Raw genomic sequence first — 144,179 nt, 5'->3', positions numbered from 1 at the left:
GCTCCTATTTGGGAGAGGAGATGGTGGTGGTAGCTCATCCTTCCCAATAGACAGATACAGTTTTGAAGTAAAGAATACAAATATAAACATCCTTCTCCTAAGAAGGGTAGTTTTGCTTTAATTGGCTCAGGATATTCTTCTTAACTTGGTTCAGGCTTTTCTGTATATTTGCCTTCTGCAAATCTTTCCAGAAGTTAATTTTTAATTAATATGGCCTTTCAAGCCATATTCTGCTCTTGCTTATTATTCCTGATTTCCATAAGCAAACTGAATTTTTAAAAGCTGACACCAAAGACTAAGCTGTGAGGACTCTTGCACTTGAACAGAGACAGTTCTAACTCAGGCCTCATCTACACTGCTATATAAGTTTACAAATGCATTATATGGCAGTGTAGATGGGGCCTTAGTAGTTTGAGACCTAAATAGATCTATTGACTCATTGTTATAAGGTAAAACAATACTTACATAAGTCATATTTGTTCAGGTAAGAGTTTGGGGTACTTATTTTGCAAGGGATTGGAGCTTTGGTTCCTTGAGTTTTCAAAATAGCAGGTTGTTGGCGCTTATATATATCCTAAGTAGAACTCCTTGACAATTGTATACAAGAATAGAAAGCTTGCTATCCCTAGGGAAAACAATGTCCTTTAAGTGAAAAGAAAGTACTAAGCAATCATTTACAGTTATCTGTTCTGCTATTGAATCACAAAAGAACATTTAAAGGTTGGAAAGGTTACAGTGCTGACATGCTCAGAACTATGTATATGCACTTTAGAGGGAAGAAGTCTTCTCAGTCATTTTAATCTTTAAAAGGTTTGCTTTCCACAGAAGCTGTTTGCAAAATAGAAAGGTTTGCAATAGCTGGTAGAGAATTAGTTGTCAGATTGGAGGATTCATGTATCAACCACATATTTTATATGGATGTTGAGAAAAAGGATGTTTTACCGACAACTGAAGGCAAACAATTTAGATGGAATTCAGAATAGGTTTTACCAAATCTCAGGGACTTTAAGATATATCTGTCGGGCATATTTTCTAGACTGTGAAAATGCCAGTTTAAATACATCACAAATATTTTCCTTAACTACTTTGTATAAATGTTTGTCTTTTTCAAAACTTATTTGATTTTAATGATCCCCTGACTAGTTCTCTTTTGACATCACTTTTCCCTTCACATACTTTTTTCCTTTTTTCCTTTTGTATTCAGTCAGCAATCCTAACTAATCAGAGGTCACCTAAGACTAGTTACTATTATTTGTACAGGATTCTGTCTCTGCCTTTAAAGTTCAGAGTTGTTGTTTTTATTTATTTATTTATTTATTTAAAAACCTCATTTTTAAACTACAGCATCTAAAATCCCTCAGTCAGCATGGCCACTTTTAAGTTCAAAAAAATATATGTAACGAAGACCTGAGTGTATGCTATACAAGTTGTCCCATGTTATAAACAAAATAGGTCCTGTAGGTTTGTTCTTAATTTGAATTTGTATGTAAGTCAGATCAGGTACATTTTTAAGTGTAACGTAACTCTCTCTCTCTCTCTCTCTCTCTCTCTCTCTCTATATATATATATATATATATGCCCCTTGGTGGTGCAGAGTGTTAAACTGCTGAGCTGCTGAAATTGCTGACCCAAAGGTTGGTGGTTTGAATCTGGGGAGCGGGGTGAGCTCCCACTGTTAATCTCAGCTTCTGCCAACCTAGCAGTCTAAAAACATGCAAATGTGAGTAGATCAATAGGTACTGCTTCTGCGGGAAGGTAACAGGGCTCTATGCAGTCATGCTGGCCATATGACCTTGGAGGTGCCTGTGGACAAAACCGCTCTTCAGCTTAGGAATGGAGATGAACACCACCCCCAGAGTCAGACTGAACGAGACTTAATGTCAAGGGGGAAAGCTTTATCTTTATATACACACACACACATATACTCCTTGATGGACTGTCACCTTGTCATTGTAAGGGGGCTTGCATGAACCTGCAGATGTAGCCGTTGGAGTCATGTGCTCCTAGGAGGCCTCCCTGGTCAGCAGAGCCACAGGGAAGGAACCAGACCAAGCACAATCTGAAGCTCTCTATGACAGAGTAGGTGGAATAATAACATGGTACATCATGATACATGTTACAATGGCCATGGAGGCAGAAGAAGGCTGCAACAGATGAGAAGCCACCATCATCATGTTAACCAAGCCATTGGATGGGACTCTCATTCTGTGGAGACTGTGTGTCGATCGGTACTTGCTTATTTACTTAGGCGATCCCTCATTGGCCGAGTAGGATAGTCTTCCAGGATCAGTGTTCTGGTTGGTATGTAGGTGACTGTGGAGCCCTATTCTTGATCTGCATCTTCTCCCACAGTGAGGGCATTGGTTTCCAGGTGGAAGGCGGTCTCAGTTAGGGTTGGCTTGATGCGCCTTTCTCTTGGCACGTTTCTCTCTTTCGACCTCCATTCATGCCTCTTCAAATTCTGCAGCCCTGCTGGTCAAAGCTGACCTCCAGCTGGAGCGCTCAAGGGCCAAGGCTTCCCAGTTCTCAGTGCCAGAGTTTTTAAGGTTGGCTTTGAGCCCATCTTTAAATCTCTTTTCCTGTCCACCAACATTCCGTTTTCTGTTCTTGAGTTCGGAGTAGAGCAACTGCTTTGGGAAACGGTGGTTGGGCATCCGGACAATGTGGCTGGTCCACAGGAGCTGATGGTGGAGGGCCATCGCTTCAATGCTGGCAGTCTTTCCTTCGTTTGTCCTCCTGTCGATCGGTAGTGCACTGATCCTCATGCATAAATCAAATTTACCCACAGACATTGTACAGACATCTTCCAAGAAAAATAAAACAAAACCAATAAAAGTCCCATGGTGATCTGTGTGTGATGACGAGGGCAGGACTGTGAAATCTGGAAGCCCTTAGTCACAGACTGGCACATGGGCAGTGGATATGGATTCAGTCATTCTACCTCAAGGTCCAAGGCAGTTGAGTAGACCAGCACCTATATCCACAACTGAGCAGCCCTATTTAGGATCCACTCTGCTCAACCCATATGGAAGAAGCCCCTGGTGGTGCAATGGGTTAAATCCTTGTGCTGGCAGGACTGAAGACTGACAGGATAGAGGCTTGAATCCAGAGAGAGCACAGATGAGCTCCCTCTGTCAGCTCCAGCTCTCTATGCAGGGAGAGAAGCCTCCCACAAGGATGGTAAAACATCAAAACATCTGGACAATGTCCTTGCAGACGGCAAATTTTCTCACACCAGAAGCGACTTGCCATTTCTCAAGTCCCTCCTGTCACACACACACACACAAAACCATATGGGAAGGGGGCTAGAAAAGGGCGCTAGAAGTGAAAAAGTTCTGTAGTACGCTTGAAGTGTGTTGAGTGACCAAATGTAGAGACTGAGGGAGGGCAGGGTTGAGGGGGTGGAAGGATGAAAAACTACCTTTCCTGCAGTATGGGTTTCTAGCTCCTGAAATTGTCATTAGATGATTTACCCCATCTATGAATGGCTGAATCGAGTGCCTAGACACGGTATTTAATTAGTGTTTCAATTATCTTTTAATATTTGCACATCAAGTTCAATAAAGAGCAGACAGCTGAGCTTTGAGACAAGTGGCTGTGGCATCAGCAATTTCCCAAGGGATGGCTTATTTGAAGGTTAACAATTCAAGCAAAAGCCGTTAATCAGCGTAAATACTTTTGGCTGGAGATACCCACTCGGAGAACAAATGCCTGGTTCCTTTGATCTTAATGAACTACGATGCATTTCACACATCGCAGCAGCTGGCAAGTCCTACACATACAGCAGTTGCCAAGCACTGAGAGGTCCTGAGCCTGTCAGCAACGTGCAGTTTTCGCATGATGGCCATTGTGTGGCTACAAGACTCCAAGAGATATTTTGGTCAACAAGAAATTAGGTCAGTATCACCTCTGTAATAGAAAGCAGGCCTTGCTTGATGTGGCACCTGTCCAGGAACCATCTCATTTTCCTGTGTGAAACTTTTGTGTGAAGCAGCGATGATGTCCAATCGGGGAAGTGACATCACTGCAAATGTTCCCCTCACAGCCAGGATAAATAAATCAGGGCTTGGACCATTATTTTTTAAAAGTAACTCCTTCTATGAGCTTGTCAGGGCTTTAATCACTGTTAGGCTTGAAGCAAAATAACTAGTTACTCATTGTGGTAGCCATTGAGTTATAATTACCGTATATTCTGGTATATAAGACGACTGGGTGTATAAGACGACTCCCAACTTTTCCAGTTAAAATATAGTTTGGGATATACTCGCCGTATAAGACCTCTTCCAAAACACACCGTATAAGACCTCTTCCAAAATTTAAAAAGCATCAGATTTGATTTCAATATTGTAATTTTCCTATTATTGGACCTCCTTCTCTGCCTCTCAGATCTCGCACATACGCATCTGCACCACTTCACTGCAGTGTTCAGGAGCAAGATCTGAGAGGCAGAGGAGGAGGTACAGTAATAGGATACAAGGGCGGGCCAGACAGGTAAAAGAGTTGTGTTTTTCTGGGTCCAGGGCCACTCTATCTCTTTTTTCCATATCTCGGGCGCCCCGGACGACTGCAGGTTGCTCTGCCCTTCACTTACACCTTCCTGGTGAGGCGCCCCTTCACCTCACCATCGGGACCGCATTAAGTCCACGAATCCTGATGAATGGATTTTCTTCTACCGTATTGGACAGCATCACCCTTAATGCTTTCATATAGTCGCTGCATATGGCAGGGACGCGGCCACTGCCATTTTTGAGCTCCCCCGACCATGTGCAGCAACCACAGATTCTCCAATCCGGATTGGAAGTTTCAGCACCCACTCTATAAGACAACTCCCGTACCTTGAGATGCCAGATTCAGCCATGGTAGTTCATGCCTTAGTTGCATCCCATTTGGTCTCCTGCAACACTTTTCACATGAGGCTGCCTTTGAAAATAGTCCAGAAGCTTCAAATGGTCCAGAGATCGGCAGCCAGGTTACTAACTGGAGCACTGTTCAAGAAGAGAATCACTCCATGCTGTGGCAGCTCCACTAGCTGCCAGTCTGTTTCCGGGCTAAATACAAAGTGCTGGTTTTTACTCTAAATGGCTTGGATCCAGATGATTTGACAAACACATCTCCCATTATAGACCAACTCAGACACTGTGGTCATCGAGGGAGGCCCCCTTCTCAGTCCCACCCCCATCCCAAGTGTGACTGGCGGAAATGAGAGAAAAGGTGCATTGTTGTTGTGTTTGGGCATTGAATGTTTGCCTTTTATGTTTGGAATCCGCCCTGAGTCCCTCCAGGGAGATAGGGTGGAATATAAATAAAGTATTATTATTATTATTATTATTATTATTATTATTAATGTTCTTAGTCATTTTGAATCACATTTGGAGGGAAGAATGGTGGATACAAACGTAGAAGATAAATAATAAGTAATATAATTTCCCAAACCTCTCCGTGCTACAGAGAGATGAAAAGTTTCACTCTGCCAGTTTCTGATGAGAATCCTGATGCCAGGAGAGAAGAAAAGCATTGCTATGAATCTTATTTTTAACTTCAACTAAAGTAGACATGTTGTATCAATTAGATTTATCTCTTGTTTTGATTTACCATTCAAGAGTTGATTCAATTATGTAACTAAAGATTCAAGCCTTTATACACTTGGTCTAAATCATCTGGTAATAGTCATATTTTTATGGACTTCTGAGAGTTTAGTGGAAGTTAATGTTGTACAAATAAAAGTGCAAAAGAACCAAATTGTTTCAGAGAAAAGCATCCAAATATCAGATAATGTCACAAAACATTTAATGGGGTTGGCCACATTTGTTTGAGCTATTTTCCTACCTAATGCAAAGTGTGATTGCTGCAATTATTATTGTAGATGGAGATGCCAAACCTGAACAATTCATACCGAACACCAAAAGCTAGGGAGTCCTTTAGTGCAAAGAATGCTATGTTAAATGACCCCCTTTTAAAACATCTCAATTTGAAATATGCACTTTGAATTTACTAACATGCCAAAACAACTCTCCCCTGAAAATAATCCTGATTTTTCATTCTTAATAGGACCTTCACATACTGCAATTTGTTTTCCTCCAAGATGGGACACCTCATTTGATTTAGGGCCTTATCACATTAACTTATGGATTTGCCACACATCATGGCAAATCTGTGGGGGCCCAGTAGGAGGCGTGGGGAACCCATTGCCCCTCATACCTTTGGCCTCATCCCACAGAGGGAAGTGTCTGCTGTCTGACTCCCCCCCCCCCCCCCCCGCATTATTGCAAAGGCAACACGGTGTGTGTGTTTTGGCATCTAACTGTTGCTTATATATGTAAGCCGCCTTGATTCCCCTACAAGATTGAGAAGGGTGGGGCATAAATACAGTAAATAAATATATATATATGACTGATATAAACTTTTCTAATAAACATTTTCAATAGATGATAATTCCAAAAAGAGGTTATCTCTTTTAATTGAAAGTAACTTGTAGATATTTTCAATGCAGCAAGAATACATAATGAAGCTGACCAAGCACTTCAGAAATAAGGCTGAAAGAGGTTAGGATTACTTCTTATTTAGATTTAGCAACACAGCAGGAATGAGTATGATTTGGGTCTACAAATTAATGCCTGAAGGAAGTAATATATCTAACAAAGATGCAAAAAACATACATATTACATGATACAGGAGATATTAAGGATACATATACAAGCTATCCATTATCTGGAATTATGAAATATTCCAAAACCCAGAATTGTCCACACGGTTAAGATAGTGACGTACTTGCTTTCTGATGGTTCAGTGTACATGATCTTTGTTTCATTCACGAAATAAGTAAAAATATGGTATGAAATTACTTTTAGGCTATTTGTATAAAATGTATATGAAGCATACATGAATTTCAAGTTTAGACTTTCGTTCCAAACACAAGCACTAAAAAAAACCCACCCCCAAATCCAAAACATTTTTACTCCCAGGCATTTCAGATAAGGGTTACTCATCCTAAATTATACAAGGCATAAATATACAGATGGAGAAGATTGCAATACAAAGCAACTAATTAATGTATCTTTTATTTGGTTGGCTAATCTATAGGTGGGAAACTGTTTAAAGATTGCTTCGATTGCTAGATGTTCAGAAGAAGATTCTCCATGCAACTAAGATTTCAACAATGTTCTTAGTCCTAAAAATAATCAGTGGTGATGGCATATGAAGAGCACGGGGAGCACTATATCTTCAAATGGTGACCCTGCCACTATGTGTTCAAGTCTCCTTATATAAATTGAATATAGGACCATACAATCTTACATTACTAGGTCATTTAATGATAGCCATGTTGAAATATTTGCAAGGATATCATATTGCAAGAGGACCAAGTTTGTTTCCTGCTACTTAAGAGAGTAGGACATGGACCAATGGATTCAAACTATAGGAAAAGAGATTCCACCTATGCATTAATGGAATATGCTACCAAGAATTGTGGTGGAGTCTCCTTTTTTTGAGGTTTTTAAACAGAGGCTGGATGGCCCTCTGATGGGAGTGTTTTAACTATGTATTCCTGCATGGCAGAAATAGGTTTGGGCTGGATAGTGTGTTGGGGTCTCCTCCAATTCTATGATTCATTCATTTGGGAAAGTTGATTCACTCATCACATCTAAGATCTTGTTGTCAAAGGATATTTGTGAAGTACTTTGGCCACATAATGAGAAGACAGGAAAGCTTGGAGAAGATAATGATGCTGGGGAAAATGGAAGGAAAAAGGAAGAGGGGCCAACTAAGACCAAGATGAATGGATGGAAGTGATTAACTTGACTTTGAAGGAGCTGGAATTGGCCACGGCCAACAGGGGTCTCTGGCGTGGGCTGGTCCATAAGGTCATGAAGAGTCGGAAGCAACTGAACAAATAAAGAACAAACCTCATCCATTGCCAACAATTTGCTAGGTGGCCTTTCATCTACTCAATCTTTAACCTGACACACAAATCCCGAAATACCTTTAGACCAGTACTAGTCACAGTCTGCATTTTGAAAAAGTGAAATTATATCTGGAAGATTGTCAACAAAAATAGTGTTTTTTAAAAAAGAAATCTCTACATGAATGTATCCGCATAGACTGGCAAATTATCGCAGCAAGAGGATTGTCCTTGGGAGTGATAATTGGTAGCTGACAAAAGACAATGATGACTTTTACAGTCAAGGGAAACATTTTAAATTGTAGAAGGGGTTACAAAGCTAGATGGTGTAATATTAAACAGGGAATCTAACAGAGTATACACAGGAAAAGATTATAAGCAGCATCACCTTTGTTTTAAAATCTAGATTTGACAACATAAATAGTTGCACACATGGAAGTACATTTATATTTTAAAAAGTCTATCTCAGCAGTGAACAAAGGTAAAATCAGACAAAGAAACCAGCAAGAAGATGGCTTAATTCTTTGCATTACATTTTTTATTTCCAAAAAGCTTGTTTTGTTCTGGGTGCTATGGTACACTAAGGACACTGGAGAATTAGAATATATCCAGAATGATTTCATCAGTAGTTTAGAAATTATTTCTTCTGAGATCTGTTTTGTCAGAAATGAGTGCTACTCAATGAAAATTAAATTGTGAGAAAGCACTGGTTTAACTCTTTAGTAAATCTCACCAAACCTGCAGAACTTTGCTTGTGTCAACCAGAACTAAGGAAGGCAATGCTCAGAGAAGCACTTTGCTGTGGTTTTACATGGATTGTGAATTTCCTTGCTTTACATTTGGAAGCCAAGCCCTATGAAAACTGGGTATGTTTAACTTGGAGAAGAAAAGGTTAAGAGGAACCTGATATCCATGATTAAATATGTGAAATGGTGTCATATTGAAGATGGAGCAGACTTGTTTTCTTCTGCTCCAGGGATTAGGACACAGAGCAATGGATTTACATTGTTAAAAGATATATTCTAAACTTTGGGAATAACTCCTGATGCTAAGAGCTGTTTGACAGTGGGATATGCCTCATAGGAAAGTGGGGCCTCCTTTTTTTTGGATGGCCATTAGGCCTGGGTAACAACGCAAAAAAAAGTTTCTAAAATCGATTTGTATTTGGGGGGGGGGTTTGTTTCGATATTTAAAATAATTACAAAATTTTCCTTTTAAAAAGTTCGATATTTACGAAATTTCGTAAATGGTAAAAAATTAACGAATCGATTTCCGAAACAATAACGAATCAATTCGTTAATGGCGGACGCGACCGCGAAATACGCTAAAAAACCTCCAAAAACTTCTGAAGCTTCCCTCTCCCTCTGTTCTTGACAGTTGGTGTGATATTATAATTTTTTTTCACTAATTAAACCATAAAACTGGCCCAGACATGCGGAAATAATAACGAAACGACCTCAGAACAATAACGAAACGAATACAATAACAAAATACGAAGCATTTACAAAACGTGTTTAAAAATTTGGTTTTTTTTAATGATTGCTCCAGAATGGTTCGTTATCGTTTTGTAATTGGAAAAATTAATGAATTATTAACGAATTACGAATTAACGAAACGAAACCGCCCAGGCCTAATGGCCATCTATAAGGAGGGTTTCGATTATGTGTTCCTGCATGGAAGAATGGAGTTAGACTGGATGGCCCTTATGGTCTCCTCCAACTCTATGATTCTAGGAGATTCGTGTGGTATTTTCAGTTTGGTTTTCTGTAGTCTTTTCACAATTATATGTCTTTTTATTGGCAAATATATTTTATCTGCAACTCAGTCTGTTTATTAGCTTGTTTCTATACACTGAAACTATTTTAAGGATTCTATATTTGTAGCTGCCTTGCTCTGTATGAACAGAAGAACATGATGTAAACAACTTCAATAAATCATAATTTAAAATGGCAAAGGCCTAAATTGGTATCAAATGAGTGGGGTCTTGTAACAGAATGCTTCCTCTCACAACTGCAGTCATTTTTTTCCATTCCCTCTCTTCACTTTTCCTGCCTCCCCATCAATAGCCAATCAAGGCTTCAAGATTGTGAAAAGCATTCAGTTCTTATTTGGGTTGGTCTGTTTTTTTATGTTCCATTTTGGATTTTGTTTGTGGGTGCATGGTATGGCTGGTCACAGTTGTGCCCAGTCTCCCAGTTACACTGAAATGCCCAGGCTGGATTCCTCATCATGATTTAGACTGATGTTGCAGTCTAGATTTATGGCTTCATAAATATTTACATTGGTATCATTGTTATGCTCACTAATTTCCTCAAAATCCCACTTTAAAAACCAGGCAGTCGCATCATCTAAAGGAGTACTGCAACACTGGCCATAGGGTGCTGAAGGGTGATACATTCAGCCCTGTCTCACCAGAGAGATATGATGGGGATAACCATTATGACAGAACATTTGGAAGCCCGACGCTTATGGCTCACTGGCAAGAAAGGATTGAATGTATTGGATTGGGTTGTTGTGGCTGCCTGCTCTTTATGTGGGTTTTAGGGGTCAGGTCAGGAGACAGGCAAACAAATGTCAGCATGCTGGAAGAAAAAGACCACCAGCACTGAACAATGCTCCTACGGCATCAACTCTGCTGGACTGGCCACATTGTCCGAATACCTAATCACTCTCTCCCAAAGGAGTTACTCTACTCCAAACTCAAGAACGGAAAACAGAATGTTGGTGGACAGGAAAATAGATTTAAAGATGGGCTTAAAGCCAACCTTTAAAACTGTGGCATCGACACCGAGAACTGGCAAGCCCTGGCCCTTGAGCACTCTAGCTGGAGGTCAGCAGTGCTGTGGAATTTGAAGAGGCATGAATGGAGGGCAAAAGGGAGCAATGCACCAAGAGAAAGGTGCATCAAGCCAACCCTGACTGGGACCGACTTCTATCTGGAATCCATTGTCCTCACTGTGGAAGAAGATGCAGGTCAAGAATAGGGCTCTACAGTCACATATCCACCACCAAGACACTACACTTGGAAGGCCATCATATTCAGACAACAAGGGATCACCTAACTGAACTGACCATCATCATAACAATCTTCTCCTTCTCTTGATCTTAGCTTCTCCTTGCTAGGTTTTTCACGGGATCCTTACAACTTTATGTGCCTTCAGCCATGTGTTTTTTGAGAAATCTCAGGATTAATAAACTTCCTATTGTGCATAGTATTTTAATTTCAGGCCTACAATCATGGGAAATCTTGAATAAGTGGTGCAGAGAATAACTATAACAAGTTTCAGTTCTTCAAGATCTTGTAGATTGTGGCTAAGGCAAAATGGAATTATGAGTCTTCTCACTCCTTTTGGAATGTCTTTGAAAAGTGCCTGATCCTCAATATTTCTGTGTTCTTTGTTGCCCAAGCCTTTCTAAATGACATTTAGAATTCAGGAGTATTTATTAACTCATTTCCAGCAACACACAAAAGTGGGGGCTTTTTTATTTGATTTTAATGCATCAAATTAATGTACCGGCACATTTGAATTTCTAACCCCAAATTAACATAACCTACTGCATGGAGTCATACAGAAAATGAGCAAAGAACAGATTCTTGATAAATTCAGTATTGGAAAGGTTTTTGGTCCACTGAAACTCTTATGCCAATCATAGACCTGACTAGCTATTTTTCCTAAGGAGTAGAACGAAACATGTGATGGAGTGAGATAGAAATAACCGTGTTGCTACTTTCTACTTCATATGTCAGGAGAAAACAATTTGCTAAAATCACATCTAGATAAAGTCCTACAAAATACAGAAATGCAAAATACAGACATTGCACCATTCTTCTAGGTAGCCTCATCCAGCCTTGCAGATGTATTTTTATTTTTTTTTATGCTATCTTTCTCCGGGGTGAATTATAAGCACCATAAATTAAAAACATTTACAGTAAAAATTAAAAATAATTAAAATCAGTTCATAAAACATTTTCTGGTAGGTTTGTATTAGAAGAGATGGACTTTCAAATAATCCATTGCTACACCTCATCTACAACTCGGTCAGTATGTACATTTTTCAAGCAATAGCATTGAAACAGTTACAATTCAAGGGGTTGTGTCAACAATATTTATTTATTTAAAACTTTTATATCCCGATCTTCTCTACCTCTGCAGAGGGACTCAGACCGGCTAACAGTAAAGATTCAACGCTAACACTGAAAATCTAAAACATAATACACAACATTAAGTTACCAATTACATTACATAAATTATATAAATTACATAAATTACAATACTCAGCGGCGGAATAGTAGATGCAACTGGAAAGCACATCCATTTGTTGTTGGATATCTCTTCCAACTCTATGATTCTTTCCCCTGGTATGGGACAATTTCAAAATCATGCAAAAAATAAGACCACACCTTAGTCTACAGTGATATTTTCTTTTCAGTGGCAGATGGAACAGTTGTCCATATCATGCAATTCTGATATTATTAATAAGGTCATCACTTGCCAAGTATTTGAAGTGAAACTTTCATTCTTTATTTTTTGCTGGCAATCTACAGATACAGAAAAGGCTGTCAAGTTTTTAAAAGAAAACTTCAGCTTTTAGAATGATGTCCTTTTCTTTTCTAAATATGAAGTAAAGGGGGAGAGGATGAAACAGCTGCTTGATAAAGTTTATTCAATTCTATTTGAATAGAATTAAGGAGAATTTATTTAATTAACAGAGGCTTTAAAGTAAGTAAATCAAGAAGAAGTAATCCTCAAAATTTATGTGGAACTTGATGCACCTGAAAACATGAATATTTAATTTTATCCATTTCACGGTTTGCTCACCCTCCTGCTAAGCACCTCCAGGATTCAGAGCATAGCCTTGGTTTCCGGAGCTGTCCATTGAACGGTTTCATTACTAAGAGCTAATTAAATGCCACCTTCAACCCAAGAAATATTCTGGCCAGTTGTAGTGCTGAAAATTGAATGTAGGGGTCTGGAATAGACAGAGGGACCATGGGTCTAATTTTTGTCCAGGAGCTTTTTTACACTATGCAATAGTGTGAATAGTGCTGTAGTTTTACATTGACTGCCCACAAAACCATGGCATTTGGAATTTGATGATGCACTAGAGCTCTATGGATCAAAATCCTAAAGTGCTGATCTTAAACTGTGGATCCAAGGATTGCATAAAATAGAATTGTGGCCATGAAAGTGGAATGATAGCACTATAATTGTGAAACAGAATTTGGAGTCTACCAGAAAATTGTGACTTGATAGGTGGGGCTGGGAAAAATGAAGCCTATAGGTTGCATGTGGCATCCAGGACCAATTTGTGGCCTCCAGAGCATTTTATTTTCAAAACTTGTTTTGCTTCTAAATACTCTTCAATATCCCTTACGGAATCTAGGGACGATTTCTTTATTTTTGCCCCTGGTTATTTAGACCCAAATAACGACCCCCCCCCCCCCAAAAAAAAAAAGGAATCTAGAAGCTAATTTTTAAATGCCAAAGAAAAGGTCAAGCATAGAAAAAGCTCTACCCTTTCCTTCCAGTAGCAAAAAAAATGCAAAATGTTTCCAGGGAATGTGGTATTGCTGAAAACATCCCACTATGGTCCCTATAGAGGCAATGGATTCCCAACCCCTAACAGGGCCAGCATGCTTCAACTTTATACGGGGCTGGCCAAGGTTCTGTCAACATGATAGGATCATCAGAGCTGATGGTTGGAATTAGTTCATCCTTAATTTTAGCTTGAGATCTAGAAAAGTCACTGCCACTGAGCTACAAAAAAGCAATGCATTTTTATGAGTGTTCAAAATTAGGAGAACTGAGAGAAGGTATCTCCTTTCAGTCTATAACAAGGGCAGTGCAGCTTTCACAAACACTGTAAAATTCGACACAGTCTGGCTTTAGGCCGGGACATGGAACTGAAACAGTCTTGGTCGCCTTAGTAGATGATCTTCGTCGGGAACTAGACAGGGGGAGTGTGTCCCTGTTGGTGCTGCTGGACCTCTCAGCGGCCTTTGATACCATCGACCATGGTATCCTTCTGGGACGCCTTGCGGAAATGGGCCTTGGAGGCACTGTTTTGCAGTGGCTCCGGTCCTTTCTAGAGGGTCGCTCTCAGAAGGTGTTATTGGGAGACACCTGTTCTTCCCCACAACCGTTGTCTTGTGGGGTCCCTCAGGGTTCAATACTGTCTCCCATGTTGTTCAACATCTACATGAAGCCGCTGGGAGAGATCATCCGGAGTTTCGGGGTACGATGTCATCTTACGCGGATGATGTCCAACTCTGTCACTCCTTTCCACCTTCTTCTAAGGAGGCTGTTCAGGTCCTGAACCGGTGCTTGGCCGCTATGACGGTCTGGATGAGGGCGAACAAATTGAAATTGAATCCAGGCAAGACAGAGGTACTCCTGGTCAGTCACAAGGACGAACAGGGTATAGGGTTACAGCCTGTGTTGGATGGGATCGCACTCCCCCTGAAGACGCAGGTTCGCAGTCTGGGTGTGATCTTGGACTCACAGCTGAGCCTGGAACCCCAGGTTTCAGCGGTGACCAGGGGAGCATTCGCACAATTAAAACTAGTGCGCCAGCTGCGCCCGTACCTTGGGAAGTCTGACTTGGCCACGGTAGTCCACGCACTGGTTACATCCCGTATAGATTACTGCAACGCTCTCTACGTGAGGTTGCCTATGAAGACTGCTCGGAAGCTACAAATGGTCCAACGCTCGGCAGCCAGGTTGCTAACAGGAGCGGCACTCAGGGAGCACACCACTCCTCTGTTGCGCCAGCTCCGCTGGCTGCCAATCTGCTACCGGGCACAATTCAAAGTGCTGGCTTTAGCCTTTAAAGCCCTAAACGGTTCTGGCCCGACGTATCTGTCCGAACGCATCACCCCCTATGAACCAGTTAGGACATTAAGATCGTCCGGGGAGGCCCTGCTCTCGATCCTGCCAGCCTCACAAGCACGGCTGGTGGGGATGAGAGACAGGGCCTTCTCAGTGGTGGCCCCCCGGCTGTGGAACGCCCTTCCAGCAGACGTTAGATCGGCCCCCTCTTTGCTGGCATTCAGGAGAAGAGTGAAGACCTGGCTCTTTGAACAGGCATTTAATTAAGCAGTGCAATTAATTGATTGACCATGGAACATGGAATAATGGACTAAGAGATTGGATTACGATTTTGCTGATGAGACGTGATGGATTAGTTTTATGGATGTATTGATGTTATATTGCTGTATTGATGTACTGTTATATTGTAGTTGCCCTGATTACTGTTTTAATTGCTAATGCTGTCCACTTTGTATACTGACTTGGCTGTAAACCGCTCTGAGTCGCCTACGGGCTGAGATAGAGCGGTATACAAATAAAGTAAATAAATAAATAAATAAAATCTTCAAATTAACTTTAATCTATTATGCATTTTGTTGTGATCTTAATGATAGCATTGAATGTTTGCCTTATACACATATATGTATGTAAACCACCCTGAGTCCCTATGGGGAGAGAGGGCAGTCCAGAAATAAAGTATTATTATTATTATTATTATTATTATTATTATTATTTTTGTCATAGTCACAGATTCAACATTTGCTCGGAGAAGATAAACTTGTTTTTCTTTGTGTTTTAAACATCATGTAGTTAACATATATCAGCTACTTCTCTGGACTAAATGGATGGTGTAAACTTCAAAGGATTTGTTATGTATTTTCTACAGTGAGAATATCAAAGTTTGCACTGTGATACCAAAGTTTCATTTTGTCTGACATTTGGATTAGAAACTTTTGCTTATATATCTGTCTATCAGTCTATCTACTTAAGTATCTACTTACTTATCTACTTATTTATCTTCACTCTTGATTAGAATTTCTAACTCTAAATAGTGAGTTAGAAATTTGATAAATGCCCCCCCCCCCCCAATGTCCAAGTACAACACCAGAGGGATTGGTTTCAGCCAATGTGAGCACAATTGTAGCAGGTAGTATATTATATAACATTCTTTATATTCTTTTGGTCTGATCGTAACTGTTTGGCTACATTCAGATGCTGTTCAGCCACGTATGTCTTACTTTTTATGTGTGAAGTTTTGGAGGACATGTGAATGGAATTGTTTGCATCATTTTTCCCATCATGACTTTGGTTAAGCTCAAAACAATGATGTGTATTATTACGATACCTTCCAGCCAGGCATGTAGCCAGGGGGGGGGGGGCTTGGGGGGCATTCATCTTTGGTAAGGAAACTCTAGTCTTCTGTTGTCCCAGTTTCTCTCTGTAGCTCCCCCATTTCCCCAGTTCCATGTTAAGCAAAGGTAGGAGCTTCAGAAAAGACAGAGATGTTGCTTGGGTACTCAAAAAGCTTTGCTGTCTACAAAGAGGTTCAACACATGCACATTAGAAGTCCCTGTTCTTAGCTTCAAGTGAACCATATAGCTGATCTTCTGATGCTATGAGTCTACACTAGTCTGGAAAGGATCTTTTTTAAAAGGAAAAAAATCATATATTTACTGTTGAGCACTTGGTGAACTATAAATCTTGGGGAGGGGGTGTGTGTGCTCGACAGCAGTGGCTGTTTTATATATCTGTTGTGCAGTGTTTACAGTGGACTCTGCAGAAGATGCCTCAGCTGTACTTCATAGAAGAGAAAACCAGCCTGTTTAGCAAACAATGCAAATGCTGATTTGTTGTCAGAAAATTTAGATTTTTATACATATTTTACATATCTATGTAAAAAATTTCTCAGGTCAAAAGGGGCCATGAGTGGAAAAGTCTAAGAAGTCATGATCTAGATCACTCTTTCATGTTGCTTGGCTTTACCTGCTTGGTTTTTCATTTGAGAAATGTTGGAAGATATACATTACAAATGACCCAATGTTGCCCAGAGAGGTGAGATTGGGCTGTCTTCCATATTATTATTTCTTTGTATATTCTTCCAGAGATCATTGCCTGGGAAAGGGGATGTGTGACGCTGACATGTTGAAGACCATCCTGGCAAGATTACACAAGCTCCTTGGTAGGAGCAAGCTCAATAAACTCTCTGTGGCCTTGCACTAGTAGATTTCCTTCACAACAAAGAGGCCAGACACAGTTTGAACTTGCATTAGACATGCACCATGCCTTGCATAGTTATTGCTAAACAAAGGGACAGAAGCACATTTAACATGTTAACAACTCAGTAGCAAAAGGAGGTAATTACTGAACATTAAAGAGCCAGTACATCTTTGCAGAAGAACTCTCCTAGTCCCTGTCTGTGCAGATTTAGCATTCTGCTTTTGCTTTTAAGCTACAATGACTTTTGTTTAGATCTTGAAGGTCGAAGCTTCAAAGCACAGAGCTACAATCACAGCAAGAAACACAGGCTTAAGCAGCCCAAACATTAAAAGGGCAAATATAAGGCAAGGGATGGAGGAGGGAGACTTTGGGTTCTCCTGTGTCTCTCCTTCTTTTTAGCAGTGCATTTGAACACCAAACTAAAGGTGTCAGTGTAATTTCAGCTGCCTAGGCATGCACTTAGGTAAATCTGAGGAAACCTAAGTCTATAAATATCTACATTTATTAAGTTGCTCATACAGGGAAACCACCACTACCTTCAACAAAACCTTAATCAGGGCCCTTCCACACAGCCATATAACCCAGGGTGCTTCTAGATAGCACTTTATCCCAAGACCATCTATTGTTTAAAAAATGCAGATGGTTCTGGGCCCTGTCCACACCCTCCCCAGAAAGTGTGTGTTTTCTGGGATGGGTGTCCATCCCAGAACAATGTTGTTCTGGGACTGGCCGGGCAGGAAATTGCTCCCCGCCCCCCCCCCCCCCCCGGTTCTCCTGGTGCATCATTTCTACACACCAGGAGAGTTTCAGCAAGACTGTAATGGAGACTAGGTAAGTTTATTTTACTTTTAAAAGGAGTTTGGGGGCTGTGAGGGAGGGGTGGAATTCCCACAGTTTCCCTAACTAATTTAGTCTGCAAAACTGTGGGAATGTGGGTTTATCCCACGCCTTCCAAGAAGGCGTGGAATAAATCCACTATCTAATTAATTCATCACAAACCAGGGTTTTCCTGGTTTGTGGTGAATTAATTGCGGATTGGCCAGAACATCATCTGGACAGCCCCCTTCTTATTGCGGAAGTTTAAGCAATAAAGGGACTGTCTGGATGAGCCCCCAGAATACCAAGGCAGAAAATCCTTTATCTGCTTTGAACTGGGTTATCTGACTCCACACTGCCAGGCCTGTAGCAAGGGGGGGGGGGGGGTTAGGATCTTACCCCCCCTCGAAATGTTTCAGATTTTTTTAAAAACCTGGTTTACTCATGAATTTTAACTGGTTAACCAAATCCCCATGCTAAGTCTATGAGATGCAAAACATAAGAGTCCCTCAACTGCAAGCACTATCTCAGGCAAATATTGACAATTTATTCCCACTGTTTGGAACCCGCCTACCTGCGTGACCGCATCTCTGTGTATGAACCCACACGATCTCTTCGTTCATCTGGAGAGGCCCTACTCACAATCCCACCTGCATCGCAAGCGCGATTGGTGGGGACGAGGGATAGGGCTTTCTCGGTGGTGGCCCCTCGACTCTGGAACTCTCTCCCTAAGGACATCAGGCAAGCCCCAGCCAGGATAACTGCATACCCATCCCCCTCCAAACACCTATCCTTTTCACCTGGTCATGCCCAGCACTTTTTAATTTTAATTATTACATTTGGCCCTACCACAGATTTTAATTGCATCATGGTGTGTTGTTAATATTATTGCCTTGTTTTTGAGTTATTTTGCTGTATTGTTGTTGTTTTTTTACTGTTGAATTTGGGCTTGGCCGCTTGTAAGCCGCACCGAATCCTCCGGGAGATGGTAGTGGGGTACAAATAAAGGATTATTATTATTATTATTATTATTATTATTATTATTATTGTCATTGTGGGGTGTGTGTGTTGAATGTTCTCATTAAGGAGGCCAGACTTGGTGGAGGTGGTTGACAGGGGCAGAGCTGCAGGCTATGGAAGGCTGCTCTGCCCCCTGCAGATGTGCTCTTTGCTTCAGCGTGAGGTAGGAGGCAAGTTTCAACCCTGCCACCTCGCCCCCGCGAAATTTTCACCCCCCCCCCCAAATTTTCAATCCCTCCCGAAATTTTTTTCTGGCTACGGCCCTGCACACTGCCATGTATTCCAGTTCAAAGCAGATAATGTGGGATTTTATTCAGGTGTGTGGAAGGGACCTCTGTCTCACTTTCACATTTATTCAATTAACATTTCATATACCTTAAAGGAAACAGATGTTATCTAATCTTGTAAGATAAATAGTGGCAGCCCTTATTAGTATTTGGACAGGAGACTGCCAATTGATATTATATTTGAGATGGAGGTAATGACAAACTACCTAGGAGCACTCCTTGACTTCAATAAACCCTATGAAATTCATGGTGTCATCATAAGTAAACATGCACATTCTTAAAGCAAGGGTGGGCAATAGTGGCATTCCAAGACATCTTGGAAAAACATGCCCTTCATTGCACCCCATAAAAATAATTATCCCCTAAAATGTGTTCTGTATTAGGAATTCAGGCATTTTGCCAAGTTTTGAGATGCCTACTGCAAGCCCAGGAGACCGCCTTGTCCTAGACTTGAAATGGCTCAGGTGAACCAACATGATCTCCCAGTTCCCCAGGGGCAAAAAATGACTCAAGAATAACAAAAAAGATGACTTGAGGGTAAAAAATGATTCAAGAATAACAAAAAAGAGCCCTAAGGTCACATGTGAGCTGTTGCCTGTATTTTGTTCACCTTTGTTTTAAAGGTTTCCCACATTCAGTCAGGTTTCAAGGCACAATTGTCAAGGGGCCACATCCCTGCCGTATTATTTAAGCATTATCAATATGGTATAATACAACTGCTCTCAATGCCCAGCTCCTTCAGATGTTTAAGACTTCAGCATCCGAAAATCTACATTATTGTCTAATCTGTCTGAAGCATTTGGGAGCTGAATGGATAACAAGTACTGGAATGCTTTATCCTTTACTCAGGCCAGTTCTGCCTTCCACAAGTACCTTGGTACCAGACGGCTGCCACAGAGTTGAGAAATAAAATTGCTAGGTTTGTCTATTTGCATTGAATTTTAAAAAATGGAATCTTTGAAACTGACTCTATCATTCCATTTTACAAATATCTTAACATCAACAAAGTTCTATCTGTGCAAATATAACGTAACTGGAACGGACTTTCAATTTCATTTAATTTATTGTACACATCCACAAAACAATCCCAAACTTTTGTGATATTTCTAGTCCAGGCATTGTATTTGCATTACACAATACTGAAAAAACAAGAATTACACCCTCTGTGAAATGGCATGCAATATAACGTTTCTAATCACGACACTGAAAATAAGTCTTAGATGTGCAATGCACTCTTAACAGGCTAATCAATTCAAATCTGATAGCAAAATATTAAGCAATTTTAGTATTCCTGGAAATTTATTTTGATTATAGCCATCAGTGTGAAAAGGTACTTTCTACTTCCATTTAATTATGAGATTTTAAACTCCTTTGGACAAGCATGTAAGGAAAAATCGAGTCAGCATGTTCAATTTTTTCAGCTACATTATGTATGCAGATGTATGGCTAATTGCTTGGCACCAAGCTGTCAGAAGTAAGAAAGGTAAGCAAAACTGCTTCTTGCTTTGGAATCAATATTCTTGCTTCCGTGTAAGAGAAGAAATCAGCAATTAGTTACCCCTACTGTGAATGTCGACCAGCAAAGAATATCACCTGTCATTTTCCCATTGGACACACAAAGAGATTTATGAAGATGATGGGCCAGATATGACTATGGAACTTATCAGATGTCTACCTTTGGCAAGCCAATAATGGCGAGACCCTGAATATTAACTATCACATTCCTAGGTGATTGTACAGTGGGGTTGAAAAGAATGGGCTTTCTGACAGCCAAGAAACCCTATTTAGAAGACTAGACCAATGAACATTTTGTGCAGTTTTCTACCTGTATTCAAACATCTCAAACTGATGTGAAGTAATTTTTTTCCTGAAAAAAAAAGTATTGATCTTTTCTGGGCACAAAAAACGGTTATGTTTTGGTTCATGTGACAATTCCTCCACAACAATGTAGGTGTCCAAATAGGAGTTAAATCAACCTAGAAGGAATAATAATAATAATAATAATAATAATAATAATAATAATTTTATTTGTATACAGATCTGTTTCTGACATGTAAGGCAAACACTCAATTGCCAGAAAGAATGCTAGTCTGCCCACTCTATCCTTGCTCTCAACACATGAAACATCTACATGTTGATGTTTTACATGTGGAATATTACCATGGAAAGTCTTAGTTCTACCTATGTGAAGAACATGAGTATGTGAGACTTTCTTACACAAAATAGTTAGGAAGAGAATGACCCCAAAAAGTGTCTGACATGTGTCTCTCTCTTTTGCCCATTTTACTGTCTAAACACTTGAACAGAGCTACCATGGGTGTTGTATTAACCAATACTATTCATTTCTTTAAAAAAAAATCAAAGATACTTGCATCTTTTGTTGGTGACCACATTTTATATTATTGTATTGTTGAACCCATTTTTCCTACTTCCAATAGACCTCACTACCTCTGAGGATGCTTGCCATAGATGCAGGCAAAATGTCAGGAGAAAAATTGCCTCTAGAACATGGCCATATAGCCCGGAAAAACCTACAACAACCCAGTTTTATATTATATTATTTATATTATTGTTAAGCCTTATGGAAGCATGAGAGACAAAATATGGGGATGTGATCTTAACTTGATGATATGATCTTAACTTGATGTATTCTGCCCATGGCCTCTATGTTACTGGTTTTGCTACAAATAAGCAGCAATGTTGAAAGGAGCTCCTGCTCAAGTTTGCCTGAACATGAACAGAACCCGCTGAGCAATTGAAAATCCAGGTGTTGCATTCAATACAGTGTTCTACTCATGTGCAAGTTTATATGAATGGGATTATCCTATACACCTTCTTACCCAATATGGAAAGATTAGATAAAGAAAGGAGGAGGAGATAAATATTGGTGGTGAGTGTCTCGTGCATTCCTCCTTATTACCACCCTTGCCACAACTGCAACATTAGTAGACTAGAAAGCTCAACTTTTTGTTTTAAAATGTTAGTATTTTGACTAGTCTGCATACTGAATGGAAAATCCTACTTGTTTCATTTTAATTTTTCTTGAAGTTTCTCAAACTCTGTTTTTAGGCCAAGTTGTAAACTCTCCTGATTTTTTTCATTCTTTCAACAGGTCACTCACTAGTATTTCAAACTTTGCTAAGATCAAGTAACACAGAAATACCAAGAAAGTCACTCATTTACAATATAATCAAATTGCTGAAGTGAAAAAGTGGGCAACAAATCTCTTAGATCATTCATCCACCCACTAATTAGTACCATTCTGAGATCTAAAGAAAAGGCCTTCAAGGCAATAATGCCTTTGCTAAATTCTGAAGATGACTTTTCCCCCTATAGCTAGGGAGTTTGAGCAGAAATGCAGAACCAAAGCTTCAGGCTTCAAAGCTTAGCTATGCATTAATTACCATGAATGAAAAAAAAAACATCTTCAGAAAATGATGCCAATTTACTGACCATATTTTTTAAAAAGAGAGTGGAGAAAATAGAGACAGCTAGACTTTTCATTTTGGGTCAGTTTTGAAGCAATTCCCATAGTAGCAAAACTCTGCATTGTAATTTTGCTGTGTTATAGCTTAAGACTTTCTAACAAAAGGAAAGTCTTCAAAGTTTCAGAAACAGAGAAGTATTTCCATGACAGAGTATAAGATCAGACACAGATCGGATGGACTGGGGAAAGCTAAATTCTTGAATTGCTAGATAATTGTCTTGTTGCTCCTCATGTCCCTGCCATTGGAGGAGGACGAGGCACATACTAATAACTCTAGGACCCTTTCTGACTGAGAAAGAAAGACTTTTCTAATACCACCATTCTATGGCAGAAAATATACAGTCATTGACATGTGTATCTGTATTTTTTTTCAGGTTATGGAACTCCTTTCTATAAGCGGTTCTGTAGGCCTCTTCTCTGCTGGCTTTTGGACAACACAGAGAACTTTTTATTTAGATAGGCCTTTGGTTCTTAATACATGTGGCTTGGGATACATCTACTCTACACTATGGAATTAGTACTTTTCCAAAACCACTTTAACTTCTAGAGCTTAATGCAATGGAATCGTGGAGCTTCTAGTTTGGTGAGGCACCTGTACTCTTGGCAGAGAAGGCTAAACATGTTATAAAACTTTAAAAAAAAAAAGAAATGTTGCTACTTTGATTATTTTTCAACTTTTGTTTTTATAGTTTTGTTAGCTGTACTGTGTGATACTATGTTTCGAGCTGCCTTAGGTCATGTGTTGGGAAAAAAACTGGGATATAAATAAATAAATAAATTAAAAAAAGTAATAGTGGAAGAGTGAGAAGAGGAAGCTGCTTTGGGAAGCGAGAGGTAAATTATCTATAAAAATGTTCTTCAAGTCACCTCCTTATGTCTACTCATAAGTAACAGTGAGAAAATCCAGTATGTGTGTGTCTACTTAGAAGCAAAAGCATGGTTAATAAGTCTGTGATCATCACAAACCCATCTCTTTGAGTGTAATGACAACAGTAATGATAACAGCCAGGCCCCATGAGCCACATCCAAAGGCAACTCATTTTTCAGCAAAACAAAAACTTAATCACACAACTTCAAACACCCAATAGGATGGGTGAATTGTACAGTGGCAGCAAAGCACTCCTTGCAGCCACATTCTCCTGTCTAATGATCCACTTTGTAAAGACAAAGAAGATTTAGGGAGTGAGTTATTGGTTAGAAGGGGGAAATTAAGGAAAAAGTACATTTGCCCAAGTAGGCAAATTGCAATACTGTAGGACAACAGACTCTGCCTTAGTCTAATCACATATTGTCACCCGTTTCCTTCTGCTATTCCACTGGGAAAGAGCTTATAAAATAATTCTTTACAAACACAACCCATTAATGATCCCTTTTCTAAAAGACATTCTTTTCAGTAGTTTCCCACTAGTGGCAGGAAAGTAGTGACATCATATGACAAGTCCATGGCAAAGATGCTGTTATCCTGCTCTACTTTCATAGAATCATAGAATAATACAGTTGGAAGAGATCTCATGGGCCATCTAGTCCAACCCCTTGCTATGTAAAAGCACAATCAAAGTATCCCTGACAGATGGCTGTCCAGCCTCTGTTTAAAAGTTTCCAAGGAAGGAACTTCAACCACATTCCAAGGCAGAGAGTTTCATTGTTGAACAGCTTCTTCCTAATGTTTCAGTGGAATCTCCTTTCCTGCAATTTGAACCCATTGCTCCTAGGCCTAGTTTCAAGGGCAGCAGAAAACAAGACTGCTCCCTCTTCCTTATGAGACCCTTTCACATATTTATATATGGCTATCATGTCTCCCCTCAACCTTTTCTTCTGTAGGCTAAACAGACCCAGTACTTAAAGATGTTCCTTGTAAGGCATGGTCTCCAGATCTTTGATCATTTAGTCACCCTCCTCTGGACACCTTCCAGTCATCATGACTTCCCTCGATCTAGACACTATACTCTTTTTAATGCAGCCTAAAATTCCATTGGCTTTTTAAGTTGCTGCATCACACTGTTGGCTCATATTCAACTTGTTGTCCATGAAGACTCCAAGATCTTTCTCACATGGACTGTTGTCAAGCCAGACACCACCCATCCTGTATCTTTGCACTTCATCCCCCCCCCCCCTCTCATTTTTATGCCTTATACACTACAATCCTAAAAATTGATGTATTATGTTCGCTGGGAATGTGCACTTTGGCTTACAAAATGACTCAGTGGTTCTAAAGGAGAGAAAGAAGTACCAGTTGTCTGTTCCACTGAATTTGCCATTTTTTTTAAAAAAAACCATGAACAATTATTAGCTTTGGGTGGGGTTTTTTTTAAAGCATCTTTAGCTGTGGGCATCAATGTCTTTCTTGATTTCATCCTCTACTCAACTACACTCTGACAGCTGCGAGTGTGATTTAAAGCATGTTTTAGGTTTATTCTCATCCAACCTTTCATCTTGTTTTGAATTTTAATTGTATACTTGTTTCGATATAGCTGTCAACTATCATGAAAGAAAGAGGGAAAAATAAATGAGGTAAATCAGCAAATGACAGCATATGGCATCCAGGCAGGTGAGCCGTGGTAAATACTCTTCCTTTACTGAATTCTTCTTGTTGCTTCATTTCTCTAAGCTGTGTCTATAATAGTGCTAACCTCCTCTGGAAGATTACTGACTGCAGAAAAATGATCTCCCCTTGAACAAGCTTTCTTGTACACAAACCAGCTGGTGTGCGATCAGAAACCTCTGATAAGGCACTCTAGTTGGTGCAACATAGCAAATCAGAGAAGACAAAGAGAAGGCATTATAGTGTCCCTTTTTAAATAATGGAGGTATCATAGGTGAGCCGCATACCTGGAATGCTCTTGTGTCCTTACACTGGCATTTCCAGTAACTCCATACAGAATGCCTAAGGATGACATCAAGGAAACACAGATATCTATAACAATGACAAACGATGACATCAGGTATGGCTCTGCCCCACCAACCTAAATTAGAAATATTATTTTGTGCTGCTAGCCCCATTATTCTTGTTAAGTGGCTTCTCTTTCCCCTCCTAAACCTCAGTGTATGTATGTTGTTGTGTGTCTTCACGTCATTTCCAACTTTTAGTAACCTTAAAATAAACCTATCATGGGATTTTCAAGAAAAAATTGTTCAGAGAAGGTTTGTCTTTGCATCCCTTTCAGACTGTGTGACTTGCCCAGGGCCACCTAATGTGTATTCTTACTGAGTGGGGAGTCACACTCTGGTCTCCAGAGTTGTAGTCCAGTGCTGTGAACATTACACCACCCTGTTTGCAGAAATCTATGCAGTACCAGTTCTGGACAAAACAATTCAAGAAGGATATTGACAGACTGAAATGTGTCCAGAGAAGGACAACTAAAATGGTCCTCTGAGGAGAAACTTAGGGAGCGGTGTACATTTACATCATCCTCGGGCTATGAGGGATTGCCTAAGGTTTAAATATCTAAAAGGATGCCACATAGAGAAGGGAGAAAGCTTGTTTTCTCTTGCTCTGGAGACTATGACACAGAGCAATGTATTCAGACTGCAGGAAAGGGGAATTTACTTTAACATTAGGAAGCAGTTCCTGATGGTAAGAGCTGTTCAGCAGTGGATATGCAGTTTGCATGGACTGTGGTGGCAAGAATGTCACCTTTTCAATAAAGTAGCATTTAAGCAGGCAGTGCTAAACAACAAAATGGTAGAGGAGGTGAAAAGCATTATCCATAGAGAAACACTCTAATGAATTTCATTGCATTTGCTTGGTTGCTTGCACCTAAACATGAAACTTCAGTCACCTTGGCAAAAAGACAACAAACAATCCAACCCCCGATTCATTCTGATAGCTATTTATTTTGTCAGTGTGCTGGGTTTTGCAGGCACAGAAAATTATGGAAATATTAAACCTCTTCCCAATGACAGCACATGTAGAGAGAGATTTCAAAATGTGGGAAGCGTGGAATGTTAGAAATTGGTGCTGTCAAGCACAAATTCATACCTGGGAAGTTACTTAGAATTATCATGCCATCACAAAGAAGTATTCTATTTAAGTTGATCTAAAAGATGTCCTCTTGTTCGGTTTTGGAGGTCATCGAAAGTGCTGTCTAGGCACTTTTTCTTCACAACCTTTTAAATTAAGTAGAGATGCTATGGGAGGCAGGAAGGGCAGGAGAGAAGCTGCATGACAGATAATAGCAACACCATGGAGATAATATGTATAGTTGTATAACATAATGCAGAGACACTGACACAAGGATTTAATTGCCTGATCCTTTGTACCCTCAAAAACAATCATTAAATCAAGTCAGCTGGCAAGAAGTCTTGAAAAAGCAGATATCCATCCCAATAACTTATTTGCCATGCTCTTTTGCTTAACAAAGGGGGAAAGGGGGCAAATGCAGGGCATTCAGTTAAGTGGATTTTATTGTAAGAGTCTAAAATTAAAAGCAAACAGAGTAGCAATTGACTCTGGGATTTTGAGTGTCAGTTTATAAGCTATGCGATAAAGTGAATTTCACAAGGCTGGGTGACCACGGAATAAAAAAGAAAGCAGATACTTTATTTGGCTGAATAGTTAGGCTTTGCAACTTTTTGTTTCCTGGAAGAAAGAGGAGAATGTTTATGTTACATACTAAAATTACGATACTAAATTAATTTGTATTAACACTTGCTTGTTTGTCAGTCAAGACTCTTTTAGCTTTTCACAGAACTAATTGAAGAACTTAACTGTGTCATGGAGGTCAAGTAATTTGATTGTTTTAATCATGTGGTTTATTTAGTTCTTTCTTCAGGAATCTCCTCTACAAATTACCACCAAGAATTAAAGTAACCAATTGTATTCACACGAACAGTTGAAAATATAAGAGATATGGATTTTGGCTTACAATCTATGTTGTGTCACTTATTGTTCATGTAATGATAAATTATGGATAACTATGATTTATTACTCATGCCACAAGGAGAATACACAAAGCATGGCTTTATTTTACCCATTTCTTATTTCTTTCTGTCCTGCACCCTTTTCATTTACCCATTTCAGAGGGCAAGAAGCCAGGAATAAGCTACAAGTTGAGATATCATAGCAAACCATGATTTATAAAAGCCCGAGTTCATATAAGGCAGCAAAAACTGATTCATAGTGTGATTCGTGACTAGTTTAAAAGTTTGCCTTGTTAACAGAGGTGGGCTTGTTAGATTATTATTATTATTATTATTATTATTATTATTATTATTATTATTATTATTATTATGGTAAAACTATGAAATCTGAAAAACGATAGCACACACTCTAAATTTGCACAGATCTTGGAAATATTATTTCTGAATGACAGCTTCCATGTAAGCAATAGCCATGATGGCTGTAAGGTTCTGAGATACATTGTGCCAAAAATAGTGACTTCCTAAGCACTGAATTTTGATATCCCTTAACATACAAATACAATTATTGTTTCATGATAACTTCTATTTGTAATCAAAGAAAACCCCTAAGCATTAGCACCTAAAAACACAGATGAGTGTAGGATGCGTAACTGCATAAGGGCCAGGACCAATCATCCCCCACCCCACGTCTTGCTATTCTCCTAAATGCAAGATAGTTCTTCTGCACGTCCTTCAAATTGGCTGTTGAAAGTGAAGTCATGTCACTACCTGTCCACAATTTTGAGAAAGACTTGGACTAATATATATATATTTAGGAGGCATTCTGGAGGCTTAGATAAAGATATTTTACATGTTTTTGTGCATTCCCTTCACAGTTATTGGGCTGTCTGTATGGTTGTTAAGTTACCTTGCCAAAAATCACACTTTGGGGAGAGTTGATTTAGAGCAATGTATTTGAATAAATGATTATCCCAGTGAATGAGAATCAAATTGACTTGTTAGTGGGTTTGTATTGGCACTGACTACTTGAGTGTCAGTCTCCTACACATACAGCCTCCACAATATGCCACTTTTAGAATGTGTCACTTAATTATCTTTTTTGTATTTGCATCAGATATTTTAGACAGTCAGAAAAAGATGAATTCAATAAATTATGACACATTTCATCAGCATGCTCCATCAGAACAAAAGTGCACAGGAGTTTCAAAGAGTTTAAAAATGAAATGAAATGAAAAGAAAGCCAAATTTATAGATTTTTTTTGGAAATGAGGGAGAATTTGTGCCAGGATGGCCAGCTAGTGAGGGAGAATATACAATATGACCCCATTTTTGTAGGACGGGTACCTACACATCTGACAAAAATATGTCCTCTGTATGCATTTTTTAGGTTCTCTGGGCAATTTTATGGTATGCTTCTGTCAAAAGTTACCATAAACATGCCTTGAAGGACCTAGCAAACTCCTAGAGATGATGGATGGAGGGCAACTCTTTGGCAGCAGTTTTTCATTTCAATAGGCAGAAAGTATCAATTTCAACTAGCAGAAACTAAAGTTGAGACTGCAAGTTGGTCTTCAAGAGTTTTGCAGTAGAATCACCAAAGATTTCAAGCTCCCTAAGCTTTAATAGTAGTGACAACTAAAAAGCCAATTCTCCTTTCTAAAACTTATGCTACTAAAGTCTAAACAAAATGTTGTTTTGTTTTGTTTATTTATACTTCACATTCTCTCTACAGAATCAGGGAGGCTTGTGGGAGAGAAATAAAAATAAGACTGGATCTGAAACTCAAAAACAAATTCCTGAACTAAGAAATTTGCTCTCAGAGACAGCTTTTTTCTGTCCTCTTATATCTATGTTATTGAATTACTAGTTTGCATCTTAAACAACAAAATGGCCCATGGGAGGAAGCAAACTCTTGGGCACATTTGTCCTTTAAAAAATCTTTTCTCGTTTCCTACCATCTTTCTTTTCCATTCCATACCTAGGACCACCTGGAGAATCTGGAAGCTAGCATGGTTTTGTGATATTTTGTTTGGTCATTATCTAATTGTGGTTTCATATTTGCTCCTTGCTCTCATTTATGGATCTTGAGGTTCTACTGAACGATAAATTAGATATGAGCAAAAAAAAAAAACACCTCTCCATCCCCAAAAGAAAATATACAAATAGTCTGGAGTGGGGCAGCACATTCCACTATTCAGCATTTTGCTGTATAGACCAGAGCTCAATATTACTATAGAATCAATATTTATAATAATCAAGAACTTTTGGGTTTGGCAATGGCTTGCTTGACTTTGAGACCAGCTAATCTGCAATATTATTATTTATAATAATATTATACTCTGCCCCAGAGTGTGGTGGAGACCCCTTATTTTGAGGCTTTTAAACAGAGGCAGAATGGCCATCTGTTGGAAGTGCTTTGAATGTGATTTTCCTGCTTCTTGGCAGGGGGTTGGAGTGGATGACCCATGAGGTCTCTTCCAACTCTGTCCATGCTTCTATAATAATCAATTACTTTTAGGTTTGGCAATGGCTTGCTTGACTTTGAGACCAGCTAATATGCGATATTATTATTTATAATAATCAAGAACTTTGTGTCTTGGCATGCTGCTAGAATACTGAGTTTGAGATTCAAAAAATTAAAGTCAAATTAAAAATAATTTTAAAGTGCTGGTTACCCATTTTTGCTAGAGCCAACCACCAGCTGTAACTCAAACCCCTGCCAGCCAGCATGTGTTGCGCTGCCCCTGAGCCCAGTGCACAGATAAATTAATCAATCAGCAACTCTATATCTTCGTCCTTCTTCCAAACTTAGTGATTGCATTCTTTCTTTATCCCTTCCTTCAATATTTTTTCTCTTTGCCTACCTGCCTGAGCTCATTGCTACCCTCCATCTTCGATCCATTCCCTTCAAAGTGCAACTGTGAATGGCGCTTGCTGCCACACTCTGCAATTTAAAGGTTGCTCTGCCTCTCTCCTCCATCAGTCCTGATCGGCTGAGAGGCATGCCAACAGGTTTGGCTTCACTTCTCAACAGGACTTGGATGCCTTGTGAATTTTAACTGCATTACATGGACTTCCAAAGGAATCAAAACTTAAGAACTGAAAGCATTTTAAGCTTCAATTTCTTAATGTTTGGCACACACCACACAGGCGCATCAGACTATGTGTCATAAGTCAGAAACATCTGAAAATGATCCGAGTTACGATGATTTCCAAGTTTTCCATGCATGCCTAGTGACTACATCAAGGTCCCTTTCACACTGTACGATACAATTTCACTAACTGCCATGATTCTATGCTAGAATTTGTTGTTTCTTGCAGTATTTAGGAGTCTCAACCAGAGAGCTCTAGTGCCTCATTTAACTACAAATCTCAAGATTCTGTAGGACACAGCTATGGCAAGTGAAATGGAATCAAAGTGCTTTGTGTTGTATGAAATGCCCCCAAGAGATAGCATAGAGAATGCTGTAAATTAAGGTAAACACTATTAATTCACAAAAGAAATCTCTAACAATAAGAAGCTATGTAGCTCTTAAGGTTAGCTAATAATAAGACTTGTCCTGCCTTGATCCCACAGATAATGAAACATTCTTTAGGTTTGTGAACGATTCAGGCCACAAAAAAATTCCTTTGTTTCTTCTTAGTCCTGAGATGATAGATGAGAGGTCCTGGGACTTTTTTCCCCCTTTAAACAACTTTAACCCAGTCTGCATCACCTTACCTGAAATATCTACCATGGCTGTGAACAATATTAATGTATTCAAATTGCCAGCCACTACTCACAACACAATTCCTAGTAGGTCAAAAAACTTCGCAATAAAAACATTCTGCCAATTTCATTTTCTTGTTGGGGTATGGGGAATTCCCACTCAGTGACCAGTATGAACGTGGAGAATTAAGGCTTGTTTGTATATAAGCTAAGCCCAATATATACAGGCCAGTGTGTGCTATATACTGACTAGGTAGCAAAAAGATGTTGTGAGGTTGTAATCAGTGTTATATTTTAATATCTTCTTGTGTTTTATATCTATGTAAGTACAGAGATCGAGTAGAGAGGAGTTTGATCTAATCCAGCATGTCTTAAATGTTTCAATTTATTGTGGATTTCCAGGCATGTTGCACACATCCACACCTGCCTGACATGGACAGAAATGAACAGCTGTGAGCACTGGGACACAAATGAGTCACTGCTGTTAGAAAACAAGCAACAACAGTTGATCCCTTCTGGTCAGGAGAAACTGAATTTCATCTATCTTTTCTTCACAGCAATCTGATAGAACTCTAAATGTTGCTGAAACAGTTTCCAGAAGCCTTTGCCAACACAGTCTCTAATATGGGGTGGTCAGCAAGATCTGTAGGACTACATCATTCCTATTCCTGCTTTACATGCTGTAGCTAGAGGAAGAAGCTGATCAACAGATATTGTCTTTTGAGTCTGATTCCAGAGCAGCCAGATGGCCTCCACTGCAAAGCAAGAGAGAGGGGGTGGCAGGAAGAGAGAGGATATCCTGCTAAAATACTCTCATCTCTTTCTGTCTCCAGACTCTTGTCTGTAAGAAGGAATGCTGTGGGAGAGAAAAAAAAATCCACCAAGCGGAAGGAGACAAGATGCCTCTCCTCTTGGTGACTGGACTACTAGTGAATGCATTTTACTTTGACACTAGTGGTGAAATAGCTTCCATCCTTTGTTGCACCAAAGAGCAGTGTATAGGTGACATAGGGCAAGACCTGAAGCAATGATAGCTTTCTTTGTAAGTACCTCATAGCTACTGCTATTCCCCAGCTCCCAATATTTGCAACCATAATGGACCATCTCATTCTGGTCAGCAGCAATCGTCACATACTTGCCACATTCATAACATTGTGTTGGATTGTGGCCAGCATCCTAACATTTCAGAAGCAGAACCTGTTAGTTTCTGCCTCCAGAACTTGTTGTTGTTCATTCGTTCAGTCGTCTCCGACTCTTCGTGACCTCATGGACCAGCCCACGCCAGAGCTCCCTGTCGGCCGTTACCACCCCCAGCTCCTTCAAGGTCAGTTCAGTCACTTCAAGGATGCCATCCATCCATCTTGCCCTTGGTCGGCCCCTCTTCCTTTTGCCTTCCATTTTCCCCAGCATAATTGTCTTCTCTAGGCTTTCCTGTCTCCTCATGATGTGGCCAAAGTACTTCAACTTTGTCTCTAGTATCTTTCCCTCCAGTGAGCAGTCGGGCTTTATTTCCTGGAGGATGGACTGGTTGGATCTTCTCACAGTCCAAGGGACTCTCAGAACTTTCCTCCAGCACCACAGCTCAAAAGCATCGATCTTCCTTCGCTCAGCCTTCCCTAAGGTCCAGCTCTCACATCCGTAGGTTACTACAGGGAATACCATGGCTTTGACTAGGCGGATCTTTGTTGCCAGTCTGATGTCTCTACTCTTTACTATTTTATCGAGATTGGACATTGCTCTCCTCCCAAGAAGTAAGCGTCTTCTGATTTCCTGGCTACAGTCTGCATCTGCAGTAATCTTTGCACCTAGAAATACAAAGTCTGTCACGGCCTCCACGGTTTGTCCCTCTATTTTCCAGTTGTCAATCATTCTTGTTGCCATAATCTTGGTTTTTTTGACATTTAGCTGCAACCCAGCTTTTGCGCTTTCTTCTTTCACCTTGATTAGAAGGCTCCTGAGCTCCTCCTCGTTTTCGGCCATCAGAGTGGTGTCATCTGCACATCTGAGGTTGTTAATGTTTCTTCCAGCAATTTTCACCCCAGCTTTGCATTCATCCAGCCCCGCACATCGCATGATGTGTTCTGCATACAAGTTAAAAAGGTTGGGTGAGAGGATGCAGCCTTGCCGTACGCCTTTCCCAATCTTGAACCAGTCTGTTGTTCCGTGGTCAGTTCTGACTGTTGCTACTTGGTCCTTGTACAGATTCCTCAGGAGAGAGACAAGGTGGCTTGGGATGCCCATCCCACTAAGAACTTGCCACAGTTTATTATGATCCACACAGTCAAAGGCTTTAGAATAGTCAATGAAGCAGAAGTAGATGTTTTTCTGAAACTCCCTGCCTTTCTCCATTATCCAGCGGATATTGGCAATCTGGTCTCTCGTTCCTCTGCCTTTTCTAAACCCAGCTTGAACATCTGGCAACTCTCGCTCCATGTATTGCTGGAGTCTTCCTTGCAGAATCTTGAGCATTACCTTACTGGCATGAGAAATAAGGGCCACTGTACGGAAGTTTGAGCAGTCTTTCGCATTTCCCTTTTTTGGTATGGGGATATAAGTTGATTTTTTCCAGTCTGATGGCCATTCTTGTGTTTTCCATATTTGCTGGCAAATGGCATGCATCACCTTGACAGCATCATCTTTTAAGATTTTAAACAGTTCAGCTGGGATCCCGTCGTCTCCTGCTGCCTTGTTGTTAGCAATGCTTCTTAAGGCCCATTCAACCTCACTCCTCAGGATGTCTGGTTCTAATTCATTCACCACACCGTCAAAACTATCTTCAATATTATTATCCTTCCTATACAGATCTTCTGTATAGTCTCGCCACCTTCTCTTGATCTCTTCAGCTTCTGTTAGGTCCCTGCCATATTTGTTTCTTATCATACCAATTTTTGCCTGAAATTTACCTCCAATGTTTCTAATTTTCTGGAAGAGGTCTCTTGTCCTTCCTATTCTGTTGTCTTCTTCCACTTCCATGCATTGCTTATTTAAAAATAGTTCCTTATCTCTTCTGGCTAACCTCTGGAATTGCGCATTTAACTGGGCATATCTCCCCTTATCCCTGTTTCCTTTTGCTTTCCTCCTTTCTTGGGCTACTTCCAGTGTCTCAGCAGACAACCATTTTGCCTTCTTGGTTTTCTTTTTCTTTGGGACGTACTTTGTTGCCGCCTCCTGAACAATGTCTCGGACTTCTGTCCATAGTTCTTCTGGGACTCTGTTTGCTAAATCTAGTCCTTCAAATCTGTTCTTCACTTCCACTGTATATTCGCTAGGAATGTTAGTGAGATCATATCTAACTGGTCTGTGTATTTTCCCTGATCTCTTCAGTTTTATTCTAAATTGGGCAATAAGAAGTTCATGATCTGAGCTACAGTCAGCCCCGGGTCTTGTTTTCACCGAATGGATGGATGTCCGCCACCTTCGGCTGCAAAGGATGTAGTCAATCTGGTTTCGATGTTGACCATCTGGTGAGGTCCATGTATAAAGCCGTCTTTTAGGTTGTTGGAAGAGAGTATTCGTTATACACAGCGAGTTTTCCTGGCAAAATTCTATCAGCCTGCGTCCCGCTTCATTTTGTTCTCCCAGACCATGCTTGCCTGTGATCCCTGTTATCATTTGACTTCCCACCTTGGCATTCCAGTCTCCTGTAATGAAAATAATGTCTCTTTTTGGTGTATTATCCAGTAGGTCCTGCAGATCGTCATAGAACTGATGTACTTCTGCTTCTTCAGCAGCTGTGGTTGGGGCGTATATTTGGATCACTGTAATGTTGAAAGGCTTTCCTTGCACTCGGATTGAGATCATTCTGTCATTTTTTGGGTTGTATCCAAGCACCGCTTTAGCGAATTTCTTATTAATTATGAAGGCTACTCCATTTCTTCGATGTTCCTCTTGTCCGCAGTAGTAGATCTGGTGGTCATCTGATGTGAAGTGGCCCATTCCAGTCCATTTCAGTTCGCTGACCCCCAGAATGTCTATCTTTAGTCTTGACATCTCACCAATAACAACATCCAATTTGCCCTGGCTCATAGATCTTACATTCCAGGTTCCTATGGTGTGTTGATCTTTAGAGCATCGGATTCGTCGTTCACCTCCAGTACTGTCGGCCGCTAGCCTTCCTTTCGGATTTGAGCTAGCTGCGTCATCACATCTGGGGCTAGTTGAACTTATCCTCTGCTCCTCCCCAGTAGCATTTTGGCCATCTTCCGACCTGGGAGTCCCATCTTCCAATGGCATACCGACATATCTCTGGTTGTACTGGTCCATTTAGTTTTCTTGGCAAGGATACTGGAGTGGTTTGCCATTGCCTTCCCCAGGGATCACGCTTGGTCTGACCTCTCTGCCACAACCGTCCCGTCTTGGGTGTCCCTTCACGGTTTCGCTCATGACATCATTGAGGTGCTCAAGCTCCAGCGCCCCGACAAGGCGGTGATCCTTTGCTGGAGATCCTTTGCCTCCAGAACTACCAGTTGCTAAATGCAAATGAGCAAATATGTTTTTTAGACTATCTTGATATTCCTCATATATTGGATTTAGGATGTTGGCTCGTGGTTGACAGAAAGATTACCTTGACTCAAGGTAACCAATTTCTCTTTATCAAAATTAAAATGTATTAAGGGCCTGGAAAAAGTAGGTCAGCATTAATTTATTGATCAGTATTTTTTAAAGATTCCAGCCCACAGTAATTTGTTGCCAATTCATTTAGGAATTGATTCCTCTTCCAGTTTTGTATCTCAACTTTTTTCTTTTGATACTTTAGGGACAGAGAGGGGAAAAAAAACCTGGGCAACTCCCTGAGTAGAAGAAAAATAATGATCAAACTTACACTATCTCACTGCTATTCATTAGAGCAGGAACTCCAAAATGAGACTCCTGCTCAAAATAAATAATGTCCCCTGTAGCTTTCCCCAAAGCTCAGGAATCCCAGGACTCTGAATCAAAAATCCTCAGCAGAAAACTTCTGATGAAGATATCCTGAAATAGGTTAGCTTTCCCCATTCCCACTTGCTTAGTTAACTGCCTTCCCCTTCTCACCTAAGAGGTGAGCAAGTGAAAAATGGAGAAGGAAGAGTTGATGTTAAATTGATGTTACCCATCTTTTCATTGATAATCTAGCAAGAAAGCATGTGGGGGTACTATTGTGGTGAAGAAATGGGGTTCCATTGAGAATATCTTACTGAAATCCTTCCTCTTCACAAAAATCCTGGAGCTGACATTGTAAGAAGCTGAACTTACAAAAAAAAAATCTTGATTGCATTACAGAGTTCAGAATTCTCCAAGTGTCCCACTTCCCCTGGTTTCACTGAGAAAAGAGATGGGCAGCAGGATGAATTCATTACCTCGCATGCAGCTCCCTCTCAACGAGACTTTCTCCATTATGTGGGGAAAGCGTTGCCCTCCCAGCGACCACATTGGACTCCATTGGAGCCAGCACAACACAGGAAGCTTCCCGTGTTCTGGGAGAAGTATCCAATGATGCTTCCACCATGGTTGGAGGTGAGGCCTCCACTGGAAGTCACGTGACATCGTGTGATGTCCAGTATGGGGCTCTGTCCCCAAGATAGGGTGGAAGCGTTCTAGGACACTGAATTCCTTCCATCTGATGAGGTCATAAATTCAATAAACACACATATACATAATGTGCACAATTCTTGATCACTATTCCATATCAGAATTTGTGTATTTATCTTTATGTTCTTTCTTCTGTGCAGAAAAAATGGTGCAAAATATCTAGTTTCCTTCCCTTCCTACAAAAATAAGTATATGTTCTCTGCACAGAGAACCACACATATTTCTGCACAGGAAAATATTTACAAGACCCATCTTTTGACATCCCTATGGATGCCTGGTGGGGTTTCCAGTTCATGGGGACACCCCCTTTTCAATTGTGAAACGAACGATAATGAATTTTCTTTTCATTCCTAGCCAAAGCCTATAAGACCAATCAATCAGTCCAAACACAGACGGTCACCATGCAGCTTCTTCTGGCCTGATTATGTGCAAATGCATTACCCACATCCTCATTATGTTCCAGAATGATAGCTCTGGCAAAACTTGCTGACACTGTTCTCCTTTTAAGTTTATAGTGAAAATTACAGGGAGCTCCTTGTAGCCATTAACACGCCTTTTCAAGCAGTGCTATCTGGGATGTTTTCTGTCAGATATATGAGTTTGGACACAGTTACATGCTGGTTATTCTGACATCTTGTTTGCAAACTGATAAACAGCTCCATGAATCATCACCATACACCAGAAATCAAACAGAAATGACTAATCAGCATCTTCTCCGTTTTGCAGATGTAAGCTCTGGTGAAGACTCTTTAACAGGTGCAGGTTCTGGTCCAGATTTCCGGTTTCTTAATGTTGAATTCCTTTGATTTAACACAACTGACATTTCAACAACTGATCTCCAGTCAGTTTGCAAATAGTAACAACACCCATTCATGTTTTGGCATTAGTACAGACAACACCATCGGAAATGAGTCATTCATTCCTAAATGCAAGCCTGGAGTTTGAAAGCATTTGTTGATCATTCCATTAACATTATTTACATAAACGGACACCATCTGATTCAGATTTTAAGATGAGCTTTCTTCCCTATATCACTTTTCAGAATAGGATTTGGAAACTTCAGCCCAATGTACCTAAAGAGAAACAACTGAACAGCTTTCAACCCTTCAAACCATCAATCCACCCACTGATCCCATCAACAGATATCACAATAAAATGTAGACATTCAATTTCTCAAATTGGAAGAAATCCAGACCTGAGAATTGTGATGTTTCAAGGGGTGAATCATACATGGGATGGGGCTTTGCACTTTATTAGTCAGAATTCACACAAAGAAGAGATGCCTAGTCTCAACTGATCCAGGCTTCATTTATTTCATAGCCAATACTATTTTCATGTTGGAAAATAATCTAGGAAATGTAAATTGCCCTAGGTTGGCATATTTCATTTCTGCAGTGTGTTTTCAAAACCCAAAGCACTTTCATCATGGAGTTGTCATTTCTAGTATTGTTTTGAAGTTGGTAAAAATGGTTTTATGTCTTCCTTCTCATCTCTTTCTCTCTTTTTCAAACTTCTCCAATGCTTATCAGGTCGATATCCAGCCATCCAACATGGCATCAGAACATCTAATTCAGTGGTTCTCAACTTGTGGGTCCTCAGGTGTTTTGGCCTACAACTCCCAGAAATGCCAGCCAGTTTACCAGTTGTTAGGATTTCTGGGAGTTGAAGGCCAAAACATCTGGGGACCCACAGGTTGAGAACCACTGATCTAATTGGTGTTAAACAACTCAGTTTTAGGTTCCATAGTATAGAATTTCACAGCACTGAGCTATGATTAAATGCACTACATGCAATCACTCCAAAGGGGAGATTTAAGTTTTTATGTTTCCATTTGAGGGGAAAGATGTTGCTAGGGAATCATGGCAGTTTAAGCTAAAAATGAAGCATGTCAAAGTTCTTTCAAGATCCCCAAACCAATACTAATTGAATTGATTTGGACAAGAGTTCAATAGCCATTCTCAACTGCAAAATGCTACGGAATGATGACATATATAATACAAAAGATCTTGAGCTGGCAAAATTACTTTTTAAACTACAGCCACTAACAGCATTACATTGCCATGTTTGGCAGCTGGTTAAAAGAACAAACCCCAAAGCCTTTTCATGTTGCTCAGTGAGGATAGCAACTGTAGTTTAAAAGATCTGGCTTGACAAAGTGGTTTCTTGGATTACAACTCCCGAGACTCTTCTGGCCAAAGAAGATATTTGTTTTGTTTTGAAGATGGAGCTTTCCAGATAGAGCTCCTCATCTATTTTGCAGGCTATGAGGCAATCAGCAAAAGTGTGTGCCAATCATCAAGTTCTCCATTGTGAGAAGAAACTGCAAACACAACATTCTTTTTCTCTGTCTTTTAAAATTAGTCAAAGAATATCCTCAATTCAAAAGGAGTACCTTAGAAAAAGGATGCAGATATGATTTAATGAAAGAAATGGGTACATTAAGAAAACATGTTTTTACAAGGACCTATAGTTGAAAAAATGTATATAAAATATGTACAGATTTCTAGGTTGGGTGGGGACACAAAGAGAAAATAAACAATCCATTTATATCATAATATCTCTTTTAGTATAACGTGGAACGTACGTGCACATCAGCATTGATACACTAAATAATAATGACATTTTTTCTTTTTGAATAGGGAATAACAGCAGACTCCAACTGCAGAAATAAAGATGAGGGAAAATTAAATTATTCAGCAGAAAAGACTTCAAGGATAAGTAGTTTGGCCAAGATTTACAAAGCAGTCAGAGTGGAGAGCTTTAAGGGCAGTTCTACCACTGAGCTGTGCTCCACAGTGAAGGCAATTGGTGTTTAATATGCACCATTTTCAAGGGTGTTCGTGGAGACCAAAATGCACACTCCAGTTAATTGACATGCTGAGATACTTGTTAGCATTTATGAGCAATTGTGCTGTCATTATGAACAAGGTCCACAGGGTCCTTGCTATTTTACATGTTTTATATTACACATGTAAGCTGGTAGAATGTCTTGAAGAAAATAGCTTGTTTGGAGTAGAAATGATTGGCAATGATGGACTCCATCCCTCAAAGAATAGTTCCATATAGAAAGAGTATTTCTTCTAGTTGTTTTGCCTTCATAAGATTAATTCCTAGGATGTTTTCCAGTGCCTTCCTCTTAGACTGAGAGGCTTTGACTTGCCCAGCATTGCCTAGAAATTTTGCATGGCTGTGTGGAGATTCAAATCTTGGTTCCAAGTGTTCTGGTCCAATATTCAAACCGGTACACTATGCTTGCTCTCAATGTGTTATTTCTACACAGTAGTTTTCGATAAAAGGCGCACTTCTCCTTGGAAAGCATGAGAACACAAAGGGGCTGAGTTTGGCTTGGATTTGATCCATATCTGATTCAAATTTCCAGAAAAAAATGGGTTATGTCATGGTCAGCTCCAGATATTTTTCTTAGAACCAGAACAGATCATAAACAATTCTACTCCTTCTTCCCCAGACTTTCTAGATTTCAGCTGCCTATTTGACAACAGGAGGAAAAATCTATTAATGGTTGATGTTCTTAAAATATTAACAGCCAGAATCTAGCTGATGTATTGCAAATTACCATGATTCTAGCCTGCCTTGAACCCACACTGATGTTTTGAAAACATGTATCTGTTGGTTAATTTATTACTCTGGAATAATTAGAAATAGAAGAAAATCAAATCAACATAAAGCTTAGGAAAGATCTATTGAATAAAATTATCAATAAATAATTGGTTTTAATAGTAGAAAAAATATATTAAAAATAGTACAAATGACAATAATAGATTCATAGACGTGGAAGGAACTCATGTCGTGCAGGAACACACAACAAAATCACTCCTGAAAGATGGCTGTCAATCTCTTTTTAAGGACTTCTCAAGGAGAACCCACACTCCAGTGGTTCTCAACCTGTGGGTCCCCAAGTATTTTGACCTACAACTCCCAGAAATCCAAGCTAGTCTAAGAGCTGTTAGGATTTCTGGGAGTTGAAGGCCAAAACATCTGGGGACCCACAGGTTGAGAATCACTGCACCACTCTGTCAGTCAGTTTATTCCACAGTTTGACAACTTTTAGAATCAAGAATTTCTTCCTAATATTTAGGTGGAATGTCTTTTCTGGTAATCTGAATCCATTGCCACATGTTCTAATTTCTGCAGCAACAGAAAACAAGCTTGCTCCATCACTGTATGAATGAATTTCAATACCATATCTCAGTCTACTTTTTTCTCCATACTAAATATAGCCAGCTTGCTAAGCGATTCCTTTTTACCATCTTGGGCCACCTTTCTCCAAAAACATTCCAGATTGTCAAGTCTTCTTAAAGTATGGTGCCTAAAACTGGATACAGTATTCCAAGTTTGACCAAAACAGAAAAGGGTGGTAGTATTATCTCCCTAGTCCAGACAATACAGTCCTGTTCATTCAAACTAGAATGGCATTGATGCCTTACATTATGGACTTATGTTTAGCTTGTGATTTAAGTTCCAATCCTTTTAACATATATTATTATCAAACCTGGTTTCACCTAGCTTATATGTGTGCCTTTCATTTTTGCTGTTTAAATGTATAGTGTCTTACACTTATCCCTGCTGAAATTTATTTTGCTAGTTTTGACCCAGCTATCCAATATTTGAATCCTGATCTTGTCCTATGCCACCAAATTTAGTATCAGCTACAAATTTGCTACGCATGCCCACCATTCATCATCATCCAAGTTGTTAAAAAGCTGCTTTGTGTCTTCTTGTGGAACATGATGTTGTGACAACACCAAGTCCAAGGACAGAATGTATAGAATGTAAATACATTTCCTGGAATTCGTGTGAAGCTTGTTAGGGGTAGATGTTCAGGTCCTCTCCTGCTTTTTGTTTTTGATGATATGAAAACATCCACCTTATTCTAGTCATCTGTGACCTCTCCTGGTCTCCAAGAGTTCTCAAAAATTATTGACAGTGGCTCTGGGATTACATCTGAAAATCCTTTAATACCTTTATATACAGTTCATCTGTCACCAAAGGCTTTAATTAATTCAGAATAGCTACAAGTAACACAAAAATAATGACAAATTGTATAATTATCAAAAGGAAATCACTTTTTAAATACACGTCTATTACTTCCATTTTAACTTACATTTATTATAGACTGACTTAATTTTGTGAAATGACAACACTATTTGCTTGACAGCTTTCTGTTGTGAAGCAGCTCACCTCTTAAAAGTAATGCAGAAGATGCAGTATTTGTGTTAGATATGCAACTGACAACGGCATGACTGAGAACAGCATCATTTCAATGTTTTAAAAATGGCTGCATTTGACCATTTGTCAAAGGTGATCTCTACCATTTTAATGGAGATTTTTCTGGTGCCATAATTCCAGCTGAGAACTAACCTATGCCCAGTAATTCTTTTCAAGGTTTGCGCTTTGGGAAGAATTGCTGCAGTATTTCAGTCTGGGTAATTTAAGAATAGTTCCTATTACCTTAGTCTGTTGCTCCTGATTTTCAGCAGAATACACTTTTGACTCCTCTCAAAACGGTTTTTAATTCACTTAGGACCATTTTACTTCAGTTACATTATGTGACATTAGCATTCTGGGGTACACAATACAGAAGGGTTTCGTACTACATATACAAGATAATGCCTTGTGTTACTCTCTGGCTGCCATAACTTACCCTTTATAGTCAAGAGGACTCCGATATAGAAATATTTGATGACTAGTAACATTCATAACTGCAGTTTTGAGATGACTTTTCAGGTCAGTGTCTCCTGATCTGGCAGAAGATTTCAACAAGGCCCCGAAATTATCATCACTGTGGCAAATGTTTTCACAATGATGCTTCCTGGCAGGGGGATGGAGTGGATGGCCCATGAGGTCTCTTCCAACTCTGTCCATGCTTCTATAATAATCAATTACTTTTAGGTTTGGCAATGGCTTGCTTGACTTTGAGACCAACTAATATGCGATATTATTATTTATAATAATCAAGAACTTTGTGTCTTGGCATGCTGCTAGAATACTGAGTTTGAGATTCAAAAAATTAAAATCAAATTAAAAATAATTTTAAAGTGCTGGTTACCCATTTTTGCTAGAGCCAACCACCAGCTGTAACTCAAACCCCTGCCAGCCAGCATGTGTTGCGCTGCCCCTGAGCCCAGTGCACAGACTTTTCAGGTCAGTGTCTCCTGATCTGGCAGAAGATTTCAACAAGGCCCCGAAATTATCATCACTGTGGCAAATGTTTTCACAATGATGCTTCCTGGCAGGGGGATGGAGTGGATGGCCCATGAGGTCTCTTCCAACTCTATTATTCTAGGTAACAACTCCTGAATCATGGCTCCCTCTTAAAGCCTTAAAGTCCTTGTCAGGCACAAAGGGCAATGGTTTCCATCAAGACATTTCCCACTGTGAACTAGTAAGAAGTTTTCAGCCAAGCACAAGTTGTTCTTATGATAGTTTATTTGTGTCCACTGAAGTCTTGTATTGCACATTTAAAGCAAACACAATTTTTAAAGCAAACACAAATTATCATAGTTGTTAAATATCTGGAAACATCATAAATTGTATTTAAACTGAAGTTTTTCTTACAGAGTTTAACCTGGGGAATCTGATTCTAGTGTTAGTTTCAGTGGATTATGTTGTCTTTACATTGAAAATGTTGATTAAACACCCACAATGTCAAACCTGGTCACTTCCACTATGTCAGCTATGGCTGCTATTGCAGTATAAATTGGTGGAAAGGTAGGTAATGACAATGTGAATAAATTATCAAATTTGGTTGAGATAGGGTTTGCTGTTCTGAAGGAACTCTAGTTTTTGCTTCTCATAGACTTAGCATGGGGATTTGTTTAACCAGTTAAAATTAATGAGTAAACCAGGTTTTTTAAGCCCCCCTTGCTTATGTGCTTGGCTATAATCAAGAGTAACACAAAAACTTCATCTAGGGCAAAGCGTGAAGAAAATGTGAATGTTTAGAGAAGTGGGAGTTTCTTGAAGAACATGTGGGGACCTTTCTTTTTAATGCCATTATTTTTTTGACTATAAATCCCAGAATCTGAAGGATGCTGTGGTGGTTTCCCATCCCAATGTTTTTTAGTCTCTGAATTAATAACATTTATGAAGGATCTTGTTGTAGTGAGGCTTCATTCAGAATACAAGACAGTGGAACAACATAGAGAAGCTATAAAACTGGATACTTCCCTTGTATGGGGAGCAAAACCTTTGAAGGAGTAGGTAAACTGGCACTCTGAATGCCCTAAATGCAGCCATTAGCTATTTTTAGCCCTTTTGAGGGGACTTTGGAGTCCATACAATTTATGAACCCTGACATATATGGAAATAGAGATGAATCTTAAGTCTTCAAACAGCTAATATTAATTGACTTCAGTTTAATCTTTAATCCACTCCTTAGAAATAGACTGGAGGCTTCAGTGTAATTAGATTCAGAAGTACATACATTTTTTAAAAATTAAGGCAAGCTTCCATGTGAAGAAGACCATATGCTGTTGTATCTCTCAGGAGATTTTAGACCACCTAAAGGCAAAAGGTGGATTAATTATGCAAAGAGGCCAAGAAGCTGTTCTGGGAAACATTTCAATACATATCTCAAACCATCTATAGTGGACAACTACGTAACTTTGTTTTAACCAACTAAAAGTAACACCTGAAGAAAGGTGTTTTCATGTTGAAGTCACCATTTTGCTAACAAAAGCTTTCCTTTAAAGATCTCTCTTCCTGTGCCTTTGCTCAGTGTGTGCATGCATGTGCACATATATGTGAAAGACTCTGATCTTATCTGGCAGTGGGAAACAAAGTCTCTGAAGAGTCAGACCTGGGGATGAATTAGTACAGGCAGTCCCTGAGTTACAAACATCTAATAAATGACTCATAGTTAAGAACGGATGAGACAAGAAGTGAGAGTAATCAACCCCTAGGATGGGAAATTCTCTCCTGGAAGAGTTATTATGGGGAAAAGCTTTATTTGAAACTTTATCACCAATCCTTGTTTCCACAACAAGCCAAATTTTTCAAAATCCAATTATCACAGGGATAGAAAGTGGGGTGAAATCTTCTGAACAGTGGCATAGACAGCAAAACAAACATTCTACAATTGTGCAATTGTGAAGCGATACTGAAGACATGTCTACCTATCTCAGAAGACATACTCCCAGAATGGCTTCTGCCTCTCCAGAGGAACCGTGGATATGATCTTCACTGCATGACATCTCCAAGAAAAATGCAGGGAACAAAATCAACCTCTGTACATGGCATTCATTGACCTTGAAAGGCATTAGATACAGTGAATCGCGGTGTTCTCTGGGACGTCCTCCAAAAACTCGGATGCCCTGAAAAATTCATGAACTTCCTGTGGCTTCTCAATAATGATAACAGTTTTGGAAAGCAATTGCTCCCAAAGTGACCCATTTAAGGCTGAATAAGGTGTCAAACGGGGATGTTATTGCCCTAACCTTATTCTCCATCTTCATCCCTTGTTGATGGAAAGCTTCCTATGGGCAAGAAAGTCATCTATCAGACAGATGGGAAGCTATTAACCACAGCAGACTGAAAGCCAAAACCAAGGTCATACACAATTCCAATATGCCAATGATAATGTAGTTGGATCATCTACAGAGGCCACACTCAGCTTCTGGAATGATTTCATCAGTGTTGCCTCTGAAAAATCCTGTAAGTCTCTTGGACAGACAGGCAGATAAATGTCAGAGTTCTGGAAGATGCAAGGACCACCAGTACCTTCGCCATCAACTTTGCTGGACTGGCCTCATTGTCCAAATGCCAGATTACTGGCTTCCAAAGCAGTTACTATACTCCCAACTCAAGAACAGAAAATGGAATATTGTTGGACAGGAAAAGAGATTTAAAGATGGGCTGAAAGCTAACCTCAAAAACTGTTGCATTGACGCCCAAGAATTGGGAAGCCCTGGCCCTTGAGCATTCTAACTGCAGGTCAGCTGTGACCACAGTACTGTGGAATTCAGAGAGGGAGGCACTTTAAGCCAACCCTGACTGGAACCACCTTCCATCTGGAAACTGACGCCCTCACTGTGAAAGAACAGGTATATCAAGAATACGTCTCTACAGTCACCTACACATTCACCACCAAGACCGTACATGTGGAAGGCAATCATACTTGGACACGAGGGATCACTGATGAAACTGAAGGTGCTCAAAACAAAATGTATCAAATATATATATTGACATAATTATCTGCAGCCAATATACCAATTAGAAAAGTGGTGGTAATGATGATTATGATGATTATGGCAATGATGGCACTACTTATGGAACAACAACAACAACACTTATGGATTTCATTAGAGAATTTTATGTCTACAATTTGGGTCACTTCCAAACCAGTGTGAAGGACATAAGAAACCAATTAATGCAAACAATAATTAGAGAAGGCCTGTATTTCAGCACACATAGAAGACAGAAGCAATATAATTACATTCACCACAAAAGTAAGGCCAAGCACAATTACCTCAGAGACTAAAATATAGTAAGACTGAAAAAGCTTTTTTTATGGTTATCACAGTTGGCTCACTTACACAATGCCAAGGTAGCAGACTGTGGGACACCTACTCGCTTGAGTTGTCAAGACTGGAAGTGTAAAAAGGGCTCTTCCCTGTAGGATACCTCTGACCATTCTGGTGGAATTAATTTAATCTTATTGCCTTAGTATTTTAATTATACAGTCTCCTTGTGCAAACAGATACTGCATGTAATTAGAGCCAGGTTAATTACAGGACCAGTCAGTGGAAAGACAGGCAAGTCCACCCCATGTTGTGAAGGAAACACAACACACAGTTGGATGTCGGAGCATGGAACTGGCCAGTAGAGACTTATTGGCACTCAGGAGAAAAGTAATAGTTAGGAGTTGATAAATCTGACAGCACTGTTTTCTACTGACCTCAAAGTTTTTAAGGAACTTCGCAAATTATGTTAGCTTCTTTAAATAGGAATAGGAATGGAACTCTTCCCATTTTGCACCAGCCAATTTCAATAGTCACAGCTATTCCTAGTAGAGAAAGGACTATATTGCACCTACTCATCATACCTGTTAAAAATGAAGCTGTCGGATAAAAACAGATGTGAAAATTAATTCAGCATTAACTGAAGGATGCAAATCCAGACTTTTCAGAGTTAATCACACCAAGTTCAGAACCTAGGTTGATGAACTCTATTGGTTTCAGGTTCTTCCCCATTTTTAAAACTATCAAGGTCTTTCCATTTTGAATATGAATGACTTTGCAACATTTTATTAATTTCTTATGAACAGCATAAACTAGAGTACAGGAATCCCCACTTATTTGATGGGTTAGGGACTGGAGTGCTGTCAGAATGTAGAATTGTTTGAAAAATGGAGTACAGGTCATTTCAGCTTGCAAATGCATTTTAGCCATTAAAAAAACTCTCAACGATTCCATACCATTGACCCATGACAAGTAAAGAGGGGTCAAACTCCATTAATTTTTCAGATGCACAGCAAGTCTGCTTCCTCAGATTCTCAGGAAAAAGAGTGCTTGGGCATTGGGAGTATGAGAATACATATTTTACCTTCTTTTACAATTTTTGTTCTTGTCTGAGGAAAAAAGAAATAAATTTCTTGTAGAGGCATTTTAAAATCTTGAAAATCAAATGGGAAAATCCAGGCCAAGGGCAACCAAAAATGCTTGTGACACTGTGTTATACTCTGTGTCTGGCATTGCTCTGCTTCCTGCACAGAGAGTAGCAACAAATCCAATCCGGAATCACATTGAGTGACCATCTGGCTCCCTGGCTTGAATTGGTTTCATGTTGCAAGGCGTGTGGTGATTCTGATGTCAGCTCATTGTACAATGGTTAATGTCAAAAGTCAAGGCAGTAGAAATGTTGAGAAACTCTTTTGTTCTGTATTTGGACATACTCTCCATGAATAGGATGAGGAAAGGAATCGTTTTCTATTTTGGTTTGAAGAGAGGAAGTAAAATGTAAAAGTGCTCTAAGTGAATTGTTTTGACTTTCATATTTTTTGCCTAGTCTGTTACTCTTTAGCAAAATTAAATCTGTAAAGATGACACAGAGAGAATGCGAATTAGTTCAGTTCTTCTTTGCTGCATTACTATACATCCATTGGCAGTTGAACATATGAAATCACTCCACTGAAAAGCAAAGTGTCTTCTATTATGAACTATGATAGTCATTCACATGTGCACATCTGTTACACCATTCAAGTGATGAAGGTTAAGTGTGCAAAACCATTTTTGTAGCATCTGCAAAGTTATGAAAATTACATTTGGGAAGTGTCTTCCTGTTGAACATTCACAGAAAAGTTGTTTTACACTTTGTGCTGGAGCATTGTATGATAAAATGAAACTAAAGCCAAATACATCATTTTGTTTATGAAAGATAATGGGCAACTTCTTACTAAAGAACCAACATGGTAATTTCTTTAGTCATATCATTATCTCCCATCTGCTCATGGTTTTCTAGATCCAGCAGCAAGATCTGGATTTATCACACAATTGCAAAATGTTTCTTCCATTTGCAGTCAAAGTAACACCTTGGTTAGTATTTTGCTGCAATATTTCCAGTTTTAGTAAAATGAGATAGCACCAAAGCATAAACTCAGCTGTCAAGATACTTGAAATGCAAGGTATGACATGTTTCTAAAGCACACACATTGAAAATATTTTTTCAAACCTTTCAGATCAAAGTGAAGAAATGTTTACAGCTTGACTGTTTATAATTTCTCAACTACATAGTAACTTTCTTTTACCCCAAAATACAGACAAATGCATTTCCATTCATGTCAGTTGACTATATTAGTAGCATTAATTCTTCATTTAGCCAAGAAATATCTAATAAGGTATACACTAAGATTTTAATAAGACAGAAACATTCCGAACAATATGTTCCCATGTTAGGGTTAATACTTATAAAGCAGATTTTTAAAATCAAATTGATTGTTTGAGGAAGTCCTACTACTGCGATAAATGATTAAGATTTATGAATGAAGCCTATAGTTTTCCTGTTACAATTTATCATGATCTTTTACTTTATATATACTACAATTTCCAGGTAGAAGTGGTTTATCATTCACTTTCTCTTCCAGCCCTTTTATCTGCAGGAGGAAATACACAACCTTATAAATTTCAGGAGGAGACATCTTTTAGCACTAGAACCCCAATGGTTCTTCCAGTCACCCGCCCCATCCTTGACACAGACTGTTTACAGATCTCATTGGAGTGCAAATGTATTATTTCCTGGTAGAAGATGGAGAACCAAGGGAGAAAGAAAAAAGGAAGCATACATGGGCATATACTCTGTAGTCACTTTGTTGTCAATAATGTCACACTTCCTCTTGGAGTTTTGCTCAACTCTCCCTTTAAACACTCCCAAGATGGAGGGCTAGTGTTGGTGTTGTTCATGTATTTACTTGTCAATTAGCTTGTCTTGGCTATTCAGCTATTTATGTGCCATATACACTCTGTGCATGAGCAGCTTGATTTTGGGGTTTTTGTAGATTTTCGGGCTGTATGGCCATGTTCTAGAAGCATTCTCTCCTGACATTTCACCGGCATCTACGCAGGTATCCTCAGATGCTCTGAGGTCAGAGGTTGTGAACTTGATTTTTGGTGGTGTTATCCTCCCATCAGTAAGTTAACAACATTTGTCACAAGATGGTTTTGATCCTCCCTTAACTCACCAGACCTGAAAATAATTCACTGTGTGGAATGAATGGGATTGCTGCATAAAGAGAGAGAAAAACCATGGGACATAGTTGTTTTTCCATGCTGCTCTATAGTACTTTACTTGTACTATATAGTAGATTGCATCACATTCCACTATATGGTGTAGTGACTACAGAGACCTCAGAAAGATGTTCAAGCAAACAGAATGTGTGAGATTACAGGTAGGATGAACAATTACAATTGTTTCCAGACACAAATTCGTATTTTTTAAATTAAGCATTCAATGAAATATTATGCTCTAATAAACTTAGATTACTACATTTTTATACAAAATTACCATTATTTGCTCATTTTATTTTCCAATCAATTTATTTCCATATTCAGCCCAAGCAATCTGCAGATAATTATTTTACAAGTTTTAATGGTAGTGACAGCAGCGAGTGGATCAAATCAGCCAAATTGTTTTGGGCTGTTGAGTATTCAAAGAAAGAAACTGGATGACTATAATTCTACAGTTTACAACTATGCTGTGTGAAGTTATTTTCAGAGAAAATCATTAGGATTTACAAAAATGTATTTTTTTTTGTTCCCCTGCCACTTGAATATTTTGCCTTCTCTTTAAGCCTAAATGTTTTAAAGATAACTACATAGCCATTGGTAAACTTAATCACTGTTAAGTTGAAAATTCTGAAGCATACAGTAGAGATGACATGACATTGTGACATTCTTACTATCGGTACACATAATTATTTTCCCACAAAGAAATTTTCTCCATGAGATTGGTAGTTTCAGTCCTGTTTTTGGGATTTCTTGGGCTAGTCATATCATTTTAACTGATTTTATGTATGTTTACAATTGTTAGTTGCTTATGATGTTTCATTCAGGGAAAAACAAGATATACATTTTAAATTGTGCTGCTTTGGGTCTCACTTTGGGAGAAAGATGAATATACATCAAATAAGTATTTTTTTTTCATTTAAGGCACGTAGTCTTGTCCCCTACTCAAGCCTGTAGCCAGAGGAGGGAGGGAGTTTAAGGGTTCAACTCCCCCCCCCCCCCACACACACCCCTAGATGTTTCAGGTTTTAAAAAATCTGGTTTACTCATGAATTTTAACTAGTTAACCAATTCATGATTCAACCAGGTTTTTTTAACCTGAAACATTTGGGGGGGGGGGAGTGAATCCTTAACCCCCCCCTTCCCTGGGTACAGGCCTGCCCTTACTAAAACAATGTATATATCAAAGAACAGTATTTGCCATTCACATGAACATAGTATATTTCTAAAGCTACTGTAGCAGAATTCTGCAATAAATAACACTCCTTAACAAAACTGAAAGGGTGTGCTGTGAAAGCAATACTAAGATTGTTGCTTACTTCCAAGCCTAAATTGAAATGCTGGTGGTGGTTGTTATTAATTACATTACTATAGGCCTAATTTTGATGAAGACCTGTTTGTATGTTATGAGTCAATGTTCGGAATGTAGAAAATTACAGATGGAATAAAATGATTCTATATAACAGCCTCATCTATAATTTGGTTTCTTCTGTCTTCATCATAAATTCAAGGGTTCCACAACAGCATTGACCAAAAGCGATTTTTTCTCCTTTTTTTACAACTATGTATGCATGCATTCATCTATCTTATAACTATACAGCCCCTCCATTATTCTCTCTCACCCCAGTGCTCCCCTTCTCCAGAACCATCTCTTCTTCTAAAATCCCACCAAAAGTTCAGTTCTCCATGTGGAAATAAATTCCTATCTTCTTTTTCCATTTTTTTTCTAAACATTTTCTCCAGATACTTTCGAAGTCATTTTTTCCATAGTCCCTTCTTTACTTTAAAATTTGGTGTAAATTATTCAATGCCATTCTCCAGACTTCTTTATACCATTCATCAATTTGTATTGCCATTTCCATTTCCCAATATTTTGCTATTAGTAATCTAGCTGCAGTTAATAGCATGTCTGTTAATTCTTTCCCTCTTATCTTTCCCTTAATCTCTTTTAATTGATAGCAATATGTCTGCTGGATTCCTTATTTCAATATTCGTAATATTTTCTATTTTCCTTATAATTATTCCCCAAAAATCTTGTACATATTTACAATCCCACCTCATAAGCATGTAAGTTCCAGTTTCCTGAAACCTTCTCCAACATTTTTCATTAGTTTCTGTTCATGTTTAGCCTTCTCCGTGTTAAATAGGTAAAGGTTTCCCCCTGACATTAGGTCCAATCGTGTCCGACTCTGGGGGTTGGTGCTAATCTCCATTTCTAAGCTGAAGAGCCGATGTTGTCCGTAGACACCTCCAAGGTCATGTTGCCGGCATAACTGCATGGAGCGCTGTTACCTTTCTACCGGAGCAGTACCTATTGATCTACTCACATTTGCATGTTTTCGAACCGCTAGATTGGCCACATCCAAATTAATTTATAATTTATAATAATTTTCTTTTATTCTAATGTTTTTAATTGTCTTACTTTTTATATCTCTTCCCATTCTGTTATTTTTATTTGTACTTCCTCCTCTTTTTAATCCTTTTGGTATTATTTTCTCGAATGGCATTATTCGTTTCCCTGTTGAGTTTATTTCATTTTTCTAGTTAGATTCAATGGAGACATGAAATATTTATTCTTCTCAGTTACTCCCTCATTTTTACTTTTCCCAAATTCAGATTATTGAGTTTTTGATTTGCCAAACATTAATTAACTTTATTGCAAATCTACATTGTGACATTCAACAGTCTGCAACAACTTCCTTGACAGCCATGGATAAAGTGTGGGATTCCAAGCAGGAAACACTTCAGATATGTCTCAACTGATAATGCTATAAAAGGAGACAATTAGCACAGTTTGTATGTAGAGCCTGAAATTGAATTGCCACTAAAATGTGTATTGGGGGATTATTTTTCTCCTTAAGGCAAAGCCAGAAACACTGTGCCTGAATCTTTATCTAACCATTGTCAGCATCTTATCTTTACTCCCCACTGTGAAGAAAGTTGTGACATTTCCCCAGATTGCTATGCACCCTGCCATCAAAATGTAGTGACTTTCCTTCTGATGAATATAACTTCCTTTTGATGAATCAAACCAATCCTGTTTCCAGAGATTTCATCTAATATACTGTAAAAACAATTCCATGAGCCCAATTTGAGTGTAAGTCTGTAAGGAACAACAAATGCTTTTATTTTCATTCAAACCCTTCACAAGCTGAATTAAAAACAATACATACTTTCTCCCAAATAATCAGATAATGACAATTATTATGTTTAGAATGGTTAGCAAATGATGACACAAAACCATCAATATCATATTTCCTATCTCCAAATTAGTGTAGGAAAGAATTCTCAAGTGAAAAGGACACATTAGGCTAGCGATAGAAATAGTTTACGTTTCAAAAATTTTAAAAAGTCAAAAATTGTTTGTAAGTATTTTAAAAAATCTTCCTAAGGAATTACTGCGCTAGAAAAATTAATCCAGTTCTGACAGAGATGAGCTGCCCCAGTAACAATAAAGGAAAGCAAGAAATGTCAGCTTTCCAAGAATTTTGGGGTTTTTGCACACAAATAACAACTTCCAAATCAGGGCAAGCCAAAGGGGTCTTGTTTCCTAATGTTGTGTTCAGCAAATACCATTGTAAAAAGGAAATACAAATTAAATGTAGTGGTGGGGTTGGTGATGTTCTGACAAGCATGAGAAACGTGTACTGCATTCAAATTTAGACAGTGAAACCAGTGAGACTTTTTAATTAGAGCTAACTTCAGTCTAATTAATTTCAGTGGGTCTATTCTGAATTTGAATAGGTAATATTTAGGTTCCAAAAGCATCATATGGATTTATCAATTAAATAGGTCCAATGATTTTTGTGCTACAGTGCAGAAACTTAAGAATGGAAATTGAACCCTGTTTAACATCCCATCCTCATAGTTAATCATTATAGCATTTGAAGAATGGCCAACTCATCTTTCCATTACTCATCCTGTTCATAGTCTATCCAAAATGCCAAAGGGCACTGGTTTTGCACGGGAACAGAGAAAACATTTGGGCAGGGGTGGTAGCTATGAAGGGGGTGGGTATTTAGTTTGCATACATTTTATTCCTTGAAAATGCAGTAAGGATGGTGGAGAAAATCTTTTGGGACAGTGTAAATATTTGTAATGTTCAGAAATACTTTTTTCCCACTTCAGATGTGTTACTTTAAAAAGAAAACTAATATTGTGCTAAATAAAAATATAACAGAAAAACCAATTTTTTAATAAATTTCCTTTTGTAGTAAGGATGGACCGCCTAATCTTTACCTTGGTCCCACCATGACTTAAGACCATTATCTCATCTGTACCAGTGCATTCTTCTTTACTTTACAGCTTCTGGTATTGCAATTGCTATCTTGTCAAAGGAGAGGCTTAACTTCTACGACTCCACTAAGGAAGGAATACAGTGCCCAATACATTTGACAGTAACCCAGAGAGGCATATGGGTTGAAGGCAAGCAAGACGATGCAGCTTTTTGTTCACATTTTAAAAGATCTCAGTGGAAGAGAATGACAAAGTAAACAAATCTAGAGTACATTTTTCAGGAAAACTCTTGGGATACTGTAGCATGGAATTATGCATGATATTTAACTGGTTGCCTAACTGTTCATCAGGAGCCATGCAAAGGCATCATATAGCAGCAGTAGCAGTAATAACAGGGACAGAACTGTTTTGGTGGCAAAGGTGAGTTATTAGTTCAGACTAGTTGGATGGCATTGACACAGCAGGTGATGTTGGCTACATTCACTGAGGAAAGAGGCAGAGCAAAGTAGCAGCTGTCCCAGCAGCTTCAAACATTGCTTTCTACCCACTGCCAATGCAATGAGGTCACTTTGTGTGGGTTAGATATTTGTGGTGTGTAGTCCAAGCAAAATTGCTACGGGCCTATGAACATTACAGAGGTGCTTTCTAGGTAGGAAGCATCAAGAGGACCAACCTTCAGAAAAAAAAAACCTTCTAGGAATATTTTTGGTTTGCTGCAGATTCTAAGCATGGCACTTCCCAAAGCCCCCGGTGGTGTAATGGGTTAAACCCTTGTGCCTGCAAGACTGAAGAACCACAGGTCGGAGGTTCAAATCTGAGGACAGCACAGATGAGCTTCCTGTCAGCTCCAGCTCCCCATGTGGGGACATGAGAGAAGCCTCCCACAAGAATGGTAAAACATCAAAACATCCAGCCGTCCCCTGGGCAATGTCCTTGCAGGTAGCCAATTCTCTCATAACAGAAGCGACTTGCAGTTTCTCAAGTTGCTCCTGACACAAAAAAAGAAATGGCACTTCCCTGCCTGCAGAACGGATTAGTGTGTGCCAGGGGGGAGCCAGGGACAACAGGGGATATGCTTCTCTATTTGATGTCATTTTGGCGACATATACTATTTCCCCCCTTTATGGCATGAAATTTCTAGTAAGGACTGGGAAGGCAGATGACATGAGTAAGAATGAAATCTTAAACAGACTGACTGGATATTTGTCTCCCTTCAGCTTCCTCCATGAAAGAGGCAAAGAACTGGGAGATCTGCTTTAATATAGACTAGAGGTGGAGAACAAATATAGGGTCAGAAATGAAGTTTCCAACACTATCACCAAATTATCAACTGATCTTTGAATTCATGTTCCAAGAAAACTGATGGTTCAGGCTCTTGGATCCCACCATCAACTAGGACAATGGTTCCCTTCCTCACAGGAAACAGTGAGAGAACAAATTCATTTGCAAAGAACAGATTTCAGTTAGGGCATTTTCCTTCTAATATCTTAAGCCAAGATGGGAGAGTACACAACTTCCTATCTGAATTGATATGTGATGTAAGATCAGAAGTCAGCCCTATTAGAACACAAGGCACAGATGGGTGCTTCAAGCAGGAACCAATTCCATATGGCAATAGAAATCAAGGCAAATTGTAGAAAGTTGTGCAATTTTCTGAGCACTGAATCTTATACACACAACAAAAGCATGATGAGGTTTATCACAATGTTAAAGACTGCGTGCTAGTTCACAAATGGTGAAATAGATGTGATTCAGAAGACCTTTATGGATAGCATGAAATGTTGTGTGCCTCCAAGTTGTTTGTTTATCGGCAATTTTGCCTTTGCTTCCATTGAGGTGGAAAGTATAACTTGCATAAGAATCAAACTGGATTTTCATTGCTGAGCAGAGATTCAAACCCCGTTTTCCAGAGACATAGTTCAACTACTATGCTAGTTCTCTCAGCATCAAATGTGCAATAATAGAATTCACCTTTCAGTGTGGCTAAGCATCAAGGATGAACGTACACACCTATTCTGTGGATCCCAGATCACGCCGTCAACTCCAAAACAGAGGCAAGTTGTACAGCAAATGAGCACTAGGATAACAGATCAGTCACACAAAACTAAGGTAAAACACTAGCATATGGAATGAAGAAGATGGTGGTGAAGATAATACAGGCATGCCTCAATCAACAAACCCTGTGAGAAGGAAACTCCATTAAATCTATATTTATATAGAAAATAAAATCCATAATTTTTGTCTTGGCCTAAAAGATTTTTGCAGACTTAGCATTAAGAAGGTGATGAAAGACAGCTGGAGAAAGAGACATTTTGTGTTAGGTTGCAGCAGTGTCTTTCAATTAAACAATGAAAAAAAAAACTGACATGGAAAGAATAGCATTCTGCTCTAAGTGGTTCTAATGCAGCTGTGTCTGCTTATGTACAACAGGCAAGACGAACAACTGCCGATAAAGGCTGCCTCTTCACTGTAGAATTAATGTCATTTGAAGCTACTTTTATTTGCTATGGCTCAATGCTATGGAATCCTGGGATTTGTAGTTTGCTGAGCACTGCACTATTTGACAGAGACTAAAGACCTTGTAAGACTACAACTCCCATGATTCCATTTCATTCAGCCATGACATTTCAAGTGTTGTCAAGCTGCACTAACACTTCAGCAGAGGTCTACCCCAAATCACTTACTGAGTATATGTGAAGAGCAAAATAGAAAGGAAAAAGCATAAATCAGGGGTCCTCAAACTAAGGCCCGGGGCCCGGATACAGCCCTCCAAGGTCATTTACCCGGCCCTTGATCAGGGTCAATCTAAGTATGAAACGACTTGAAAGCACTCAACAACAACAATCCTATCTCATCAGCCAAAAGCAGGTCCACACTTCCAATTGAAATAATAATAAGTTTATATTTGTTAAAATTGTTCTTCATTTTAATTATTGTATCATTTTAAAGTGTTTTTTTTTTCACTACAAATAAGATATGTGCTGTGTGTCTAGGAAGTCATTAATGTTCAAATTATAATCTAGCCCTCCAACAGTTTGAGGGACTGTGACTTGGCCCTCTGTTCAAAAAGTCTGAGGACCCCTGGCATAGATCTATAGGTTTGTCATCCAAATTGGAAATCATAAAAAGTACAGGCTGTTGAAATAAAACAAATCCCAGGATACATTCTGAAAAAATCTTTCAAGTAGTCTCTAGCTGATTCAAAATACTTTTCCTTATCTATGCAAGGTTTATCTGACCTTGTTTCATATGTTCATAATTTTCATTCTGAATAAAATGTTTGCAGAAACATGTTGAACTCTGCTTTTTGGTGTAGAAAATGTATTCCGATTTTCCCCCATGTTATTTGTCTCCGATACCAAAGTTTCTATCATATAATTAAAGTCCAGGAGTACATAGATTTTATTAACTGAGGTCTACACATAATAAATAGCAGGAGCAGTGGCAACACGATATAAAAGTTAAATATCCCTTATCTGAAATTCCAAAATCTGAAATACTCCAAAATTGTCCATGAGGGTGGCTGACATAGTGATACCTTTGCTTTCTGGTGGTTCGATGTACACAAACATTGCCGCACACACAAAATTATTTTTAAACACTGCATAACAATCTTCAGACTATGTGCATACTGTGTATGTGAAGTATATTTGAATTTCGTCTTTGGATATGAGTCCCATTTTCCAAGATATCTCATTATATATATGCAAATATTCCAAAACCCTGAAATATCTGAAAAATGGAACTTTTCTGGTACCTAAGCTTTTTGGATAAGCGATACTCAATCTGTACACAAAAAAAAAATGAGGAGAAACTTGCAACGAGCATCTTTGGAAAGATTCCAAATAATCAGTGTTCCTAAGGGGAATGCAGTGTAGGATTAAATTGGCTTCCCCAGGCAAAATTGGTCTTACATAAGAGAAAGCAAGATACACACAGAGGCAGACAAGTATTGTGGAGGTGGATATGTACTGCACCGAGGAGATATGAAGCTTAAATTACTGTTCAGGAGGAATAATAAAATTGGAATTATTTCAGGAAGAAAAGTTGGTTAGTAACAATAGTAATAACACAAATACCGGTGGTATTAAATTGAAAATATACTGAATAAAAGAACATAAGGAAAATGTAATAAAAAAGGATTGAGTTTCAGAATGTTTTCAGAACTCATAAAGGGAAAACAGGTTGGCTGAGTGTGCTGCTCACTTTACATTAAGTTCAACACAATATAGAAAAGGAAGTAGAAAACACAAACTGGGAGGAGGATGGCTAACACTGCAAAAAAGGATGAAGCGGGAATTCATATTCACAAGGACCAATGGCTGGACCTGGAATTACAAATGAGGGAGTTCATTTTAATTGTTGTTGTGGTTTATGTAATTGAAATGTTTTAAAATGTTCTATGATACTGTGTATACTGTTTTGTTGGAAACCGCCTTGAGTCGCCGATAGGCTGAGAAAGGCGGTATGCAAATACAGTAAATAAAATAAATAAATAAATAAGTTCACAAGAAAGCCTGGGAAAGACTGGTACAGCAGCAACACTAATAGTAATAACCGTCATTTCAAAATCTGCGGGGAAAAATGAACAAAAATGTATTGTCAAAGGCCTTCATGGCTGGAATCACTGGGTTTTCCGAGGATGCCTGCCAGGAGAGAATGCTTCCAGAACATGGCCATAAAGCCCAAAAAACCTACAACAACCCACCGAACAAAAGGTAGCTTGAGGCCCCTTCCACACAGCTGTATAAAATCCATATTGAACTGGATTATATTGCAATATGGATTCAGATAATCCAGTTCAAAGATTTTGTGGATTACCTGCCTTAATATTCTGGGTTATATGGCTGTGTGGAAGGGCCCTGAGAAGTAATTTTTTTTCTTATTTACATGGAGAAGTTTTTACCTTTGTCTTCCTTGAAGGCTTAGAAAGTACAATATGCACAAGGTCATGAAATAAGTTTCTATGACCAAAGGAAGATTTGATTCCTTGCCTTCCCCAAGTACTGATCCGGTATTCAAACCACTTACCTCTCTCTTTGGCTCTCATTGAATTACTAGCCCAATTAATTATAACTGTGTTTAAATTTCAGTGCCAGTTATAACATTTGGGTAGAAATCTAGCTGAGGTTAGCGAATGAAGCAAAAATTCCTAATACATATTGCTTCACATCTTTATATCAGTATACTATAGTTTCTGAAGCAACAAGTGAACTGTATATATAAAGACAGTAAATTGAAGAATCAAATGTAGATCACATGGAATGGATTAGTAAAACTCCTGCAATTAGTGCAGAGAACTGCCCTAGAATTCTGCAGTATGAGAGAAAGCTAACATCCAATATACACAGCTTGCTTTTTTTTTTTTAGAAAAACAAACAAACACAGTATTGGCAGAATATGTTCCTATGTTTCAAGTGTTGTTTTAAAGGTTCTACAAGAAAAGGAAGCAAAATTAATTAAAAGAATTTACTACCATGGCTATGTTGCAGATTCAATAGGATGAAAGAGACCAGGCAAATTAAGGAAGGACAAGGAAAAAATCAATACAAGTATACTTCAGATAATGAAGTAGATTTGTTCCTAGGCACTACTTCTTTGACAGAGAATTTGGTATCAGAAGCAGAAATAGCATGAAAAGAATGGGGATAAGTTCCTGCACCACAAACATACACACAAAATAACATGTTTCTGCAAACACTTTTATAACACTAACAATACACACATGTGAAGTCAAATAACCAGGTCAGTTGAACCAAGCACAAACACAACACATTGTGGACCTTCTAGAGATCACTTAAAGGTTTCATTCAAAAGATATCCAGGGCTTACTTTTGCAGATCCAAAGGGTGAGACAGGGGACTGCTGTTCCGGTTTCCAAGAAACACAACAGGATGAAAGAATAGGAGAAAATAAGGTTATAACAATTATAGGTAACCATTTTGCAAAAAGGGACTTTTTTTAGAGGGTTTGTTCTGAGGTATGCCTGTACATTACCACTACAATGTGATAAATAGGTACATCCTTACATTCATGGAGTTGCCAAAACTGATAGGCAAACTTGAAGACACAAATCCATACCAGGCCTGCACGATCAATGAACAAAAATGTTTCAATACTCATTACGAAATGAGGGGGGTGGGGGGTGGCGGCAAATTGTTTCTAAAGTATTCCTAAAACATCATAAAAGGTCCGTACTGTAACTGTAAAGATATAACATTGTTTTGCTACTTTTTCATTAAGTAATTGTGCCAGTGGGGATGGAAACTTCACACATCTACTGATATTTGGGGAATTTTAAAGTTTTGACAAAACCTTTTTAAAAAGCCAAAACAGTTTTCCCCTTGCATGTCTCTATATGATATCATAGAACTTCAACTTAGGGATTTTCCTCCCAGTCCAGCACAGATTTACTATCAGTCCTCTTCGAAGCTTCGATAATTTATTAGAACTCTAAACTCAAACTGCGTGGCTGGCTTTCCCCTACCTCATTGGGATTTTCTGATGCAAGCAGACTTCTTGGAAATGCCCCCCCCCCCCCCAATGCAGGCTTCTTTGACTTCACAGCATTGGTACAGTTTTGCTGCTTGTACTGAAAATGAAACCGACTTTGAGAGACCTACAAGGTTTACTGAACTTTAAGGAAAAGTCATAGGTGAGTGTTTTGATTCTTATGTTTGTTTGTTTTTGCATGGGCGACCCTCACATTTTTTTTTACATTACCTCATATGTATGAATCTTACAAAATACATACAACAAATGAGGCACAAATAAATTTTTGCAAAGCCCTAATAGACACATACCTTCATACACCTTAACATGTGTGGGCCCTGTTTAATATGTTCTGGACAATCAGCTATTCCGAATTCTTGAATTTTATACTGTTAAGAACTCAAACCAACTCTCACTGCCACTGATCAAATATTTTGGTTCTTAGTATCCATTAGCTAGTTACATTCGCCAACTGACGTGAGGATGGCTTGTTCAAAATGTGGGTGATTCTGAGCATGTTGTTGTCTCAGCATCCCCACTTTCTCAGCAGTGATATGAGGGTTATCAAAGACATTCTTTAGAAAAAGACGTCATCATTGTTTACTAAAAGGAATGAGAACAGGAGCAACTACTCTGAAACTTTGAACCTTTTCTCCACTCCAGTGATATTTTGAACTTTGGAAATTCGTAAGTTCCTCAATGAACATGACAGCCCGAAGAGAAAAAAACACTTTCTGCCTTATTTTTACCATACATAGATTGTGTATCTACCAAACAAACAATTATGACAAAGAATAGCTACAGTAATTAAAAGTTGGCTTGGGGAGGGATAGAAACATGTAATAAATGAAACTTACCTCTAAAAGAAGGAGCATTTGAAGTCACCTTGGTGCATTCAAAAAGAAAAAAAAGTGCTGGCTCTTTCCCAGGAATTATAAATAAGTAACAGCTAAAATTGAGAACTTTATTGGTAATGAATTAATAGACGTCATAAATTTGTATTGTAGGAGATTGATGCAAATATGTTGTGTACTGAGTCTTCAAATGAAAATGTGAAGTTCCATTAAGAAATGCAAATGAAACCATAGGAGTTTATGCTATCGTATTCAAGTTGGTGTTAAATTTATAATCAAAAGTTCATTATACAAAATTAGATTATAAAAATGATCCTCACATAATGTGTCTTATATACATTTCAAAATGGTTACTATACTGTTCTATACTGTTTGCCACAAGATTATATAAATTTTCAAAAAACAAAAGGGACCAAAAAGCAGTAATAGGCCATAGTTGGCTTAACCTCAGAGCACAGCATGACTTCTAACAGAAATGCCACTTTTTATTTTAAATTTTCCCTGTTGACAGCAAGGAGACCTTGCAGTAACTACCACAGCACATCCTGTTGCACCTTAGATGGTGCTATAAATCGTTTTCCACCATCCCCATCATTTTCTGTTATATTTGATAAAGGAAAAGTTGTCAGGAGCAGGACCTGAAATGAATGAGTCTTCAGAAATTCAGTAAATCCTACATGGATCTTGATTTAGGATGAGCTAGACCCCTGAAACCCAAATGGCCAGACTGCTCTCTTCTTTTGAGGCTCCATTAATTGTGAGTAAAATCCAGATTTAAGAAGCTCGTTTAGTACAGCTGAATAAAAATTTCTATTTTTCTATAGAAATTCTTTATAGAAACTGAATTTGCTATATAGTTAAAGTATTAGAAAGTGTATTATTGGTTGGTTTGTTTTTAAATCAGAACCACTCTTACATTTCCAAGTGAAAAAAGACAATAACAAGTTTGCAATGTTTCAACAGAATGCCAGATCTTCATTTCCATGTTTTTTAAAAAATCAAGTATATTTTTAATTGAGATTTTATATTCCCTTCTCCATTCTGTCATTGCTCTACATCTATCATCAGTTTTTGGGAGCTTCTCACTTAAATGTCAAAACTATGTCCACTTACATAAAAGTTATTAGTATTTAATTTGGATTTTTTAAAAACATATTTTAATACTCAATTAGGCTTTTAGGGATTCAAATAGTCCTCTACTTATAGTATTATATAGCATGACCACTGCCATGTGCAGGCATATATTCCTGAACTTACTATAGAAACAGGAAGCTGTAGATAACAGTCAACTCTATTCAAGTGAACTACTTCTACTCAGAATTGCAGAGTCAAACTGGAATTCCTAGAAAACTCCTGGGATGGTTTGCTCTTTAGGAATTTCCTAGCTCCTCTAATATGTATGCTTGGCTTGACAGCAGTACGTGTGAAAAAGATCTTGAAGTCCTCGAGGACAACAAGTGAAACATTTGCCAACAATGCCATGTGGCGGCAAAAAAGACAATGGGATTTTGGCCTGCATAAATAGGAGGATACTGTTTAGATCCAGGGTAGTCATGCTACTCTATTTTGCCTTGGTCAGACCACATCTGGAGTACTGTGTCCAATTCTGGGTACCACTGTTGATGAGAGCTGTTGACAAGCTGAAATGTGTCCGGAGGGCGACTAAAGTGATCAAGGCTCTGGAGAACAAGCCCTATGAGGAGTGGCTTAAAGAGCTAGGCATGTTTAGCCTTCAGAAGAGAAGACCGAGGCCCTTCCACACAGCTGAAAAAAATCCCATATTATCTGTTTTGAACTGAAATATACGACAGTGTGGACACAGATAACCCAGTTCAAAGCAGATATTGTGGGATTTACTGCCTTGATATTCTGGGATATAGGGCTGTGTGGAAGAGTCCTGAGAGGGGACATGATAGTCATGTATAAATATGTGAGGGGAAGTCATAGGGAGGAGGGAGCAACCTTGTTTTTTGTTGCCCTGGAGATTAGGATGCGGAACCATGGCTTCAAACTACAAGGAAGGAGATTCCACCTGAACTTCCTGATTGTGAGACCTGTTCAGCAGTGGAACTCTCTGCTCTGGGGAGTGGTGGAGGCTCCTTCTTTGGAGACTTTTAAGTAGAGGCTGGATGGGCATCTGTCAGGGGTTCTTTGAATGGTAGAAGGTTGGACTGGATGGCCCATGAGGTCTCGTCCAATTCTATGATTCTATGATTTCATGGTAACTTCCAGCAGAAACATACCATAAAATCACTTGGAAGACCTAGAGGATATATTTTGTAGGATATGAGTAGGAGAAACTGTGAATAATGGTATAGTGGGGAGGGGAGGGTTGTATTGTACTCAAAATTTTGTTCAAATACATATTTGTATTTCTGCCATAATAAGAAAAAATAATGGAATGACTTGCAGAACTAACATTTCTCGTTTTCCCGTTACTGGAAGCATAATAAGAGGACTTGCTTCTCTGTGTTTTCACAAAAAAAAAAAAAGGTGACGTTTCCCTACAAGTTGTATTCAAAAAGCAAACAAGCAAAATAATTGGTCAATGCATTTGCGAAGGCTTAATATGGGAACGCTTTATATGATTACATATAATTGGACCAAAGGATTAATAGAAAACAAATTGCATTACAAATGCAGGAAAAACTCTATACTAACCTAGCTGTATATTAAACATAATGTATAGAACTAGCTATAAAACAGAAACAACATACAATTATTGCTATGGTATTACATTTATTTCTATTTCTTTACAGCAAGCTACTTCTTCCATTTTCAACATTTTAATTGTTTCTTTTTGGCATGAAATTTTAAGCAAAATATTAAGATAATTTCATTCAAGTGAAAAAAGAAACAATAAGGACGTGAATTCTGAAAGTTCTATTCTGTTGATATGAGCAATATCATTACATTTTTGAACCAATGACAGGATAGTATTTATTGGCCAATGTCAGCAAATGGTATGTAGGACATTTATGGTACCAGCAGTGCAAGAAAGCATTTTGCAAGGAACAATAAAAGTGCCAGCATTGTTCTGGGAAGGAAGCTAGTCCTTAAGAGTATGTATGGCTGCTCCCCAAAACAGAAGTACAAGTTCCCATCTTCTCATCTCATAAAGAACAACTTCATGTAATGTCATCCTGTTGCAACTTTCCATAGACCAATAAGGAGCAGCCAAATTACTTTAATAAGGAGCTGTGGAAAGTGACATAAACTATGTAGACAAAAGGAGATCATGCAAACTCATTAAGTATATTTGTTTCAGGAAGAAAGAATTTAGAGGACCAGCAAGACAAGTCATCTAAATTCATCATTAGATACATATTTTACCTACAGAGGGATAATCTTAAAGTACATAGACTATTGTGACTAATGCACTTAAAACAGCAAATTGTAACAGTATCTATCTATCAAGAACCAATAATCTCCAAGCATTTGGGTTTTCCTACTATTTTCTCTTCCTCTTCATTCACAAATAAAGCAGAGTACTCACTGAACCTATGGCATGCATTAACTTGAAATCCATGTCGTATAAAACAGTGCTTTGACATTGATATTATTTTCCTCAATTCACAAGTGAGAATTCTTCCATTCCCAGCTGAGAATTCCTTAATTCATATGTGAGAAGTCAAATCACACATAATGTTCCCTAGGATTTATAAATACTTTTCCGTTGCCTGGATTTGGATAATCCCTGTTGCTCCAGTCTTTGCAATTTGTTTGTTTGAAAACGGGGTACATTTTCTGATGGCTGTCTTGAGGCAGGTGATTTTCATCTTCATAGCGGAATTGCCTGCAGTTTACCATCTTAAAAAATATATATACATATTTGCATGATACCAGTCACCTGTTTAGATTCTTTATACATTACTTTTATTTCTTTAAAAGTATATAAAAACTACTAAACCACAAATGTTTTTTTATTTATAATTACAGAAAAATGACCCAACTGCAATATAACATATGCTATATTCCATGAATATATTTGTCAACTTTTCATTTACACCACTAATAACTTATTTCAATACAGCAAAAATAAGAATTATATAGTAAGACAGCATTTTGGCACTTGTTATATCTCACTACCATTAAAGAAATGAAAACCTGCATTTATTATTCCACACAATTTTCCATACCAAATGAAATAGACAATTTTTGGCATAAGTTCTGGATATGACCTGTAAAGCCTTATACACACTGAATCCAACTTACAACAGACTATCTCTCCTCCACATGAGCCTGTTTACATTTTATGTCCTTTGGGGAAAGGCCTTCTCTTAGTTTGCCCACCATCACAGGGACATTTGGTGAAGACACAGGAGGGGACATTTTTGATGGACAAGGTGAAGTGCACAGTTCCACATTCTGGAATTTCCTACCATAAGAAGCTAGGTTCCCTCTCTTTCTCTTTTCTTTTCACTGGCAGGCAAATATATGTTTCTTTAAACAGGCTTTTGGATTTTAGTGGTTGCTTCAGAATGGTGTTATACTTTTATCCTCTCATTGTCACATTTTATATGTTTCTGAAATCCATATCTCCCCAGCTTTTCTCTAACCATCCTTGTACCTGAACTGTACAGGAGATCTTCACGGAGCCTGTCAGTTACCAACTTTTGTCTTGTGGATGTTTGTTACTCCATGGAGATTTCCTATTCAGTTCAGGTACCGTTTTTCCAAGACTGGTTAGAGAAAGAAGCTGGGGAGGATGCATCACTGCTGCCATCTCTAAGATGGAAGTTGATGACTTGTAGCAAAAAGTTTGGATATTGCTGGGTTTCAGATTTCCAGATAAGGGAGGTTTGACCTACATTGGTTTTTAGCTGTCCTGTGTTTTAATATATGTTATGAGCTACCCTGGGTCCCACACTCGCAAAAAGGCAGATAATATAAATAGTGGAATGCTGCTAACATGTTATTTTTAAGAATCGATCTGAAAGTTGGAGAAATTCCTTCTATTCACTTTATCCTTACATCCTTTTTGCCTGAAAACCTTTTGGGTGAAAGAGCCATCAAGGTTGTTATAAAGCTTTATTTGTAACATTTTGTTTGCCCTTTTGGACCCTGTTCTTTGTCAGGAAAGAAAGAAAAGAGAGCAGCACAAATATATACAGAAAAAGATTAAATTAAAATAATGTATTAATACAGCATGTTTAAATATATGCAACAATTCTTCAAAGCTGATCTGTTTGGCCCATTCAAATGACAACTAAGGCAGCATAAGATCCAACCTCAGAGTAGCTGTTTTCAAATTTAAACAGAATAAAATTATAATACTTACTTTGTGTGGCAGGTTTCCAGCTTCCTTGTCTCGGCACTGATTTTCTCTGTAGTTCTGCACAGATAAGTGTTGTTTTAGGAAAGGAAACACTTCAACTATTTTTAGTTGATGTTGCTTGTTGCAACATCATTTATTTCATAGGATTTTCTGAGGCAAGGAATACTCAGAGGTAGTTGCAACTGTTTCTTCAATCTGGAATATAACCTATAGCACCAGGTATTCACCGATGATCTCCAATCAAAGAACTAACAGGGGCTGCTTCTACTTAGCTTCCATAACCAGATAGTGCCTTTTAGCATATATAGGCCCAGACTGCTACATACTCCAAGATATTTAAGATCACAACCCATGCCTTGAAAAAAGAAAAAGCTACCTTGCATCAAACTGTAGAGTTCAACTTGTAATAGAGTGTCATGCTATTTAACTGACATTTTTGGATAGACCAATTCATGAAATGTATTAATAAAATAATTTCAGTTTATTCCACACATATGTGAAAACTGTCAATCTCCATATATTGTACTATTGTTATTCATATTATTTTAACTCTTTCATAGATTTGTGTCTCCTATTTTGCATCATTAAGCACATTCTGGATTTATTCTATTTCCCTTCACAAAACTATCAGATCAACCCAACTGTAATTCAAAATGTGCTGAATAAATATTACCACTTCTATGGTGCTGCATGATTACTTCTGAATGGGGTATGCCAGGGAGCTGCCTAGACTACTATTAGATCATGTCTAGAATTTTTAGCTAAGCAGTCTAATCCACAAACAAGTTATTTTCAAATGTAACATATTCCTATTATTTCCATGGGACTGCAGTGGTTTAAGGCAATGTGGACTGGTTTGCTGGGCTGCACTGAATATCTTTTTACAAGAAAAATCACTCTAGATGCAAAAGGTTTTTGTTTGCTTAGCTTTCTTAAAAATGTATTTTTATTCTAGTATTTAAGGGCTCACAAATACAATAATGGAAAACAGAGAAATTATTATTTCCTTAGGTACCATATATACATTTTATGTACTTTAAATTGTTCAACCATTTTTTTTACTCTATGCTGTCTAGGTATCTTGCAATATGGGCAACACATAATATTATAAGTAAATACGTGTGGTTTGTTCAACCTGGAAATGGCTGCCTTTAGCCTTCGTACACAGTTTTCATAAATTTCCCTAGTCAGAGTGCAATGATTATTTGAATAAAGAGTTGTGTCGACAATGAGAAATAAGCCCAAAGCTGGGTGATTTCATCTATCCATCTGAATATTGAAATGAACTCTATAGGCAGTCCCCAAGAGTTGCAAACTTCCAACTTACAAACTACTCATAGCTAAGAATGGAGGTGACACATCAGAAAGTGAGATAAATCTGCCCCTAGGAAGGGAAATTCACTCCTGTAGGAGTTATCATGGGGAAAAGGTGTCTCAACTGAAGCTTTATCACTAATCCTTGTTTCCACAACAAGCCACAAGCCATTTTTTTCTAAATCCAATTATCACAGGGACAGAAAGTGAGGTGAAATCTTCTGAACAGGGGCACAAACAGCAAAACAAACTCCACAGGGATGTTAACCCTTCCCTATGCATTCAGAGATCTACCTACCTACCTACCTACCTATCTGTGGGACTGCCTCTATCACCACTCTTCCATGTGTTATCTATGTGTTATCACGTTACACTGATACTGCCAACTTCTATAGCAAATTTTTAAAACTCAACTGCAATGCTAATAAAGACAGACACTAAGGAAATGAGTGCAGTTAGAAGAAGTCCCCCCCCCTCAATGAAGGGGGGTAAACAGCTAAGAAGGACACCCCCCCCCAAATAGGGGGTGGAAGTACCTCTACGTCATTGCCATGTTTAACAGCAGAACAAGCAGAACCAGAAGAAAGTAGTGAGAGGGAAGAACCGGGGAAACCGGGGAAAGAAATGAGCAGTAGTCAAATGTTAAGTAAAATAGCAGATTTGATCAAAAGCGAGACCCAGTCATTAAAGCAAGAAATTCTGACCAGTGCTAAAGAAATGAAAGCACAATTGGAAGCAGAAAGAAAAAGCTCAGATGAAAAGTTTCAGACAATAAAAGAAGCTTTGAAAACAGCACATGGAGAAATACAAATAAATAAAGCAGAAATTGAAAAAAATAAACAGGAACAACTTGTACTCAAATGGCAAACACAACAAAATGAAAACAGGCTCTCAGATATGGAAAGAAAGTTTGTCTATATGCAAGACAATCAAAGAAAGAATAACACAATAATTAAAAATTATCCGGAAGGGAATAAAAAAGAAGATCTGAAAGCCGAAATCTTGAAGTGGTTGCAAAAGATTACGCCGGCATTGAACTGGTCAGAATTGGATATAGAGAGAGTCCATCGCCTTCCGGCTGGAAGAAATAAAATAACACCCAGGAATATAATAATTCAATTTCATAATTTTGCAAAGAAGGAAGACCTGATGAAAATACTAAAGAAGAATCCTGATTACCTAAAGATGGGTGATTTAAAATTGGAGATATTTAACGACTATTGTCCAGAAACCAAGAATTGGAGATATTCAATGAAGCCTATCACAATCCAGTTAATGAAGGCTGGAATTTTGTATATGTGGGGATACCCTATCTTTCTCAAATTCCAATGGAAAGGCAAGAGATACAGAATAGACTCATTGGAACAAGGTTATCAACTACTGGAGGAGCTTGGAATAGTAAGAAGACAAGAAAGAAATCGGAAGGAAGAGGAGAAGGAGATGGAGGAGAAAAAAAGATGGAGGAGAACTGGAGGAATTAATTGGTGCCGTTGGAGGAATCGAGATTTAAGAAGAAATTAAACACTGCAATCAAGTTTTTTTATTTGATTTAAAATGAGCACTCGGGGGGAGGGAGACTCTGGGCCACGGGATGACTTCACCCCCCCTCCCCAATTGGGAAGGCCGGGAGCCATGATTGGGACAAGAAGTCCCAAAGAATGGAAGGGGAGGAAGGTGGGAATGAGGAGGGGGGGAGTAAGAGGTAGGGGGGTAGGGTGGGGAAGGGTAGGGGAGGGTGAGGGGCAAGGGTTCACGTTGTTTCAAGCCACAAAAAAGTTTTTTTAAGGGGGATGGAAATGATGTCCCATAAATTAAGAATTTCAACACTTAACACGAGAGGTTTGGGGATGGTAATTAAAAGAAGGCGGATTGAAGCCTTACTGAAGAAGGACGCGGCGGACGTTATCTTCCTACAGGAAACGCATCAGAATAAACCGGGCTCTAATGAATTAAAGTCGAGTTGGATAAAGAACTATGAAAAATCTTTTGGGTCATCAAAATCAAAAGGGGTAGCTATAATAATCACACAAAAAATGTAATTTTGTTATAAATAAGGTATTGAAAGATGAGGAGGGAAGATATATAATAATATATGGTGAAATAGGGGAAGATAAATATGTACTAGTAAATGTATATGCACCAAATGTAAAAGCAAGAATTTTATGAAAAAGTGTTAGAGCAAATAGAGAATTATCATCAACAAAATGTAATATTCAGAGAAGATTGTAATTGTTATATGGACCCAAAGAAGGATAAAACTATGTTAGCAACAAAAACTAGAAATACTGAATCAACGGATTTAAGTAGAGTAATGAATAAATGGCAACTAAAGGATGTGTGGAGATTGGTAAAAGGGAATGAAAATAGATAAACATATTATGCATAAGGTGTATACAAGAATAGATTATATTTTTGTCTCCAAAAATATGCCAAGTAAAGTGTTAAATGCTGACATTGGAACAATTAAGATTTCAGATCATGCTCTGGTATCAATTGAGATTGTGTTGAAATGTGATTATGACAAAATGAAGAGGTGGAGGTTAAATACAAAAATATTGAATCATAAAGAGATAGTAGATAGAGTGCAAGCAGAATGGCAAGAAACATGGGGCTTTAATGAAAAAGGGGTAACAAAAGGAGTTCTATGGGATACTATGAAAGCAGTGACTAGAGGGTTATGTATAAAAGAAACAATTAATTTTTTAAAAAGGCAAGAAGAAAGGAAAAGGAACTTAGAAAAAGAAATAGAAGAGATTGAAAAAGCATACGTAATAAAGAGACACACACGAATCTATGCAAGGTTGTGAGCAAAAAAAGAGGAACTAGATAAAATAGAAATAGATGAAGTATAAGAAAATTTAATTTATTTAAGGAGGGAATATTTTGAGTTTAGCGATAGGAATTCAAAGATATAAGCCAAATCCACACAAAAAAAGAAAATGGAAGGAATGATAAATATGATAAAAGATAAAAGATAAAACAGGTAAATTATGTAGAACTATGAAAGAAAAACTGAAGGTATTTGAGGAATTTTATAAAGAATTATACCTAACTAAAGTTAGTTCCATAGAAGCAATTAGGAAATATGTGGAGGAAAATTGGGAGAGTAAGTTGGAGGAGAAAGATAAAGAGTTTCTGGAAGAACCTATTAAAAAGATAGAAATAGAGGAAGTCATTAAGAATTTAAAAGTTGGGAAAGATCCGGGTTTGGATGGCTTAGGGACAGAATATTATAAAAGCTTTAGAGAAGTCTTAATTCCAAAATTAATAGAATTGTATAATGGAATAATGAAGGGAGATAAAATACCAGAATCGTGGAGGAGATCATTAATAATATTAATACCCAAACCTGACAAAGATTTAACAGACCTGGGGTTATATAGGCCTATATCGCTGGTCAATCAGGACGCAAAGATTTTATCTGCGATAATAGCGAATAGAATGAATAAATGCATGTATAAGTATATAAAAATGATCAATCTGGGTTTGTAAAAGGAAGACAAATGTCAAACTTGATAGGGAGAGTAATAAATAAAATTTACTTGGCTAAAGAAGGGAAGGAAAAAGTAGGGATATTATCATTAGATATCTTCAAAGCGTTTGATTGTGTGGAATGGGAGACATTAAGGGAAATTTTGGATAAATTCGGAATGGGAAACAGAATAAAAAGAATTTTAGAACAATATTACTCAAGGAACTCAACAGTGGTAACTATAAACGATGGAGTGACAAATGAAATAAAAGTGACTAGAGGAACGAGACAAGGTTGTCCTTTGTCGCCGATATTATTTGCTATGGTGATAGAACTGTTTGCTAATGTTATAAGGAATGATAAAAATCTAGAAGGGCTAGGAAAAAAAGGAGAAACAGAAGGTGAGTTTATTTGCAGACAATACATTGTTATTTATAAGAAACATAGTATCAAAAATGGATAAAATAAAATAACATCTGGAGACATTTGGAAAAACAACAGGCTTGCAAGTTAATTGGAATAAGTCAGAAATGATGCTACTCAATTACAAAAAGGAAGAAGAAAAAGAGTTTATAGAACAGAGTAAAATGGGAATAAGAATTAAGAATAAATTAAAATACTTGGGAGTAACAATAACAAAGGATTTGAAAGAAATGGAAGAGGTAAATGTGGTAACATTAAGGAAAGAGGTTCAGAAAAAATTAACAGAGTATGAAGATATACGTCTATCCTGGTTTGGAAGAATAGCATTAGTAAAAATGAAAATACTCCCAAAGATAATTTTTATATTTAGGATGCTACCACTTCAAATTACAGAAGAGTTAACTAGATGGTAACAAATGATTAATAAGTTTTGCAATGGTAGTAAAAGAAATAGATTAAATAAACAGTTATGGTATAGATCTCAAAAAGAGGGGGGACTAGCGCTGCCAAATATAAAAAAATATTATGAAGCAAGTAGATTAAGCCAGGTCATAGAAGGAATGGTTAAAAAAGAGGGAATAGAGTGGCTTAGTAAGGATTCAGAAAAAGTGGAAGAAGAAACTTGGAATATATTTTTTAAACAGCTTACGAGGAAAGAAATTAGGGAAATTAGAAACCCAATGTTGAGCAATATATTAGAAGTATGGAACAAATACAGGAGGAAGTTAACAATGGAGGGGTCAATCATTACCCCAGTAGTGATGGAAAAGAAGTTTCCAATTTTTTTAAAAAAGTAATGGATAAAAAGGTAAGGGAAATTTTTTTTAGATAGGATAGGGGATTGGATAAAGGTGGGAATGAAGAAGGAAATGATGATGGAAGAGTTTAAAGAAATAAAATTGACATGGTTTCATTGCATGCAATTAGAACAGTGGCTTAAAAATTGGGGAAAAAATAATAGAAAAGGAAGCCAACTTAACCAATTTGAACAAATAATACAAAAGGGAAGGGATGTAGAAGAGCATGAAAACCTGAGAGGAACAATCAGTAAAATTTATAAGATACTAATTGAAATGAAGGAGGGAAAAACAAAAAATAACATCCTCAAGGAGGTCTGGGAAGAAGACTTGGGGATTAAAATAAGTGAAAAAGAGTGGCAACAATTATGGGGACAAAGACATTTAAAAAAACTTATCAATAAGGGTTAAAGAAAATTATTACAAGTTAGTATGAAAGTGGTATTTGACACCAGTAAGAATAGCATATATGAATAAAGATAAATCAAAAAATTGTTGGAAAGGGTGTAATGAACCAGGAACATATATACATATGTGGTGGCAATGTAAATATGTAAATAATTTTTGGGAGAAAGTATTTAGAGAAATAGAAGATATAATGAATATGAAAATTGATAAAAGTCCTAGTATAGCCTTACTATCAATATATAATAATAAGCAATTGAAAAAGGAGGATAAAGAAGCGATAACAAATTTATTAACAATAGCAAGACTGCTCATAGCAAGGAATTGGAAAAAAGAAATGAATATACAAATAGAGGAGTGGTATAAGGAAGCATGGAAATTAGTAATAAATGATAAGTTGACATGTATATTAAGGGTTAAAAAAGGTACTTGGAAACAAAGCGACTTTGATGCTGTATGGGGAAAATTTGTTGTACATGGTTTAAAAAATAAGGAAGGGAAGTTACCGTCACAAGAAGAAAGGAGATTTTGGACAGATGATATGTAAAAATTGGGGATGAGACGGGGGGAGGGGAGCACAGTGGTGGGGGAATAAATGGGGGAAAAATGTTTAAGCAAAATAAGAAAATAAAATGTTAAAGAATGGTTGAACAATATGTAACAGCAATAACAAATGTATAACAAATGTAGTAATGGTGATAAATTAATAAAAATTATTTCAAAAAAATATAAAAATAAAACTCAACTGCAATGCTAATAAAGACAGACATTGGAATCTGAGAAATCACCTGTTTGGATAGCAGGCAGAAAAACAATCTAGAATTTCAGCAGTTGCTCTCCTTCTAAAAGGAACAGCTTGAACTTCACTGCTCGCTTTCCAGCCTGTTGCAGCAAGTGAGAAGCAGGGGGCAACCCATCTTCTACTACAGACAAAGTTTAATTACATCTATAGATAACATGTATGATAGCTCTTGTATCATTATCTATGACAGCAAGTACAACATCACCTTGAGAGCTCCAAAATTTCTACCCTGTTACAAACAAAGACTAATTCTTTGATTGGCTATATGCTCTCCCTCCTGGTCAGTCATATGACTGACTGAATGACTGGACTGATTAGTTAATTGCTCAATATGACCCAATTATGATGAAGTATGAAGACAACATGCAATTGTATTACATGATATTATATAGGCATGTATCCTTTCATTGGCATCAATATAATAACAACAACAACAACAACAACAAACTTTATTTATACCACGCTACCATCTCCCCAAGGGACTCGGTGAGGCTTACATGAAGCCGAGCCCAAAGTACATCAACAGTAAAAGCAATAAGAAAACAATCAATACAATAGTTAAAATAAATCCCATAAACAAAAGTAAACAATAAACAGTAACAATAACAACAAGCATTTAAAACCTGTGGCTGGGCCAAATGCAATAATTTAAAAATTAAAAAATAATGCTGGACATGGACAAGGTAGGATATAACTGGGATAGAGTTTTCAGGTAGAGATGGGGCACGCAGACAATCCTAAATCGGTGATAAAGTGCATTTAGGGACATATTGCTGAGGGTATTACTTACTGGCAGAATTATTTCTTTCTGTGACAGGGAACGAGCTCTTTCCTCATACGAAGATGGTGGCTTCTGTGTTGGTGGAAGATCAATCCTGCATTGGAAGAACATACACTATATAGGATACACCTCATTAACAAAACTACTAAGTAAAGTTTTGACTGCTAAGAGCTATGGACATGTAAATGTTAACACTTTCTCTAGCATATAACAAACCAAGCAATTTTATAGTCAAGGCATTACAAAAGTATCCCACACTTGTGACAAGTCTCTGTTCAAACAACATAGCCTGTACAAGTGTGAAATGTTAAAAAGGAGCCTGTGAAAAGCCATGAGTGTCAAACAAGCAGAATTTTCATTTTCTTCCATCCTTCACATTAGAAATGAAGCTACCAGTTTATTTCCCCCCCACCCAAATGTAGGAAGTCAGGATATAAAATTAACTTCATTAAATAATTACTCCAGTTTATTTAGGCATCTTGTAAGAACTCTACATATAGCAAGAACTTTATGTAGCAGGGACAAGTTTTTTTTCTCTTTGTGTCAGGAGCGACTTGAGAAACTGCAAGTCACTTCTGGTGTGAGAGAACTGGCCATCTGCAAGGATGTTGCCCAGGGGATACCCGGATGTTTGATGTTTTACCATCCTTGTGGGAGGCTTCTCTCATGTCCCCACATGGGGAGCTAGAGCTGACATAGGGAGCTCAATCTGCTCTCCCTGGATTCGAACTGCTGACCTGTCAGTCACCAGTCCTACTGGCACAAGGGTTTAACCCATTGCACCACTGGGGGTTCCTGGGACAAGTGCTGTTGTCACTAGGTTGAAGATGCTTTCTTTTTTCCTTGCGATTTCCTTTTTTTAAAAAAGAGGAATGAGCCAACAGCTATGAACATGGAAAGAGGGTTTTCTGTATGTGGTTGAAAAAACTGTTGTAACTGTTAATTGCATACAGTTGCCTGGAATGTTTTTACTAAGTCTTTCATTAGGTCCTTTGTAAATTGGAGCTCTATGTGCAGTAGTTTGTATGCACAGAGGAACACAATCAATTCATTTAAGTATACAAAAGACAGGGAAATTTGAACATTATTCCTTCACTCTGCCGCTTAATTGTACATCTAGATTGAACATCCATAGTACTGTTTTTAGCAGGCATAATGTATTTCAAAACCAATTTTTAAAATAGAAACACACCTATACCAGCGTAGTCCTTCTAACAGTTTAAAGATTAAGAAGAAACTTACATTTTGTCCAGGTAAGAGGACCTTTTCTTTCTAGGAGTGAGTAGTACTGTCACAAAGATGGTAATGATAAACAGAGCAAGTACTGCTCCTATTACAGCCCCAGCTACAGCTACTGGTGATGACTGTTTAAATGGAACATCTGAAACGTAATTCAGCATGCATTATGATTTCAAACAACACTGTCAATATTTTTTTAATTTTGGAAACAAAAATAAAGCTGGCTGATTTTCAGTATGTAAACATTTTGTGAAATCTACCTTAATTTCTTATTTTTAGTACACACAACTCAAAATATTATTTAATACGAAAATTATTTTGTGACAACAATCTAAATATACTGATGTAAACTTAATTCACAATGCACTGATGATTTGAGACTATTGCCTACAATGATTTCTGGAGGAGCAGCTTCAGCACAGCAAAAAGTTTGCATTTTAATCTGTAAGTAGAACTGTTTTCCCCCCTTTAAGAACCTGCATAGACAAGACATATAAAATAAATGCTAAATATACTTAAATACATTTTCAAAAGAGTCATATCAATAGTTAAACAATGCAAAATAAATGATTTCTCAGATTTTACTTACAAACACAATCTCAATATTGCCAAAACTCTGAGCTCACTGAACCTAGTTTGTCCCATGCAAGTTATATTTTTTGTTTGAAGTAATACATACTTTTATTTTCCATAAAATGTATCAGCCTACATTTCAATAATTTTTAAAATAATTTTATTTTTTTTAAAGACAAGGAAAACTTTTAAAAAAATGCAGCAACCACAAGATGATCGGGCATAATTCTCTGTGGTTTATTTTGATGAAATAGATAAATGAATGCAACTAGTTACCTGTATGGGCAAATCAGGGCCCAAATATATTAAGATTACTATATATAGCCATGTATAAGTCAACTTACTTGTCCGAACATATCTCCCTCTACATCCCGCCTTGCAGTTTAAGATCGTCCGGGGAGGCCCTGCTCTCACTCCCGCCAGCTTCACAAATGCGTCTGGTGGGGATAAGGGACAAGGCCTTCTCAGCCATGGACCCCTGCCTGTGAAACTCGCTTCCTAGTGAGATTAGATCAGCTTCATCCCTTCTGTCTTTCAGGAAGAAATTTAAATCATGGTTCTGGCTCCAGGGTTTTGGACAGCATGCATAACAGCACTTTAGGTGTAGAATAGGACTGGAATGGTTATATGGTTGACAATAATGCTTTTAATTGTTTTAATTTAATTGTACTATCTATTGTTTTAAATTGGTGTTATATTGTTGAATTTGTCTATATGTTGCGGCATCGAATTGTTGCCGACTGTAAGCCATCCTGAGTCCCACCTCCCAGGGGTTGAGGAGGACGGGGTAGAAATGCTGGAAATAAATATAACTCTAGGGAAGGTTTGGGACCTAAATTATGGATTTTGATATGTCCGATAGGTAAGTTGGGGGTCATTCCACAGAGAGGGGAAGCACCAGCACTACTTCAGGGGACCATTTGCCCCTGACCACTGCTATTTTTACTCCCAGGCACCCAAAAAGGCAGGAAGCAGTACCACAATATGGAGAGGGTGGAGAAGGTTGGCTATTCTTATATGTTTGTTCTGGCTGGTCTAAATTCTTACCATTCATCATTCTACTTGAAGAAAGGGATAGTTTATTTATTTATTTATTTATTTATTTGCTTTATTTCTATACCGCATATTTCAGCCCAGACAGGCGACTCTATGCGGTATAGTTCATTATCTGATAAAAGTTAGATGTAGTACTTACATTGATGTGTGGATAAATTGACCTGGGATTTTGGGAACAATTTTTAAACTAAAATTCTAGACTCATACACAAGTATATGAATTATTTAGACACTGCTTTCAGAATTGTCTGAACATTGTATTTAGTAGTTCTTGTTTATCTCTCCCTGCCATAGACTAACATACATAATACTTCTGATTCACTGAAATGATTTCCAAGTAAACTGTACCAAATAAAAAATGTAGACATCTTTAGGAGTGATAAGTGATGATATTTCTCCCTTTAAAAAGTAAGGATTTAGACTGTAGGTAGGACAAAATGTTCCAGCTTTTTGAGAACTCCAGACAGAGCTTCATCCAATCTAAAAACCTAATCACAAATAAAGGCCACACAATGTAAGTCACTTGTTCTGTGAGTTCCATATTTTCCTTAATGAAACAGTTACTGAAGGATGAAATCTGAAGCGGAAGACTGAGGTGGGGAGCTGTCTAACCCATTATCACCTGGCAGCTTCAAAACTAAAAGCCCCAAATGATTTTAGTCCCAAAATCTATGAACAAAAATTGGAGGGAGACAGGACTACACATGACTACCATAATATGTAACTTGCTCCTAGGCTTTACTGAAACCAATGATTCCAAAGCTTACCAAAGGCCTTCTGCTTCCCAGAGAATTTAAATCATGACCATTGTCGACTAAAAATGCTCCAAAGTTAGTTCACAAGGATGCTTACATTTCATTAATAACCCAATCCCTGTGTTTTCTGCTATATTTAGTGTATATGCTCACATACAAGTCGACCTCATGATAGGGTTTGAGGGCCAAAATTATGGATAACAATATGATCTATGGATAAGTCGAGGGTATTTCGTGCAGAGGCGGAATTACCAATGCTGGTTCCGAAGGCCAGCCACCCCTGGTCATCATGACCCCTGGCCATCATTTCCTCACTCAGACATTCAAAGAAAGAAAGAAAGAAAGAAAGAAAAACAGAAGTGGTGCCACAGCGGAGAAGTCAATGCTTCATTTTGACTACCCAGGGATGGACTAAGCTCTTACATTTTTTAGATTTCTTACATGAGTATATTGAGCAGGTAAGTAGAATTTCATGTGACTCTTTAAAGATAAACCACCTGATTTTATTACTCTCCATGTTAACACTAAAAAGAATGCTATGCTGCATACTATAGCAGATCTTTGCTAAAGTTATACAGGAATATTACATTCTTGCTTCTATGCAGTTTTATAAAACTGTTAAGATACTCTCGCATCCTACTTATAACCATGGTAATCTAAAACATGACAAATTAAGAATTCATTTCAACATAGCGCTTAGTGGCGCCTGTTCCGTAGCCAACTGTTTGCACTTTACCAACTGTGGCACTTTACCCCTCCCAACTCCTCCTGCCGCACTTTAGTAGTATAGAGGGCCAAATATTTTCTGTTGAGGCTGTTGCACTTTAATATCTTGTTGCACTTTAAAAACCTTGCACCTAAGAATTACTCGGTAGCCGCGGAATTTACCTTGCACTTTGCACTTTAAGGCTCTAGTATTCAAGGACCATCCTATTTCGCGGCTAACGCTTGCCTCTGGTACCCTTCATCTACCGAAGTGTCCATTTCCATCCATGTGGTCCCCCACCCTCCTATGCTTACTGTCTCTGTCACTATTATCTGGTGGAAGGGGCAGGGGAGGTAGTGGGCTGGAACCTATGGGAAACAATGAGGGGAGGAGGGGGGATGAAGAAGGCCAGCACAATTGGCAAGATAAAACGCCAACATCCCAAACAGCTGGTGAAAGTGTGATTAAGACCCTAGCCAGAAATAGCGGCATGGAGGAGGGGAGGTGTTCCACTAGCCGAGGGGCCCCCATAGAGGTCGTGGTGGGAAGGAGGAGATGCGGGAAAAGGAGACCTCAAATTCGGCCAAATTCGGACCACTTATCTATAATCAAAATTCCAAATCGGTCTCCTAAGGTAAATTGGTGTAACCAGGTGAGCGGACCCTCCGGTCTGAAGGTGGTGCTGTTGAACGCCAGATCTGTCAACGGAAAAACGACCTGGATCCAGGACTTAATCCTGGACGAACGGGCAGATCTGGCGTGCATCACGGAGACCTGGCTGGATGAAGCTGGAGGAGTAAATCTGACCCAGCTTTGTCCTCCGGGTTTCTCCGTGCAGCACCAACCTAGATCCGGAGGGCGGGGAGGTGGGGTCGCAGTGGTCTATAGGGACTCCATCCATCTGACCAGGTGCCCCATCCCGCAGACCGCAAATTTCGAAAGCGTCTACCTGAGGGTGGGCGACCGGGACAGTATAGGGATTCTAGTAGTGTACCGTCCACCTCGCTGCACTACAGTCTCCCTACCTGAGCTAGCGGGGGTGGTCTCGAGCCTGGCATTGAAGTCTCAACGACTTCTTGTGCTGGGAGACTTCAACGTCCATGCCGAGACGACCCTCACAGGTGCGGCTCAGGACTTCATGTCTGCCATGGCAACCATGGGGCTGTCCCAACAAATATCTGGCCCCACCCACTGTGCTGGACACACATTGGATTTGGTTTTCTGTCAGGGATGGGAACAGGGTGGCGGTGTGGAGGAGTTGTCCATCTCTCCGTTGCCATGGACCGACCACTTCCTGATCAGATTTAGGCTCACTGCGCCCCCTAACCTCTGCAAAGGTGGAGGACCCATTAAGATGGTCCGCCCCAGGAGACTGATGGATCCGAATGGCTTCCTGACGGCTCTTGGGGATTTTCCCGCCACCTCGGTAGGTGACCATGTCGAAGCCTTGGTGGCTCTCTGGAATGGGGAGATGACCAGGGATATTGACATGATTGCTCCGGAACGTCCCCTCTCAAGTAGCCGAGCTAAACCAGCCCCTTGGTTTACTGAGGAGCTGGCAGCTATGAAGCGAAGGAAGAGGGAACTAGAGAGCGTGTGGCGTTCGGAACCGAGCGAGTCAAACCGAGCACGGTTTGTGTCCTTTCTTAGGGCATATGCCGCGGCAATAAAGACCGCAAAGAAAACTTTCTTTGCGGCCACTATTGCGTCTGCAAAGAACCGTCCGGCGGAGCTGTTTCGGATTGTCAGAGGTCTTTTAACTCCCGCCTCTGCAGGTGGGAGCCCTGACAATTCGGTCGCGCGCTGTGAAGCATTTGCTCGGTTCTTCGCAGACAAAGTCGCCTTGATCCGTTCTGGGCTGGACGCCGCGTTAGATGCAGACTCTGTGGATGTAACGAGAGCACCTGCTTGTCCTATTTTGTTGGATTCTTTTCAGTTTGTGAAACCCGAGGATGTGGACAAGATACTTGGAGGAATGAGGCCCACCACGTCCATCCTAGACCCCTGCCCATCCTGGCTTCTGAGAGAGGCCAGAGGGGGATTGGCCGAGTGGGTAACAGTGGTGGTGAATGCCTCCCTTCGGGAAGGCAAGATTCCAGCGAGCCTAAAACAGGCTATTATAAAGCCGCTGTTGAAGAAGCCATCACTGGACCCCACTAAATTGGACAACTTTCGGCCTGTTTCCAATCTCCCCTTTTTGGGCAAAGTCATGGAAAGCGTGGTGGCCTCACAACTCCAGGTATTCTTGAGAGACACGGATTATCTGGATCCGGCACAGTCTGGTTTCAGACCGGGGCATGGTACCGAGACGGTCTTGGTCGCCTTAGTGGATGATCTGCGCCGGGAGCTAGACAGGGGGAGTGTGTCCCTGTTGGTGCTCCTGGACCTCTCAGCGGCCTTCGATACCGTCGACCACGGTATCCTTCTGGGGCGCCTTGCGGAAATGGGTCTTGGAGGCATTGCTTTGCGGTGGCTCCGGTCATTTCTGGAGGGTCGCACCCAGAAGGTGTCATTGGGGGACTCCTGTTCCGCACCACAACCTTTGACTTGTGGGGTGCCACAGGGTTCCATACTGTCCCCCATGCTGTTTAATATCTACATGAAGCCGCTGGGTGAGATCATCCGGAGTTTCGGGGTGCGGTGTCATCTGTACGCAGATGATGTCCAACTCTGTCACTCCTTCCCACCTGCTACTAAGGAGGCTGTCGAGGTCCTGAACCGGTGCCTGGCCGCTGTAACGGTCTGGATGAGGGCGAACAAACTGAAACTAAATCCAGACAAGACAGAGGTACTCCTGGTCAGTCGCAAGGCCGAACGGGATATAGGGTTACAGCCTGTGCTGGATGGGGTCGCACTCCCCTTGAAGGCGCAGGTTCGCAGCTTGGGTGTGACCCTGGACTCATCGTTGAGCCTGGATCCCCAGGTTTCAGCGGTGACCAGGGGAGCATTTGCACAGCTTAGGCTCGTGCGCCAGCTGCGCCCGTATCTCGGGAAGTCTGACTTGGCCACGGTGGTACACGCTCTTGTCACATCCCACCTGGATTACTGCAACGCTCTCTACGTGGGGCTGCCCTTGAAGATGGCCCGGAAGCTTCAGCTGGTCCAGCGCGCGGCAGCCATGTTACTAACTGGAGCGGGTAGCAGGGAGCACACAACGCCCTTGTTGTCCCAGCTCCACTGGCTGCCGATTTGCTACCGGACCCAATTCAAGGTGCTGGTCTTGGCCTACAAAGCCCTAAACGGTTCCGGCCCAAAATACCTTTCTGACCGCATCTTGGCCTACGAGCCCACGAGGACCTTGAGATCGTCTGGGGAGGCCCTTCTCTCGATCCCGCCTGCATCACAGGCACGGCTGGCGGGGACGAGGGAGAGGGTCTTCTCGGTGGTGGCCCCCCGGCTGTGGAACACTCTCCCGGCACACATCAGACAGGCGCCCTCCCTCATGTCCTTTCGAAAAAGCCTTAAGACCTGGCTGTTCGAGAGGGCATTTAATTAAGTGCTAAGCAACAACATTACGGTAATGAGAACTGGAATGGTATAAGGAAAATGAGACTGGCTATGATTCTACTAAGAGACGAAGCGGATTTTTATGTAGTTTGTATTTGTTGTATAGTCATATGTTGTTGATACTGGCCTCTGTAACTGTCTTTTTATGTGTACTGTACACCGCCATGAGTCGCCCGTAAGGGCTGAGAATGGCGGTCAATAAGTGCATCTAATAAATAATAAATAATAAATAAATAATAAACAACACTGTCTTATAATCTAGATGGCTGTAATGAGAGATCAGATAAATCCATGTTAGAAAATGATATATATGGCTATTATACTAGTTTCTGTATCAGTATGCCTCTTGACACTAGCTCGAGGAAAACCTAAACAATTGAGTAATATTTTCTTCATGACTAGTTTATCTTTCCAAAGGCATTTAGCTAGGGATTAAAGGAATAGAATTATAGACTAGATCTAATGTTATTCTCATGAGCTCTTGTGTCTTTGCAATTTGTGTTTATAGATGATATGTCAACTATGCAAAACATTTGATAAACTCATTTGGATACTTCAAGCAAAACTGAAGGATGTTTTGTATAGGCAAAATGGAAAAACAACTTTACTGTTTTTATACAATTTAACTAGAATTTAAATTATATACACAATGCTGTGTAAATGGTTTGTAGAAGAGTTTAATTAATGGTCTGACCTTAACAGCAGCCAGCCATATTGATCAGCAATTCATTTGTGAAAATAATTTTCACATAAAAATACCTTAATAGAAGTACTTATCTGAACATATTTCTAATATCCAGCTGTATTTAACTAGCTTTCATCTATGTTTTTCAACAATGTATGCATATCACCTGTATCCAAGAAATTAATTTAACGAAAGATTTATTTCACACAACAGCTATTCAAACTTACAATCAGTTCTCTTATTTACACCAAACATTCATTAAAAAAAACCCACTGCAACACTGAACATCTTAAACCTATTATGAGCTTCTTCATATTGAACTGTAAAATTCTTGGTAAATTTAACAAACCTTTAAAGAACACAGTTACTTCTAGATTTGCATGTCACAATAAAAGGTCTCGAGGGCTTACAGAAAGTATGCCACTACAGATTACAATGGAGATGTTTTTAAGACCACAGGCTACCTTCAAAAAATAAAATAAAAAGTAACACAATTTAGGACCTGCTATTAGCTTAAGACTGGACCACAACCTATCTGAAGCTAGCAGTTCAGCTAGTGATGGATCAGCTCCATGAAGTAGAGAAACTCACTTGAGTTCACAGGCAAGCATGGTTTGATATTTTACTTCCAAATGTACTGAAAAGAGACTTTGGTCAAGTAAAACAATATCACCAGTTGATTTATCAATGTGATAGAGATGTACAGAAATCAGTTTCATGTATTTATAATACCAAACTGCAGTAACGTTTTGAAGACATAGCAACCAAATCACAGTGTACTGTCAAAACTGCACCGTAATACAGATACTGTACTAACTGAAAAGCTCTAAAATACTGTTGTTCTTTTTGTTATGTTTATATTACTCCAAAGATACTATTGGGAACTAACTGACATACAGCATTTCTTTAGTAAGTACTCATGCTGCCATGTTAATCTGTTATATGCTTTTTAAACAAATCTCCAGCTTCTTGAAGCACACACACAATCTTTCTTTTTTATTTTGAACATATTTTTATCAAAGAAAGTCTCCACTGATTTCAATGGGACTTGTTTCTAAGCAAGTATGCTTAAAACTATTGTAGAAGTCTTACTAGTTGTACATTATTTTCTGCACAACCAGCCACCTTTATGTTCTAAAAATGTATGTGTAACATACTTTTAAAACAGCATAACTGACCATCTCTTATGTAGAAGAAAACAAAATGCCTTTCTTAATATATTTGTTTCTTCCACCAGTTCTAGTTGTCTTTCATTTCCTGTACCACTATGGATTTTTTTCAAGCAGCATAAATTTCTTTAAATGCCTCATTAAGAGTTCACCATTAGGTGGTATCTTTTCTGTTTAAGCAGAAATCTGTGTGTGTTTTGACACTTTTTTGTTTCAAAATAGTTATGTTCCAGAATGACATATATTTATGAAACACAGGTTTGCATAATAAATAAGGTGAACTTGTCCCTGTTCTTTAGTCAATATTTCTTCTACAGAACACATATCTTTTGTAATACCAAACACTATGAAAAATCAAAAGGTTTACCTCTTAAAAGGCATCTTCAATCAATTATAGAAACTGCATCTGAGTTTCAACTTAGCACATCCCTAGCTTTGTGCTTAAATGAACATTCTGTAGAGTGCTTAGGGGACACTTATTTCCTGAACATTACTTTTTCCTTTTAAGTAAGGTAAACAATTTGTAACAAAGCAACGGTTAGAAAAAAATGTGTAAGGAACTGTTCTGGAAATATAACTAAAGTGTTTGGAATCTTAACATTCCAGTGCTTGGAAATAAAATATAGCAATTCTGTTACATTGCAAAATGTGTTCATTGAAAGTTCATTGTGGCAGGTTCAGTGCAACAATTCATCTGTAAAAGGTACGACCCACTACAGTATCTAATTATGGCAAGGCTCAAAAATGTAGAGGTATTAAATTCTGTGCAGAAAACCTAAAAATAAAGCTTCAAAAAACTGTGCCTTCAGAATATTTTATATCATAAAAATTACTTTGTAAACAAAAACGTGCCTTAGATCAGCTGTTTTTGAATCAGTTTCTTGTTACCTCTGAATAGAATTACGGATTCAAAAAGTTCTGTCAAGATCACTTCTGATAATATTGTCACAAGGAAAGACATTTGCTTAATTTCATTTTTATAACAATTCAGTATTTTTCCACTTAGCACTTAACTCTTATCTAGTGCTACTGGCCAAATAAAGAACTATATTAAAATTTGTTTCTTGTGAAAGACAGTAGTACAGCATTGACAAATCATAAAGCAGCTCCAGTACATTTAAATGAGGTTTTTACATTTCTTTTTGTCAAGTTAGAATATAAAAAGCTTGAAAATCAACTTCAAAAAGCTTGTTCCTCAAGAAAAAGTATAAACAATCTGCAAGTGATCAGCTAATGAAGGACCTTTATGTATAGTCAAAATCTGGAAGTGGCCACTACACATACCACTCCTTTCGAGATATTACAGAGCCATCTACATGTGAAACTAAGTCATCTTCATTTTCATCATAGCATTCGTCACCCAAGTATTTCATTCCAAGTGTTCCACTGTCATAGTAATCCATTGATCTTTCATGCCTGTCCTGGGACCTGTTAATAGTGTCTACTTTATTCCAGTCTGTTTTTTCAGATTCTCCCAAGTAGTCTTTAGTTATGAGACTGTTCACTGGATGTTTTATTTCCTTTTTCACACTGTCAGGGTAAGAATCCACATCCTCTACCTGGAGAGTGTCTACTTGGGATTCCTTTTGCATATCAGATGGTGGAATGTAGTTCTTAGCGAAGTAGTCACCACGGAACGTCCTCCTTCTTTTATACCAGATAATTCCAATCAGAACGCATACAAGTATCAGGAAAAGAGCCCCGCCCACTGCACTACCGATGACGGTGCCCCAATTGTCTTCCTGCATTTCTGGCCAGGATGATGTTGGAAAAAGCCTTACTTTTGGCTGAGTTGCTAAACCTGTGATGCCATCAGTTGAAGGAAGCCATGGAATCGTGGGTGGTGAGGTGGTAGTAGTAGGAGGATCTAATGAAAAAGAGCAAAGAGATACACAAGACACAGAAAAGGCAGAGAATGTCAATGCAAACTAAATAAGTTAAGAGCTGATAAGAAAGCACAGTTGATGAGTAAGTAAGTGTAGGTCAACATAGTTTTTCATTCTTCATTTAATTCTAAGGTTGTCTACTACTTTTGATGGAAAGAACACAATAGCAACATACAGCTTCTGGACAGTGTATTTAAGTACAAAAATAGCTTCTTCTAAGATTACAATTATTTCCATGTTGTTTTAAAGCAAACATGTATTAATTCCATCAGCTGAGAAATGCAACCATTCCTTCTTTTTCAAGTCAATGTAAAAAAACTAAAAGAGTAACAGGAAAAATGTGTACTATGTAACTTCTGTGCACTGCTAAAGAATGAAAAACTAGAGGTTGCATGCTGAAGTTAGCCAGATGTGATTTTGCCATTTATCCTCAATTAAGTGGTAGCATGGTCAAATTTATTAGTTAAAAGTTTAAAAATTAAAGCATTGGGAGTTTGTTGGGTTTTTTTTACTATTTGAAAAACACTCCAAACACAGATCTACTTATTTTTTAGAAAGATTGGGTAAAAAATATACATGAGACATTAGTTTCTCATTTCAAAACCTGTTTATTTCCGGACATAATTTAAAAAACAACTAGTTAAAATCCCAATAATCAATGCTATATTATAATTTTATTCTACAAAGGACAATATGTGTTTAAAGATTAGAGTATATGACAAGCCTTTGCTTTTCATATCAAGGTGAGAATGGGTCTGTGCTGTACCTCTTCTCTTCTTCCAGTGTTTGTGTGGTAGACCAGGTGCAAGGAGGTGCTGGTTTGAACCAATCAAAAGGCTTGGCTGGTTCAGGGGCCAGTCTAGCACTTGATGAGCAGTTAAGCACACTTCACTCACATCTATTGCCTGGGTATAATAGGGAAATGCAGTGCCATCCCTTGCAGTTTGTTTTGTACTTTCCCCACCAATACTCCCCTATATAAATAGACTTTAGGCAATGCTACAACTATGACTAAAGAAAGGATTGCCTTCATGTCATAATTTATTGCAACATTCACAGTCAGAACTGTGTCATGTTTGGGTATGGGGCTCGAACCAATTTCATGAAGGGCAGACTATTTACCTCTTGAACAACTTTCAGGATGACATCTAGATGCACTAGGCCCAGCTCAGGACCACCTACAAACCACTCATGTTCTTTGATGATGTGAAATATCGTCTAATTTCATGTAGACAAGTGTTCTGGACTGCTATTTATCAAAGATCCCCTCCTTCAAATGTTATATGGCAATGCATTTAAACTGTTGTGTTTCATAAGAATGCTATGTTTAATGGCTTTGTCAAATGAAAAAAGGAACACAAAATTCCTTTTGGCATAATCAAAAGCCATAAGGCATGCCTAAAGTTGTTTGCAAGCATAGCCATTTTGACAAGATATCATTAAAACATATATATCTATACTATAATGTGTTCCTAAGATAATATATAAGTGAAAGGATCAAGAGACAGTCTATTCACAGTAAAGTGAAGGCATGTGGAGAAGCTAAAAATTACCATATAGCTACCTACAAACCTCTATAATCAACTAGAAGAAGCTGTTAGTGAAATGTTAGTATAACATTAAAGTCATTTATTCCAAGACATCATTAGCTGAGTAGGCAAGACAGGATTTAAATTTAGATTTACTTAGCTATATGCTGTTATACAATTAACTTCATTTTAAATATAACTGTGATTATATTTCAGCTGAGAATATTGTGAATAATTTAATTAACCCCAGTTGACTTATACAGTAACATTCATGTTATTATCTACACATACCCTTTTTTGGGGTAATGCCTTGCTTACCAAGTTAAAGAATTCATTCAATAAATATTACAGAAGGCTAGTGTTGCTAGATCTACATAATGTATCATTGTATGGATTCGTTACTCAATCCCATCAGACAATTTGTTAAACTCTTCACATAAGAATTTTAGCATGTTAAATGAGAAAAGAGTACTTGTATAACGAAATACTGCACAGATGAAGGTACAGGTCTAGAACAATGATGTTTAGTCTTCAAAGGAGACCTGAAAATAAACTCCACCAATCCTGAAATAGTTTTATTGTTTAGTTTTAAACAATAAATTTAGCTCCTACAATTTTCAAAAATATAATTCTTACAAGTCTTGAAAATTGCAGTTTTTGACATGTGTCCAGGTTAGAGATCAGGAAAACTTTTCTCTTACTGGCAACAAAAATTCTGATGACCGGTAAAACCACACAAGCATGCTTGCAATATACAATGGACAGTGGACCTCTGTCTGCTCGATACCATTGGGAGAGGTTGTGTTATTGGGAAGGTAATGTCAAGTTTTTTCCATGCACAAGGTGTTTACATGCAGAACTGGACAGAATATTACAGCAGAAAAGTTTGGTGACTTCCTCTTCCTTTACTCTCAACTACTCTCAGGAGATATTTTAGAAATATATGAAAGATTAAATATATGAGAGCAAGAAAATTATGGCATTTAAATCTGGTGGAATGGCTCTATAGAAAGATAACTTTAAGAATGGGAAAGAGAAATAACCCCATCTTCTGTCATAAGACACTTTGCACCTCAATCACACAGATAAAATCAGGATACAAATAACAACAGCAGCAGCAATTCTTTCATGGCCATTTGGTTCTTCTGTTAATTTCCCCCCCAAAGTGCATGATATAGATGCCTTCCATTCAAGGGTAGCCTTTTATGTATCTATCTGAAGGGATTTAGACCACAATATACTATGCCAATATAAATGTCTTTAATATGTCACAATATTCTCCTCTCAGTCTTTTAAAGGGGGGCACTATGGACTGCTCCTTCTTTAGAAATGGCTTCCGTTATATGCATCATTTCAAACTTCTTCATAGTCTAGTTTCCTTTCATTCTAACAAGTCACTGCTATCTCACAATGTTTTTTTTCTATTCCAGCAGAAAATAGTGTTGCATGTCTTCTGAACCCTAAAAATAAAATAAAATCCAATGTTTTTAACATACCATTGATATCTGCTCAATACCAAGGCTATAACTTCGCTATTTTCAAAATTAAATGCATAATGCAATGTTATATTCAATGCAGATTTGATATATGGGCCTAAAATGTGAACGAATTTATATATAACATTTGAACTGGGAAAGGAGCCAAGTAAAAGAGAAAAAGGATGAAACATCCCTAAATATCTGCTAGACATACACACTAGTATATTCACTGAATGTGGTCCCTGAGACTTTACATCTGACTATGGTGACACTTGCCTTAAGTACAGTTTCGAACATAATCTATGTGGAACTGCTTTTGAAACTATTCAGAAACGTCAACACATCAAAAGAATTAAATCTGGAGCATGGTCTTGTTACTGTAACTTTTTAAAAACTGGTTTTCCAACTCTAGTTTTGTCTGATTCATAAAATCTGATTCATAAAATCAGATTTTATGAATTATAAAATCTGATCAGTTCAATCCAAATTCCAAACAAATTGAAATCTGTTTAAAACAATCCAAAACGCAAAGTATAAAAAACAAGTAGTAAAAAGAAGAACTCCAGCAAAGGATCACCGCCGAGGATCTGCAGGACCTACTGGATAATACACCAAAAAGAGACATTATTTTCATTACAGGAGACTGGAATGCCAAGATGGGAAGTCAAATGACAACAGGGATCACAGGCAAGCATGGTCTGGGAGAACAAAATGAAGCGGGACGCAGGCTGATAGAATTTTGCCAGGAAAACTCGCTGTGTATAACGAATACTCTCTTCCAACAACCTAAAAGATGGCTTTATACATGGACCTCGCCAGATGGTCAACACCGAAATCAGATTGACTACATCCTTTGCAGCCAAAGGTGGCAGACATCCATCCAGTCGGTGAAAACAAGACCTGGGGCTGACTGTAGCTCAGATCACGAACTTCTTATTGCCCAATTTAGAATAAAACTAAAGAGATCAGGGAAAATACACAGACCAGTTAGATATGATCTCACTAACATTCCTAGCGAAGAACAGATTTGGAAGTGAAGAACAGATTTGAAGGACTAGATTTAGTAAACAGAGTCCCAGAAGAACTATGGACAGAAGTCCGCGACATTGTTCAGGAGGCGGCAACAAAGTACGTTCCAAAGAAAAAGAAAACCAAGAAGGCAAAATGGTTGTCTGCTGAGACACTGGAAGTAGTCCAAGAAAGGAGGAAAGCAAAAGGAAACAGCGATAAGGGGAGATATGCCCAGTTAAATGCGCAATTCCAGAGGTTAGCCAGAAGAGATAAGGAACTATTTTTAAATAAGAAATGCATGGACATGGAAGAAGACAACAGAATAGGAAGGACAAGAGACCTCTTCCAGAAAATTAGAAGCATTGGAGGTAAATTTCAGGCAAAAATTGGTATGATAAGAAACAAAGATGGCAGGGATCTAACAGAAGCTGAAGAGATCAAGAGAAGGTGGCGAGACTATACAGAAGATCTGTATAGGAAGGATAATAATATTGAGGATAATTTTGACTGTGTGGTGAATGAATTAGAACCAGACATCCTGAGGAGTGGGGTTGAATGGGCCTTAAGAAGCATTGCTAACAACAAGGCAGCAGGAGACGACGGGATCCCAGCTGAACTGTTTAAAATCTTAAAAGATGATGCTGTCAAGGTGATGCATGCCATTTGCCAGCAAATATGGAAAACACAAGAATGGCCATCAGATTGGAAAAAATCAACTTATATCCCCATACCAAAAAAGGGAAATGCGAAAGACTGCTCAAACTTCCGTACAGTGGCCCTTATTTCTCATGCCAGTAAGGTAATGCTCAAGATTCTGCAAGGAAGACTCCAGCAATACATGGAGCGAGAGTTGCCAGATGTTCAAGCTGGGTTTAGAAAAGGCAGAGGAACGAGAGACCAGATTGCCAATATCCGCTGGATAATGGAGAAAGGCAGGGAGTTTCAGAAAAACATCTACTTCTGCTTCATTGACTATTCTAAAGCCTTTGACTGTGTGGATCATAATAAATTGTGGCAAGTTCTTAGTGGGATGGGCATCCCAAGCCACCTTGTCTTTCTCCTGAGGAATCTGTACAAGGACCAAGTAACAACAGTAAGAACTGACCACGGAACAACAGACTGGTTCAAGATTGGGAAAGGCGTACGGTAAGGCTGCATCCTCTCACCCAACCTTTTTAATTTGTATGCAGAACACATCATGCGATGTGCGGGGCTTGATGAATGCAAAGCTGGGGTGAAAATTGCTGGAAGAAACATTAACAACCTCAGATATGCAGATGACACCACTCTGATGGCCGAAAGCGAGGAGGAGCTGAGGAGCCTTCTAATCAAGGTGAAAGAAGAAAGCGCAAAAGCCGGGTTGCAGCTAAATGTCAAAAAAACCAAGATTATGGCAACAAGAATGATTGACAACTGGAAAATAGAGGGAGAAACCGTGGAGGCCGTGACAGACTTTGTATTTCTAGGTGCAAAGATTGCTGCAGATGCAGACTGTGGCCAGGAAATCAGAAGACGCTTACTTCTTGGGAGGAGAGCAATGTCCAGTCTCGATAAAATAGTAAAGAGTAGAGACATCAGACTGGCAACAAAGATCCGCCTAGTCAAAGCCATGGTATTCCCTGTAGTCACCTACGGATGTGAGAGCTGGACCTTAGGGAAGGCTGAGCGAAGGAAGATCGATGCTTTTGAGCTGTGGTGTTGGAGGAAAGTTCTGAGAGTGTCTTGGACTGCGAGAAGATCCAACCAGTCCATCCTCCAGGAAATAAAGCCCGACTGCTCACTGGAGGGAAAGATACTAGAGACAAAGTTGAAGTACTTTGGCCACATCATGAGGAGACAGGAAAGCCTAGAGAAGACAATTATGCTGGGGAAAGTGGAAGGCAAAAGGAAGAGGGGCCGACCAAGGGCCAGATGGATGGTTGGCATCCTTGAAGTGACTGGACTGACCTTGAGGGAGCTGGGGGTGGTAACGGCCGACAGGGAGCTCTGGCGTGGGCTGGTCCATGAGGTCACGAAGAGTCGGAGACGACTGAATGAATGAACAACAACAACAAAAAGAAGAAAGTTCCAAGATGTTTGTATTATGATGCTGCTGCAAGAGCAAACAAGAATAAATGTAGAGTTTAGGCAGGAAGTGTGTTAATATGGCACAAAGGCAATGGGTGGAGTTTCTGCTAAAACACACACATAATAATTCTATAAGATTCTGAATGATGCACTGAGCAGGCTCAGAAGACCCTCAGAGACCATAAATAAAAACTATAAAATATGTCCCACAATGCATTAATGTGAAAGTAGGTTTACTGCTTTGTGATGCAAACAGTGGCTTTTTATATTCAATTGAAGCTTACACTGTATGACAAATGTGAAAGATCTTACATTTATGTTATAGCTAAAAAGATCAATAGAAAATTTTCCATATTTCAAATTTTCCATATTTCAAATTAATTCCCAGGATGGAGCAGAGTTAGACACACACTAAAACCATGCAAGGTAACATAACAAAAATGTAAAGCTGAGGAAAGTAACTTCAAAAAACAGTGTCAGTAGAGTAAGCAAGTAAGTTTTAAAAAGAATAAGAAAAAAATGTCTAACTATAAAATGAAAAAAGGTAAAAATGTTCCCAAGCTTAGTCAGTCCTAAATAAAAAGCCTTTCCACAATTATTGTGAATAGATGAAAATAATCACTGAACTGAGCTTTGTATAATATAACTGGAACATTTGTAAACATAAAATTCAAATAGAGTCCTATTTTTATTTAAAGCACGCCTACAGAATTTGCTTCTACCATATCTGCATCTACTTTTTCCTCTTCTCAGGTTGTCCTGCATACTGCTCCAAGCTTGTAAGGAATATTGGCAATTTGTTTCCATTCTAAATGAAAAGGGCTGTTATAATCCTGCTCTAAAAAAAGTCCTCTGCCAACCATACAACAGCAGCAAACATTAGGCACTATGGGAAAACTAAACACAACAAGAATTCTTAAGAACTTAGTCAAATTAGTTTGTTGCACAAATATAACAATGCTGAGTCACTGAGGACCAGCAGGTTTTTATATGATATAAACTTCTTTGGATTGTTGTTAGAAGTGGACAGCTGTCCACCAAACTTCACCCTAAACAAAACATGCAACAAGATTGTTGCCTTTACACCTCCATGTTCTGCTTCACCAATGGAATATGAGTGTTTTAGATAAGGCAATAGATACAAATACCATTATGTTCCCAATAGCGTTACAGTGTATATAGGAAGGTCATTGGGTTTAGAGATAACCTAAACCATTTTCTGATTAGGAAAAAGAGGGCAGTTATTTCATAGCCTTATTACAACAAATCCCAAGGAGGACAATCATTTGAATGTTCAAGCTGTCTAGCCCATTTTCAAAAGTCTGCAGTCTATTATATTACATCCCAAGATCATCAGGGATTTTAGTAAAAGCTTGATATATCTGTGATAATCCTACTTGCCTACAACATATTTCCTGGTAAACTCACTTCTCTCCAGCTCTTTGTCCCTAGCCTGACAGAAGACAGGAAGAGACATCCAGGAATGTAGGGCTGCTAAATATCACGTGTTGTAGCAAAAACAAAACAAACCAAAAAAAAAAAAAACAACAACAAAGAATGGGCTACTGTACTCATGCTCTGCTTACTGATTTTACAGAGCATCTAAATGACCTCTGCAGGAGGTATAATTCTTGATTTAAATAGGTCATTGTTCTGAATCAAGAGAGCTCTTCTCAAAGCAGACAGAAAAAAGCAGAGTTGAGCATTTTAAAGATGTAACTCTGGGAGAAAATATGAACTCTTGTTTCCCTCTCATACTGGAGACAAGAATTCACAGCACAAGTTTTACCTTCAACTACCTGTTGTTACAAAGGTTTTACATTTTGATGTCAAGGCAATCTATGTCAACTGAAAGTAAAGCGAGGACACTACATCTTCCACAAGCATGAAATTTCTGTAGTACTAGTATTAGAGTTAATCTTTACAAAACATTCTGAATACATTTACTTGTAATCCTTTCAATAACTCTGTAAAATAATCCAATTTTAAGCTACTATGGGGGTGTGGATTCAAATTAAAAGAAACTTTCTTATCTCAGACAGATTCTACACTGTAGAATTAATGCAGTTTGACACTACTTTAACTGACAAGGCTCAATGCTTTCAAATCATGGGAGCTATAGGTTTACAAGGTATTTAGCCTTCCCTGCCAATGAGTACTGGTGCCTCACCAAACGATAAAACCTAGGATTCCACAGAATTGTGCCATCGCAGTTAAAGTTGTGCCAAACTGCTTTTATTCTTCAGCTATAAACTGAATGAGCCGCACTTTCAAATCTTTCCAATTCTTCCCAGTTTCTCTAGCTACTACAGTAACTTGTGCAGTCGGAATAAATGTATCTTTAAATATATGTACATACATGTACAAGAATTTATATGAGGAAACAATCCTACCCAGTGCTAAAAAACATTGTCCCAGCTGCTGATTTCAAGAATAGCTCTGATACCAGAGAAGAAATTTCGAACTAGCTTACTTTGAAAGACCATGCCAATTTCTAAGTAGGTCACAACTATCATCCCATCTTATAGTGCACATGACACCACATTTTAGGGATGATCCATATACTGTTAAGGATCGCCAAATGAATGTTTTAGCAAAAAGTAACTGAGAGAAATAACAGCAGATGAGTTGGATATTTCAGTGTCATGGGGCTATCACCAAGAAGTACTCATTTCTAAAAGATTTTAGGACAAACCTGGTACAAACAACCAATGAAGCAGGTGGGCTTCCAAAGCTAACAGAGATAAAAACCAAACATTACCCAACTTCTAGTATCATAATATTTCTGACAGAGCACTATTTTGAAGGTTATACTTTCAAAGTGCAAGGAAAAACAGGAAACAAATCACTTACCTAATATGTAGATAGTCTTTTGATCACTTCTTTGGCCCAATGAATTGGCCACTTTACAAATATAGGTTCCAGTATAATTGTAAGTCAATGGGCTGTTGAAATGCAGAGTATTGTTTAAGGGCTGCAAACCTTCAGGCCAACTTCCATCTAATCTGAATTGCAAAATGTTTACAGGTAGTTTGAGTATTCTGAGAGTAAGATTTTATTTGAAATACTAAGGTTTTCTATAGAATAAAAATAAGATCATTCACACAATAGTTAAAATGAAAAAAACTATGGAACATAATGATTATATTTTATATCAGCACTGTAGAGATTAAGTATCATGTTTATTCAAAAACCTTCAACAAGGTGCTAAAGCATTCTCCTCCCTCCTTTTCCGTAAGTGTACTCCAGAACAGTTATCTAGTGGAGACAGGTGGGTTCTGTCCTGTATAAGGTGGGTGCCATACCACACAGAAGCAATACAGCAGCGTCCCTTCAAGATCTGGTCTTCACTTGATAATGAGACATAAAAATTAAAAGTGGAGACCACACAGTGGCCTTGCAAATATTATCAAGAGGAACCTGTCTTATAAAAGCCGCTAAGGTGGTTACTTATCTCACAGAGTGGCCTCAAATGCCTTTTTAAGGCTGCCTGCCAACAAGTTCATAAACTAGCTAAATGGCAACTGCTACTCATTTCAAAAGGCTCTGAGAGAATACGAATCTATCTAGCTCTCCAACGAATATCACAGAAGCAGCCTGGAAGAGTTCTGCTAACATAAAAAGCCAACGTCCTTTTAATATCACCAAGATAGTGAAGCATCCATTCCACATCAGATGAAGGTTTTGGAAGGATGTTGAGCGTATAATGTTCTGGTTGATGTCAAAGCCAAAAACTATTTTATGCAGAAATGAAGTCTGAGACCATTTTAGGCAAAAACTTTTTTAAATGGTTATTTATTTATGCGCTTGTATACCGCTAATATCTCAGCCTAAGTCGGCGACTCATTGCGGTTTACAACACTTAAAAAACAGTATTCAGTAAGGAGTATGAACGCAGTATTTAAGGTTTTATGAGTTTAAAGTAGTTTCAGTATTTTTTTTTTTAAAAAAATAACACTGATTATTATTTAGTTGTTGTAGGTTTTTCGGGCTGTATGGCCATGTTCTAGAAGCATTCTCTCCTGAAGTTTTGCCTGCATCTATGGCAGGCATCCTCAGAGGTTGTGAGGTCTGTTGGAAACTAGAAAAATTGGGTTTATATATCTGTGGAAAGTCCAGGGTGGGAGAAAGAACTCTTGTCCGTTGGAGCTAGATGTGAATGTTTCAATTGGCCACCTTGGTTAGTATTTGATGGCCTGACAGCTTTTAGGTGTGACTTGTTACTGCCTGGGGGAATCCTTTGTTGAAAGGTGATTAGCTGTTCCTGATTGTTTCTTGTCTGGAGTTCCCCAGTGTTTGAGTTTTGCTCTTAATTTACTGTTATATTTTTTAGTTTTAGTTTTAATTAGTTTTTTTTAATACTGGTAGCCAGATTTTGTTCATTTTCATTGAAAATTGTCTGTTGAAATTGTCCACATGCTTGTGGATTTCAATGGCTTCTCTGTGTAGCCTATTATTATTATCAAATTTATTGAGGTTAAGAACTTACCGACTCCATGTAAACTCCATTGGCAGTGGATTTGCATCAGCATTACACCTGAGTAAAACATTCTCTCGTCCAATATACCAGTTTCCATCATACCCGGTTACTGTAACCTCAGGGGAATCTACAAATACACATAATTGTAAGATATCATAGAAGAGAACATGAAAGAACTATTCTCAAACTGGTATTAAAATTAGACTCTGGCAACAAGATTTATGTAAACAAATCCTTAATAATTTAATAACCATTACATATTTCCCCTTCTGCATGCTACACACTTAGGCAGATCTGCACAGTTTTGAGGATTTGGACACCATGCCTAAATTTAATTGCTAGTCCCAACTATACTATACTCCGTGAATCAATGGCATTTTCCTAAGTGCTAACCCAGTGGTTCTCAACCTGGGGTCCCCAGATGTTTTTGGCCTTCAACTCCCAGAAATCCTAACAGCTGGTAAATTGGCTGGGATTTCTGGGAGTTGTAGGCCAAAAACATCTGGGGACCCTAGGTTAAGAACCACTGTGCTAACCCAACAGATTCCCAATGATTCAATTGCTTTACTATTGTTGAGACTAAATGCTGGATAGGTTCAACCAATTTGCTTCCATCAAGAAATGTATTGCCCTAATTTTTCAAAGATGGGAAAAATAATTAATCTACCGATAAGGCTGAGAAAGGCGGTTTATTTCTGTTCTGCTATGTCTTCTTCTCAAAATTACAGGAAGTCTACACTGTGAACTGCCCTGAGTCCCCTTCGGGGTTGAGAAGAATAGTATATAAATACTGCAAATAAATAAATAAATAAATAAATAAGCCAAAATTCTACATAAATGTAATTTTCCCCTTTATCATAAAAACTTGCATGGGTTCACAAATACCCAAGGTAGCAACTGGTAGCTCTGTAAGGAAGATGTAACATATAGCAGCAAATAGGCATGCTTGAGGCCTTATTATTTTTAAGCAAAGTAATCATTACAGTGTCTGAAGGTTTTTTTTTCTTTAACCTTTTCCCCTCAAATACCCAAGAGACATGGGAGGCATGGTATAGCATGTCTGCATAGATCCTATCCCAACAAATTTTAAGCAAGCACTTCAAAGGTACTTGAGAATAAATACAAGTATTCTTCCTTCCATTGCATGATTTATTTTGGTCTTTGCCTAATGAAGAAGCTGTGAATTTTGCTCCTTTTGGTTGGTCTAATCACAATACTTTATATTTCATTCTGTGGTCCACCCAGATAGTTGTGAATTATTTTAGCCTTTGCAATTTGAGCTATTTTCTAGAGGGTAAAATGATGAGGGAAAATAATTACTTACATTGAATATCCAATGCATAATCCATTCTTATCTCTTTTTCCAAAGCGGGATGTTTCACAACACAAGTTATATGTCTCCCTCTAGCAAACCTGGTGGGGACAAGCTTGTATTGATTCTCCACTGTCACAGTTTCATTTGGAAAAGAGATTGAAGTGGATTCCATTTCACCAAGATCACCTTCCCAGACAACATCGGCAGCTGGTTTTCCAGTGGCTGCTGTGCAAACGGCTGCAACAGTTTGATTGGCTCCATCTATTAAAGTATTTGGTCCCTTTGTTAGGCTCACAATTGGTTCAACTATAGGAAAAAACCATAAACAATTGTACTATTTTTCTAAGTAAAGTTTTAATAGCTTTCAACATAAATTAATAAATGGCTTTGACTTCAATTTCTTTAGCAAGGTTTTAATTCTACCTTGTAAGCATTAAAGATACCCTATATTGCTCATGTGTAACTCTAGAAGTTTTAGTCAAAAAAACTAACCCAAAAAAAAACCTGGGTTGACTTATCCACAGACCAATGTGAGTACTGTACCTTTAACACTCATAAAAAAGAACCACTCCCTTCTCAAAGTGGAGTGGTAAATGCAAGAGCTTAGTCCATCCTAGGAGAACCATAATTCTGGCCTCAAAACCTCCCCTTTACTTATTTATCTTCCACTTAATTAATAATAATTCTACTTTTTCTTTCTAAAAGAGACTCAACTTGTGCTCACAATATAACCAAGTACAGGCAGTCCCTAGTTACAAACATCCAACTTCTTCCCATTGATCTCTCTCCTAACCACTTTTCCCTTTTCTTCCTATGCACCTCTCGAAACTGCTTTTCTTATCTTCCTATGCACCTTTCCAAACTCCTATCAATTTATCCAAACCAACTTTCCCTTTGCTTCCTATGGATCTCTCCAAACCCCTTTTCTTGTTTTCCAATCAATCGCTCCAAACCCCTTTCCCTTTTCTTACTGTTTATATCTCCAACCCCCTTTCCCCTTTACTTCCCATGCATTTCTCTAACCCCCTTTTTCTTCCTATCAATCTCTCCTCCATTCTCCCTGTATCTCTCCACCTCCCCTATCCTCTCATTCATGTCTGAGACCATTTTTAAATGCCCTGGCTCAATGCTATGCAATATTGGGAGTAGCAGTTTGTGAGGCAGCAACATTCTTTGGCAGAGAAGACCAAAGAACTTGTAAACCTACAGCTCCTAGGATCCCATAGCAATGAGCCGGGGCAGTTAAAGTGGGACAAATTTCATTTATTTCATAACATACATACACTCCAAGAATGCTGAGGAAGAATAAACAAGAGAGGCTCCTTGAAGGAAGGGTTATCTATTTCTATGGTTTTCCTTAAAATTGCTTAGAAGTTTTGGTGTTTTTTTAAAAAGAGATTCTAATTACACAGAAACATTTTTGGCAAAATTACAAAGAGTGCACTTTTTTGCTGGACCTCTTCCAACATACAAACAAATTCAACTTAAGGATGAACCTACAGAACCTATCTTGTTTGTAACTTGGGGATTGCCTATACAGTACAAATATTAATCTGAAGGTTAAAATCACAAATCCACAGAGGAAACAGGAGACAAAAGATTTTTGTTTTGCCAATTACCAATTATGACTCCTTCAGTGGGCTATTTGAAATGATGCTTTACAAATTTCTGAACCAATAACTCTCTTAGTTTTAACTTATCCAAAAAAATAATTTCAAAGTACTTGGTTCAGAAAATTTGAAAAAATGGATTCTAAATATCCCCATGAAGGAAGGAGGCTTTGTGATTCCACATATCATGTCTTGACTATTTTCTGAGCATCTTCATTAATTTTTTTCTTTTGCTGATTCAGTTTTCCCTCCCCAGGTTTTGTTTTTACCTATTAATAATATATGTACATTTTATGACTAATTCTCAGTGCTAACTATTTACAGGTCCACAAAAGTAGTTTTGATACCATTCATTTGCACCATATAACTGGAAAAGTAAAACAATCCTTCTTGCATGAAAGTAGAGATGTGTGTATTGTTGTGCACCCTCAAATAATTTTCAGGGTGCACAACCCCATCACAGGCAAGATTAGTTCAGAGAGAGGTTGTCTTTTTGCCTTCCTCTGAGTGTGACTTGCCCAAGGTCACCCAAAGGGTTCCTATAACCAACAATATCAAAACATGGATTCTACAATCACAGTCCAACATTCAAACCACTACATCATTTTGGCTGTATAAATATGTTTTACAAGAATTATATCCCACACTAGCTATCATGCAGTAAAATCATAAGGCTATTTTGGCTGACTCCACAAAAAACATTGTGCTGTCTTCAATAGTTATTAGGTACATACCGGTGGGACAATCAAACATAGCTGTAAAGAAGGGTGACTATGCCCTCTAGATATGTTTCACATTGTATTGCACAATTAAGAACAAACAACAGATTGACCCTTCAAAAAAATTCACAGTAATTTACAGCATACGATATATAAATAAAATCTATTAGAGGGGTTCAAAGAAAATACTCCCAAGACATTCTATCTCACTCACTCAGAGGGAGGGCAGGAAAGAATTGATGGAATCTTGTAGTTTAGCCAACAAAACAAATCAAAAGTATGCCAGTACACATTGACACGTAAGAAGATTCAAGAAATACATGTAAAATCCAGTAATTTTCCCCTAGAAATTAACATGAAATAGGTAATTATATATTTGAACACTTAAAAGTAAATTACTCTAAAACACAAACATAAGAAGTGAAAACAACTGAAAGGTTAGTTCTCAAGTTAAAAGATCTGGGGTCCAAGAGTACAGAGAGACTACTTGTTACTACATGTGTTCTAGATCTTTCCTCTCCTGACTCAACAGGCCATAAGGGGACTAGATCAGTGGGTAAGAGAGTGCTTGATACTTCACTACAGTAAGGTAAGGTTCTAACATGATTGAATGAAGCAATCAGAAGAAATCTACTAAAAAAAAAACTCTTCCCAAAATCCCTCTGTATTAGACTTTTATCAGCCAGTCTCCAATACTCTGTTTTGGGGCAAAGTACAAGATTGTGTGATGGCCTCCAACTTCCATGGGTTCAAATAGATTGTTGCAGTCCTTTTGTTTCAGGCCTGGCCATGGAGTATAGACAGCTTTGGTTGCTTTGGCTCAAAGCTAGGAAACTTAACAGGAGGAGCATAATCCTGTTGTTTCTGCTGTATCTGTCAGAACGTTTTAATACCACCAATCATGGTATTCTTTTAAGTCATTCTACACAAACCCTCACCTGTTTTGAACTTTTTTACATTGGTTCTACTTCTTCCTGGAGTGGGAAACACATAAGATGGTGCTGGGAGATTCTTATTTGCCTACTTGGGTTCTGCCTTGTCCCCTACAATATTTAATCTGTGAACGAAACCAGTGTGAGGATTTGCCTGGCGCTAATGATACTCAACTCTATTTCCCTTTTCAAGTTCCAAGCAAGTACTTGCATTCCAAACCAATTACTGTCATCAGTAATGGACTAGATGACAGCAAACAAATCTTAATCTAGGTAAGACAGATGTCCTCAATTGAAAGACACAAAATAATATTCACAGTTTGGGTATATTCATGGATCCAGCTCTGACTTTGGAAGCTCAGATGTTAGGAGTAGTAGTTAGGAGTAGATTTGCATAAAGATAGCGTAACGTTCTTGGAAATATCTCATCTGGCCATAGTGACACATGTCTTGCTTACATCCAGACCTGATTGTTATAACGAGTTTGGAGGTCAATAATTTCAGCTGGACAAAAAGCTGAAATGAGAACGAATGCAACTTGTATAGATTCAATACAATTTGTTCAAGCTATTAAATAATCAACAATCGTACTTTAACTTCTACTTAAATTTGTAAAGAGTTTGGGAAAATGGGAGGTAACACAGCTGTTTGTGACATATGAAACAAAAAAGCAAAAAAGGAAAGATCACGGCATAAAGTTACTCAATCCCATTAAAACTGAATAAATGGAGAATCAGATCTGAGAACAAAAAAGCTCATTAGACTTACTCCTTGATTTGATAGCAATGAGAAATGCCAAACTGCATCATGGATAAAAGTGGATGGTACTACTGGACTGACTGTGCAGCTAAGGTTACAAAAGCCCTTGAGGAAGCTCTCAACCAAGGGTTATGCAAGCCAGGAGGGATGACAAGGAAGATGAACATGAATAGAAATGATATTCATGTAAACACAGTGAAGGGTTGGAAAATCTTGAGTTACTCAATGAGAGCAGGAATGTTGTGCTTGAATCCGATTGTGTAGAATTGATTCAATATCCAAAAAGAGAAGAAATTTACACCACTTCAGTCTGTATGACTGTCTTGTAGAGGGCTTCCTTACTGTAGAAAGAGCATCCCTTGTACTTGTAAGGGAAAAAGGGCTTTATCCCGCATGTTAAAATTTGCAAAATCAAGTACAAAAAGAGTAGGCAGTCAAGGCCAAAGAGAGGAACACTTATAAGACACCACAGCAGATGGATGATGAAGGAGTACTGCAAGTAATCAAAGACCCTTTCTCTTATAGGAAAAAGGCCATGAGAGATGTCATCCCAGTATAATCGCCATACTAGCTTGGTTCCCCATAAGCGAGGTGGTCCCATGAAGATGGCAGAGGGTGCTTTCAATAGGGATAAAAAATAGTGTGTAACAATCCTCCTGAATACAGTTTGTAGAAACAGTGAGACAAAACACATTGGGAGTGGTGAGGAATTACATTTGGAGAATGAAACTGAGGTACATCCAATATATCCAGCTGAACTGGAAAGATATAACGAGGCTCAAGTTAAGACTTTTGGGATTTTGGCCTACATCAATAGGAGCACAGTGTCTAGATCTAGGGAAGTAATGCTACCCCTCTATTCTGCTTTGGTTAGGCCACACCTTGAATATTGTGTCCAATTCTGGGCACCACAATTCAAGAGAGATATTGACAAGCTGGAATGTGTCCAGAGGAGGGCAACTAAAATGATCAAGGGTCTGGAGAACAAGCCTTATGAGGAGCAGCTTAAGGAGCTGGACATGTTTAGCCTAAAGAACAGAAGGCTGAGAAGAGATATGATAAGCATGTATAAATATGTGAGAGGAAGCCACAGGGAGGAGGGAGCAAGCTTGTTCTCTGCTTCCCTGGAGACTAGGACATGGAACAATGGCTTCAAACTACAAGGGAGAGATTCCATCTGAACATAAGGAAGAACTTCCTGACTGTGAGAGCCATTCAGCAGTGGAACTCTCTGCCCCAGAGCGTGGTGGAGGCTCCTTCTTTGGAAGCTTTTAAACAGAGGCTGGATGGCCGTCTGTCAGGGGTGATTTGAATGCAATATTCCTGCTTCTTGGCAGGGGGTTGGACTGGATGGCCCATGAGGTCTCTTCCAACTCTTTGATTCTATGATTCTATAAGATAGAACACCTCTGCATAATCTCATCTTTTGACACTGAGTCAGGAAACTGGGCCTCCACCAGATCCTGGGCAGCTAGCATGAGATTTCTTTTAATTCACTTCAACACAGGAAAGAGAAAAATCTAACTGTGGAGGATGCTTGACAGCCTCAGGATCAGAGGCAGTTATGTGAGAGGAAACATTTAGTGCAACAGCAATTTCATACAGTCCTTAGGCAAGATCAACCATTCTGAATTACTGAAATCAAAGACTGTGATGCAAAGACTGAAATCAAAGACAGAAATCAAAGACTGATGCAAAAAATACTGGTGAGAGATTCGAAGTTTCTTTTTCTTCAATACTGAGAGTCCAGATCTTTTTTGTTGTCTTTCTTTTTATCCGTCCTTACGTGCTCTTGCCAGGTGTTCTTGGTATCAATCCCTGCATGGAACCACTCACTGGGTTTCACAAAACAGAAGTAGAGTTTGAGTTCAGGTATACACCACACCTCCACTGATGATTCCATTGGCTCTTTAGAGGAATAAATAGCCACAGAAGCTTTATATGGTGACTTGTTTTAGGCAGCAATTGAGATCCTTCTTGAAGAGGTCTACAGAGGTCATAAGACCGTGAAGGGTAGTGGAAAACAATTTCTGGTGAACAAAGGGGACAAAACATGAGCAACCAAGAGAAAAATAAGAACTCTCTTTTTTAAAAAATGAAGGAAAAGCCAAAAGGCAACAGTAGAAGATTTGAAAAAAAAAACTAGCTTGTCCACTGAAAAGCAAGTTCTCTACAATGTTCCAAATGCAGCAGACAAAAGAAACTGAGGAGATTAAGCATGATAACACTGGAAACGGGAATAGTCCAGTAGGGGTAGATTTCCTGCCAAAAGAATTAACTAGCCCTGAAAGCTTCAAAATGTGCAACTGTGTAGGTGCAGAACTATCCATAGTGGGAATTCCAGAAACCATGAGTAAGAATCTATATGATTTAAAATCTCAATAAAGTATGGAATGTTTACAGTTGGCTAATTTATGCCTTAAATGAAAAATGGTGAAATGCAGCACTCCATTTTTTTTTAACATTTACCCCCTTTTCATTGTAGCATGCACTACTGGTGCCAATCTAACTGCTGCAGGATTTATTTAACACTTTCAAAAATGTTCTTTATATAGTGGGGGTTAGGCTAAAATTAGATGGATGTTGTGTTTCTATGTAAGATTCTATGACCACAACCCCTTGTACAAATCTGCCCAGGCCCTGAGATCTTCAGTAGAAGCCTTTCTCTTGGTCCCACCACCATCTCAAGCTCAGTTGGTGGTAACAAGAGAGCGAGCCTTCTCGGCAACTGCCCCTCAACTCTGGGACTCCCTGCCCAGGGAAGTCAGAATGGCCCCCTCCTTATTGGCCTTCCATCAGCAGACTAAAACAGGCTTTTAAAGATGAAGGTTTAAAACATCTAGTCAGGGAGTGCTTTAGTTTTTAACTATGAATATATTTAATGGATTTTAACTGTGAATTTTAATACTGTTTATATTTAATTCTGTTTTAATGTTTGCATATTTGTATATTTTAAATTACATACTAATGCTTTTATGTCAAGCTGCTCTGAGCCCCTTTGGGGAGAAATAAAGCAGGGTATAAATAACAACAGCAACAAAAACCACGTGATTTCTTCTTGTTCACAACAAAATGACCCACCAGTTATTATTTTTATTTATTCTAACACTATAAGGATTATACATAAATACATTTATTATTCGATGCAATTTTATCAAATTAATATGATTTTCGTTAATAAAAAATTGACTAGTAAATATGATACTGAGTGGCCTCTGTATATTCTCTCACTGACTGTAGCATACTTATCAATTAATATAACATCTAAGGACTGCAAAAAAGAGTATTATAGAGCATGATAACACTGGCAGATAATAAACATAAAAACAGCACATATGATGGGAGTCTACATATGATTCACTATGTATTTTCACAGGGTGGGACCAATTAAATTAGGCAGCCAGGGCCCCTGGAATGCACTTCGCTTATTTAGATCATTTTAAAAAAAATGAACAGATTTCAGGATGGTTTACAATAGTAAGAAATATCAGCTTGGATCCTAACTAGGTACTATAAACAGATGATTTCCCTTGATAGATGGAAGTGTCCCATGAGTGCATTTCTACTTAGTAGACATTCTGACAGTGTGAGGCAAACTTTGAATCACAACTAAAATAAGCCAAAGAAAAACACTCGTAATATCACTGAAACACAAATAAGATTTTAAAAATATGGGAGATAGAAAAATGATCCCATTTGAAATACAATTATGGAATTAATTAATTTCATTAGCAATGAAAGTAGGTTTTATTGTTGAAGCATTCACTGAGCTTGGTATAGATTTCTGGGAACTGGACTACCATAAATTGAATACTCTAGTGGGAGTTGATAATGTCCTCCTCCCTGAGGTTCCCTAGGCCACTAAACATTTATTCTGAAGGGATTATGCAGCACAATGTAGAAGAGATAAGAAGCTATATGGGACTGCAGGGAAAAGTCAGGATCCGTAAAAAGTCACTGCCTTAAAAAAAAAAAACTCTAACAGGAAGCCTCTGCTAGTTCACAGATCACTAGAAAAATGGTGCTTCTGTTCATAGGTTTGCAAACATGGATCTAATTTGACAAATTGCCAGTTTTAGTTTTGATCTTGAAATATTTTAGGTGAAATGTTGAAAAGATAAATATAAAAAATCATACCCAAGACAGTTACTGACGTTGTTGATTGAAAATTTCCTAGTGGGAATGTAGCTGCTCTGCATACATACTGTCCAGAATCAGAGAAGGTTACATTCTTTAGGATGATAGATGCATCAGTAAGTGATGTGTTTTTAAGTGATATTCTTCCTTGATAATCTCCTTGAACAGAAAATCCGTAATCAGGATGGTGAACAGCAACAGTCTGAGCATTCTTTCCTTGTATTTTCTCCCATGTAATTTGTGTTAACGTTTCATTTATATCAATTATGCACTTCAGTGTAACATTCTTCCCCCATACTGCTCTCACATGTGGATCAACAACTGGTCCAGCTAAGGCACCTGAAAAAGGGGGAAATGGGGGGGGGGGGGAGAGAGAATAAGAATTAGTTGAGCTGTGTTACACAAGTATTGTTCCTACAGGGAAAATGTTGTAATACAAAAGACGGAAAATCAGACATGAATCTTGTTCAAGCTGCCTATTTCTCTATATATCTAGTGACTCAATGTTCAGGGAACAAGCAATTCTTGAATACAAACTGGGGTGGAAATTTCACTTAAATGTATTTTTACCTGCCTCTCCCCTAACACAACTCTGCAGACATTATTGGATTGGACTTCCTAAAAGCATTAGCAATCAAGCGATAAGGGATCTACAAAGATGTATAAGTATCCAGCCATCCCAGAATAATGGCAGTTCCCCACTGAAAATCTAACTATACACTGCTGGAAAAGAAACTGGGGTTCCCAAAATATTTTTTCCAGATTTATAGCATCTCTTTTCTTGATGGAATTATAAGCTTGATCTGGTGAACGCTAAAATGTAGACTAACGTGATTTCTGTATAGCTTTTGAGATGGATAACCATGATATTCCTGCAGACAATCTGGTCAAAATCTAACACAAACGATCTCCACAAAGAAATATGCATTCAGAAAAAGAAAACACAAAAGAAAAAGAAAGGAAAAGGGAATAGCAACACCCCACCCTCCCTCTTAACTGAAACAAAAAGGAAAAGGGCAATATTATTACATCATTAAAGATCCAATTAAATAATCCTACTAAAAGATTATTACATCATTAGATTTCTATTGTTTAATAGATCTGTAACTGGTTGATTGACTAAACATAGAGAGTGCTCGCCAAACATCTCTTTTTATCCTGGATAAAAATGACTAGAGGGGTATCACAGGATTTTTTTCTTAAACCCAGTGCTATTTAATATGTTATACAAATGAACTGGATGACAGAACATAGTAAATGCAAATGACACTAAATGAGATGAGGGAGCTAATATCCAAGAGGAAATCATCAAAGTCCAAAATGACCTCAGGAGAACTGGGCAAAAAACTAGCTAAATTGATTTAAAAATATGGAAGTTACAATATATTGAGGCACAAAAAATAAAATGAACAAATAAAAGATGGATGACACCTGTCTTGACACCAGAACATGTAAAAAGGATAGACGAATTTTAGTACACAAGCTAGACATAAGTAAACAGTGTAAATTGGGAGCCAAAAAGCTGATGCAATTATAGGCTGTAACAGGAGTATCAGTACCACTCTATTTTGTTTCAGTCAAAACGGATCTGAAACATAGTGACAGTTCTGTACACCATAGTTCAAGAAAGATATTGTCATATTGGACCATATTGGAGAAAGATAACCAAGATGGCCATAAATTCTGGAAAGCAACCCATGTGAGACATGTTTAGGATGCTTGGTGTGTTTATCCTGGAGGAGAGTGTACTAAGAGGTGAACTGATAGCCAACTTTAAATATATGATGTCATGTAAAAATGGAATGAACATTTCAACTCTTATGATTCCATGAAAGTTATCTATTTTTGAGTACTGGGCCATGTTTATCTACTATACCACCCCAATGTATACTAGACAAGGAGAGAAGATACACAACCAGCAAGAGGAGCATGACCAGTGGTTTTTCAAAAATTATGGGTCCATCTTTCCATCTTCACTAACACGTTACTCTGAAAGGGGGGGGGGGACACGAGCCTGAATCACCTCCCTGGCAATTGTGTGACAAAAAATTGGGTTAATGTGTGCTAGAGCATTTTAATACAGCCTTGAATCATATTAATGGAAGCTGTAGGATACTTCAGAACTTTTCCCAAAACCTGGAGTAAACCATGACTTCCGGAGGAACCTGTAGCTTCACCAAACTTCCTAAACACCTATTTAAATTACACTGCCATCCTACTTTTCCTGAACTCATACCCTTTTCCCAGGTGGCTTGAGTTTGGGAATGCATTTTTTCTGGCTGAAATAACACTTGTAACAATGTGTTTCAGAAATTGATATTGGGAATGTACTGAAATTTTGCAGTGTGGAATTTTTCATTGTATGGAGAAGTGAGATGGCTATAATATATGCTTCCTTGGAAATGTGTTCAAATATATACAATACTGTTGCAGTATCTGGTGGGAGTACACCTTGTCATCGCTAGCAGATGTAAGTGTAAAGAACATTCATACAGATTGGAAAATATTAACAAGCAAATCTGTAGAAAGGAAAATATAGTAAAAAGAAATCTTGCCTATGAATTCTAGAAAAAAATGGAGAAAACAGATGTGTAACATGACCATAGTGTAATATGAAAAAGTGTAATATGAAAAACAAAATTACTAATATAAATATTGAATGACCAAATTTTAAGAAATTTTAATTATTGAATCACTTAATATAATTAAGGAATCTTATCTTCCTGAGCACTTGATAGCTATTTATTGCTTCTCCAAATATTGTATTTGGAATGTTATATTCTTACTATTCATATTTATAGTATCACAGGATGCATGGGGGAAGATGATGGTTTAAAGAGAATTTATTCTATTAGGAGTTGTATCCCTGAACATCAACGTAACTGACCGAAGGAGAACAGTTTCACAACATAGCTTTTTTTTCATTTTAGCTATACATTTTATTTCAAATTACACAAGACAACAAAATCAAACTTTTTGTAATCATCAGAAATAAGTGTAGTACAGTTTAAATCAATTTTATGTTGATTTCAAATATATCTTTATTTTTTCCCCATCATGTCAACTTTTAAAAATATGATGAATGGTACATTACAGTGGACTATTGTAAAGTCTGCACATTTCATATAATATTCGTGTAACACAAGCCAACAAGTATTTTTCATCAGATATGATTTTATATCATTATTACAGAGGGTTTTTTTGCGCTGAATTCAGATCTCGGTTTATTTTTTCTCTATCACATGTAGTTTTTGCTATGAGGCAAATCTAATAATCAATGCATTTACGCACTTATATCAATTAGATTCAGTGCGTAAAATTATATCTGATGAAAAATACTGAGAGCAACTCTCCAAGAAGGACCAGAGCCACTGGTCCAATCCCCATTCCCACAAGACATCTCAGAAGGATACCGTGGTCTACAGTATAGAAAGCGGCTGAGAGGTACAAGTGAATCATCAGGGACACACTCCCCCTGTCCAGTTCTCTCTATAGATCATCCACAAAGAATACCTGAAGTTGCAAGTTGACCACATGTTCCAAGACTTTGCCCAAAAAGGGGAGAATGGAAGCTGGCCCAAAGTTATTCAATTGAGTGGGTTCCAGTGATGGTTTTTTTCAACAGCAGTTTGATCATGGCCTCTTTATGCCCGCTAGAATCTACCCTTCTTGTAAGGAGGTGTTAACTACCACCTTCACCCACTCTGCCAAACCCCCTCTGGCCTCCTTTATCATCCAGGATGGGCAGGGGTCCAGGATACATGTGATTGCCCTGACCTCTCCAAGGATTTTGTCCATGTCCTTGGGTTTCACCAATTGAAATGAATCTATTAAAACCGGACAAGTGGATGCGCATGTTACATCTTCAGAGACTGCAGTTACTATGGCATCCAAGTCGGCAAATAAGTGATTTAGCAACAATACCAGAAAGCATGGGTAAAGCAAAACAATTATCTCATTCATACTCCCAAGTTCATTGATGTAACATGGGTAAACAAAAGGGTGGTCTCCATTTTTAGACTGTTAACACATGGAAGCCCAGCCATCACAATTAATAGTTTGGAAATATATGGGATGCAATCCCAGTATCTGGACAAAACTAATTTTTCTAGCCCTGATTTACTGTAACAGAATCTCTTTGAGCCAGTGTTTCTCAACCTGGGGTCAGGATCCCGGGGGGGGGGGGGGTTGCACGGGGGTTTTCACCGGGGTCACCAAAGACCATAAGAAAACACATATTTCTGATGGTCTTAGGAACCCTTGTGGCAGAGAAGGCTGAAAATCTCTCCGCCTGTCCTTCTCTTCCTTTTTGGTGTTGATGAACTACAGCCCCCCCCCCCCAGGGCCACCAGTATTAAGTGTTTGCCATGCAGGTAGTGTGCCAAGTTTGGTGCACTTCCATTGTGGGCTGGATTCAGAGTACTCTTTGATTGTAGGTTAACTATAAATCCCAGCAACTACAACTCCCAAATGTCAAGTCTACTTTCTCCAAATTCTACTAGTGTTCACATCTGGGCATATTGAGTATTCATACTAAGTTAGGTCCAGATCCATCATTGTTTGAGTCCACAGTGCTCTCTGGATGTAGGCGAACAATTCCTCCAAAACTCAAGGTCAATGCCCACCAAACCCTTTCAGTATTTTCTGTTGGTCATGGAAGTTCTGTGTGCCAAGACTGGGTCAATTCCATCATTGGTGGAGTTCAGAATGCTTTTTGATTGTAGGTTAACTATAAATCCCAGCAACTACAACTCCCAAATGATAAAATGAAAACCATTGTGTTAAGTAATCTGCCTTCCTGCCAAGTGAAATGAAGCTCATTATAGGTTTGCCAAATCTTCTTTTTCTGCCATTAGAAAAGTTGCTAAAGCTACTAGCAGTTTGGTTGGTTGCCTTAAACTGCTTGCTATACAACTGTCCTGATAGAATTTGTCATGAGATGTGCTGGTACGTGAAGTGATTTATAGTTTCCAAATCATGACCTCCCCAAACCACTGCAAGCTAGATAGCAAGTATCGCATAAACAAGCAAAAATATAGCATTGTCCTTTCACAGCAAAACATGTGCTTCAACCCGTCAATTAGCACAGTCCAACTGTTAGCATCTGACCTTAACTACACACTATAGTAGATTCACGGATTTAGGTTTCATACAAAATATCTGAAAGCTTTTAATCTTCACAGTTGCAATATATACATATGGACAAACAGGATACACAGGTCCACATTCCTTGTACTTGCAAACAATCAATCATCAGATAGTCACATACAGAACATAGTCAGATACTCACACCAGAGTAACACAGGAGAGAGAAAGATGGATTATTTCATCATCTTTATATAGCCACCTGCTGCTAGGTCATCAGTGAAAGACATTGGCTGATGCGACCCCTTTGCAATAACCCTCACATGGTTATGTCTCAGCCATTACCACAGTTCCTTAGGTATTTCACCATGATATTCAGTCATACCCAGGGGCTATCAATCAACCACATGTTCATCGAACAGTATTTTTCTGTTATTAGAAATGCTGTGCCATTTCTATCTAACAGCATTGACATCAGAAAAGTTTGCAGCCTCCTGCACTTTCAAATATTAAACCAATCCATAAATATATTGCCCCGATGCTACTGTCAAAAATAAAATCAGGTAACAATGTTGTAACCTGCCTCGAGCCGTGAAGAGATTATTATCTCATCGTATTAACATCATTCTGAAAGTAGTTTTTGTTGGGTTTCATTCCTGAACTGCACAAGTCTCCAGTCCTCAATGAGTAGCTAGACTAGATGCGATCAGAGTGTGGATTTCTCCCCCCACATTCCTATGCATGCTTTTCCCAGAAGGGGCTTTGTCTTTACTCTTCTTGCTTGTCACTTGTCTTCTTGCCCCTTTGAAGATGTAGCAATGGAATCTCTGTGAGGGATGAGGTAATTTCTTCTTTAAAGGCTTTTGGCCATGTGGTATTTCTCCATTGCTCTCTCTCGGCCTTTGTTTTCCGTCCAGTGAGGATGCATTTTGTCATTCTCCAGACAAAATGTAGCTGCATTGATACTTTTGATATTTTATCCTTTTACCTTCCTTAGAAGATAAGCTTAGCTAGTTAGCTCCAAGACCCTTTTCTATCTAGAATGGATTTCTTTTTTTACTTCAATAAATATATGTTGGACCTAAAGTTGTGACTCTGCAATCCTGTTCCACCCTGTTGAATAGAAGCTAATCTTGATGCACCACACTACGTTTCTGCTGGTTATGAACTGTGCTTCTAGCACTCTGCTATATTTTTGGTGGAATTACCCAAAGTTAGGGTTATTTTTGAGCTTAACAACTCCGATTCCCAACAGTTTTATAAGCAAAAGACATTAGTGTTAACAGTACTTGTTTAACCTTTTCAAACGTAATTTTTATGTAAACTTCCTGTACGTAAAAATTGATCTCAACGGAAACCGCATTCTGTGATTTGAAATAGTTATCTATATGTAGTTGAAAGCAATTTTAAATAGAGAGATATTTAAGTAACTCTAATATCAAATTCTAGTATCAAATACATAAAACTAAAATATGGAAAATCACCAAAATAACTTAAATTCTGCCTTCTTGAATTCTTTCATAAGGGAATTGGTGAAGTTTTATTTTACAGATGTGACAAAAATGCATTTTTGTTAATCTTGGTATATCGAGTAAGGGTGCATGTGTAGATTTAATGCAGTTTGATACTACTTGAACTCTAATGACACAATGCAACAGAATTATGGGAGCTGTAGTTTGATGAGGCACCAGCACTCTTTGGCAGAGGAGGCTAAAGCCCTTGTAAAACTACAAGTGTCATCAACAAAATCTGGCTACCAGTATTAAAAAAAACTCTAAATTACAACAGCACAACAACAGAGAGGAAACAAACAAGGACATCTAATCAGCTCTCAACAAAAGTTTGCTCCAGGCATTATCAGGCCACTATATGCTAATCAAGGTGGTCAGTTGAAACATTCACACCTAGCTCCAGCAGACAAGAGTCCTTTGTCCCATCCTGGTCATTCCACAGATATATAAACTCTTTTTTCCTAGTTCCAACAGACCTCACTACCTCTAAGGATGCTTGCCACAGATGCAGGCGAAACGTCAGGAGAGAATGCCTCTAGACCATGGCCATATAGCCCGAAAAAAACCTACAACAACCCAGTGATTCCGGCCATGAAAGCCTTTGACAATACATACAAGTGTCATCGTTTCATAGCATTGAGCCATGGCAAACAACTACAGGGAGTAAACGAGTACGGATCTGAATAATATTTAATATGATGTGGAGGATACATCATGGAGACAAAATGGTACTATCTGCTAAAGAACTATCTGTCCTGGATATAATTTGGTCCTAATAAGTGCTCATATATTTTAAAGAATTGCAGAGTGAATTAATCACTTGTTGTTGTTATGACACTTTTTCCCTCTTCAGACTCAAAGCAGTCAATAGTACTAGAAATATATACAACGTATGACTTAAAACCTAAAGCATATAAACCATAAAATAGAGTAAAGCCCAGGACTGTTAAAAAATAAAGTTAAAATGCATCCCTTAGCTTGGTCTTTAAAAAAACCTTCTTTAAAAAGCATGCCTGAAGAAAAAGGTTTTAGCCCACCACCAGAAGGACAGCAAGGAGGTGACCAATCTGGATACCCAATGCAGAGAGCACCAGAGAAAAGGGGTAGCCACTGAAAAAGTCCTCTCTCATATAATCCAATTACTACTTTGTCAATATTTTTATTTATTATTAAAAAACATAAATCAATTGTGGAATTTCAGAATTATTTTACAATTCTCTATTAACCAGGGTTTTTATAGTGCTTAATTAATAACAGGAATTCAATCATTAGATAATTCTGACATTATCTACAGCAGTGATTTTCAACCTGTGAGTCTCCAGATATTTTGGCCTTCAACTCCCAGAAATGTAATAGCTGGTAAACTGGCTGGAATTTCTGGGAGTTGTAGGCCAAAACACCTGGGGACCCACAGGTTAAGAACCACTGATTTAAAGGCGCTCACTCCATCACTGATTTGATTAGCTATAATATACGATAACAAACCAGGGATGAGCTTGCAGCACTGCCTGCTGAAATCTTTAAAGACGGAGGATCTGATATGACACAACAACTCCACCAGCTCATAGAAAAAGTGTGGGTGACCGAGAAAATCCCAGCAGATTTCAAGGATGCCACCATCATCACCCTCTTCAAAAAAGGGGAAAGAACAGACTGCAAAAATTATGGAGGTATCTCCCTTCTAACCTCATCTGGGAAAATCCTCGCAAGAATCCTTGCAAACCGCCTTCTACTCCTCTCAGAAGACACCCTTCCAGAATCCCAGAACAGCTTCCACCCCTCCAGAGGAACAGTGGACATGATCTTCACTACACGACAGCTCCAAGAAAAATGCAAGGAACAAAATCAACCTCTGTACATGGCATTCATCGACCTTGCAAAGGCATTCGACACAGTGAATCGCAGCGCTCTCTGGACCATCATCCAAAAAATCAGGTGCCCTAACAAATTTGTGAACATCCTCCGGCACCTCCATGATGACTTGATGGCAACAGTCTTGGACAGCAATGGCTCCCAAAAAGACCCATTTAAGGTGGAATCGGGTGTCAAACAGGGATGTGTTATTGCCCCAACTTTATTCTCCATCTTCATCGCTATGATGCTTCAATTTGTTGATGGGAAGCTTCCCACTGAAGTGGAAATCATCTATCGGACAGATGGCAAGCTGTTTAACCTCAGCAGACTGAAAGCCAAAACCAAGGTTACAAAAACATCTGTTATAGAACTCCAGTATGCTGATGACAATGTCATCTGTGCGCATTCAGAAGATGATCTGCAAAACACCTTCACAGAAGCATACGAGAAGCTCGGCCTATCATTGAACATTGAGAAAATCAAAGTGCTGTTCCAGCAGTCACCTGCCAACCCCTTTCCAATGCCAGATATACAGCTTAATGGTGTAACATTAGCAAACGTTGACCATTTCCACTACCTTGGCAGCCAACTCTCCACCAAAGTCAACATCAACACCGAAAAACAACACAGCCTGAGCTCTGCAAGCGCAGCATTTTTCCGAATGAAGCAGAGAGTGTTTGAGGACCGGGACATCCGTAGGGATACCAAGATGCTTGTTTATAAAGCTATTGTCCTCCCAACCCTGCTATATGCCTGCAAAACTTGGACTGTCTGCAAACGTCACATGCAACTCCTGGAAAGATTCCATCAGCGCTGCCTCCGGAAAATCCTGCAAATCTCTTGGGAAGACAGGCAGATAAACATCAGCGTGCTGGAAGAAGCAAAGACCACCAGCATTGAAGCAATGGTCCTCCGCCATCAACTCCGCTGGACCGGCCACATTGTCCAGATGCCCGAGCACCGTCTCCCAAAGCAGTTGCTCTACTCCGAACTCAAGAATGGAAAACAGAATGTTGGTGGACAGGAAGAGATTTAAAGATGGGCTCAAAGCCAACCTTAAAATCTCTGGCATAGACACTGAGAACTGGGAAGCCCTGGCCCTTGAGCGCTCCAGCTGGGGGTCAGCTGTGACCAGCAGTGCTGTAGAATTTGAAGAGGCACGAATGGAGGGTGAAAGAAAGAAACGTGCCAAGAGGAAGGCACATCAAGCCAACCCCGACCGGGAACGCCTTCCACCTGGAAACCGATGCCCTTACTGTGGGAGAAGATTCAGATCAAGAATAGGGCTCCCATAGTCACCTACAGACCCACCAGAATACTGCTCCTGGAAGACTATCCTACTCGGCCAATGAGGGATTGCCTAAGTAAGTAAAATATACTATCTCCTTAAATATTCATGGTTAATGACTTATAACCAAGCTTTTTAATCTACAGAATTGTTTTTGAACAAGCCTATTGTCCATCATGAAATGCCATCTTCTTCTGTAACCACTAGTATACAGTAAATGAGCTCAATTGTTAACTTTACTTCTGATGCCACTTTATTTTTTTCTGATGCAATTTCTATCTGCCATGTTGTTTTCATCTACCCATCCTAATTAATTTCATTATATTCTACAGCAGGCGTGTTATTTAGTGTTTGCGTGTTTCACTGCCCACTTTGCATTTCAACATCTTCATGAGAACTACTAAGATAAATCATATGGATGTTTGCTCTGAAGTGTCATCAATGTGATGACTACTGCAGTGTATTTGTTTTCTCCTAACTTATTATAAGGATGCAGCAGAAAATCTGAATGTAATTGAAAACATTCTGCTTTGTATGAAAGCAACTGTGAAATTATCGTTTAACTGCTCTGAAGTATAAGCCAACCCCCTTAATTATCAGAAATGGGCAGCAGTGTCTTCAAGTTTCTCCATTCCAAGGACATAAGGAATGGACTTCCGTTAGCGGTTTCTCCCTGCCTATCTCTTCTATTTAACAATTTGTCTCCCAGTGTCCTTATCCATATCTCCTACACTAGAATGCCCTCTTGTGGCTACAAGTGCTTCATCTAAAAAAAAAACAAAACCAAAAAACAAATATGTCCTCGCTGTTCTCCTCTGCCAAGCACCCCACTTCTTACTTACGGATAGAGGAAAGTCCACCTATATAGCTCTGGATGCTAGATGAAGACATCAATGTGATGGCTGCAAATGTACCTGATCATTCATAGCTCAGCACTATTCATTTGCTGACAAATGTAAAACAATCAGCACCACTTGCTCAAGGTGACTGCCTACATTAAGAAAGCTGACCCACCCGCACCCCATCCCCAAAGAATATTGGGGGTCAAGCTGTCTGGGAGTTTTGCTTGGTTTCAAGTGTGCAAACTGTCATAACTGGGTTGCAGTTACTGGTCCAAGGATCAAATATGTAATCTGCTGAATCTAAAAGTGCCTCCCTTAGACAAACCATTGACATGGGGAGACAAGGCTTGTATGCAGCTATAATCCTAGCAGAGGAAACTTTGAAATCAAGATAGAACTAATGAAATTGTTCCTATGTGAGGCTGTCTTTTATTCAGGAAATTCACATGGTATAAAACCTTAATAAAACAATAATTATGTATATGTAAAACATTTTTTGTTCCTGGGTTATAAATGTCATTTCCTAATTGGTTCTATCACAAAAAACATGGAAAATGTTTATTAAAGTTAGGACATCCTGCAGCACATTTGCCAAAGTTTTTCAATGAATATCTAATAAATTCAACATAGTTTATGGCAGCCACAAATACAAAGTTTCTGGAGTATAACAACTATAAGTAAGTACCACACAATAAAACAGAAAATAACATTTTCAAACCAGAAACATAATTGTTTTCAAAATTTGTTACATAGTGTGGTCAGAATATACCATACCAATTCAACCATTACATTAGAATGATTGGTATATTGATTGGTACCATTATATTATATTATTAGTAACCCAGCTCTATTGCTAGGTTCATCATCTAGTATTACCCTTAAAAGTAGAAAACATGTTACCTCCTAAAGGAAATCCCAGCAGTCCTACTAGGCATAACTGTGAAGAATGCAAAAAGCTGCCAAAAAAGATCCAAAATTTCAGGATTTTTTTTTTCAATTTGGGGAGGGGGGGGATTGGATTTTGGGGGGGGGGGGAAACCCAGAAAAGCAATATTATCAAGCTTTCCAACTTATCATCACTTAGCAAAAACACATAATATATAACAGAGATGTACCGATTGTTTAGAAAATAATTTGAATTTGCTGTTCAAATGTTTGTCTTTTGTCACAAAGTTACAACTTTAAAGAAAACTTGAACTATAAGAAACCTCTTGGGTTTTGCAAATTTATGTGAAACATGCAAAAATATGATTTAAAAAAAGACTCCAAGTAAAACAAAGACTATTATTTTGTCTCTACTAGTTCTTCATTTTGTCAAGCAGACATAATACACCCATAAAAAGAAAATGAAAGCAAGATCTGGAGTTGCAATGGTCTTAAAAAGAATTTTGTTCTAAAATATGACATGTTCTAACAATTTAATTTTAGACACATCCTGAATGTTTACCTGTTTTGTAAGCTTCCCCTTGTGCAGTCCAAGTTACGAGTACCTATCCCATGGGCAGCATAAATATATTTTAATTGTATTGCACATACTGCACTTTATTACTTTATTGGTAAGCCACCTTGAACTCTCCATATTCATCAATATTTCATCAATATTTGATGATCATCAATATTTGTACGCAAATAAACTTTATAGAGCAAGGGTTGGAATTATGTGATCCAAAGTCACACCAAGAAGAATCCATATAAACCTTTATCAGAAGCAACTATTCTCAAGAAGACGAGTCAGAGCCTTGCTTTCATGAAGATGTTTCTTCCATATTTTCAAAAGTAGCAGTTAACCTATGGGCACTTCCACTTTGGGGTGAGAAAATGAATAAAAGCATTTTAAGATGATGCAGCCTATAGAGGGCTCCTCACCAAGGGAATCAAATGTAAAGAAATGCTAACTTGTGCGCCAGCTGCGCCCGTACCTTGGGAAGTCTGACTTGGCCATGGTGGTCCACGCTTTGGTTACATCCCGTTTAGATTACTGCAACGCTCTCTATGTGGAGCTGCCTCTGAAGACTGCCCGGAAGCTGCAGCTAGTCCAACGCTTGGCAGCCAGATTTCTAACGGGTGCTGGGTACAGGGAGCATACAATCCCTCTGTTACGCCAGCTCCACTGGCTGCCGATTAGCTTCCGAGCACAATTCAAAGTGCTGGTTTTGACCTACAAAGCCCTAAACGACTCTGGCCCTGTTTATCTGTCCGAACGGATTCTCCCCTATGAACCATCAAGGTCTTTAAGATCTTCCAGGGGGGCCCTGCTCTCAATCCCACCACTGTCACAATAGCGGTTGGTGGGGACGAGAGACAGGGCCTTCTCAATGGTGGCTCCTCGGCTTTGGAACTCCCTTCCACGGGAGACTAGAACGGCTCCCTCCCTCCTGACGTTCAGGAAATTAACAAAGACTTGGCTTTGGAATGCGGCCTTTGACAACTGAGTCAACTCTGGTCCACATGGAAGGAGAATGATTAACTGTGAATTATGACCATGAATGTTTTTGACGACTTGGCTATGTAATTGTGATGATGACAATGTTGCATTGTAATATGTTTTTAACGTGTAATGATAATGCATTGTGTGGTTTGTATTTTGTATATGAACACATGTTGTGAACTGGATCCGAGTCCCTCCTGGAGGTGAGAAGATCGGTATAGAAAACTTTTAAATAAATAAATAAATAAACAGACAAAGCAATACTCTTGCCAAGCTCCAACTTCTGGGCTCAACAATCCAGGAATGATCTTACATGTACTGTATTCCCTGTATCTATCCTGTGAAGAATCCTAGAAGAATACTAGTCAATGGTATCAGAGGCTGTTAAGAGGACAAGGAGAATCCAAAAAGGCCACACTCCTTCATTTCACTACACAAACAAGGCAGCCTCTGTACCAAACCTATGCCACAAACCTGACTTTAGAAAGTTATTACCTGAGGAAATCTAGACTAATAAAACTGTTTAATAACTAAGAGTGCTAACTGAAGGACAACACTATTGCTTGACCTTGCAGAAATAGAGCTAGCTCCACAATCACTCCTATAATTACAGACACTGCTTTGGGAAAATGTAACATGAAGGAAAAAGAATTTACATGATGACTTTGCGTTTATTATCATCATTGTGAATTTCTGTTCAGAAATGTCTGACATTAAAAGAAATTAACAAACGATTTTCACTGTAGGGGTTGCTCTAAATCCTTACACAAGCAAGCCAAAGGTGCCGAGGATGTGTGTGAATGGAGATGTACAAATTCTTTTAAAGGATGATTATCAAAGCACATGCTCATATGTCTCAAATGACATATCCTTGGCTTCGTAACTACCATACTTTAAAACAGCATCCAACTAATACGTCCTTCCTTTAATTAAAATTACCACATACTCTTTACCTGCAATCATTAGTGTAGCTCAAAAAGTCTATCCATCCATCCTTTTCTTTTTTAAAAAAAATACTTATAACGTAGTGTTTTACAGAGTTAAAAACTGATTGTTCTTAACTGCAATATGTGCTTACATTTCTATCTTACTCTGCATTTTAATTATATTTTCTCAGCATTGAATATACTGAAGCTTGAGAATTTGATAAGTTACAGGCAAAATACTTTTTTCTACATTTATGAATCTATTCTCCATTAATTCTGGTTGCATAACAACTTTACATACTTAACCTGTATAAACATCAGGCCAAAAGCAATGACAAATAATCACCAATAGACAACAGCTGCAAACAACTGCACAAGTGGCAGTATTATTAACCACTAATATTTATTTATATTTATTTATTTATTGGTATGCTTGTATACCGCGATATCTCAGCCCGTGCGGCGACTCATCGCGGTTTACAACATGTTAAAATATACAATGTTAAAATATACAATTCACTAAGCATAGAAAACTCAGTATTGCCTATGGCAACTACAACTGCTGAGACATGCAGTCCAACAACAGTTTGAAGACTGCATAGTTACCATACTGCTCTTTATATTCATCAACATAATTTTTTTACAGGAAAGGTCTATTTTATATAAAAGCATCAAAAATTCTGAACTTTTAATTCACATATAGTATGAATTATTAAAATAGACAACATACGATGTGTTCTAATTAAGCTTGTAACATTGTACTGTGTTTTGTAAGCATTTCATGTATATTTTAAATGCCTTGTTCCATCAATATTTCTTTTGGGATATTTAATACATTTTGGACAATCAAGGACTAGAAATGTGCACCTGAAAGAATTTTGATTTCCCCAGTTTTCAGTATTTTGAAAAGGAGATGCTATGAAAAAAATGCCTAATATATCATTAAGAGTATAAAAGAAATATGCAAGTGTTCACACAAAATTAACATATTATAAACAATCTCTAATAGTGGAATTTTCCTGAACTAATCAATTTACTTGATATTGCCCTACTGCCTTTTCTAAAATATTTTAGTCTTGTACAAACTTCAAGGGGTTTGTATGGTACCTAGAAAGAAAAGGATTCTGAATAGCGATGTGTAAGCAACTACCATGTGGCATATTTAAAGAATGTTGAAACCAGTTTAAAATTAGTGTGTGTTATTGGAAGGTGTTGGAAGAATGATTCCATTAGTCACACTTTTGTTTCAAATTCAGAAGAGTAACTTTAAAAGGATAATGACATTGTGTGTGTGTGTGTGTGTGTGCACGCACAAGTATGAGTCACTGAATTTCACCACATAAAGAATGGTCTACACATGATGCAGGTAATATATCTTTTCCTGTTTTACACTAAGGTCTTACATACAGTCTGGTCTGCAATGAAACCACTACCTGAAACCTGATTGTAGATATCCTGTTATGCATCACAAAAACATAAATACATATGTTTGGAGGGTTGATCTCTCCCAGATTTGTCTACCCAGATACTCAGTTCAGCACCAACTGAGGTTAGAGGTCCAGGGTGAGGAGTTCGCATCAGCCATAAAAAATCCACTTTACTCATGAGAAAAATCTATCTGGTCATACACCAGTTTTGAGAGTTTGTACCTTGAGTTGGGCCAGTGACAGACAAAGGGCTGCTGCTTATCATATGGCCCATCTTGCAGTCTCCTCATGTGAGTTGGCCAAGGTGATCTAGAAGTTGTATTGGAAGTTGTAAATATGGTATGTTGCCTTAACGTTGAAAGCATCACATAAAATGATGTGGCAGGTCAGATTCGGCCCACGGGCCTTGTGTTTGACAGATGTAGGTACTTTGTACAGGAGGCCCTAAGTGAATAAAAGTGAGATTGTGAGTAAGTGAAATGATGTGTTTTGATTTCACAGAATTGGGGGATGTATTGTATCTGGCCCCATTTCAGTCAGGTTTCAGAATGAAATGTTTATTTCAGATATGGTGCTGAAATGACATTAGTTGCTCTGATTGACAACCAAGGGAAATATATCCTGTCGATCTTCCTGCATCTCTCAGGAGCTTTTGATCATGGTATCTTACTAGACTGGTTCTGTGGGAAAGGGGTAGGAGGCACTGTTCTTCAGTAGTTCGGGGGAGGGGGGGTTCAGAGAAAGCATTGGGTAATTCCTGTTCAGCTCCATGATGATTATTTATTTATTATTATTTATTTACAACATTTATATGCCACCCTTCTCACCCCGAATCTCACATGTTGTCCAATATCTGCAAGAAGCCGATAGAGAAAGTAAAGGGGTAAGAGTGGAGTGCCATCACTATGCTGTTGTCACTCTGCTCTATTTCTCCTTATCATCAGAATAAGATAGAACTGTGCTGGTGCTAGGATACGTTACGCCCAGAAAACCGAAGCTGAACCTTGATAACATAAAGGCTATGTTTGAATTGGTGGTTCTTGGGTCTGGGATTGGGTTAACAGGCTGGTCTGGATGGAGCTGCACCACCACCATACACTACCCAAAGGAGCAGGTATTTATGAGATTAGAGTACTCCTAGATCCATCCCTGCCATTGGAAGCCCAAGTGGATCTTTAGTTCAGAGTACAGAGTAGCTTTCACTGGGCAGAAATAACCTATACACGGTAGTTCATGCACTATTACCCTCTGGGCTACTGTGATTCACTGCTCTCAAAGGCTTGGAAACTACAGTTATAGCAAAATGCAGTAGTATCATATAGATAATACCGGTCTTAAATGAACAGCACTGACTGTCAATGCATTTTCTGTCTTGAAATAGAGTTGCTTTTGATATTTAAAAGCTTAAATGGCTTGGAGTCTCAATATTTGAGAAAGTGCTTCTTCCCTAATAGTTAAGATGTGCTGGAGGCCATTTCTCTGTCCCACCAAGGAAGTCAATACATTGACATTAGGAAATGGGAGAGAGCCTTCTCAGTCATGGCATCCCAAATGCATAATGATCTCCCCCTGGAGATGATTGGCACCAACACAAAGCCTTTGGAACTTATTAACACAACTTAAAACTATTACTGTATTTATAGTTTTTAAAACTTCTAGATTTTAAACATACGTTTTAACTCCTTATGTTGCTTCATATTTTTAACTTATTCAAGCTCTAACTGATTTTTGGAATTTTAAAATGTTTTAATGCTACTGTGAGCTGTCCCAAGATCTCTTGATATAGGGGTATAAATACTGTAATTAACAGAGAAACTAACAATATGGACATATTAAATTCTACAATCTGGGCAAGTAAGATTTGCATAAATAAAAAATTAAACATTCTAGAGACAATTTTTACAGGGGCCTGTATGCTGGCACTCTTTCATTTATGTTGGAGAGAACTTCCAGGGATCACTTGTATACTTGGCTATTTTAACATTTCTGAAATGGCCAAAGTACTTTAGTACAACTTAAAATTCATATAAAAAGATGTCTCAGATCAACATGTAAAGGGAATATGGACTGAGTGCCAATGTGATCACCTGCCCAGATCCAAAACCTAAAATAGATGGCAGAGCAATAAAGACACATCAGTGGAAAGAGTACAATAGAATCAACATCCAAAAAGATATAGAAAGTGTCTAAAGTCAGCTATTATTTTGGCTGTAGCTTCAGGCAGAACCATTTATTAGTGCTGTCTTGAAGCTCCCTCTGTCCATTTTTCTTGCAAATGTTTTGCTAAAGATAGTAAAGTTAGTTTACAAATAGGTCTCAACTAGCGAACATAGGGTTTCATCCCATTTCAAACCATCTGAAAAGTACTGCTCTAACAGGACAAATAGAAATGAACAATTTACCTGCACAGTAGTACAAACTAAGCAGGCATCCCAAAATAACAGACAGTTTTTCCCCAGAAGCCAGAAACTATAAAGAAGTTGAGAAGCAGCCCAGACAAAACAAATTACAGTAATAACTTACTATGACCCTAAGGGAAGGCTAGACTTCATTGCAAACAGTAGTCAATTTATTGGAGAACAAGAGCTCACAAACTCTGCACCCAGACACCCCTAGGTGCCCCAACAAGTTCAAAGGGGCATCACTATGTTTAAAGTGTTCCTTTCCAGGAAGCAGATCCCTGGTCCTATGTGACTGAAGAGCAGCAACAGAGGAATCACAATTCAGTTAAAGAGAAGCATGTCCAGGTTCTGTGTTCACCAAGAGTGGGCAGGACCAATGGAAGATGTTAATGTTAAATCTATGACTTTAAAAAAAATTGAAAGGATTGTTGTGAAAGGGAAAAGTGGGATAAAAATAAATAATGACTGTGAGAATATATCTTTTTTTTAGTCCGCTTTCTCCCCCTCACTTTTGTATGTAGAAATAGAATTGCATTTTATATTTGTGCATAGACACCTTAGGCTTAAGGAGCAAAGGATAGCAGACCAACCATACAGAGATCTCAGATCAAGGTACTGAAAACATCATTACAGGATGGTAAGCTATTGTTGATCCTAAAGTACTTAGAACAAAGAATCTATCCTGCCCTTCTGATATTCCCTTCTTCATACCAGTGCATCTATGCAGAAATATTTTAAATCAGTCTACTGAAAAACCTAACATCTTAATGTTTACTCCAATCTATGTTAGTTCTAGTCTTTTGAATATAATACTTCTCCATTTTTTCTCTCATTCCTTTCCTCAACCACAGTAATTCACAGAACAGGTTTTGCAATTAAATGTATTGTAAACTCTTGATGTAGCACTTCTATTTTTATTTTGTGCAGTTTTATAGACAAATAATGAAAAACATCATAAGCACGTGTTTTCTCCTGAAAAGTTGCACTTTCCCCTTCACACTGTTAAATTTCTGTAGAGTTCAAACACCCCACTCTACTTGGAAGCCACAACCAGACCAGATAGCGGAGGGATCTTGCAGTGGATCTCACAACAGGTACTTGACAGGTGGTGTGGTTTTTTTTCTGTGTGTATGTCAAAGGACAAGTTCTGTACCTCATCCCTAAAAAGGAGGAAACTGAAAGGGCCTTCCAATTTCTTAACACACACACACACTGTGAAACTCCTCTGTCCTATTCCAGGAGTGTGTCACTCTTTATCCCTGCCCTTACTTATTTTCTGCCAACTCTATCCCCTCACCATCTTCCTTATCCTTCAAGCACTTTGGAGTCCTCTTCCAATTTGTCCTCAATTTTAACATTTATGAAACAGAAACATTTTCCATCATTTTTGGCAGTCTTGTTCAAATGTTCCTGGAGTCTCTTCTTCTCAAAATGCCTCTGCACATAGAAGGTTTAAGGTGTATGCCTAAAAGACTTTCTTAAAGAGGACATACATATTTAGAAAGTGTAATTGGGACTGGCCTTTGAATACAAATATAGGTATGCTTGTCAGAAAAATGTGAGACTCTTAACTTCTGTTGAGAGTAAGTGTGGCGCCAAATGTGGTAGTGGAAAAAAATTATATACCTAACAAGATGGCCAAAAAGTGGTACCACCATTTGGTCAATAGGAAAAAGGTGACACCTTCTAGCGATAGGAAAAGAAGACTGGATTATAGATGGATTTGGACAGTAAAAGATGTCATAGCCAATAGTCAAGACCTGGATATTAACAACAGGATCTCTTACCAGCTAGGGTTCCAAAGTGAAGCAAGGGACAGTGATCGTACTTTCATATGTGGAGAAGAGATGTCAGCAAGTGTTGGTTGCAATTAGAAGCCATTCTTGCTGGAATTCCCATTTCTATAAACCTCCAAAATATGGATGTGCTCCCAAATTTCGATCAAGCCCTGCCCCTCTCAAGTAATTCCATGCATGCAGCAAGAAGGGCCAACTCTTTTTTTTTTATCTAGGCCAGAACATATATTGAGAAGAGACATCAATACTATACACTGAAGGAGTTAAATTTGTTCCATCTTTTGTTAGCAAATGACCACTTTTTTTTCATTTTCTGAAAATATAATTGGCATAATTGGAAAATGAATGCTACTGAGGTGACCATTCATAAAACAGCTGTTGTGTTGGGCTCAACTACTCAAACAGTACCCAATTCACCAAAAAACAAAACAAAACAAAACAAAAAACACACACCATATTTCTTTGAATTTGGCGTTTCAAGTTATGTAAGGAAATAAGGATAGCTGGAGGCCAGTATTTCAGTCTGAAGGAGAAAAAAGATACTGAAGAGGATGGGTTTTGTTAGGTGAGACCTCAAGTCATTTTGGTCTACTAATGTTCTTATGACAGGGGATGACTCAGAATCAAAACAGAAATGGTTTTCACTGAATATTTCCTAATTTGCTTGCTTTTTTTTTTTTTGGCTCACTTTGAAAATACCTATTTTTGTTTAAAAAATAAATTAACAGAAATTTGAAATAATAGGCATTAACATTGTACTTCACACTTATAACTGCCTACCACCAACCTATGATGCCAGCTGAATTATTTCCTAGAAGAGTCAAAACTTTCTATCCAGTTTCATTTTGGAGAAAATTAAGTTGCAATTCCAGTTCCAAACTTCAGTATCCCACTCTTACATGATAACATAGTCAATTCAAAGACAGAACGCAGTGAACAGCACTATTTGGACTTCAACACGATATTTTATCTGATTCCGTCTAATACCATTCTACAAAAGCTAGAGAAAAAATAGATCTAAGAAGTCTACCATCTGCTTCATGCTTTTTTAAACTTGTCACAAAGAGAAAATAGAGAATATGGATTAATCATCTATACTTACTCTCCAGCTGATGACCAGCATCTCTTTTAATATGCACTGCCAAATCTTGTATACAAAGCAGAGCTAGGTACCAACTGACCATTGAAAATGAAACAACCTAAATCTAATCAGAACAAGGAGGCAGACCGCAAACATTCACACCATTATCACATACTGTGGGCAAACTTCTGGAGTATTGAAGCATCCCATATCTGCACTAGGAAGTATTTGGATCCCAGGAACCAGAATGAAAAACGGTATTCAAGAAAGAAATGCTCAGAACTAAAAAAAAAAATGTTAACCTGAGTAAGTGCTAGAAGTTATTGTATAACCTGAGGAGTACCACAGGAATGACCAGAATATATATAAATCAAAACATTGTTATGACCTCCTCACTTCAACACTTTTGACTATAAAATATTCCCTCCTACCTCGTGATCTATATTTTTATTCAGAGAATTGTAATAATAACATACATGTCATGCCTCAACTTAAACATCAGTCACATTTCCATTAAATATTGTACATATTCTTTACCTTGAAAATAATTTATGATTCAAATAAAACACAACAGAATTTCAATGAAGTAAAATGGCTATGCTAAAACTAGTTATCCTGCTCCTCGAAAAGTACAAAGACAGTTCAGGTGCACCCAAAACCTGTAAGCCACATAACACAATTGCACAGCAGGTATTGATCCATGTCTACAGAAAATGACAGACCGTGTAATGGACAAACTACTGTTTGGGCACAATATAAGCAGTGATCTCTTGTCTTGTGCTAGAACACAGCATGATGTACAAAAAAAGCTCCTGTCTGTCAAAAGAATCAGAACTTCGTTTCTGACAGTTCCGGAAAGCGGTCTATACTTTGTCTCCTAAAAGCCTTACAAGATTTAATATATTACTAGTTTATGCATAGACACTGACAAAGCTTTTTAGAACCTGTACTATAACTTAATATATTTTTCATGGTCTCAGCTCTTTTTCTATTAGTCATGAATTTGTTCATTTACTATTTTAATCAGGGAGAAAAGAACTGCTGAAAGAATAAAGAATAGCAGCAGATATTAAAGTTGTTCATGCCATTTTTTCTGCTCACTTCTTGAACTACACACATGATACAGCCACATAACATACCAAACAAGTTGTTTTCCAAATCCTCAAAGCCTACATTCATGCATCAGCTCTGCCTATAAGCAGGGATGCCTGATCTTCCCCTTCATACCCCAACTTCAGGGCACAAAAATTGGGTAGAAGTGAAGAATGCACGCATGTATGCGATATTAGGCCGGTATGTGTGAATTCATCAGTCAACTTTTGAATAAATCTGTTCATGAACAGGTAAGTGAATACTCAACTAATATGCAGAAGCCAACCCCTTCTCCATATGCCAATTACAAGCATCCAATCTTTGCACAAGCCCTCCAACCTTCTAAAGCAGGAATGACAACATTTCTGTTCCCTTCAAAGTTTTGCTGATGGCAGAACTCCCTTCCCAGACTTGGATCATTTGAATCGCCCAACAAAACCTGATTGCAGAGACAAAAGAAATTTTAAGAAGGGGAGATAGAGATAAAAAGAACAAATGTGCAAAGACTTTGAGAAGACCAAGCAAACTCTGAACTGCTAAGCTCACAGGAAGTCACATACATACATCAGCAACCAGACCTGGTTCTCAGCAATCCCTGGAGTAAAGTACTTTTAAAAGGGGTGGTGGAGGGGAGGAATTAAAACAATACACACACACACACACACACATCTTTTGGTACAAGCTGGATGGTGTCCATAGGAGGTCAACTAAAATGATCAAAGGTCTGCAGTTCATGCCTTAAAGAGCTGGGTATGTTTAGCCAGAAGAGAAGGTTGAGAGAAGACGTGATAGCCATGGATAAAAATGTGAAAGGATGTCATAAGGAGGAGGGAGCAGGCTTGTTTTCTGCTGCCCTGAAAACTAGGACTGGGAATAGGTTCAAATTACAGGAAAGAAGAATCCACCTGAATATTAGAAAGAGCTTCCAGAATGTAAAAGCTATTCAGCAGTGGAACTCTCTGTCTTGAGAGTGTGGTGGAAGCTCCTTCCTTGGAAGCATTTACACAGAGGCTAGATGGCCATCTTTCAGGGGTGCTTTGATTGTGCTTTTCCTGCATGGCAGAGGATTGGACTATTCTATATGTCTATAATTCTATAAGACCAAGCAGATTCTGAGACAAATAGCTAACAGGTGGTGACATAACATGATTCAGCAATAAGACCTGGCCCCTAGAAATCCAGAGAGAAAGAGATTTTTTTTAAAAGTGTATGTGTGTGAAAGAAATAAACATGCAACAAATTTGATAAGACCAAGCAGATTCTGAGATGAATAGCTTACAGGTGGTCACATATATGCTTCAGCAACAGGACCAGATGGGTTCTAGAGACCCTGAGAAAAATATTTTTTTAATTTATTTGTTTAAAGGGTAGGTAAAGGAATTAATATATGTATTTGTATTTTGTTCTGTGTGTATGTATGTGTGTGTGTGTGTGTGTGTGTGTATAATATATATATATATATCAGAACGTAAAGGTTTCCCCTGACATTAACTCGTCGTCTCCGACTCGGGGGGGGGGGGGGTGCTCATCTCAATTTCTAAGCCGAAGAGTAGATGTTGTCTGTAGACACCTCACAGGTCATGTTGTCGGCATGTCGGCGTCACCTATTGATCTACTCACATTTGCGTGTTTTTGAACTGCTAGGTTGGCAGCAACTGAGGCTAATAGCAGGAGCTCACTCTGCTTCCCGGATTCAAACTGCCAACCTTTTGTTGAGCCAATTCAGAGGGGGGGGGGGGGGAGGTGTCCAAAAAAGAAAAGTGGGTAGATAAAAGAAATGAACAGGCAACTAATCTGGTAGGACCAAGCAGACACTAAACTGAAAAGCTCACAGGTGGTCACACATCCATCCACCCATGCTTCAGCACCTGCTGTTCAACATCAATCTGACTCCTCACTCCTTCTAAGCAGTTGCTTTGGGAGACAGGGCTAACCCCCACCCCACCCCGCTACTAAAACAGAAGGGAGTGGGCGATTAAGGATGCAGAGTCTCGGAAAGGGCGGCGGCCGGCTCCATCACGACACCCGACTGCCCTCCCCACAAATCAAGGCTGCCTGTCATCATCAGCCTCCAGACTGAGAGGAGACGAGCAAAGGCAGCCTCAGTCCCAGAATGCGGGAAGTAACGGTCTCCGAGAGGAATCCCAACCTCTCCAACTCCCAGCAACAGGGCAGACAACAAAACCGCACAACAAGGCGGCCGAGTGCTCAGGCACACATGCACAAACCAAGAAACACATACAAACCCAAGTCGCCGCCTGGTGCTTCAATCTCAGCCCTGATCACCCCCTCAACGGGGCGAAGGAGCGTCTACAAAAACATAAAAAGGGTTGCCAGGCTCCAGACCCACACTGCCCACTCGTGAGGAAGGGAAAGAGCCGCCCATCAGTGAAAACGCCCCCTTACTATCGGGATATGGCGGCCAAAGAGGGGAGCGACCGACATTCCTCGGAAAAGCCATATCTTTCTCCGCCTCCACGCCCCCTTAATCAACTTCGACGAAGTCCACGAGAGAGAGAGGGAGGCACAAAACACGGCGCTGACCTCTTCTGACGGACAGATACACATACGCACACGCACACCCCTCGCATGCACCCGCGAGAACGCCCCCAAGCACACTCCCCACAGAGACATGGCGCCCAAAGAGGGCAGCAAGCGACAATCCTCGGAAAAAGTCCCTCGGGGTCTTCTTCTATTTCACCCGCCTGCTCTCCGCCCCACATTGGCCAAGTTTGGCATAGTCCACGGGAGAAAGGGTGGGGGAGGGAGGGGAAGACGCAAAACACGCGTATGGCCCCTTTAAACGCACAACAGGCACACATTTCATCTCACTAGGCCGGCGAAAGCGCGGATAATTAGGGCAGCGGCGGACATTCCTTGAGTGTTTTGTGTTGTTATTGTTGCCCCCCCCCCCCCACACACACACACTTCCCGGACACTCGACTTGGTTAATGTTTCAGCTCCCTCTCAGCATTAACCAAGTTTGACGGAGTCTTTAAGGGGGGGGGGCAGGCAGGAGAGAAAACACGAGACACCCAACAGACCCACGTTCAGACGAACAAGACACGCGCGCGCCTCGCGTTCAGGCCGTCCAAACAGGGCAGCAACCGACATTCCTCGAGAAAACTCCCTCAGGCCCCCTTCCTTCCACACAGCTGAATCAAATCCCACATTTTCTGCTTTGAACTGAAATATATGGCAGTTCAGGGCTATTCCAGACAGCCATATATCCCAGAATATCATGTTAGTAAATCCCACAATATCTGCTTTGAACTGAGGTATCTGTGGCCCCTTCCACACAGCTGAATAATATCCCACATTATCTGCTTTGAACTGGGATATATGGCTGTGTGGACTCGGATAACTCACTTCAAAGCAGATATTGTGGGATTTCCTGCCTTGATATTCTTGGGGGCCCTTCCACACAGTCACTTAACCCAGAACAAGAAGGCAGAAAATCCCACAATATCTGCTTTGAACTGGGTTATCTCTGTTCACACAGCCATATATCCCAGTTCAAAGCAGATGTGGGATTTTATTCAGATGAGTGGAAGGGGTTATAGGACTGTATGGAAGGGCCCTCAGTCTCTCAGTTTACTCCTTCCCACATTAGCCACGCATATTTATTTATTTATGGGGGGGGGGGGCAACGGAAGACACCAAACACGCAACTGACCCTTTTCAGACTAGCAACCAATCCAGTGTGGTCCAAAAGGGGTCCTAAATAGACTGTATACAGCACAGTGGTTTTAGGCACCATAGGGCCCTTCCACACAACTCTATATCCCAGAATATCAAGGCAGAAAATACTACAATATCTGCTTTGAACTGGGCTATCTGCTTGTAAGTGGGTTATCTGAGCCCCCTTTTATACAGCTGAATAAAATCTCACATTATGTGCTTTGAACTGGATTACATGGCAGTGTGGACTCAGATAACCCAGTTCAAAGCAGATATTGTGGGATTTCCTGCCTTGATATCCCGGGGGCCCATCCACACAGCCATATAACCCAGAATATCAAGGCAGGATAGCCCACAGTATCTGCTTTGAAGAGAGTTATCTGAGGGCCTTACCACACAGCTGACCAAAATCCCACATTATCTGCTTTGAACTGGATTATATGGCACTGTGGACTGCCATAGTTCAAACCAGATATTGTGGGGTTTTCTGCCTTGATATTCTGGGTTATATAGCTGGGTATACTGTAGATCAGGCACGGGCCAACTTGCGCCCTCCAGGTGTTTTGGACTTCCTTTTTCCCCTCAGCCGCTTAAGCAAAGGGATCTGAGGCTTTGAACTGGATTACATGGCACTCAGATAACACAATTCAAAGCAGATAATATGGGATTTCCTGCAATTCCCTTGAGGAAAAGTAAAGGGCCTGAGGCTGCTAGGAATTGTGGGAGTTGAAGTCCAAAACACCTGGAGGGCCATAGTTGGCCCATGCCATCTATCTATCTATCTATCTATCTATCTATCTATCTATCTATGTCTCCTTCCACACAGCTGAATAAAATCCCAAACTATCTGCTTTGAACTGGGATATCTGGGTCCACATTGACATTTAATCCAGTTCAAAGCAGATAATGTGGGATTTTGGTCAGCTGTGTGGAAGGGCCCTCAGCTAACTCTCTTCAGAGCAGATATCCTGGGCTATTCTGCCTTGATATTCTGGGTTATATGGCTGCGTGGAAGGCCCCCCAGGATATCCAGACAGTGGATCCCACAATATCTGCTTTGTACTGGGTTATCTGAGTCCACACTGCCATGTAATCCAGTTCAAAGCCTCAGATTCCTTTGCTTGAGGGGGAAAAGGAAGTCCAAAACACGTGGAGGGACCAAGTTGGCCCATGCCTGAGCTATAGTATACCCAGCTATATTTTCCCTGAGGGGAAAAGGAAGGGGCTTGAGGCTGCGAGGAATTGTGGGAGTTGAAATCCAAAACACCTGGAGGGCCCGAGTTGGCCCATGCCTCAGCTATAGTATATTTTCCCTGAGGGGAAAAGGAAGGGGCTTCAGGCTGCGAGGAATTGTGGGAGTTGAAGTCCAAAACACCTGGAGGGCCCGAGTTGGCTCGTGGCTGCTCTACACACACATCCACAAGAGGCCTACCCCGTTTCCCCCCTTTCTCCGTTCTCCCCGCTTGAATTCCGCCTCCCTCCGCTTCCCGCGGGTCAAACATTAACCGTCGCCTTCTTGAGGGGAGAGCGCGGCCTCCTCCCTCTCTCCTCCGAACTTCCCCCAAGTTTTTCCCCAAGTCCCGCCCGCCTTCCCCCGCTTTCTTTCAGGCTCGGCTCTGAGGGGAAACTGGTTTGGTCCGGAGAAGAGGAGGAGGAGGAGGAGGATGAGGCAAAACTTTCGCTCTCTCTCACTCACCGCAGCAGAGTCGGGAGAGGAGCAAGCCGAGCGACAGCCAAGCGGAGTGGGAGGGACAGCAGCGAAGGCAGCGCCTCGGCCACCGCCTCGACGGGCAGAAGGGGCGCCCCGGAGGAGGAGGAGCAGGAGGAGGAGGAAGAAGGGCATCCATGCTGTGCCGGAGGGAGGCTTCTCCTTCCCCGTCGCCGCCGCCGCGACGAAGACCTCGGCTCCGCTCCCCGCCAGCGCCGGCTCCGTGTGTCACAGTGCGAGGAGGCGCCGCGCCCGCCGCCCCGCCCTCTATCGGAACGGCGCGTACCATTCCGCCGCCGGGGGGAGGGGGGCCCCACACTGGACATTCACTCACATGCTCACTCCCTCGCGTGCTAATAACCCACTCCAATTTCTTTAACCCTTTATTTTGCTTTGGCCACACAATACGAGCTGGACATCGCGGGGTGTTGAAGGGGTGTTGAAATGCCTTCTCTTTCTCCCTCCCCCCGTGTTCTGAGACATATTGGTACGTCCCACTTCTCCTCCTCCTCCTTTGACTCCCCTCCCCTCCCGTTTGCAGCGGGTTGTGGGAAAAAGGAATCTCTGCTTCTCATTGTCTTCTTCCCTTCCTTCTTCGCCCACTTTTGAGGGTGTCTTTGGCTCCTCTCGCCTTTTGTTTTCCTAGCCCGCTTTTTGCGCTTCTTCTCCACTTTTGGGGCATTTATTCCAATTCACTCTCTGCGCCTTTGCTCGCCTTCCCCTTTCTCCTTCCACGCGTGGATCTGCTGCCAACACGCGTGGGTATCCTCCCACCGGCTCAAAAGAAACGCTCCCAACTCACTCTCTGGGAAGTCAACCCGCGCCTTTGCTCGTCCTCCACTTTTCTCCTTCCACGCGTGGATCCGCCGCCAACCCGCGTGGATATCCTCCCACCCGTTCAAAAGGAACGCTCCCAACTCACTCTCTGGGAAGTCAACCCGCACCTTTCCTCGCCTTCCACTTTCTCCTTCCACGAGTGGATCTGCTGCCAACCCGCGTGGGTATCCTCCCACCGGCTCAAAAGGAACGCTCCCAACTCACTCTCTGGGAAGTCAACCCGCACCTTTCCTCGCCTTCCACTTTCTCCTTCCACGCGTGGATCTGCTGCCAACCCGCGTGGGTATCCTCCCACCGGCTCAAAAGGAACGCTCCCAACTCACTCTCTGGGAAGTCAACCCACACCTTTGCTCGCCTTCCCTTTTCTCCTTCCACGCGTGGATCTGCTCCTAATACGCGTGGATATCCTCCAACCGGCTCAAAAGAAACGCTTCCAACTCACTCTCTAGGAAGTCAACCCGCGCCTTTGCTCGCCTTCCACTTTCTCCTTCCACGCGTGGATCCGCCGCCAACCCGCGTGCGTTTCCTCCCACGCACGAATCCAGGTAGAAGATTGTGAAGAAGATAAAAAAGGACCTCACAACCTCTGAGGATGCCTGCCATAGATGCAGGCGAAACTTCAGGAGAGAATGCTTCTGGACCATGGCCAAAACAGCCTGAAAGGCTTACAGCAACCCAAAGAGGACTTTATTGCCTATGTGTGTTGACAGGCAGAAGATTGTGCAGGGGGGGGGGGGGGGGAGACTTTATTTCCTATTGTCATTTTTTACCTACCAATCATCATCACCAAAACAAAAGGAGCTTCCTCATCTTCTCCAGCATCTTCATCCTCATTGCCTATGTTTTGCCATGGCTTCCAATACCCACTGGAGACCAGAGGAGTGCTTAACCATGCCATTCAAAGTCTGAAGGGATGTGTTCCTTTGGCATCTTGGAATTGGCTGCGTATTAATGATGATGATAGTGTGGAATTACAGGGATTTGGTCCAGAGGGAAGAACTGTTGAAGAAGAATAAGGAAAAGAATGTGACTAACTTGCCAAACATAGAAAGGTGGCAGTCATTGGACTGGGTTGCTGTGAGTTTTCAAGGCTGTCTGGCCATGTTCCAGAAGCATTCTCTCCTGACATTTCACCTGCATCTATGACAGGCATCCTCAGAGTTGGGTTTATGTATCTGTGGAAGGTTTAGGGTGGGAGAAAGAACTCTCATCTGCAATTGGCCACCTTGATTACCATTGAATGGCCTTGCAGCTTCAAAGCCTGTCTGGTTGCTGCCAGAGGGGATCCTTTGTTGGGAGGTGTTAGCTAGTCCTGATTGATTCTTAATTGGAAACAATGAAAATAAACAAAAATTGGCAACTAGTATTAAAAAAAACCCTCGAAAACCAGGACAGTAAATAAACAAAAACATTCAAAACAGAGGAATTCCAGACACGAAACAATCAGGGCCAGCAAACACCTCCTAACAAAGGTTTCCCTCAGCCAGGAATCAGCCAAGCTTTGAAGCTGCAAGGCCATTCAATGCTAATCAAGGTGGCCAATTGCAGATAAGAGTTCTTTCTCCTAATCAAGGTGTCCAGTTGCAACATTCACACTTGTCTCCAACAGACAAGAGTTCTTTCTCCCACCCTGGACATTTCACAGATATATAAACCTCACTTGCCTAGTTTCCAACAGATCTTGCAACCTCTGAGAATGCCTGCTGTAGATGTGGGCAAAATGTCAGGAGAGAATGCTTCTGAAACATGGCCATACAGCCCGGAAAACTCAGAGAATCCAGTGATTCCAGCCATGAAAGCCTTCAACCACACATAGTCATTGCACTATTCAATATAATTATCCACAAACTTAACAGCTGGCAAAAGATCCTGACATGTGGCAGTTGCACTTCCGTATTCACAGAAGAGATTGAGGAATGAGGACTTTGAGTGACATTGCAAGCTATGTATCATGTCATCGTTCCTTCTTTGCAGCCTTTTCCTGTAAGGGGTGAACACTTATTTTCTTCCTGCTTCTCCTTCCTGTGTTTTTTCCCCCCTCCCTCTCCTAATGGTGTGGGCATTTGTCCTCTGCTACCAACCAGGCTGCAGCAAAACTCATTTTGCAACCTCCGTGAGAGATGTGAGAAGAGAGCAAGCTCTTGCATTGTGGAGAAAAAAATTATTAGAGCCGGCATCAGGGGAAAAGGAGCGGCGTATCATGTTCTAAGTCCTCTTAGCCAATCAGATGTCCTTTGCAAATGATGGGTTGGGAGATGAAGGGAGGATGGAAAGATGGTTATGCACAAGTACTTCTGCGTGGTACAGGTTGAGCATCCCTTCTCTGAAATACTTGGGACCAGAAGCATTTTGGATGGTTTTGGTTTCAGATTTTGGAATACTTGTATTTGCATATACATACATAATGAGATCTCTGGGAGATGTGACCAAAGCCTAAACACAAAATCCATTTATGTTTCATATACACCTTATACAATGTAGTTTTATGCAATATGTTTGATGATTTTGAGCACAAAACAAAGTTTTTGTACATTGAATAATCAAAAAGCACAGGCTCAGTCACTCCTGTGAACAACTGGATCATTGGGGGGCTTTAGATAAGGGATGCCCAACTTGCATCAAATGTGTTGCTAGCATATACTAGGAGTGCATCTACACTGTAGCATTAATGCAGTTTGACACCATTTTAATTGCCATGGTTCAATACTATAGGAACTTGGGATTTCTGGTTTGGTGAAGCACCAGCACTCTTTGGCAGAGAAGGCTAAAGACCTTGTGGAACTACAACTCCCATGATGCCATAGCATTGAGCCATATCAGTTAAAGTAATGTCACACTGCATTCATTCTACAACAAGTATGGGCGAACTTCAGCCTTCCAAGTGCTGTTACAATTAGTGGGACTTGTAGTCCAAAATACCTGGAGGGCCCAAGTTTGTCCATGCCTGTTCTAAAATGTAGATGTACCCTAGGAGCTTGATTCTGCAGTACTTCTGCAAGATACTCCACTTAGGCAGAAAAACTGAAATGCAAAGATACAGAATGAGGGACACCTGGCCCAACAGCAGTACGAGTGAAAAAGATCTTGGTGTCCTCGTGGACAACAACTTAAACATGAGCCAACAATGTTATGTGACGGGGGGGGGGGGGGGGGGGGAAGCCAATGTGATTTTGGTCTGCATAAATAGGAGTATAGTGTCTAGATCCAGGGAAATCATGCTACCCCTCTATTCTGCCTTGGTTTGACCACACCTGGAATGCTGTGTCCAATTCTGGGCACCATAATTGAAAGGAGATGTTGACAAGCTGGAATGTGTTCAGAGGAGGGCAACTAAAATGATCAAGGGTCTGGAGAACAAGCCCTATGAGGCGCGGCCTAAAGAGCTGGGTATGTTTAGCCTGCAGAGGAGAAGGCTGAGAGGAGACATTATGAGAGCCATGTATAAATATAAATGTTACAAATAAATAAATAAATAAATAAATACATGAGGGGAAGTCATAGGGAGAAGGGAGCAGGCTTGTTTTCTGCTGCCCCAGAGACTAGGACACAGAACAATGACTTCAAACTACAGGAAAGGAGATTCTATCTGAACATGAGGAAGACCTTCCTGACTATGAGAGCTGTTCAGCAGTGGAACTCTCTGCCCCAGACTGTGGTAGATGCTCCTTCTTTTGAGTCTTTTAAATAGAGGCTGGTGGCCATCTGTTGAGAGTGCTTTGAATGCAATTTTCCTGTTTCTTGGCAGGGGGTTGGACTGGATGGCCCACAAGGTCTCTATGATTCTACTTAACTATTCATGTAGGGTCCATTTAAATCTATGAAAGACACCAACACCGATTCAGACCCTTGGAAGAAAGCTGCCAATGTAATATCACTGTTGGCGCCTTTGCTTTGGAACTGGGATGCAAAGACGTGTGTGGATAAATCACAATGTATACACATCAGAGTTGTGCTTTTTAAAACACTAGTTTTCATTATACTATATAAGGACTGAGCTCCACATTAAACACACTTAAATTAATGTCAGGAATGGTTAATTCAATGGAAGGAATAAGAGTTGATGGTATAACTTTTTTATCCGTAGCTAAGACAACAGCCTTCTTATTTGTATATATTCAGCAATAAAAAGGCCAAAGCTTTCATCATAACTTTTTATAAAGCATTATTGTTCCGAAGTACACACATCTAAATTAAGATAGACAGCAAAATATAGAAACACACATCCTTATACTGAAAGGAAAAGTAATTCTATTAATTCTCCCATTCCATGTATTTATGAATAAGAACCATAGTGACATTTCAGTTTTCATTCATAATAAAGGCTTTCCACAACTCTCTGAGGCAGGTTGGGTTGGTGGCAATTATCAGTTACCCATGACCTTCATGGCCAAATGTGCATTCGAATCTGGGCCTCTCCAGTCCACTTATTACTGTACTAGGTTTCTTATTAGGCTGTCTGATCTATAAACAATATCAGATGGTACTGGGATTAAATTCAAGCTATTTATTTAGCCAAGCGCTTTTTGTACTTGCCCAAACAGCAATACATATTTTATCTACCATTGTAAAAGCACTAATCATCTGCTACTGTTGTATTCAGTATGCAAAATAGGATAACTGTTGGATTTGGAGGTTAACACTTACTTACTTTGGTGATCCCTCATTTCCTTAGTGTAGTGTCCTGGCAGAGGGTTCGTAGGTGGCTGTGGAGCCCTATTCTTGATCCGCATGTTCTCCCGTAGTGAGTTTCCAGGTGGAAAGTGGTTCCGGTCACGGTTGGCTTGACGCGCCTTCTTCTTGGCATGGTTTTCTCTTTCGCCCTCCATTCGTGCCTCTTTGAATGCTCCACCACAGCTGATCAGAGTTGACTTCCAGTTAGAGCGTTCAAAGACCAGGGCTTCCCAGTTCTCGGTATCAATGCCACAGTTTCTAACGTTAGCTTTAAGCCCATCTATAAATCTCTTTTTCTGCTCACCAACATTCTGTTTCCTGTTCTTGAGTTGGGGAGTATAGTAACTGTTTTGAGAGACAGTAATTGGACATTCGGAAAATGTGGCCAGTCCAGCCAAGTTGATAGTGCTCTTTGCTTCTTCCAGCATGCTGACATTTGTCCGCCTGACTCCCCAAGAGATTTGCTGGATTCTTCGGAGGCAATGCTGCTGGAATCATTTCAGGTGTTGAGTGTGGAGTCTGTAAACAGTCCACATTTTGCAGGAATATAACAAGGTTGGGAGGACAATGGCTTTATAATCAAGCACCTTGGTATCCCTATGGATGTCCCGATCCTTAAATACTTTCTGCTTCATTCAGAAACATGCTGCACTCGCAGAGCTCAGGCAATGTTCTATTTCAGTGTCAATGTTGACTTTTATGGAGAGGTGGCTGCCAAGGTAGTGGAAATGGTCAACATTTTCTAATGTTACACCATTAAGCTGTATGTCTAGCATTGCAGAGGGATTGGCTGCTACCTGCTGAAAGATTACTTTGGTTTTCTTGATGTTCAGTGAGAGACTGAGCTTCTCGTATGCTTCTGTAAAGGTTTTTAGAGTGGCTTGTAGATCTTCTGTGTGTGCACAGACTACATTATCATTAGCATATTGGAGTTCTATGACATACTGTTGTGACCTTGGTTTAATACCCTGCTAATTAGCTATTTATAATACAAAATCCCAGTATTTTCTGAATGCATCATGCTTTCTTAAATATATATATTTAAAAATGCCCACTAGACTTAGCCAGAAATTGAAAGATACCTAAATAATATTTTCACTTCTTTTTCAGAACTGAGAACTGTTTCTGTTGGGTCATGTGTCAGATCTCTGCCACTTAGAAAGTTTGTTTATTAAGTGCAAACAGTTGCCATGTTAACTTGAAAATAGGCTAAATTCAGTTTTATCTCCTAGTAAAGCTTGGAAAAGTGACTTTGGGCTAAAACTAGAACAGAAGGGACCTGATATCCACTGGCTAGGGGATTCTGGGAACTGCAGTCAAAACAAATTACTTTTCCAAACTCTCGTTGCTAGGTTTGGAGTGGGCTTTGGCCTCCATCATTAAAATCTGTTTTAAAGCATGTTTTATGGATGATAGATCTATCAATGTCTGTTAGCCAGGAATAAATGGAAGCAATAAATATTTATTACATTTGCATTTGTCTGTTCCTCTACAGAGCTCAAGGCACCATAAATATGCTTACAACAACTCTGTTATGCTTACAACAACTCTGCGAGGCAGGTTGGGTTTATGACAATTATCAGACACCTATGACTCTCATAGCCAAATGAGCATTGGAATCTGGACCTCTCCAGTCCTCTCATTGCTGTAGCAGCTTTTTTATTAGGCTATGTCTGATCTATAAACAGTTAATATCAGGTGATACTGGGGTTAAATGACTGGGGAGGAATGCTGCTTTTGCGTTCTGCTTGCAAGCTTCCCAGGAACAAAATGCTGAACTAGCTCAACCTGGATACATCTGATGCTGCAGGGATCTTTGTTTTAAGCTTGCCGATTCTGCAACTCCTGGCATTTTTGTCCCAATTCCGACTTGAAATGGAGTAGAGAACATAAAGGAGATGTAGGTAGTCAGAGAAGAAAATGCTTCCTAACAGGAGTGGCTCAAGGCCAGACTGCACCAGTCCTTCCTGCCTGCTTGGAACATGCTGCGCTTGAAGGGCAAAAAGGTGGCGTGTTAAACTAGAAAAGACGTCTGCAGCGTGAAGTGCAAGGAAGATGCCTGGAGACTTCAGACTGTAACCTAAGTGACAGATCATGGGGTAGCTGCAAATTGGAATACTCTCCAACTATCAATTTCCTTCACCTGGGCTTTTCTATCTCCCTTTGGAACTTTTCGGTGGAAGCAGGCATCCCAAAGATGCACAGGGATGGATTTTAAAGACAATTTAAATTTTTTTAAAAGGTTTTAAAGTTATTGATTATGGCATTGCTGCCAATGTTGGGTTATACAATTTTTTTCTATTGCAAACTGTTATTGAGAAAGACAATTTACGGACAGAATAATCAAATTATATAGCTCTTTGGGAACTATGCCAGTGAGGATTGTGGACAGAGACTGCATGTCTGAATGCTCTCCATTTGATGTTATAAATCAACTGTGTTTACAGCATACCTAGCCAAGTGCGCTCTCTCTCTGTACAGTTTCTCTCTAGTTTCCGTGGCCAAAACTATGGAATGTGGAAAGTATTTAAATAAGAACTACAATAACATCACCACAATAGTTCATATACTTGTACATTCCTGATCAAAATACTGCAGTTCATTCTACATGGGACTGCTTTGGAATATGACATTTTGCTTGAGCAAAGTGCAGCGATGAGATAGATTCCTGACCAGACTAACATACAGAAACCACATAACACTGGTTTTAAAGTAACTGTACTTTTATTTTATTTATTTATTTATTTACTTTACTTGTATACCGCAGTTTCTCAGCCTAACAGGCGACTCAACACGGTTTACAACAAAGGTACAACAGTCAACAATATACAATTTAAAACCATAAAAGCATAATACACAATATTAACACAACAATAACAACCCAATGCATCTCATGACTAAAATCGTGATCCAGTTTCATCATCCATATTACCATTCCTGTAATCATCACATTCATTGCACCGATTAACCAAATGCCTGTTCGAACATCCAGGTTTTTAATCTTCTTCGGAACACCATCAGCGAGGGGGCTGATCTTACCTCCATGGGAAGGGCGTTCCATAGCCGAGGGGCCACCACAGAAAAGGCCCTGTCTCTCGTCCCCACCAGCCGCACCTGTGAAGCAGGCGGGATAGAGAGCAGGGCCTCCCCAGAAGATCTTAGGGTCCTGGTGGGCTGATAGGCCGAGATACGTTCGGATAGGTAGGTTGGGCCAGAACCGTTTAGGGCTTTATAGGCCAACGCCAGCACTTTGAATTGAGCCCGGTAGCAAATCGGCAGCCAGTGGAGCTGGTGCAGCAGAGGAGTTGAATGCTCCCTGCGCTCCGCTCCTGTTAGTATCATGGCTGCCGAACGTTGGACTAATTGGAGCTTCCGAGCTGTCTTCAAAGGCAACCCCACGTAGAGAGCGTTGCAGTAGTCTAAATGGGATGTAACCAGAGCGTGGACTACCGTGGCCAAGTCAGACTTCCCAAGGTACGGGCGCAGTTGGCGCACGAGTTTTAACTGTGCGAATGCTCCCCTGGTCACCGCCGAAACCTGGGGTTCCAGGCTCAGCGATGAGTCCAGGATCACACCCAAACTGCGAACCTGCGTCTTCAGGGGGAGTGCGACCCCATCCAACACAGGCTGTAACCATATACCCTGTTTGGCCTTACGACTAACCAGGAGTACCTCTGTCTTGTCTGGATTCAATTTCAATTTGTTCGCCCTCATCCAGACCGTCACAGCGGCCAAGCACCGGTTCAGGACCTGGACAGCCTCCTTAGTAGCAGGTGGAAAGGAGTGACAGAGTTGGACATCATCCGCGTACAGATGACATCGCACTCCGAAACTCTGGATGATCTCCCCCAGCGGCTTCATGTAGATGTTAAATAACATGGGAGACAATATTGAACCCTGAGGAACCCCACAAGACAAAAGTTGTGGGGTTGAACAGGAGTCTCCCAGTAACACCTTCTGAGACTGACCCTCAAGGAATGAGCAGAGCCACTGTAAAACAGTACCTCCAAGACCCATTCCCGCGAGGCGTCCCAGAAGGATACCGTGGACGACGGTATCAAAGGCCTCTGAGAGGTCCAGCAGCACCAACAGGGACACACTCCCCCTGTCGAGCTCCCAGCGCAGATCATCCACTAAGGCGCCCAAGGCTGTCTCGGTACCATGCCCCGGCCTAAAGCCAGACTGTGCAGGATCCAGATAATCCGTGTCTACCAAGAATGCCTGGAGTTGTGAGGCCACCACACGTTCCAGGACTTTGCCCAAAAAGGGGAGATTGGAAACAGGCCGATAGTTGACAAATTGAGTGGGGTCCAGTGATGGTTTTTTCAACAGCGGTTTTATTACAGCTTGCTTTAAGCTGGCTGGAATTTTGCCTTTCCGAAGGGAGGCATTAACCACCACCTTCACCCACTTGGCCAATCCCCCTCTGGCCTCCTTCAGAAGCCAGGATGGGCAGGGGTCTAGGATGCATGTGGTAGCTCTCATTCCTCCAAGCACCTTGTCCACATCCTCAGGTTGCACCAATTGAAATGAATCCATCAAAACCGGACAAGCAGATGCTCGTGTTACATCCTCAGAGACTGCCGTTAATATGGTATCCAGACCAGAGCGGATCAAAGCGACTTTGTCTGCAAAGAACTGAGCAAAGGCTTCACAGCGAGCTGCCGAGTCATCAGGGCACCCATCCTGCATGGTGGGTTTTAAAAGGCCTCTGACAACTCGGAACAGTTCAGCCGGACGGTTCTTTGCAGACGCAATAGTGGCCGCAAAGAAAGTCTTCTTTGCGGCTTTTATTGCCGCAGCATATGCCCTTAAAAAGGACACAAACCGTGTTCGATTTGGCTCTCTCGGATCCGAAAGCCACAGGCTCTCTAGTTCCCTCTTCTTTCGCTTCAACGCTGCCAGCTCCTCAGTAAACCAAGGAGCTGGTTTAGCTCGGCTACTTGAGAGGGGACGTTCTGGAGCGATCGTGTCTATTGCCCTAGCCATCTCCCCATTCCAGAGAGCGACCAGGGCATCAACAGGATCACCAACCGAGGTGGCGGGAAATTCCCCAAGAGCCGTCAGGAATCCATCCGGATCCATAAGCCTCCTGGGGCGGACCAACTTAATGGGTCCTCCACCTCTGCAGAGATTAGGGGGTGCAGTGAGTATAAAGCTGACCAGGTGGTGGTCGGTCCATGGCAACGGAGAGATGGACAACTCCTCAACACCGCCACCTTCCTCCCATCCCTGGCAGAAAACCAAGTCCAATGTGTGTCCAGCACTGTGGGTGGGGCCAGATACCTGTTGGGACAGCCCCATGGTTGCCATGGCAGACATGAAGTCCTGAGCCGCTCCCGATAAGGCGGCCTCAGCATGGACATTGAAGTCCCCCAGCACAAGCAGCCGTTGGGACTCCAATGCCAGGTCCGAGACCACCCCCGCTAGCTCAGGCAGGGAGACTGTAGTGCAGCGAAGTGGACGGTACACTAACAGAATCCCTAATCTTTTGAGAGGAATGGAGAAGTGTACTGTTTTGTTTCTTTAACAAAAGATAATGTTTCTTTGACTTTTACAGTATAAACATGGACAACACTGGTTCTAAGATGGCACTGAAGTTACATGGTTTGCAAATGCTAGCCATAAGTTAAATTCAACTATGACATTCATTAGTCTGTTTAACATGCTACATTCA

General features: G+C 39.4%; 1 protein-coding gene across 6 annotated transcripts; it reads right to left on the bottom strand.

Moving 5' to 3' along the window:
- Window positions 1–49,345: 49,345 nt before the first annotated feature.
- NECTIN3 (nectin cell adhesion molecule 3) lies at window positions 49,346–133,298 on the bottom strand. Of its 6 annotated transcripts, none has more exons than XM_060770650.2 (9): window positions 132,983–133,298; window positions 105,874–106,212; window positions 97,726–98,022; window positions 96,411–96,528; window positions 94,775–94,926; window positions 75,504–75,642; window positions 74,271–74,355; window positions 66,271–66,324; window positions 49,346–49,405 (listed from the first exon to the last, which is right to left on the bottom strand). In XM_060770650.2, the coding sequence occupies exons 1-9, from the start codon at window positions 133,281–133,283 to the stop codon at window positions 49,361–49,363; spliced, it is 1,530 nt and encodes a 509-aa protein (XP_060626633.2). In that variant the 5' UTR covers window positions 133,284–133,298; the 3' UTR covers window positions 49,346–49,360. The 6 variants fall into 6 exon arrangements, with proteins under 6 accessions (XP_060626633.2, XP_060626630.2, XP_060626629.2 ...); XM_060770647.2 differs by lacking the exon at window positions 49,346–49,405 and adding an exon at window positions 63,543–64,799; XM_060770646.2 differs by lacking the exons at window positions 49,346–49,405; window positions 66,271–66,324; window positions 74,271–74,355; window positions 75,504–75,642 and adding an exon at window positions 82,962–85,817.
- Between the last annotated feature and the right edge of the window lie 10,881 nt (window positions 133,299–144,179).

Source organism: Anolis sagrei, chromosome 3 (assembly GCF_037176765.1).
Source record: "Anolis sagrei isolate rAnoSag1 chromosome 3, rAnoSag1.mat, whole genome shotgun sequence".
In the NCBI taxonomy this organism is placed as follows: Eukaryota; Metazoa; Chordata; class Lepidosauria; order Squamata; family Dactyloidae; genus Anolis; species Anolis sagrei.
This window is presented reverse-complemented; position numbering and strand designations above follow the sequence as displayed.

What these genes read in the sequence shown, in the direction of transcription:
- NECTIN3 (XM_060770646.2), bottom strand. Translation starts at nt 133,283, where the DNA reads ATGGTACGCGCCGTTCCGATAGAGGGCGGGGCGGCGGGCGCGGCGCCT. An exon ending in AACGTCAGTAACTGTCTTGG is followed by an intron (nt 98,023 to 105,873) that starts GTATGATTTTTT and finishes TTTTTCCTATAG; the next exon opens with TTGAACCAATTGTGAGCCTA. An exon ending in ATGGAGTTTACATGGAGTCG is followed by an intron (nt 94,927 to 96,410) that starts GTAAGTTCTTAA and finishes TTTGCAATTCAG; the next exon opens with ATTAGATGGAAGTTGGCCTG.